This window comes from Chlorocebus sabaeus, chromosome 17 (assembly GCF_047675955.1).
Source record: "Chlorocebus sabaeus isolate Y175 chromosome 17, mChlSab1.0.hap1, whole genome shotgun sequence".
In the NCBI taxonomy this organism is placed as follows: domain Eukaryota; kingdom Metazoa; phylum Chordata; class Mammalia; order Primates; family Cercopithecidae; genus Chlorocebus; species Chlorocebus sabaeus.
In genome coordinates, this window is record NC_132920.1 from 49,684,888 (window position 1) to 49,823,224 (window position 138,337).

At 35.9% G+C, this 138,337-nt stretch overlaps 2 protein-coding genes and 1 pseudogene across 2 annotated transcripts; 1 reads left to right on the forward strand and 2 right to left on the reverse strand.

The window, feature by feature from the left end:
* Window positions 1-18,184: 18,184 nt before the first annotated feature.
* Window positions 18,185-68,042, forward strand: LOC119626851 (caspase-3-like; annotated as a pseudogene).
* CRISP2 (cysteine rich secretory protein 2) lies at window positions 45,542-67,991 on the reverse strand. Its single transcript, XM_073006057.1, has 7 exons — window positions 67,922-67,991; window positions 59,639-59,755; window positions 58,813-58,900; window positions 57,379-57,524; window positions 56,871-56,968; window positions 54,844-54,932; window positions 45,542-46,046 (listed from the first exon to the last, which is right to left on the reverse strand). Exons 1-7 carry the CDS (start codon window positions 67,985-67,987, stop codon window positions 45,919-45,921), a joined length of 732 nt encoding a protein of 243 aa, XP_072862158.1. The 5' UTR covers window positions 67,988-67,991; the 3' UTR covers window positions 45,542-45,918.
* Window positions 68,043-92,633: 24,591 nt separating the features above from the next.
* On the reverse strand, window positions 92,634-109,838 carry CRISP3 (cysteine rich secretory protein 3). The gene is made up of 8 exons (XM_073006203.1): window positions 109,800-109,838; window positions 102,577-102,650; window positions 101,641-101,757; window positions 100,743-100,830; window positions 98,923-99,068; window positions 98,420-98,517; window positions 96,383-96,471; window positions 92,634-94,094 (listed from the first exon to the last, which is right to left on the reverse strand). The coding sequence occupies exons 2-8, from the start codon at window positions 102,646-102,648 to the stop codon at window positions 93,967-93,969; spliced, it is 738 nt and encodes a 245-aa protein (XP_072862304.1). The 5' UTR covers window positions 102,649-102,650; window positions 109,800-109,838; the 3' UTR covers window positions 92,634-93,966.
* Window positions 109,839-138,337: the final 28,499 nt, after the last annotated feature.

Here is a 138,337-nt window from a genome sequence, read left to right on the forward strand (position 1 = left end):
AGACTCCCTTTCAAATTGGCATTGGATTATTCTTATGGCTAGAACAGTCTGTCAATTTACAGTGGCTTCTGCCGACACAATGCATCAGCTTAAGACTCTTTCCCTTTTATCTGACTCAAACCCAACTTCTCAACTACAGAAAGGAAACCTCAGATTTTATGTGAAAAACTGATATTAATTTGTCCATTATGCTTCCTCTACCTTTTGCTTGGAAAGATCACTTCCTTTAGAGTTTTTGTGGTCCATTTAATGCTTCCCTGTACTGTTATTATAAACCAGATTTTATCCATGTCCAAATATTTGGATGAAAGAAGTCAACGCACTGGTTGATTTGTTCTGGTTCCCACAATCTGTAGGACTGGGTCTAATCACAGGGTGAAAATCGTACCAGTGATCAATCTGATTATAATTTCTGGATGGTAGGATTACAGATAATCATAAATGTGATTCTTATATTTTTATATTTTCAAATTTTCTTAAACTTATATGCATTATTTTTATAGTAATGAAGACACTATAAACATTTAAAAACATTGATATGTTAGAGGAACCAGTAGGGATATAAAAAGAAGCTAAATTTTTTGCAAACTCTAACTCAAAAGGACGTTTTATTTCTCATTGGTGGTAAAAATGAAAGGCCTTGGAACTAAAATTCTGAAGTCACATAAAAATACTTAAAGATCTTTATGTGCCTTCTTTAGCCCAGGAATGTGCCTAACTTCGGAACAGCTCGATGGCTTGCAGTACACCTTGATTCATTATCTCATTTAACAGTGTACCTATTATCACCATAGGCAAACACAGGAAGTTACTCTTTCGTATTTAGACTTGTGGATACACAACATATTGTGTTTCTTGAACTTGGAGAAAACAGATTGTTTTAAGTTAATGAATACATTTGTGACAGACCCCTTCGGTTGCAAGTCACAATGTGACTGAATCATCATTAATACAACAATGAATTTGGCTGTTATTTAGGCAAATGGAACATCAGCAAAATACAAGGCATTTTTTTTTAAATTTTAAGCAAATAAATCTCTATATCTGGCTTTTAGCTACTATGAAAGAGAGGGCCAACTACTTGGAAAAGAAATACAAGGGCCACGTGGAAAAATGAAATGTTTCTGGACAATTTGTAAGCTAAATACAAATCAGTGAGCATAGATTTACTAAAGAAAGACTGCTCTTGCTTGTATGTACCATTGATTAATATTTTAAAAGTCCATTTGTCAGATCTATAACTAGCAAATGGTTATTTATGAGTTTACCTTTTTCCCATCAAGGTCTACAGTTATCCTCAATTCAAGTTGAAAATAAGAGGCTAAATATATTGTTTTGTTTCCTAACAACAACAATAGGAGAAAATCAGGATGGAAACATCAGGATTCTTCATCCTCTGATTGTGTCTGGTTCCTACCCATTTTAATTTATTCAAGCTATCAGAAAACTTAAAAGTTAAAGAACATCAAATTTATTGTTTTAGATAACTATTAAAAAAGTAAATACATTATTATTTTAAAATTATATTTGTTTATATCTACAACTATATTGACCTTTTTGCCTAAATTGGCTAATTAGACAAACCAGTAATTTACTCAAAATTTACTCCACCTAACTCAATTTACTGAACCAGTTGAAAGGATCAACCTAATTATAATCTGTGACTTACTGTTTTTACCCACAATCCCAGCTAACAGAGAGATAGCAGCATTGGGAGGCAGGGATTATGGGAGAAAAATTGGTTTCAGTAACAAGTAAGAAAGAAAGAAAAAAAAAAAAAAAGAGAGAGAAAAAGGCAGGGGAAAAAGAGAGAGAGAGAGGGAGGAAAAGAAGAAGGAAAACCGGCTGTTGTGGGTTACATTGTGCCTCTGTCTCCACCCCTTAAGACAGGTTGAAGTCCTAACCCCCAGTACCTGTGAGAATGACCTAATTTGGAAATAGGGTTTTTTTGCAGATGTAATCAAATTAAGATAAGGTGATACTGAACGGGGGTAGGCCTAAATCCAATAACTGGTGTCCTTCTAAAAAGAGAGAGATTCGAAGAAACAGAGGAAACACACACAGAGGGTAGACAGCAAGGTGAAGATTCAGGCAGAAACCAGAGTGAAGCAGCTACAAACCAAGGAATGCCAAGAAGAGCCGTCACCAGAAGTTAGGAGATAAGCATGAATGGTTTCCCTCCCCAGAGCCTCCAGAAGAAACTATCCTGCTATACTTCGGTTTTGGATTCTGGTCTCTAGATTTGTGAGAGAGTAAATTCTGTCGTTTTAAGCCACTCAGTTTGTGGTACTTTGTTTCAACAGCCCTAGGAAATTAGCATGGCAGCTACCCAGTTTCATAGTTTTCCTGTCCTCGTCTTCAAAATAAAGAGCATGGAATACTTCTCAGGGCTCCCTTGTTGAAATGGGTCTTTTCCAGACAGAAGAAGCATCTACAATTTGGGAAATCCTAGAACAAAACATTTTTCATTTTAGGATTTACTGTACAAATCAGACACAATTTTAAATTAAGACATATAGAGTCATACTAGGAAATAAATTCTTCTAGTGTATCAGCTTCCTTGAAAAGTTTCACTATCATGAACTATTTTATTAATGATTAATGTTTTGTTATTTTATAAAAACAGTAATTTTTTTATATTATAAATTCTCTTCCAAGAATTTTGAGGACTTTCTGGGTAGTGTCTCACCTACAGTGATGAAGAAAATTTTGCCAGCAGTAGTCACTATTCTGCTTCACATAATAGAATGTTAGTGGCTCTACTGGGTCCTGTAGTTTCTGAGTGTTGCTGCTACTTCACCTGTGTTCTCGCTCAGACACAATAATTTTCTTGCTTTGTAATCACCTTGTAGTTTCTGCTGTGGTTATAGTACCCCAGTGGGTATTGCAAACCCATGACTCTTGTTAGTTACAGCTATTAAGGGATACTCCCCTGAATACTGTCACCTTTCTTGCTGTTCTTCTAGGACAACAGTTTCTACCTGGTGGTTCCCAATCCTCTGCTGAGTACAGAAGTCCCTAAGAGTTTCTGTTGGTCTTCCATCATGTTACTACTTTGCTTTTCTCTACCAAGCCCTGTTGTCTTTCCTGATGCCAGCATCTTCCTCCAGGCATGGCAGCACCAGTGCTGCTTCACCAGGTATAGCAATTCCCACTAGGTGCTTTGCTCAGCCCATGCCACTGTTAGTGATGAAGGCAGAGGAGCAGATGTCAGGGTGGGCACAGAATGATTCCTCTATCCTCTGTATTGCTTTGTAATACAAGTGTTCCCAAGGTGCTATCTATAATGGAGCTTTATGGAAATCAGTGAATTAGATCTTTTGCTTTTAACTTAATGGACAGTTATTACCTTTATTCTGTTGGAAAGAAACCAGTAAAGTTGGAGATATCAAAGAGAGTAGAGAAAGGATACATAATGGATGAAGTAAACTCCAGGAGAGAGGAGGGTTGGGGCTCAGAACGCAGGTTAACTTTGAACAGAAGGTGAATCACCCTGTTAAAAGACAAGAATTGTAAGGAGAGATTTGCATATCAGTTAGGCACAGGAGCATTGGCGTTGGACCCCAGGTTCAAATCTAGACTACATCTCTTATTAGCTCAGTATCTATGGGCACAATATGTAATCTGTCCTCATCTCTGAAATGAAAATTATAATAGCTCTCAACTTATTGTGCCGTTAAAAGGCTATTACACGTGAGACAGTGCATGTGACTGATGCATCTAGCATTGTGCACACAAGAAAATGCATTTAAAGTGCTTATCACAGAGCCTAGCACATAGTAAGGCCTTTCAGAATGTGCTATTATTAAGGGTGCATATATATATATATAAAATATATATCTATATATACACACACACATACACATACAGAAAAGTTATGGTAATATCTTTCCTACTGCCCCCCCATCTTTTATTGTGAAATGGAAAGCAAGGTCTTAATTTAATTGAAAGCCTAGTAAGACTATTTAATGAATTAATAAGTGTGCCTTAATTGCTTAAAAAATGAATCATATTTTTCTGTACTTGGGTAATTCTATTTCCCAATTTAAACTTTTGTATGCATTAAGAGTCATGGCAAAATAATGATTGATCAAGAAATAAAGTGAGAGAATAATCTTTGAAAAGGTGTAAGACAGTGGTCTATTAGTCAAAGTAAGCAAGGTAGGAGAAACAGATGAATGAAGTTATTAAAACATTTGAAGTTGCAGAAAAAAAGAGATGGTTTAAAGCCTTAGTTTCATCGTTATTTTTAAACTTTCAAATACATGATAATTTAATCTTCTGAAAGCTGATTTCTGTCAAGGCGGGGGACTTAAGAGGGAAGGCAAGGTGACTTTTGGATAATGCTACATAATATTCATAGACAAAACAGTAGTGTTATTTTACTACTCTGAATGATATCAAATGTTGGGACAAGGCTTTTTTGGTATTGCTTGACTCCTGGATGTATATGAAATCAATGGAGAGTTACACATCCTCCTCCAAAAAGGCCTTTTTTCAAGGCATTGCTAGTGATCTGCAACATACAGTCCCTTGGAGACTGCTATGACTTACAATCAACTTGTCTTTCATCTGGTGAACTGTTTGCCATGCTATATGTATCTACTATATTCTGAGCTGATGTAGCAGTTTGAGATGTCCAACTCTTACAGAAACACAGAAATGTATTGCATTATACATTATATACTGGATAAATTATGAACACTCCTGAAAAATGCTACTCTCTTAACTTACTCCAGACTTCCCCTCTCTCAGGAATAATTGTTTATTCTTCACATTCCAACCATGTTCTATTCTTTTAAATACTGTTTTTTCCCTTTACAATCTTGTGTTCAGCATCTTCTGCTCCTTAACACTTTAAGCCAAAAATTATTAAGTATAACAATGAGCTCCTCAAAATCTAGATCTTCTCTACCTAGTCAAATCATTACACACACCTTCTTAAGTATGCTGTTCACAATAAAGCTAGGCCAGAGTCACTTCTTTTTTCCAGTGACTTTTGTTTTGAATTTAAATCTTTACTTTTACTAAGAGGGCCATCACTGCCCTCTTCAAAAACTATCTTTCATCCATTTATCATTGTCCCTACTCAATTTTTATCCTCTGCAATAGCTTTCCTAATTACAATCTGTTCTCTGTATCTGTGGGTTTGGCATTTGTGGATTTGAAAATATTAAGAAAAAAAATTCCATATTGAATCTATGCAAATGAAATGAGGTGTAAGCATTGCATTAGATATTACAAGCAATCTAGCAATCATTTAAAGTTTACGGGAGGATGTGTACAGGTTATATACAAATACTAGGTTGTTTTACATAAGAACTTGAGCATCTGCAAACTTTGGTGTCTGAGGGGGTCCTGGAACAAATCCCCATAGACACCAAGGGATGGCTGTGCTCCATTCCCCATTCCCTTCAGTGACCTACTACACCCTTACCCCTTTTATATTTTTCTTCAATTTTAACATTTAATCATAACCACTAGATATTGTTTGTTATTTTGCATATATATTTAGTGTTCCAAATCAGTTTAAAGCCTTTGAGAAGCAGAATATGTGCTATGCATTTATCTTGCTCACGTTGAACTAGGTAGTAAGTATAGCATTCCAAGGAATGCTAAAACATTTTTGCATTTCTCAGCACTATTGTTTACACCAATCCAGACACAGGTGGGAAAATTTGTAAAACTAGGCTAGGCCAGAGATTTTTTAACCTTTTTTTTGTGTCGTAGAGCCTTTTGAGAATCTAATGAAAAGTTTTATTGCTTTTCATGAGAAATTGTCAAACATTCATTTCTGCAATATTTTGCATACACTATCAAAGGATTCATGAATCTTTCAGAGTAACTTTCCCACGAACTTTGGCATAAAATCCTCTGAAACAGAGCATATAGGGTAAGTAGTTCTTGACTTAATAATCTTCATAATTTTATCTATATTTTGTCTATTCAAATATGACAATTTTCTCTATATTTTGTCTATTCAGATATGACTCATAGAACTTGCTTTGATGCAAGATTGCCTCAGATCTAGTTTTCAGAGACTTAAATACCACTGATGAATAATTATTTAATAACATTGATTATGAAAAGCACTCCCCCTTGTAGGAACACTACAGACTGTAGATGCCTTGGAACACTGCCCATTCATAAAAGGTTACCTGAGGAAACTGTTTTTCAAGGTGAAATGACAACCAGTGCCATGTGAGATTAAAGTTTAAGAATAATATGATAATTTATTGAGCACTTATAACTCTGTTAGCTGATAAGCACTTTTCCTGTTTTCTCTCACTGAATCCTCATAACCACTTTATAAAATAGACATTATTTTACTCTCTTTTCTTAAATAAAGAATCTCAAGGCCCAAGAAACTGAGGAACTTGACCTAAGTCACAGTGCTAGTAAATGTTGGAATTAGAATTTGAGCTCATTGAATTGTCTCTGGAGCCTCTTCCCATAATCATGATGCTATATTACCACTTTGATTTTGAATGACTCCGCACACAGAGAACACGTGTTTGGACAGAAAGTGCACACTCTTTTACGCACCCCTTTCCTTTTGACCATCTTTTATTCTGGAACCAAATATACAGGAAATGTTTGCATAACCATTGTATCCTGAGTACCATGAAATGCAATTCTATTTGTTTAGGCAGAAGACATTTTGTCCTTAATCTAGCTCTAGCTACAATCATTCACAGCCCTCAAATTAATCAGTATTTATAGAATAGCACTGTCATTCCTACACTGAAAGAGTTCTTTGTTACTGTGAAAGAAGGAAGAAGACCAGCACTTATCTCAGTACTCCTGAAAGTTTGTCAGTGCCCTTTAGTACCAAATATGCCTTTCATTTTAAAATCACTTTGTAGTTTTCCTTTTCTCTTGTGCAGTTCTGTGCAGGGAATTTTACTGACTCTTACTTCAAAAGGGAAAAATGTGATGGATAATTGAAAGAGCAAAGACTTCTGACTCTAAATTTAGCATTCTCTGTATTTTATTCAATATTACCATTCTTGTAGGCTTTGAAAGTTATAAGATAGTCCCAAGCTCTTGATAGAGTAAAGCAGTAGGTAAATGGCTGTATTTAAAAATATTATAAGATTTTGGGATACTCAGTTATATCTGTGCCCAGCTTTGGTTTTAAAATTAAGAGCCATTAAATCTTAACAAAATAATAAGTTTAGGTCATCATGATTCAATACATTTTTAGATAATCTATTCTCTAAAAATAATCTTCCTTCCTTCCTTCCTTCCTTCCTTCCTTCCTTCCTTCCTTCCTTCCTTCCTTCCTTCCTTCCTTCCAACTCTCTCCCTTCCTTTCCCTTCCCTTTTCTCTTTTCTTTTCTTTTTTCTTTTCTTTTCTTTTTTCTTTTCTATCTTTCTTCTTTCTCTCTGTCTCTCTTCACCACGTCCAATCTCTTTCTTCTTCTTCTTTTTCTTTTGTAGTGAGAATACTTAGTCCACTCTCTTAGCAAATTTCAAGCACACAACACAGAGTGGTCAATTGTAGTTACCATGCTATACATCAGATCTCCAGAACTTACTTATTTTGCTTAACTGAAACTTTGTACCTCAAAACAACATCTCCCAGATTTTTCCTCCTTCTTTCCCTTGCCAACCACCATTCTACTGTCTGCTTCTGTGACGCTGACCATTTTAGATTCCACATATAAGTGAAATTTTACACTAATTCTCTTTCTGTGTCTGACTTTTTTAACTTAACATAATGTCCTCCACATTGATTCATGTTGTCACAAATGGCAGGAGTACTTTAAACTGAATAATATTCCATTGGGTATATATTCCACATTTTATAAAATTGATAATTTTTAAGTTATCAAATAATTAGATAGGAATATTATTGCTAGAAAGGAGGCAGAAAGCCAGGGATGTAAAATTATTCCTTTCAGGCAGAATTTTTGAATTCTCGGTTTAAAATCTAGTATTAAAGTACAGTACTAGATTTAAATCTATACTACTAGATTGAACTAGATTTATAGTACTCTGTATATATATGTGTTGCATATATTTTATGTATATATATGCCATATGTATTTTGCTTGCTATTTTAAAATATAAATTTGTACATTTTCATCCTTTCTTTCTCAATATCTTTCTTCTTATTTCTCCTCACGGATTAATAAAGTGTGCTGTAAGAATTAGGAGATGACAAAACATTTATAGGGGCTTCCCACCCCTTCAGGGGACTTTGTGAAGAGACAATTTCAATGTGTTTTTCTGTGTTATATTCATGGATCCTACCTGTTGCATGGAGTAATGAAGAACAGAGACCACACATAGTAGCAGATGGAATAGAGACATCCTCAAAAGAGGGGAAGAAACCTGTTTTTAATAATTGCAATTATTTTGCACCTCTCCCAGAATGACCTATTTGTCATCTCCCAGGAACAAGTAGCGACAGTAGCCTTCCTCCACGCAGAGCCTCCATCACTCAGTTTAACCCCACATATGCCCTCACAAACAACTCATTTCATTATTCTTCTCTAATGAGAAATACACTGATGATGATGATGATGATGATCATTTTGATGTCAGTCTAGTACTTACCCCTTCTTAGATACAAACACTAAAAGTAATAATCCTTCATAACTTATAACTTTTTTTCCAGCATTTGAGTCTCATGAGCTTATTAAGCTATTATCTCAATTTTGCTGAGTATAGTACAGTGTTTCCCAAAGTATAATCTATAGAGAACCCACATGAGCAACATTCAGGATGCCTGTTGAAGTGCAGATTCCTAGATCTTACATAATCAACATTTCTGAACAGATTCTTAGATCCTACATAATCAACATTTCTGAAGATGACAAACATGAATTTTAAACAAATTCCTCACATAATCTTTAGTCGTACTCAAGGTTGATAGCTACTTGAACAGTACATTCAGATCTCAGTGTGCTTACATCCTCCCATGGCTTCTCCCTCAACCACAAGAGCTATTTTATTTATATGTAATTTGCAGTGATAAATCCACCTGGATGTGTTTTGGATTTTTAGAAGTTCTGAAGTACTCGTTCTTTCTCATCTAGGTTTTGTTTCTTAATTTAATTTGTTTTCCAAGTCAATATATTTTTCCTGAATATATTTCTTGAACATTAGCCATGTGCTAGAAAGTTTTTTGAAATAAATTGTATTCTCCATACTGGCAAACTATGGCACTGTATGTCTGTGTTTCTGGAAGAAGACAGAAAATTATTTGAGGGACTATTTTCTCTATTCTCCTATCTTAGATGCATAAAAATGAGGTTACTTTCTTATGCATGATGAATGCCTTAAGGCAGTGGTTTACAAACTTTTTGGTTTTAGAACCTTTTCATACTTTTTAAAGTTAGTGAGGATTCAAAGAGCTTTAGCTTACGTGGCTTACAGCCGCCAATATTTACCCTATTATAGCTTAAAATAATTCTATTACCTATTTCCATATTTTAAAACTCATTAAAATTTGTATTACTCTCAGAAGAGATCAGAAAGACTGATGTCATCGTATGTATGCACATATATATTATATGTATTTATATATATAATTGTTTCTTAGCTGCTGATAAATTTGTGGTCTAAAATTGTGTCATGTTCATCTTTGCAATTCTTATAAAATACGCACTCAATGAATATCTGCTAAGCTGAATTGAAACAGCTGAAATAACAGTAAACTAGGTTGAAAAAGAAATTACTTCCTCTAAAAATTGTAGTTGCCTACACTTCCTGCTTAAATTAAAAAAATACTTCAAATGGCATACTATTGGAGAGAATATTTTAAACATCATTCAGATCACAGGCTAATACGTTATCTTCTGTTGACAGCACTGAAGACTTTCTCTAAAGAGTCTTCAAACGCTCAGCAGCGAGGAGATAGATTATGCATAAAGCAGAATCTTCCTTTATGATCTTTGACATTTTTGAAAAATTAATGATAAGTATACTATCAATGTGTAACTTTCAATTATCAATTTGCTATCAACGTGCAATTTTCTCCTCCTTAAGCCTGTATACTAATGAAGATGAGTATCAGTTCTAAATGTGCAAAAGATAGATGGGGTATAATGAGAAAAGTTCTGAACTGGAACATTTAGATTTGAGTTTCAGCACTGATACTGTCTGGCTGTGTGATATTTTAGAGTCAGCAACCCAGAACTTTAAATTTTTATCTCTCCAATTAAGAGGTTGAATTATTATAATTCTGAAACAGGTTGTGGTAAAATGTCAAAAACTGGAGACTATCTCTAGCAGGTTATTTTAATTTTAAGAATTATCAAAAAGTCTCAAGAGGACACCCTAAACACTCTCTTCACATTCCTACAATACTATTTCCCTGAAAACAGCTAGAACTTTTATTGGGTTAAAATGATAAGCCCTTTACTTTTAGCTGTATAGCAAAATATTTTTACATGCACAATTTTCGGAGGCAACTGCAGAAAATTTATAAACATTTCTCTTTGTTCAACAATTTTTACCTTCTAGATTAGGAGAAAAGGCAAATATCATCCAGATTATATTTTAAACATGTTCACTCTTAACTAAATTTGATAGTGTGGGCGTTTGGGAAAGTTTTTTCCAGTATTTCAGTTCTCAAATGACAAAAATTCTGCTCATGTTCTTTAGAAATAAAACTTTACAAAGATAGTTTTCTTTTTACTTACCAATATGTTATTTTTCACATGGTATTAACCCACTGACAGGCAATTGACATAGTAAAATAATTTACAACAAAATATCATATTTTTATAATTTTAAATGCATAAAAAAATCACAGGTTCAGAAAAGGATTACTATAATTGTCACTTGCACACCCCAACCTTCATGTCTTCTTGTGTTAATGTATACCATAACTTGATTGTAAGATTTTTCACCAAAGAGGCCAAACCTATTTGTCACTAGATAATCCACACAACTCTTCAACATTATTGTGACATAGTATGTGTTCAATAAATATCTATATGGTAATGATAGTAGAAAAAATGAAATTAATGAGAGATTAGGAAACAAAAAGACGCTATCCAAAATACAACAGAGTTGAAAAGAAAGTCTATAAAATTTAATAAAGTTAATGATAGAAATTAACAACAAAACCTTTAATATTTCTCTTATCTTCATGAATTGCCAAAAAGTTTTTTTTAGGTGGAAATAACTTTCTGTGCATTTGAGATTTATACAGATTCTTTTTCTGTTTCTTCGTTTCTGTCACTCCGTGAATTATTTACAATATTTCCCAGAATATCTATTGTCCCACATTGTCTATTGTTTCTGTCTTTATGTTCACCTGTACCTAATGTTTAGCTCCCACTTATAAGTGAAAACATGCAATATTTGGTTTTGTTTCTGTATTAATTTGCCTTGGATAATGGCCTCTAGCTGCACCCATGTTGGTGCAAGGGACATTATTTCATTCTTTTTTATGTCTGCATAGAATTGTATAGCACATGTGTAACACCATTGACAGACACCTGGGTTGATTCCATGTCTTTGCTATTATGATGAGTGCTGCAATAAGCATATGCATGCCGGTGTCTTTTTGGTATAACAATTTATTTTACTTTAGGTATATACCCAGCAATCCCACATATACAGAATATATACTCAGTAATGGGATTGCTGGCTGGAATGGTAATTCTATTTTTAGTTCTTTGAGAAATCCTAAACTGCTTTCCATAGTGGCTGAACTAATTTGCATTCCCACCAACAATGTATACACTTTTCCTTTTCTCTGCAACCTCAACAATATCTATTATTTTTAGACTTTTAAAATAAAGGTCATTTTGACTGGTGTGAGATGGTATCTCATTGTAGTTTTGATTTGCATTTCTAGAATGACTAGAAATGTTGAGCATTTTTTCGTATACTTGTTGGCTGCTTGTATGTCTTTTTTTGAGAAGTGCCTGCTCATGTTCTTTGCCAACACAAAGACTGTAAAAAATATCTCTGGGAAGGATGATACAGCCAACAATTTCCCAACAAGTTCTTAGGGACCTAGCAGATGTGGGACTGGAACCTTGAGGCTCCCAGGTAACTGATTGAGACAAAGCAGATGAGAGAGCCACTGAAAAGGAGAAGGATTTTTTTGTTAAGAGATGAGAGAGAGAGAGAGAGAGAGAGAGAGAGAGAGAGAGAGAGAGTGAGAGAAGATATAAAGTAAACTTTATTAATTTAATGGTTTTACCTACAACTATATCTGATTAGGCATTTGGAAATTTGGCCGTTTCTAGAGAATTAAGTCAGCAGTAAGGGTCCCACATCTTTGGGCATTAAATCATATTGTCAGTTCCCTTACAATTTCCATGGTTAGTTTGTGTTAGCTATCTAAATATAATAAAATGAAATAAATTTAGAAAAATAATACCACTGCTAGGTGCAGTGGTTCATGCCTGTAATCCCTACACTTTGGAAGGCTGAGGTGGTCGTATCACTTGAGCTCAGGAGTTCAAGACCAGCCTGGGCACTATGGCAAGACCACATCTCTAGAAAAAACACAAAAATTAGCCAGGCGTGGTGGTGCATACCTGTAGTCCCAGCTACTTGGGAGGCTGAGGTGGGAGGATGACTTTAGCCTGGGAGGTGGAGATTGCAGTGAGCCGAGATAGTGCTACTGGACTCCAGCCTGGCTGAGAGAGTGAGACCCTGTCTGGAAAAAAAAAAAAAGAAGAAAACTACTTATATAATTACTTATATATATATATTATTATATACATTCATTTTATTACAAACATTATAAGAAAGAGCTGCTACTAAAATAATTATCTAAAAAGAATTACCCTGATTCTAAAGAAAAAAAGACACATCAGGAAAACAAAACTACAGAGCAACACATCTATAAATATTGATGCAAAAATCTGCACAAAATACTAGCAAACTAAATTCACATCAAAGGATTATACAACATGACCAAGTGGGATTCATTCCTGGACTGCAACAATAGTTCAACATACTAAAACTAATCAGTGTAATATGAACCATAAACAAAATGAAGACAACAAGTAAATATTGTTATTCATTTAAAAAAGCATTTGACAAAATTTAATTCCCTTGTATTTGAAAATTTAGAAATCTAAGAATAGAAGGAAACTACTTCAGCATAACAAAGGCTATATATGAAAAGCTTAGAGTTAACATCATACTCAGTGAGGAGAAACTGAAAGCTTTTTCCTGACATCAGGAAAAATGCAAAGTTGCCCACCCTTGCCACTTCTACTCAACATAGTATTGGAAGACCTAATCAGAGAAGTTAGACAAGAAAAATAAATAAAAGGCATCTAAATTGGAAGGAAGAATAAAAATTATATCATAAGGTGCCATAGTCTTACATGTGAAGCACCCTAGAAATACAACACACACATAATAAAACCTGATAGAACTAATAAATAAGTTCAGTAAACTTTCAAGACACAAAATTAACATGCAAAAATTTAATTAAATTCATATACACCAAAAAGGAACAATACCAAAAGGAAATTAAGAAAACAATTCCATTTCAATGGTATCGAAAAGAATACTCAGGAATAAACTTAGCCAAGAAGTCAAAAGACTATATACTGAAAATTACAAAACAATTCTGAAAAAAATTAAAGAAGGTGTAAATAAATGGAAAGATATCCACAGGAAACTTCTCCAGGCAGCCTTGAACCAACCCAGTTCTTCCACTATTCTCACTTGTAGTTCTCAGGAATAACTGTAGAATGTACTGGGATGCAACACACGATTAGAGGAGGAAGTGACTGGAATAGTACAGGCCCTGTTCCAGCCTCCTCTAGAAACAGGATGTCCTTCAATGTTTTAGCCTCGCAAATTCTATTACCCTTAGAGTGTAAAGCCAGAGATGAACTACTCTCCTGGGCCTCTCAGCTGCGGTACAAATGGATTATGTTCTGACAAGATTCCATCTTACCCTAGGCGGCTTTCCTGAGCCTTGGAGGCTGGGTTGTAATGAATCCTAGGCTTCTGTTGTCCCTTCCTGCCTATTTGTAAGTAATAATAAGCCTGCCTCATGTAACTTGTTATGTGTATAAGTGTTCTGTCTCACTGGACTCAGACAAGTTGGTTTCAAGTGCATAGTGAATTTGCTTCACAATATCAGTATTTATGGATTGGCCAACAATATTTTTGAGGTGTCAATAATACTCAAAGTGATCTATAGATTCAGCACAATCTCTATCAAAATCTCAATGATGTTTTTGGCAGAAATAGAAAAATTCATCCTAAAATTCATGTAAAATCTCAAGGTACTCTGAATAGTCAAAACAGTCTTCAAAAAGAACAAAGTTGAAGGCATCACATTTCCTGATTCAAAACTTACAAAGCTACAGTAATCAAAACAAGGTGGTACTGGCATCATGACAGACATATAGACCAAAGGAAAAGAAGAGAGAGTTGAGGAATAAGCTCTCACACAGATGGGCAAATGATTTCCAACAAGGTTGCCAAGACCATTCAATGGGATAAGGGCAATCTTTCAACAAATGATATTGGGAAAACTGGATACTCACATGTGAAATAATGAAGTTGAACCCTTACCCCTACATAAAATTAAAATGTAACACCATATAAAACAAACTAACTAAATATAAGAGCTACAATGGTAAAACTTCAAAGAAAACAGGGGAAAGTTTCATGACATTAGATTTGGCTATGATATATATATTTTTGGATTGCACCAAAAGCACAGGCAACGACGACAAAACATAGATAAATTGTATTTCATAAAAATTTTTGTCTATCAGAGAACACTATCAGCAGATTTTTTTTCCTGTGGAATGAGAAAAAAATATTTACAACTCATAGCTGATAAAGAGTTAATCTCTAGAATATATAAAGAACTCTTACAAATCTACAACAAAATCCCAAGCAACCCAGTTGAGAAATAGACAGGATTTTAGACATTTCTCCAAAGATGACATACAGATGGCCAATAAGCACATGAAAAGATGCTCAACAACACTAATGATTAAGTAAATGCAGATCAAAACAATGAGATACCACTTCATACCCTTTAAGGTAGCTCTTATCAAAACAAAATGAAACAAACAAACAAAAACCCAGAAAATAAAAAAAAACCCAGTGGATAAGGAAGTGGGAAAATTAGAACACTTGCACATTACTGGTGGGAATGTAAAATGGTGCAGCCACTTTGGAAAATAAACAATTAAAAATGGAATGTTGATATGCTTAATATGATAGTTCTTTAAAAATTAAACATGAAATTGTAACATGATGCAGCAATCCCATTGTGGGTATGTACTCAAAAGAAATAAAAGCAGGAATTAGAACACATATTCTCACACAGATGTTCCTAGCTGCACTATTTACAACAGCCAAAAAGTGGAAACAACCCAAATATCTATTGATGGATGAGTGGATAAGCAGATGTGGTATTATATACAATGGAATATTATGTAAATTTAAAAAGGCATGAAATCCTGACACATACTACATGTGGATGAACTGGGAGGACACTATGCTGAATGAAATAAGCCAGATGCAAAAGGACAATTTTGTATGTATAGGATTCCATTTAGATGTGGTATCTGCAGTAGTCAAACCATACAGACAGAAAATGGGTGGTGGCCAGGAGTTGGAGGGAAGGAGGAATGAGGAGTTATTGTTTAATGACTACAGTGTTTCAGTTTGGGGAGTCGAGAAAGTTCTGGAAATGGATGATGGTGGTGGCTGCACAACAATGCAAATGTACTCGATGCTACTGAACCATACATCTACAAATTATTAAAATGGCAAATTTCATGTTCTGTATAATTTACAACTTTAAACCTGCTCCCCCTGCCCCCGCCAGCAATTTGCTCCATAGACCTTCAAAATAGCTGGAGGTATCTTCTGATCACAAGTAGAGGTTAAAATACTCACATAACACAGCATTTTGTCAATAATTAATTTAGTACATTTTTCTCATAATAGTACTGTTTGAGGTTGCAAAATAAAGCACCCCCTGTCACCTTCTGGACATAGTTTTTGTTAATGACTGCTCTGTTTCTATCACCTGTCAGAGCGTCCATTAATGGCTCCTTTATTTCAAAAGTCCAGATAATACCGTGGAAGCAAGCTGCTGGTGTCACTCAGTTCCTTCAGTTTCGAATTTTTTTCTGAAGAAAATAAAAATTTTCAACAAACCACTGTCTCACATTAGGAAAAACTGTCACCAGCAGTGGAGCAAGGGATTGTGAAACTTAAAAACATAAAAAAAGAAGTCTTGCAATTTGAATTTTGCCTCAGATGGCTTTCATAATTAAAAAAAAAATTCCAGTGGCATTCTAAATTTGATAGTTTTAAGAATCCTATTGGAATAGTTTTTATCATTCATCACTCATGCGTGTCATATAATTCTGACAACTCTTTTAAGAACACGTTTCCATTCCAATACAAAGAAGTGCCTAGTATTGGCTATTTTCTCACTGTGTTTACGTTTTTTTCTTTATTTCCTCTCTTTCTTCTTTGCTCCCTCCATCCCTTTTTACTGCCTGCCCGCAATTTTCTTTCTTTAAAAAATAAGAGGCCGGGCGCGGTGGCTCAAGCCTGTAATCCCAGCACTTTGGGAGGCCGAAACGGGCGGATCACGAGGTCAGGAGCTCGAGACCATTCTGGCTAACACGGTGAAACCCCGTCTCTACTAAAAAATACAAAAAAACTAGCTGGGCGAGGTGGCGGGCGCCTGTAGTCCCAGCTACTCGGGAGGCTGAGGCAGGAGAATGGCGTAAACCCGGGAGGCGGAGCTTGCAGTGAGCTGAGATCCGGCCACTGCACTCCAGCCTGGGCGACAGAGCGAGACTCCGTCTCAAAAAAAAAAAAAAAAAAAAAAAAAAAAATAAGATAGGCATAGTTTGCACAGCAAAAGATTACATTTAACCAAATACAGTGTTTTGGGACATTATAATAATGGAATTTTAAAGTGGAGTAGATTATCATTTTTAAAAGATTATCATTTTTTCTATATAATTACTGTACTATGCATTTTACTCTACAAATACTGTATCAAAACATTCAATGAACTGTTGAGAGAAATTATGTTGCCAAGCTCTGAAAATATGAAATGTAACTTCTTTTGAAATGACATTTAATTTTGTTTTAAAGATTGTACATGACCCGTACAAGTGTATTTATTATTTAAAAAAGTAATAGAAATTATAATTAACTCTTTAAAATATATCAGCCTCTCTGTAATTTTTTAAAATTGTACTTTAAGTTCTGGGATACACGTGCAGAACGTGCAGGTTTGTTACATAGGTATACACATGCCATGGTGGTTTGCTGCACCCATCGACCTGTCATTTACATTAGGTATTTCTCCCAATGCTATCACTGCCCTAGCCCCCCAGCCTCCGACAGGCCCCTGTGTGTGATGTTTACCTCCCTGTGTCCATGTGTTCTGACTGTTCAACTCCCACTTATGAGTGAGAACATGCAGTGTTTGGTTTTCTGATCTGGAGAAATAGGAACACTTTTACACTGTTGGTGGGAGTGTAAATTAGTTCAACCATTGTGGAAGACAGTGTGGCGATTCTCAAGGATCTAGAACCAGAAATACCATTTGGCCCAGCAATCCCACTACTGGGTATATACCCAAAGGATTATTAATCGTTCTACTATAAAGACACATGCACAAGTAAGTTTATTGTGGCACTGTTCACAATAGCAAAGACTTGGAACTAACTCAAACGCCCATCAATGATAGACTGGATAAAGAAAATGTGGCACATATACACCATGGAATACTATGCAGCCATAAAAAAGAATGAGTTTATGACATTTGCAGGGACATGGATGAAATTGGAAACCATCATTTTCAGCAAAATATTTTTGGGTTTTTTGGCCTTAAAAACATTATTTTTTCTTTTTCTCCAAGGTTCTTTGTTTAGTTGAGAGAATTGTGTTTAGCCATAAGATTGGCTATAAAATTTTAATTTTAATGTATACTCCAAAGGAGTATTTTACTATTTGTAAATTTAAAGAGTCAGTTAAGGACTTTAATTTTACCCATTGGAAATAATATGCCTTTTAATTATCTTCCTAGGAGAGAAAATGAAATAGTGCTTAAAATTAAATGTACAATTTGAAGAAAATAGATTTTATATTAATCTCCAAACCTCCATGTGTTACCACCAGGAATATTTAAATAATAAATTTATGAAGTTTTCAATTAATGCCATCCTTGGTTTGATTCTGATGTTAGTGTCCATCATTTATATAAATGCTATTCATGTTATCTTTACTAATGAAGCAAAAATTCCTTGAGCTTCTCTGGAAAGTCAGCATGAGTTGGACGTTTTCTGTTTCTGCGATTGTGTATATGTAGCATATGGGATTCTTTATTTGAAACTGCGTTTAGAATAAAAAAAATTAATTAACATTGAATTCTTTCCAAACCTTACTAGGTTTTTTCAAAATCACAGTTGATTACATTGGCTCAATTGTAATTGCATCTTTTTTTACTCCAATGTACAAGAACTTTCTGTTCTCCTACTGTTTACAATAGTAATGCCACAGGAGCAAAGACTGCAGGTACATCATGCCTGTTTCTGCTGTCGCCGCCTATTTGGCTGGGGAGATAGGGAGAAACAGTTGATGGTTCTGAAACCTCTCCTGAGACCATGTGAGGTAAAAAGGTATGGCTTTGCACATCCTGGGACTAGGAAGAGTTTCATCTTTTTCTAATATCTTCTATCTCAGGCTGCTTTTGGAAAAATTTTTCTTAGAGTGTAAACATGGGGCAGACTAATGTGGTAACACATAACATTGTCTGGGAGACACTTTAGTTTAAGAACATTCAAGTAATAGACAATCATTCTGCCCCTTGCTAGACCATTCTAAAAAACAAACAAACAAAAAAGTCCAAGTAAAAAATCTCCTGCCCTACAAATGTTAACTTTCCTCTTTTATTTTCTGAAATCTCTGAGGATATTGTGAGAATGCTTTCTGATGGGGCTGGTTAGCTCTGAGTTTTAGAATGATACTCAGATGAAGCTAAATTCTATGAGTTCTTGTTACCTTTTACTCTTCCTGTGACACAGGAGGCATATTCAACACAGTCATCTTATAAATGTGGTGTTATAGCATTTACACAGGAAGATTATCAGAAAAATTATTCAAAGTTTATGTCCCATATGAGGAAGATGAGTGTGACATTTTTGAACACATATGCATACAGATTTGAAATCCACAGGAGAAAAGCAAATGTCGGTTCGTTTTATTACTGACCCTTCTTGTCATTTCATGTAAGTAATTTCTCTAATTTGTGCCTCAATTTTCTCTCCTGACAAATCATGATAATTATATAAAGAGGTAAGCCTTCTTAAGTTAACACTCTTAAGATATCAATTTGGGAATTTACCAGTTTTGAAAAACTTGGACAAGTTAGGTAACTTTTTTGAGTTTTATCATTTTTTAAGCTGAGAATTCTTACATTATAAAAATAAAAAAATGTGGGAGATGTTCTATTGTGATTGTCACAAAATAAGTTGTCAGTGGATGGTAATTTTCATTATTTTTCCCATTACACATTTTTAGTGGTCTCAAGAAAACACATGAGGCTATAATATATATTAATCTACTTGGAGAACCAGAATTAATATTGGACTGATGTATCAATAATGAAAACTGAGATGTATTTAAATTAATTTAGTTGTATATGGATGTCATGACTACTCTTATTGAAAACAAACAACTAAACCAAAAATTGATCCGCATAGCATTTTTAGCTGTATTAATGTTGAAACAATACAAACAAGAAAACCAAATCATGTGAAAAGGCGAGTTAGCTCAGCAACTGAGTGTATATTAGTATGACTTTATTGTATAGATTCTAAAAGTACTACTCATTAGCTGATCACCACCATTTTCAGTGTAAAGACATCTCCTTAATATTAAAAATATTCACCGACTTATATACAATATGGTAGTTTTAGGATTTATTAACTGAGAAAATACACAGTGACAAAAAACAAATGAGGGTTCCATTTCACTTTTCAGTGAGTTTGCATTTTAATTATTTTGTCATAGGAGTATATGCAAAAGTTGTATATCCAAGTCTGTCTTCACTTAGACTGGGGCTCATTGTTGAATATATCTAAATTCTACAAGTTAGAGGCAAAATGAGGCGAGAACTGTTTTTGTTAATTTTTGTACAAATGTAAACCTATTTTTTCCATAGTACATACAAAGTCATGGAGGGAGATTTGAGGTTTAAAATGCAATAAATTATCATTCATTTCTTCATTCGTTCTTTCAAAAACTTCTCCAGTGAGCCTGTGTTATGAGCCAAGGGGCTGGGGATACAACAGTCAATTAAGATAAAGATGCTATCCTCATGCTATTGCCACTTACAGTTTTGTGGACAAGAAATACAGCAAACAAACATTTTATAATAGAATTTCGCAATAATAGTGACATAAGGGTAAGGGGCAAGAGAGTGAGGGAGTGTGTGAGTGTGTGTATGTGTGTGTATGTTATGTACCTGTGAGAGAGAGAATGTATCAAGGAAAGTCTGAGGAGATTATTAACATCTGAGCAGGCTAACATGCATATATTTGGGGAAAGGTATTTCTGGTAGTGGAAATAACATGTCCTAAAACAGTAAAGAAATTGTCATGTTAGAGCAACACAAAGAGGACAAATTAGGCTACAGAGGGTAACCAAGGAAGGATGTTAGGAGCTGAGGTCAGAGATTTAGGTGGGGTTTCATCATCTAGGACCTTGCAGGGCATGAACACTATCAGACAAGTTTGCCTCAGAGGTAAAAGCAATTATGACAACTCTTGAAAAATAAGATTTTTGCTGCCTAATGTATCCCCACAAGTTTGGCAAAAATTAATACAGCTTTCTAAAGTCTGAATTCATATTTATATCTAGGAAGCCATGTGTTATTCTTTTTTTCATATGCAGTTAGAGAAATGATCTCTTTCTGTTTTTGATGCCCCTCAGAACTTATTATTAATAATTCTGTATTAGTGGTGGGCAGGGGAAATAGCTTCCTATTTTATAAAACTCAGACTTCTGGGGCACTTGAAATTGGAGTTTATCTTTACTTTTGGTTCCAGTTTCTAGAACCTCAAATTTCTTGTTAGTAAGGGGTCCTTTCTTCCACAATCCGAGAAAAAATTAATTAAACATGGGTACTGAGTCATCGTTGTTTATGAAAAATGGAATTATAACTGGGTGAGATGGAAAGGTAGATGAATAGATTATGACTTTTGTGTAGTGTGAATTTTTACAAATAACTGCATTCTTTTCTGTTTAGAAAAAGAGAAACTTGTAGTTCCTGATCATTTCAACATTTTTCCTTCTCCTCTCTACAGGTACACTTTATCTACTTCTGTGGTTTTAATGTAAAAACCTAAATTTCCTGTTCTGCCATTTCTTTTGAGGCCCAGAGTCTTTTGTCTAATTAACTACTGAATATTCTGCAGACAGTTAAAACCTAGGGTATCTAAAATCAAAGTCACCAATTTTCTGTCTCAGACCAGCTTCTTCTGCATATTCCCAGTCATAGCTGATGGCATCCCATTCTGCCTATTCTCCCAAGTTAGAATTCTGAATCATCTTTGCTCTGTCTTTTTTCTTTCTGCCTCATCCTCAGGTCACAGCACATTGTTCTACTGTAAGGATATTTCTTAAATAGCACCTTATCTCCTTTCCCATTTACTACTGCCTCTTACCTAAACTTGTGCAATAACTTCCTGTCAGTTTCTTCAAATCTGTTCATCTCCCCTTCTACTTCCTGGTATGCTTATAAAAATACAGTATGTAAATGACTTTTACTTGTTCCCTACGGTCTGTAAGACATACAAAAATTACTCAGCATGCCATGCAAGTCTATTTACAGTCTTTTAAGTTGGATATCTGGCCTCATAATCTAAGGTCTGACTGCAACAAAATACTTGTCGTTCTTCAAATATTTGCTCATGCTTTTCCCTCCTGTGGTAATGTTACCTTCACTCTCTAAGACACACATAGATCTTTCATTTTCTGGTAAATAAGCTGCCTCGCATTGTTCAATATTAAATGTTGATTTCTTTGTGAGTTCTTGCTGTTCTCATGGCTGCTCCTTTCTGTATTTCTAAGAATTCTCTTGGCAGATGCGGATCGTAGCGGGTGGCTGCTGCTGTAAGGCGGTTGTGGAAGTTAATAAAGGTATCCATGGAGAACACTGAAAACTCAGTGGATTCAAAATCCATTAAAAGTTTGGAACCAAAGATCATACATGGAAGCAAATCAGTGGACTCTGGAATATCCCTGGATGACAGTTATGAAATGGATTATCCTGAGAGGTCTATGTATAATAATTAATAATAAGAATTTTCATAAAAGCACTGAAATGACATCTCAGTCTGGTACAGATGTTGATGCAGCAAACCTCAGGGAAACATTCATAAACTTGAAATATGAAGTCAGGAATAAAAACGATCTTACACGTGAAGAAATTGTGGAATTGATGCATAATGTCTCTAAAGAAGATCACAGCAAAAGGAGTAGTTTTGTTTGTAGGCTTCTGAGCCATGGTGAAGAAGGAATAATTTTTGGAACAAATGGACCTGTTGACCTGAAAAAAAATAACAAGCTTTTTCAGAGGGGATTGTTGTAGAAGTCTAACTGGAAAACCCAAACTTTTCATTATTCGGGCCTGCTGTGGTACAGAACTGGACTGTGGCATTGAGACAGACAGTGGTGTTGAGGATGACGTGGCGTGTCGTAAAATACCAGTGGAGGCCGACTTCTTGTATGCATACTCCACAGCACCTGGTTATTATTCTTGGCGAAATTCAAAGGATGGCTCCTGGTTCATCCAGTCACTTTATGCCATGCTGAAACAGTACGCCGACAAGCTTGAATTTATGCACATTCTTACCCAGGTTAACGGAAAGGTGGCAACAGAATTTGAGTCCTTTTCCCTTGATGCTACTTTTCATGCAAAGAAACAGATTCCATGTATTGCTTTCATGCTCACAAAAGAACTGTATTTTTATCACTAAAGAAATGGTTGGTTGGTTGCTGGTTGTTTTTAGTTTGTATGTCAGGTGAGAAGATGGTATATTTGGTACTGTATTTCCCTCTCATTTTGACCTAGTCTCATGCCGCAGAGGGTACTTTAAGTCGTACTACTTCCATCAGGTGAAACCACTGTGAAGCTACCTCAAACTTACAGCCAGGTAGTTGCAATTGAATTAAATTAGGAATAAATAAAAATGGACATTGGTGCAGTCATTATGAGAGGCAATGATTGTTAATTTACAGCTTTCATGATTAGCAAGTTACAGTGATGCTGTGCTATGAATTTTCAAGTAATCATGAAAAAGTTAAACATTGAAGTAATGAATTTTTATGATATTCCCCCCACTTAAGACTGTGTATTCCAGTTTTGTCAAACTATAGGAATGATGATGTGGAAGAACTTAGGCATCTATGGGCATGGTCAAAGGCTCAAACCTTTTTTTAGTATTGATAAACAAAGATGACCTAACTGCATTTTTAGACCATTTATCTGGGATTATGGTTTTGTGATGTCTGTCCTGAACACTTTTGTTGTAAAAAAATAATAATAATGTTTAATATTGAGAAAGAAACTAAGTATTTTATGTGAAAGGAAGTGTGAGCAAACTTAACTCTTTTAAGACTAAAACATAACATTCATAGAGGGGTGGATTTTAACTGTAAGGTGCTGCAATGCAACTGATCTACCAGCATAAATACCTTCTGATTTGTCCCTATGCAGATCAGTTGAGCTTCACATGCCAGCAATATATCTGAAGAGCTGTTATATCAAAAGCCCAAACTGTTGATTATTATGAATAAATTCTATAGGAACATATGAAAATACAACTTAAATAATAAAAAGTGGAATATAAGAAAAGCATTAAATGGATGGGCTGAGTTGCCTCTAACTTGAGAGCAGATGGTTTGATCTTGAGCAGAGACATGACTCGGCCTGTTCCGTGAAGGCAGAGCCACGGACCATGGTTCCAGGAACGGCCTGCAGCCCACTTCTCCATACACACTGGTGTGTGTGGACGATGCTGCCAGGGCACCACTGCCAAGTAAGAAAGTGAAGCAAATCAGAAATTTGTGAAGTGGAAATGTTCTAAATGTGGTGAGTTACCATAAAAATCATAGTACTCTTTGTAGCACAATTCTTAAACATGTTATTTTCTGTTGAAGTTTACAATCAAAGGAAAATAGTATGTTTTATAGTGTTTACTAAAAGAAAAAGACCATGGCACATAGGACTCTAGATGGCATCCAGCCGCAGGTCAGAGCTGAGCACCCAGCCTGGGAGGCAAGCTCCAGGCCTCAGCAGGTGCTGAGCCGTCACTCACCGAGTCTCACTGGCTTTCAGTCTGACATTTCACGGGAGATTTCTTGTTGCTCAAATAATGAACTTGTGTTTGTCAATGACAGTTTGTTTTTTTTCTTACTAGATCTGTAACTTTTCTAAATACACATACCATGTAATGGTATCTTAAAGTGTGTTCCTGTGTGACAATTTTGTACAAATTTGTTATGTTCCATTTTTATTTCAAAATATACATTCAAACTTAAAATTTAAAAAAAAGAATTCTCTCTTCCCTGTCCCTTTCCCTAGCTCACATTTTGTTATTATTAGCTGACAATATGTTCATCTCTTTTATAATACAGGAACAGCCTAAAAGCAGGAGCTATTAATATGTCTATCTCATTTATCTTCATGTCTACAGTACACACCACAGTGTCTACCTTACAGCATGGATTCAATTAATGTTTAGTGACATTAAAAAAGGAGGAGGAAAAGAAGAAGAAAAATGCAAATAAACCTGGGAGAGAACACAGTGTCTAAAATGTTACTGTGAGTATTTTTGGATCCTTTATTGAGAATATTAGGTTATGTAGTAAAGAAATTTTGTATTTGATCTCTTACAACACAAAAGCCCTAGTAGTCAAATACCAGAGAGAAAGGGTTTTATACACAGTTGTAAAAAGGGCACAGAGAATACTGGTTTGAAAAGTTGTATATAAACAGCTTCTTCTTCATCATATTGCCCAGTAATGATTATTACTTCAAAGGTTAGTCTGGATAATATTGTTTGAAATCAGTTGTGTTCACCTTAGCACATGATCAGAACAGCCTGTGATTATTACGTTAATTCTGAAACCCAAACCCCTCTGTTTAAGTGTGAAGAAACTGAGACACAGAGGAGTTGTGAGGCATGTCTGTGTTTCTTATTATGAATATAATTTGATTCTGTGCAAAGCCTAGAGACTTCCAGCCCCAATCGTCTTTTATATCTCCTTTTAGGGAAGATTGCAAATTCCTAAACCCTTAACATGGGATATACAACAATAAATTTAACACAATTGATTTCATAAGTTAAATTTCCCTCAATTGGGATGCAAAGTTGTACATCTCACTTGGACTAAATCAAGATCTGCAATCTTTTATGAACGTCCATGTGTCCTATTCTTTAATTCTCCTCTAGTCTTCTCCATCATGAAATAGCAATTCCCCGATTCTAGTTTCTTGGTCCAAAAATCTTAAATGTAACCTTGATTTTTCTTTTTCCTCTTACATGCTACATCAGATCCATCTGCAAATCCTGATAAGCCTCCATTCAAGACATATTCAGAATCTTACACTTTCTAATTATTGCACAGCAACTACTTTGTCCTAGGTACTTTCATCTCTTGTCTATAATGTTTACCATATTTTCTTGTCTCCTTATTTCAGCTCTTGCCTGAACATAGCCCAATCTTATAATACTAGAATAATCCTATGAAAACATCAATTATATTATGTCATTCCTCTGTTTAATCCCTCCAATGGCGTCCATTTCACTGTGAAACCAAGCCAAAGTCCTTTCAAATGGCCCTCAAGGTTTTACATGATTTGCCTTCCTCCCTCGAGTTCTCTGATCTCCCACTATTTTCCACCTTGCTTACTCTATTCTGGCCACACCAGCCTCCTTGCTTTGAATTGTGGACACTCTCCTACCTGAGTATTTTGCCCTTGCTGTTCTTTCCCTGTAGCTTTCTTCCAAGGAATTCCACATGGCTCATTGCCTTATCCCCCTTCAGCTTTTTCTTCAAATGTTATCTTTGCAGTGAGGACTTCCCAGGATATACTGATACTGTAACTTCCTCTCAGACCACAGGTATCCCTTATCTCCCTTACCTGTTCAATTTTTCTCCTTGTGGCTTATTACCATGAATCATGTATTTTCCTGATTTTTTCCTCTTAATTGTCTATCTCCCTCCAACTCCAAAGATAAGAACCACAAGGACAAGGGTTTATGTATGTTTTGTTTACTTATAAATTCTTGACATTCACAGTCGAATTCTACGAGAGGTACAAAGAGGAGCTGGTACCATTCCTTCTGAAACTATTTCAATCAACAGAAAAAGAGAGAATCCTCCCTAACTCATTTTATTAGGCTAGCATCATCCTGATACCAAAACCTGGTAGAGACACAACAAAAAAATAAAAAGAGAATTTTAGGCCAATATCCCTGATGAATATCAATGCAAAAATCCTCAATAAAATACTGGCAAACTGAATCCAGCACCATATCAAAGCGCTTATCCACCACGATCAAGTTGGTTTCATCCCTGGGATGCAAGGCTGGTTTAACATACTCAAATTAATAAATGTAATCCATCACATAAACAGAACCAAAGACAAAAACCACATGATTATCTCAATAGTTGCAGAAAAGGCCTTCAACAAAATTCAACAGCTTTTCATGTTAAAAACTCTCAATAAACTAGGTATTGATGGAATGTATCTCAAAATAGTAAGATCTATTTATGGCAAACCCACAGCCGATATCATACTGAATGGGCAAAAACTGGAAGCATTCCCTTTGAGAACTGGCACAAGACAAGGATGCCCTCTCTCACCACTCCTATTCAACATAGTGTTGGAAGTTCTGGCTAGAGCAATCAGGCAAGAGAATGAAATAAAGGGTATTCAATTAGTAAAAGAAGAAGTCAAATTGTCCCTGTTTGCAGATGACATGATTTTATATTTAGAAAATCCCATCATCTCAGCCCAAAATCTCCTTAACCTGATAAGCAACTTCAGCAAAGTCTCAGGATGCAAAATTAATGTGCAAAAATCACAAGCATTCCTATACATCAATAATAGATAAACAGAGAACCAAATCATGAGTGAACTCCCATTCACAATTGCTTCAAAGAGAATAAAATACCTAGGAATCCAACTTACAAGGGATGTGATGTGAAGGACCTCTTCAAGGAGAACTACAAACCACTGCTCAACGAAATAAAAGAAGACACAAACAAATGGAAGAACATTCCATGCTGATGGATAGGAAGAATCAATATCATGAAAATGGCCATACTGCCCAAGGTAATTTATAGATTCAATGCCATCCCCATCAAGCTACCACTGACTTTCTTCACAGAATTGGAAAAACTACTTTGAAGTTCATATGGAACCAAAAAAGAGCCCACATTGCCAAGACAGTCCTAAGCAAAAAGAACAAAGCTGGAGGCATCATGCTATCTGACTTCAAACTATACCACAAGGCTATAGTAACCAAAACAGCATGGTACTGGTACCAAAACAAATATATAGACCAATGGAATAGAACAGAGCCCTCAGAAATAACACCACACATCTACAACCATCAGAGCTTTGACAAACCTGACAAAAACAAGAAATGGGGAAAGGATTCCCTATTTAATAAATGGTGTTGGGAAAACCAGCTAGCTATATATAGAATGCTGAAACTGGATCCCTGTCTTACACCATATAGAAAAATTAACTCAAATGGATTAAAGACTTAATTGTAAGACCTAACACCATAAAAACTCAAGAAGAAAACCTAGGCAATACCATTCAGGACATAGGCATGGGCAAAGACTTCATGACTAAAACACCAAAAGCAATGGCAACAAAAGCCAAAATTGACAGGTGGGATCTAATTAAACTAAAGAGCTTCTGCACAGCCAAAGAAACTATCATCAGTGTGAACAGGCAACCTACAGAATGGGAGAAACTTTTTGCAATCTACCCATCTGACAAATGGCTAATATCCAGAATCTACAAAGAACTTAAACAAGTTGACAAGAAAAAAAAAAAAAAAAAAAAAAAAACCAAACAACCCCATCAAAAAGTGGGCAAAGGATATGAACAGACACTTGTCAAAAGCAGACATTTACATGGCCAACAGACATATGCAAAAATGCTCATCATCACTGCTCATCAGAGAAATGCAAATCAAAACCACAATGAGATACCATCTCACACCATTTAGAATGGTGATCATTAAAAAGTCAGGAAACAACACGTACTGGAGAGGATGTGGAGAAATAGAAACACTTTTACACTGTTGGTGGGAGTGTCAATTAGTTCAACCATTGTGGAAGACAGTGTGGCGATTCTGCAAGGATCTAGAACTAGAAATGCCATTCGACCCAGCAATCCCATTACTGGGCATATACCCAAAGGATTATAAATCATTTTACGATAAAGACACAAGTACATGTATATTCATTGTGGCACTGTTCACAGTAGCAAAGACTTGGAACCAGTCCAAATGTCCATCAGTGATAGACTGGATTAAGAAAATGTGGCACATATACACCATGGAATACTATGCCACCATAAAAAAGGATGAGTTCATGTTCTTTGCAGGGACATGGATGAAGCTGGAAACCATCATTCTGAGCAAACTATCACAAAGATAGAAAACCAGACACTGCATGTTCTCACTCATAGGTGGGAGTTGAACAATGGGAACACATGGACACAAGGAGGGGAACATTCCATATTAGGGCCAGTCGGGAGGGTGGGGGTGGTGGAGGGATAGCATTAGGAGAAATACCTTATGTAAATGATGAGTTGATGGGTGCAGCACACCAACATGGCACATGTATACCTATGTAACAAAGCTGCATGTTGTGCACATGTACCCTAGAATTTAAAGTGCAATAAAATTAAAAGAAAGAAAAAACAAAAACGTTTTGTGTGTCTTGGCCTTGCTTGTATATACAACTTCTGTTGAAAACACCCTCTCTTGGATCACCAAAGTGTCCCCTTAACTACTTGAAATCATTAGGTTTTATATTAAATATAGACTGACCTACTTATTAGAACATAATAATAACGTAAGAGTGAATACTGTTTAAAATGTAATGCAATTACTAAAAATATAATTTAAAAAATGGAGGGATCACATGTTCATGGATGACCTGGTTTATTAATGCTAGGTCATTATTTGTAAGAGCTGTGACTATATGTAATAATTAGTCTCATAGAAGAAAGAAGTCCATTGCTTCTTGTCTCCCATGGCGCCATGGTTGTGTTTCCTAGGAAGTCTGAGGCAGCAGGATACTCAATCCCATGCCTGTCCTTTTAGATCAGTTAACATGGATTGGTGACCTTTCTTTCTGTCCTTTAACTAGACAGGGACACCTCAGTTTCTCAGAATCAGTAGAATGTTGAACATATTCACTAACCTATGTGGTTCTCTGCCATCAGTCTCGTGCCCTGTCTAAAGTGTTGAAAGGTTATATTGCTTCACCCTTGAGTTAAAGATCTTATTTTTTTGAAGTCTGACCTACGAAGGCTGGGAGATGATATTAAATCTGTTTTTTTCATGCCATGCTGTTGTGTAAAAATCCACTCACTGAAAAGTCAAATATCTTGCTCTTTTTTCATGTTTAAAATTACATGTTTTTAAATAAGATTATAACATAATGTTCAGGTAAATCTAATATATGGAGGAAGACAGAATCAATAGGACCACAGGGAAGGGAATCTGGTGACTTGATGATATTGAAAACTTTTGGCTCCAACAGTGTGCCCACTTTGGGACTTTTTAGTCATATGAAGTCAGAAAAAGCTCCTGCTTTGTTTAAGTCATTTGGAATTAAGTTTTCTGAGTTTTACAACAAAAGAGCATTAATATATCTATGTAGTTAATTAGGAGCTTACATTAAAGAAGATATTTTGAAATTGGACACTGTGATGAGTAAGATTAAAATTCACATTTATAGGCTATCTATTACAGATCTTGGATTCGGCAGTAATATATTAAAAGCAAGTTATGTTCTAGGTATTGGTGATATCAAAAGGAAAATAGAACATCATATCGTTCCTTTCAGAGATAAAGCAGAAAAACCTGGAGTACTACAGCAAGAAGAAACTACTTATTCTTACTACGCTATCTGATAGGGACTCTGATATGGTTTTGTTCTGTGCTCCCAGCCAAATCTCATCTAGAATTGTAATCCCATTGTGTTGAGAGGGGAACCTGTAATTCCCAGGTGTCGAGGAAGGGAAGTGATTGGATTATGGAGCAGCTTCCCCTTTGCTGTTTACATGATAGTGGGTGAATTACCATGAGAGCTGATGATTTAATAAATGGTAGTTTTCCCTGCATGCTCTCACTCTCCGCTGGCACTTTGTGAAGAAGGTACCTGTCTCCTATTCTGCAATGATTGTACGTTTTCTGAGCCCTTTCCAACCATGAGGAACTTTGAGTCAATTAAATCTCTTTTCTTTGTAAATTACCCAGTCTTGTTTACTTCTTTATAAAAGTGTGAGAAAGGACTAATATAGACTCCCAAATTGTTGCATTGGGAACTATTGGGAAGGGGAAAAGGTTGGGAATAGGGTTTATAGACGATTTATGAAAGATCATAATATTTCCAGTTAAATGTTTTATTCTATAGGAAAGATAATGTTTTGGAGGATTTTTAAGCAGAAGAGAAACACATAATAAGTATGAGCCAGGAAGAATAGTTTGGTAGCAGTGTACATGATGAACTGAATTTGTGGAGATAAGACATTCATAATTAGTAGACAGGGATTACAATTTAATGAGATTTGCAGATGGCTCTCAGATTCCTACAAACCCAATCTTTTCCCTTGTTGTTTCAAGAATTTGTAATAGGTCATGGTTTTCAAGTATTTTCCCTTAAGTCATATTTTATTAAAAACTCCCAATATAATACATTAGAAAATAGTGCCTTCATTAGAAAATAATATCTTCATGTAGTCTAAGCAGAATAATAATGATGTCTAATGTTTGCACAGTGTTTACCATCACAAAATTTTCAGAAATATAATGTTGTGACATTACAAGATTCTGAAGTAATGGGGCAGGAATTTTTATTTTCTCACTTAGAAAACTACGACTCAGAGAGTTAAGTGATTATATTATATGATGTGTGAATTCACATAATGGAAGCAGATGTAGATCGTTATTCTCTAGAGCTTTTTATTTATTCATGTGATATCACAGGAGGCAGAACTGGGCTAGTGCCTACTTTTTTCCAACAAACAAAACTGAAATTAATTTAGTTTTTTACCTACTTTATCACCTTGGCTCAGTGACCTGAAAGTATACCAAAATCAAAGTCTTTTTCTTTTTTTCTTTTTTTTAGAGACAGGGTCTTGCTTTCTTACCCAGGCTGGAGTGCAGTGGCATGATCTCGGCTCACTGCAGCCTTGACTTTCCAGGCTCAAGTGATCCTCCCATCTCAGCCTCCTGAGTAGCTGGGGCTATAGCTGTCCACCATCATGCCTGGCTATTTTATTATTATTATTGTTCTTAGTAGAGATGAGGTATCACTATGTTACCCAGACTTGTCTTGAAATCGTGGGCTCAAGTGATCCTCCCAGTTTGGCCTTCCAAACTGCTGACTCTGCCCTGTTAACCTTGACTTTAAGATTGTTATCCCTGACAGCTGCAGTTCAATAAAATATTTGGTAAGTCAGCACTCTAGCTCATCACTTCAAGTTGCCAATAAAGATCATAAACTGAATTTGCATCCCTGTTAGTAATATCACCTCCAGTAAATGGAGATCTCCATTTTAGAAGGTAATGTAAAATCTACCCACATTGTTTTAATATATTGAGACCAGTATCTTCTATGAAGTCTAATCAGCATTTACAAGACATATTAGAGTGTCAATACATATTCAATGTATTTTTAAATGAAAGACTATATTTTGTTTGCCAGAGCTAGGCATAATCTGCTGGTTCTCCAGTCTCTGTTCAATTATAAATACAAATTTTGTGTATCAATGTCCATAGTTGCCTTTTAATTTCTGTGTTTTTGTTACAGGACTGCCAGGTTTGTATACTCATTGTGCAGCAATGGACCAATACACTGTGGCAGCAGGGTTTACAGCCAAGAATGAGTTTAATAATCACAAGGTCTTTGAACTAGGAAATGAGAGGAAATCTCAAGTCACAAATTTGCTTCATGAAGTGGTCCTTTAAGGGAATTGTGGAGGATGAGAAGATGAAAAATTTGGATTATTGATTGGTCAGGTTAAGGGAGATGTAATCATCAGGATGTAGAAACTGCATTCCTCCATGAGTCAGCTTCTTGCCAGGTCCTTCAGAGCAGCTGGCATCACTAGTTTTGTTGGTATGTGGAACCTAAAAAATAAATTCAAAAGCGAAGCTTATCATCTCACAATGCCTTAGATTTTATCTGTGGAGCAGAAAAGGAACAAAGAGTCTTGTGACAAGGGTTACCTTATACTGGGGTAGTAAGCAGTGACCAGCTACAAGGAAGAGGACCAAAGGGCAAACTGGCTTAATGATTAGTGCTGATTGTGCTGCAAGCTTAGGTGAGCTTTATTTTTTTCCTTATTCAACTTTGGCAGCACCACTGGTGTAGTGGTATCATGAAAGAGTCTCTTAATTTTACAAAGTTATCTTGGGGATGGTTTCGTTCTTGTTGATCAAATGTATTATGGTATGTTCTTTCCATTAAGTTTTTAGATATTTCTACTTTGTCTTTCAAATTTACATGCACGAAGCATTTAGGATATCAACTTACTATATTGAAATAAAAAACACTGTATTGAGTGAGAACATGGCATTCAACTAAACTTTTGTGATTCCTTGTAATTATTATGTTTCAAAGGGAAGTTGGCTCTTATTCCTTCCTCCCGTAGAGTTGATGTTTCATGTTTACCAAAAGAGCACAGATGACAACTATTCTTTTCTTTGTTTTTGGTAGATTGAAGAGCAGGTAGTGTTCTTTCACAAGCACTTTTAGCAGGAAATACGTTAAGGATTTCTTTGGCAATATGAATAACTTCTTGTAATGTCAGTCCTACAAAATACAGTCCTGTGGGAATTATTGTTGTTTTCATTCTTTATTTCCTGATGTATCTATTCATTAAATTATTACTCAATAGCTAATGTCAAGCGAGTACTGGGTGAAGGATACTAAACAGAGGACTAGCTAAACACACACCAAGCTTAATAATGAATAAATATATACTTAAGGAAGTATAGGGAAAGCCCAAAAGACAATCTTTTAAAGGACTGGAACTTCATAAGGAAATAGGTAATGAAGGCAGATAAGATTATAGTGGATACGTAAGAAATAATGGTATTCAATAGTAAGTTCTTGGTATGATCACTGAAACTGGAGTTAGAGAAACTGGGTTTAGGATCAATGTTAGACTTGTAACTCCTGCTAAGGATCTCTGCAACCTCTTCTGTTGGAGTTCCAGTGTTTCTGTCTCTCAGAATGAAGGGCCATGGAACCTCAGAAGAACTTCTAAGCTCTGAGATAACATACTTGCAGGGTGAGTACACCCAAAGCACTGCATTCAGAATTTAAAAAACAAAAATAATACCTAAAACAGAATACTAGGGAGGCGTTCCGAAACAATTCATCACAAGTATTTCCTGAACATCAATATGGATCCACAGGAGAAAAATCATCCATTACTCCAAATAGCTTATATAACCTGATTGCATTGATAAGGCATGCCTAGCTCACATGAGCAGTGTTGTGTCCCCATTTCAGCATGGGTCCAGATTCCAAGAAATGCCGTTCCAACTCTAGAGGCTTAAATAAACTCCAATTGCTTTTCTACAGTGTATAGTTTTTCTAAAAAATGTGGGAGTAAAAATTTCCATCTTATTACCCTTTCCCAGAAAAGCGTTCTGATAGATTTGTTATTTTCGAATCTGAACAGTGGAGACAAAACAAAGTTATTTACAACCAGCGCAACTTGCTGTCTCATTCCTTAACTAGTTCCCCCCGACTCCCTGGCTTTCTATTTCTCCTGCGGGATTGGGATATTTGTAATTGCAGAGAATGTAAATGTGATAGCATCAGGATTTTTTTTTTTTTTGAAAACACTGTATTTTTATTTAAAACACATGAAATACAGAATTTTAAAAAAAATTGAGTTAATATTTGTCCAGGTTAGGTAAAATTAGATGAATAAGCAAAATAGTTATCCTTCCCTCCATCATTACATTTACATCCACAGGGCAGGTAGGTTGTTTCTCCCACTTGTCTGAGTCCGTGCCCTCACTGTTCTTATTTTCACACATGAACTTCCTCTTCTTCTTTTTTTTTATTATACTTTAAGTTCTAGGGTACATGTGCACAATGTGCAGGCTTGTTACATATATATACATGTGCCATGTTGGTGTGCTGTACCCATTAACTCATCATTTACATTAGGTATGTCTCCTAATGCTACCCCTCCCCCCCCACCCCATGACAGGCCCCAGTGTGTGATGTTCCCCACCCCGTGTCCAAGTGTTCTCATTGTTCAGTTCCCACCTATGAGTGAGAACATACGGCGTTTGGTTTTCTGTCCTTGCGATAGTTTGCTCAGAACGATGGTTTCCAGCTTTGTCCCTATAAAGGACATGAACTCATCCTTTTTTATGGCTGCATAGTATTCCGTAGTGTATATGTGCCACATTTTCTTAATCCAGTCTACCATTGATGGGCATTTGGGTTGGTTCCAAGTCTTTGCTATTGTGAATAGTGCCACAATAAACATACATATGCATATATCTTTATAGCAGCATGATTTATAATCCTTTGGGTATATACCCAGTAATGGGATGGCTTTTTCAAATGGTATTTCTAGTTCTAGATCCTTGAGGAATCACCACTCAGTCTTCCACAATGGTTGAACTAGTTTACGGTCCCACCAATGGTGTTAAAGTGTTCCTATTTCTCCACATCTTCTCCAGCACCTGTTGTTTCCTGGCTTTTTAATGATTGTCATTCTAACTGGTTTGAGATGGTATCTCATTGTGGTTTTGATTTGCATTTCTCTGATGGCCAGTGGTGATGAGCATTTTTTCATGTGTCTGTTGGCTGCATAAATGTCTTCTTTTGAGAAGTGTCTGTTCATATCCTTTGCCCACTTTTTGATGGGGTTGTTTGATTTTTTCTTGTAAATTTGTTTACGTTTTTGTAGATTCTGGATATTAGCTATTTGTCAGATGGGTAGATTGCAAAAATTTTTTCCCATTCTGTAGGTTGTCTGTTCACTCTGATGGTAGTTTCTTTTGCTGTGCAGAAGCTCTTTAGTTTAATTAGACCCCATTTGTCAATTTTGGCTTTTGTTGCCTTTGTTTTTGGTGTTTTAGACATGAAGTCCTTGCCAATGCCTATGTCCCGAATGGTATTGCCTAGGTTTTCTTCTAGGGTTTTTATGGTTTTAGGTCTAACATTTAAGTCTTTAATCCATCTTGAATTAATTTTTATATAAGGTGTAAGGAAGGGATCCAGTTTCCGCTTTCTATATATGGCTAGCCGGTTTTCCTAGCACCATTTATTAAATGGGGAATCCTTTCCCCATTTCTTGTTTATGGCAGGTTTGTCAAAGATCGATGATTGTAGATTGTGGTATTATTTCTGAGGGCTCTGATCTGTTCCATTTTTCTATATATTTGTTTTGGTACCAGTACCATGCTGCTTCGGTTACTGTAGCTTTGTAGTATAGTTTGAAGTCAGGTAGCATGATGCCTCCAGCTTTGTTTTTTTTGCTTAGGATTGTCTTGGCAATGCAGCCTCCTTTTTGGTTCCATATGAACTTTAGTTTTTTCCAATTCTGTGAAGAAAATCATTGGTAGCTTGATGGGGATGGCACTGAATCTATAAATTACCTTGGGCAGTATGGCCATTTTCACGATATTGATTCTTCCTATCCATGAGCATGGAATGTTCTTCCATTTGTTTGTGTCCTCTTTTATTTCGTTGAGCAGTGGTTTGTAGTTCTCCTTGAAGAGGTCCTTCACATCCCTTGTAAGTTGGATTCCTAGATATTTTATTCTCTTTGAAGCAATTGTGAATGGGAGTTCACTCAAGATTTGGCTCTCTGTCTGTTATAGATGTATAGAAATGCTTGTGATTTTTGCACATTGACTTTGTATCCTAAGACTTTGCTGAAGTTGCTTGTCAGCTTAAGGAGATTTTGGGCTGAGACAATGGGACTTTATTTTATTTTTTTTTTTGAGACGGAGTCTTGCTCTGTCACCCTGGAGTGCTGGAGTGCAGTGGCCAGATCTCAGCTCACTGCAAGCTCCCCCTCCCGGGTTCACACCATTCTCCTGCCTCAGCCTCCCGAGTAGCTGGGACTACAGGCGCCCACCACCTCGGCTGGTTAGTTTTTTATATTTTTTAGTAGAGACGGGGTTTCACCGTGTTAGCCAGGATGGTCTCGATCTCCTGACCTCGTGATCCGCCCGTCTCGGCCTCCCAAAGTGCTGGGATTACAGGCTTGAGCCACCGCGCCCAGCCGGCAATGGGATTTTCTAAATATACAATCGTGTCATCTGCAAACAGGGACAATTTGACTTCCTCTTTTCCTAATTGAATACTCTTTATATCTTTCTCCTGCCTGATTGCCCTGGCCAGAACTTCCAACACTATGTTGAATAGGAGTGGTGAGAGAGGGCATCCCCTCTCCTGTGCCAGTTTTCAAAGGGAAGATAGCATCAGGATTTAAATTGAAGGAGGTAAGAGCAGAATCTCTAGCCTGAAGCACTAATGTGTTTTACCATTAAAGCTAGACTTTGCATACATGCTTCTTATCACTGTACAACAAGCAGGAGCAGCATCAAGTTGATACTTTCTCATTTGAATTCCTCCTATCAAGGTTTTTCACCTGCAAAGGGGGTTAGGTGGCCTCTTAATATTCCACAGTGCTAAAAACAAAGCAAGCATAAGAATGTCCCTGACTCCTCAAAATGATCATAGCTACTCATGTCTGTTGTATGCTACAGAATTGGTGTCCCAGTTGGCTCTGTGGGGTGTCCTAATGGCTGGGACAATCGCTTGAATCTGGGAGGCAGAGGTTGTAGTGAGCTGAGATCATGCCATTACCCTCCAGTCTGGGCAACAAGAGCAAAACTCCATCTCAAAATAAATAAATTAAATAAATAAATAAATAAATTGAGCGTATACAATACAGCATACAAAATCTTAATTGCATAGCTCATTTAATTTCTACACATGTATATACCTATGTAAATAGCACTCTAAAGGGCTCCTTCATGTTCTCACCCAATCAGAACGCTTCAAGGTTTAATCTATTTTTTGTCACCATTTTTATAATTATGGGTTTTTAATATAATAGAAACAGTTGGGCACAGTGGCTCACGCCTGTAATTCCAGCACTTTGGGAGGCCAAGGCGGGTGGATCACGAGGTCAGAAGTTCAAGACCAGCATGGCCAAGACGGTGAAACCCCACCTCTATTAAAAATACAAAAATTAGCCGGGTGCGGTGGCAGGCACCTGTAATCCCAAATAGTCGGGAGGCTGAGGCAGGAGAATCACTTGAACTCGGCGGGTGGAGGTTGCAGTGAGCCGAGAACATGCCACTGCACTCCAGCCTGGGTGGCAGAGTGAGACTCCGTTTCCAAATATATATATATATTTTCTATATATACATTTTTTTCTATATGTATTTTTTCTATATACATATATATATACACACACACACAGAAGTTAATAGGACTAAGTCACTATGTAATTTATGAAGACATATTCTAAGCCTGACTACCATTGAACTAAAGGTTTTAAATGTCACATTGTCAAAAGTGAACACATTTGCATGAATATAGAACAAGTAATCTACCTACGAGCTTTATATAAAGGAACTATTTCTTTTCAAATTAAATGTTCAGTTTGAATATATTTTAATTCAAGCTATGAGTTAATTTTAGTTTTCATCAGGAAACAGAATTGTGGTAGTGCTTAAAAGTGTAAGACTTTGAGTCCTACTATATCTGTATTGAGTCCATGCTTTGATGTTCATCGGCTGATTGTATCTGGGCAAAGTACTTAATCTTCCTATCCTTGTTTCCTCGTCTGTAAAATGCAGAGAAAGGAATACCGGGAGGATGAAGTGCAAAAATGAATGTAATCATTCTTCAGTAGCAATGGGGAATTTGTTCTAGGACCCTTTGAAGATACCAAACTCCACTGAAGCTCAAGTCCTTTATATAAAATGGTGTAGCATTTGCTATGACCTACACACAGCCTCCTACATACTTTAAAACATCTCTAGATTACTTATAATACCAGATACAATTTAAATCCTATAAAAATAGTTGTCATATTGTATTTTTTAGGGAATAATGACAAGAAAAAAAGTCTGTGCATGTTCAATATATATGCAAACATCTGTGTAGTATTTTTTTTCCCTACTATTTTTGATCTGTGGTTGGTGAGCACACCGCCAGTAGTTCCAGGTCTCACAAATGAGTTTCTGTTTTGGGCTCCACAGATGCCTCCAATGGCTGCCATTGCCTCATCAGCCCCCACTGCCTTTGCCACCGGCCACCAATGCTGCAGTTATAAAGATGGACACTTCTTATGAGCAGCATGAAAGGGTGTTTTCTGAAATTTCCTCTAACTTAAAGTCACATCGTGTTCCATTTGAAAGTCCTGACAGCATTTCTGCCCTTTGGTGTTACATTGTATCATTTTATGAATCGTTTTTATGATCATAAGGAAAGGTTGCCTCTGTAGTGACTGGGAGTGTCTATGTCCTTATTTCCTACTTCTAAAATTATCAGCTGATGAAGGCAGGGATTCACTTTGTTCACTGGTATTTCCCTGACAGCTCTGTTTATCTCTCTATATTAAAAACCATAAATTCATACTGATACCACCAATTTCAATAGAACACCACAGGGTTTACTCCCACATTCTCTTTTCTCATGTGTTTAAATCCCTTCTCCAAAAGTGAGAAACCTGGTTCTCATTATCCATAATGTATTTATTCATTTGTTCAGTCATAAAATATATAGTCAGTTTCAGAACTACTAACTCGTGTGTCTATGGTAAAAATAAACACAACTTTATTAATTGGAGTCAAACATTTGTTTGCAGTTTTTATCTTTACCTAGAAGGAATATGGCATTATAATATTCGTTAGGTCGGCTCTTTTTTCCCCCACTTTCTATTGTGATTATTTATTTGAAATACAGTTTGTTTTTTGTTTCTATCCCATTTTTGGACTTTCCCCACCTCTTAATTATATTAATTATACTTTATTTGAATGAATATGTAAGACATTAATATAATTCACAAGCTGAACCTATACAAAGAGGAATACCCAGAGAATTATCACTTCTCCCAACCATTTTTTCTTACACCATTGTCATCCTTCATCCAGCCCACCCCATTCTCAGCCACCCACGGTATACTAGTCTCATTACTTTCTAGTATACTCTATGTTGTATGCACATTTTGCAAAAATGTGAAGCTATATATTTTTTGTGTTTATCATTTTTTAATACAAAAAGTAGAATACTATAAAAATGCTTTGCACTTTGCTGTCTTTCATTTAGTAATATATCCTTAAGATAAGTCCAGATGAGCTCATAAATATCCTTATTATTAATTTTAAAAGCTGCACAATAATCAATTGTGTGAATGCATTATAGTTTGTTTAACCAAATTTTGTGTATGTATAGATTATTTCCAATTCAAATAATATTTTAATAAATAATCTTGAACATATATATTTCCAAATTCTTGGAACAACAATATGCAATTGCTAGAAGCGAATTAATGATCATTTCTAAAGGACTGGTAGATTAAAGGACAAATGCACATGCAGTTTTGTTAGATATTGCCAAATTTCCCTCTCTGGTTTCAAATGAGAATACCAATAACAACCTTTAATTTTTAAATACAATTATCAGTACTGTCTAAATTAAAGCCTAAAATTTTAATTTTAATCTTATACTTAACAAAAAATGCAATGTATAAACTATTAAGTGAAATACGTTGAATTAATGTATTAGCATATTCAATAAATAAATGTGAACTAGCATATTTAGTATAAACATTGATAAAACATGAATCATTCTGAAGCTACTAATAATTTCTTTTTCTTACATCACTTTCTGCCAGAAGTAATATGATCTAACTCTTCCTAATCTGTGACATCACTGGAAGCATCACGTTGAGCTTCTAAATTTTCTATGCAGAAATTTTTCATTCTTAGAATCTTGAAATGTGGTGTTCTAGTACAAAACTCTTGTCATGCAAACAAGTGCAAATGACCACACAGTACGCATGCCAGAACGGCTGGAGTAATGATTACTGGGGAAAATTCACAGAGGCGGGGTCAGATGGTTAATCTGTTGTCCATTACCATTTAGGTCAGTGTGAAGAGATACAGTAGGTTCAGATATTAGACTGTTAGAGATTTCTATCCTTGAGCCCTGGAGCCTTTTGGTTTCACTATCACACAACATGGATTTCTCCTCTCATGTACTCAGGGGCTGGGATTCAGAAGTGAAATGAACCTTGCTTCAGTTCCATTGTGGTACCTCTGCTTTCTGGTTTGGGGCAGGCTTGGGGGACAGTTACCCCTCCCCTGATGTGGCAGAGGCCTGGGATCTAAGCCAGTTAAAGTCATATGGCATGACAAATAACAGTATTAGGCACACCTGTGTTCATGACTGGGGAAATACCAGTCCTTCCTTTGATATGCTCAGGGACTGATGTTCAAGTTTTGAGAAACTGTCTCAATCACTGGGCCATAGCTTGTTGCCATGGAGCTTTGAAGGGGATTAGTCCCATTTCTGGGAGGTCAACCTGCAATGGATGAGTCTTAAGCAAAGCCTTACTTTTCACTTTTCATTATACATCTTTAAAACAAATTAACAAAACTATGGTTCTGAAAAATTAAGTGATGTGCGTATTTACAGTTGGAGAAAAGCTTGAACAAGATTCAGTTTTCCTTGTATTTAGAAAAGCATGTTTGTTTTTGTGTTATGCAGTGCTTCTTCTGTTAATACTAAAAGGCTTTAAGATAAGGATGTTTCTTTTTTATTTTTATTTTTTTAAGGCTAATCAACTGGGAAATATACAGAATATAAATACAAATAAAATCAAAATAAAAATACTTTTTTTTAATTAGGAGAATGCATTAAACCATTATCTGCCACAAATGATTCACTGAGCATTTACTAGCAACCTAGCTGGTAACTAATTGGGCTTTGAGGAACAGGCCAAAAAGCCATTATATTGTGATGAGAAAATATTATGAGAACAGATCTTATTCTGTCAATGTTACCTATTGAGTGGCGATTGCCTGTAAATTTTGTAGAATATTTTGAATACCATTAATGTCTATGTTGAGAGCCCCTTTCCAAAACGACTGCTTTACATTACATTATTTTCATAAAAATTCATTTTCGAATCTCATTATTTTCATTTAAAAAGTCTCATATTGATTAAGGTATTATTAGTTGACATATTTGTAGCAGTTACATTATCTTCATAGTTTGTTTTGAGTAAACATTAGCTGTACACCCCCCTGGATTATGATTTTCTCTCTTTTTTTTTCTTTCTTTCTTTTTTTCTTTCTTTTTCTTTCTTTTGACACTGAGTTTTACTCTTGTTGCCAAGGCTGGAGTGCAATGGCGTCGTCTCAGCTCACTGCCACCTCCACCTCCCAGGTTTAAGCGATTCTCCTGCCTCAGCCTACTTCCAGGCACCCGTCATGACGCCCAGCTAATTTTTGTATTTATAGTAGAGATGAGGATTCACCATGTTGATCAGGCTGGTCTTGAACTCCTGACCTCAGGTGATCTGCCCTCCTTGGACTCCTAAAGTGCTGGGATTATAGTTGTGAGCCACTGCGCCCAACTTGGATTATGAATTTCTTATGAAAGAAAATGACTATTCCTAAAGCATAATTTAAAACCAACACATGTATTTAGACAGCCCCTTTTATACTAGAATATTTAAAATTATATTACAGACATCAAAACATCCCAGTGAAAATCAAATTAATATATACCTCTAGCATGGTATTTATCATATTGGGCTGTAATTACTTATGTTTTTATTATTTCCTTGCTTATATGCATTTAATGCTATAAAATGGCACTGAGTTATTAATCTATTTTACTGGAATATAGCACAGTCTTGGATGATTATAACTTTGTTTATTAGTCATTCATTACGTGCCAAGTGGTATTTTAAATAACAGATTATCTAAACAGCTCAAAATATTACTAAAACTAATTAGTTTAATGAGATGACTAGATATAAAATAGGTATAAAAATTTCTTTTTAAAAAATAATAGCAATAACCCTTTAATCATTAAAAATTTATTTCATAACTTTTACATATTTAGGAATTTTTTTTAAAAAAGGAACAAAATGTACATGGGAAAACATTAAAATATTATCAAATGTTTTCTAAGAACATGAAGTATACTCTGAGTAAATGGAGGAGCTTATCACATTCTTAGATAGTAGTTAATCTAAGTTCTAAGTTCTAATCAGAATCCCCCTTTCCTCATCATTTTTAAGAAAAAGGTGATAAATTCACCCTCTTCCACATCGCTCTTTCCAGAGAGAAACCAAGTTAGAGGACAGTGTGAGGGTTTTCAAAGCAGAAGACAAAAATGAGTATATTAAAAAAAATTCTCAGCTGTTTATAAGAGCATCTTCTATCTTTAAAATTTCTATATCTGCTTTATTGGAATTAATAAATTCTTCAAAATTTCTATATCTGCTTTATTGGAATTAATAAAAAGTTGGAATTAATAAATTGCTAGTCAGCAATTTAAAGAGAATTTGCATTTGGAAGCATAGTTATGAATTTTCCTAATGTAAAATTTATATTGTTTGTTTATCAAAAAAGTTATTCTTAATATTCTGTGCCCTTATGTATCTTGTCTCCTATGATTGAGAACAGAATTGATGATAAAGACATTTGTATTCATGTGATAAATACTGAATGATAGCCTACCACATGCACACCACAGTGTGCATGCACTACAAGCCATAGGAATAAATGGTCACAGGTATAGGATAACGTAATATTTAATAGAGAAAGCAGGTTTTCACAAAAGAAACCAAAACAAGAAACCAAAACAAATCCTGTGTGATCCAAGAGGAAAGAGTAATTTCATATGAAACATTGGACTGAAATTAAAATTAAATACAATTCTGACCAGATTGAGTAAGAAAAACTAAGATAAACAAAAGCAAGGAAGTATGAAAATAAATAGGCTGAGGCACGATCAAATGTCAGAAATCATTTAATTATGGGTGCATGAATGTAGAAGGAAGCACAGATGAATAGGAAGGAGGAACTTGAGTTAGCAATGATATCATAATGTTCCCTGAAAATGTTCATTTTGGAAAAGATTCAGCAAGATCTATAAAGTCAAATGTTTGTGGGTATTTGGGGTATTTCTGAAGACATTTTAGTTTAGATTTAGACATTTTCATGGGTTAAAAAACTATATTTTAAAATCATCATCATTAACATTTTGAAAAATTAACTATACAATATCTAAAAATTTGCTATTATTATTGTAGAATGAAGGTAAGCTCAGTGATACAAATTAGATTATGTAAGACAAAACACACATTACTAAAACAACTGTTCAGTTTAGTGGGAGAAAAAGTGTTTTGAGTGTAACTCTTAATTAGCAATTAAATTTTAAAGATTCTAGTATGGAGGGTTTTTTTGTTTTGTTTTGTTCTGTTTTTTTTTAACCAGTCACTAGAGTTAGACACATTTTAAGAATGCTATGAGACTAGCAAAGATTCTCCTACTACCCAAAATCATTTATAAACGTTATTTTTTAGTCACTTCTGTTAAGGACCAGATCAGATCTTCCACCCACAAAGCTAACTCTAATCTTAAAATTCTATCACAAGAACAGAAAACCAAACACCGCATGTTCTCACTCATAAGTGGGATCTGAACAATGAGATCATTTGGACTCAGGAAGGGGAACATCGCACACCGGGGCCTATCATGGGGAGGGGGGAGGGGGGAGGGGGGAGGGGGAGGGATTGCATTGGGAGTTATACCTGATGTAAATGATGAGTTCATGGGTGCTGAGGAGTTGATGGGTGCAGCACAGCAACATGGCACAAGTATACATATGTAACAAACCTGCTCGTTATGCACATGTACCCCAGAACTTAAAGTATAATAATAGTAATAAAAAAAAAATTCTAAAGAAAACTTTGTATTTAAAAGTTTTCAAATGCCACCTCAATAATGGAGTGCTTCATATGAGAACCACTCAAGTGGAATATTCTGTTTGCTTATCTCCCACATTGTCACTGTACCTCAGTGCTCTTGCAGTTACAAAAATAAATATTCCTTTTCTCCCCTAAAATAGGCTTAAATATTTTTAAACATAGTTTATGAGACACTTGGATTATTAAGATTGGGATGAAGAAATGCTAACCTTGTGGAAAAATCAATTTCCAAAGAAATTCAGGGGGAGCTATATATACACTGAATATACTCTGTAATAGGCAATTTATCTTCCAGACACAGTTTAATTTTTGATTTATTCTAGTAATTTGTTTCAAGTCTGGGTCAGGGTATATTTTCCTTTTACTATATTGCTGAAACATTTACTAAATGTTCGTTTAAAATTTCTCCATCTATGCGCATGATGGCAATAGATCTCTATGTATTTTTTCTGTTGAAATGTCGTTAGCTTTAGTACCAAAATAATACTGGTCTCAAAGACTGAATTAAGAAGTATTTTCTCCCATTTAATTTTCTGGAAGAAACTGTAAAATTGCTATTAATTATTATTTTAAGTATTTGGCAGAATCATGTGGTGAAACCATTTGGGGGCCTAGAAATTCCCTTTTTGGAAGCTTTAAGATTATTAATTCAATTTCCTTAATGGCTATAGGATGATTCCGATAATCTGTTTAATCCTGGAGGCATTAGTAGCCCGTGCTATTTCACCATCTGTCAAGTCAGATCTACTTTCTGATTTTCAATAACTTTTTCACTTTTAAAAAGAGTTTTAGTATATGTTTTCTCATCTATAAAATGGGCTTACTTTACCCTGTTGTTATCAATCTAATACTGATTATTCCACTTGTTTGTTTTCTTGGAAAGCTATATTTGTATATTTGGTTGAATTATGTCCTCTTTTTGTTGGCTTAAAAAAAATCAACTAAACCAGTAGGGAGATCAAAATATCAGAAAGGAGAAAGCAAATAAGAGTAGAACTGATTCATTTTTTGTTAAAATTTAACTTTATAGACAACTATTTTGAAAATGTTGCTCTGTTTTATCATTTATCTCAGATGAATCTAGCTGGAGTTAATTATAAATGGTATAAAATATTGCATAAGAATCATATCATATGGTTGCTAGAAAAGTTCTTTGTTTAAAAAGCTGATTACTTTTGTTTAAAAGAAAGGTCATAAGACAAATGCAGATGTAAAGCTTTGAATTTATTGTTTATGCAGGTGAAAACTCAGGTAGTAGGAATGGCAATGATGTTACAGTCTTCTTCTTCAGCATGTTTCAGGTTATATGTAACTCACCATTTGATCCAAAGGCCTGGTGACCTAAATCCTATGGTTATATAGTTTTCAAAATCCTCAATCTGATTCAGTTCATTATAAAGCACTACATTTATGTCAGAGTTCGCAGTTGTCGTCATATACTATGCTACTTTCGTAAATCATTGCCTGAAAGTGATTTCTGTGATGATCCGGGAGAAGATGCGTTGCTCTTTGAATCTAGGAGAAGATGCATTGCTCTTTGAAATCAAATTTGTAACTAACATACATACAATTTCCCCTGGTATGTGTCAATTAAATGATGCAGCCCTTATCCATGTAGTCCTGCACAACGCTCACTAGGCAAATCAGTAAATTTTGTTCTCACATAGGCAAGTAGCTTTGCACTTTTCCTTGAGCAACTCATGTTCACAGCCAGCTGTTTTCTTCAAGGAATCACAGTTACTTAGGAGATCTTGATACTGGCAACTATTGGCTGTAACAAAAACAGATTAGTTATGTCATTATCATTTTCCTCAGTAACAGCAAAACCATACATTGAAAGTGTGTGGGGAGGGGGTAGGAGGGAGCAAACAAGTTAGCATCCCTTACACTATAATGGGTCTTTCACGTCTTAAGGGACATATGAGGTGTCTTAGTTGAGCTCACTGATAAATCTATCACTGTTTAAATTCTACATTTAGTGATATGTTTCTAAAATAAATTGACCTACTTTTCCCCCTCAGCAAGAAGAATAATATGAATGTAACTAAATCTTTCTATGCCTGCATAGGCAAATATGGGAACCATTAGCTACACATAGGTATCTAAATTAAAATTAAAATTTTAGTTTCTTAATCTTATTAGCCACATTTCAAGTGTTCAAAGTGTGATTAGTAGCACATGTTGATAAGGACTGTTTCCATCATATCATAATATTGGGCAGCATGGCATTACACTCCAATGCTTTTTTTGGAAAAGTTAATAATCTTTATGGGTGGATAAAAGTATAAAACAAGGACAATATGCCCTTTTCCTTTTGATGTTTCTACTTGGATGTTCCCCGGGGACCTCAAACTCAATAAAACTCAAATTAAACTCCTTGTATTAGCTAAAAGGCTGACAATTCTCGGGAGTGATCTCCCTGCATCACTCCCACAATCTAAGGGGTATGACACTCCAACTACTCAGTAATTTAAGCCAGGAACTGGAATCAACTTGAACTCTTTCGTTTCTTCTTTTGGCCCGCACTCACCCAGCACAGGAAATAAACATTGACTGACTATTCTACTTTCTGTCTCTCAAACCTGTCCATTTTTTAAACTCATTTTGCTAGTCCTGTAGTAAAGGCATATGTTTGTCAAAAAGTTTAATTTTAAAATATATAATTGGTATATAACAATTGCATATATTTATTGGGTACAGTGTGATGTTTTGATATATGTATACATTACATCATAAGCAAATCAGGGTATTTAGCACATTTATCACTTTAAACACATTTCTTTCTAATAAGTTAGTTATCATTTCTTGGTGATCACGGTCAAAATCCTTCTAGCTCTCTTGAGACATAATTATTATTAGCTATTGTCACTCTATTATGTAATAGAATACCAAACTTATTCTTCCTGTCTGCAACTGTGCACTCGTTGACCCATCTCCACCCCTTTCCACCCCCGCCTACCCTTTCCAGCCACTGACAATCACTATTTTACTTTCTACTTCTATTAAATTAACCTTTTTAGATTCCACATATTAGTGAAATCGTGCAGTATTTGTAGGAGTGCAAACATCTCTTTGCCACATTGATCTTTCATTTGTAGGTATCTCAGTAGTGGGATTGCTGGGTCATATAGTAATTTCATTTTATTTTTTTGAGGAATTTCCATAATGTTCCTTATAATGACCGTACTAATTTGCACTTCCAGCAACAGTGATAAAAGTTCCTTTGCATCTTTGCCAGCATTTGATTTTCTGTCTTTCTGATAATAGCCATTCTAACCTAGGTGAGATGAAATCTCATTGTAGTTTTTTGCATTTTGCTGATGATTAGGGATGTTGACCATTTTATTCAAATACTTGTTGGCCATTTGTTGTATTCTTTTGAGAAATGTCTATTCATGTACGTTCCTCTCTTTATTCTTTCTTTTTTTTTTTTTTTTTTTTGAGATGGAGACTCGTTCTGTTGCCCATGCCAGGCTAAATTTTTTATTTTTTCTTTTTGTATTTTTAGTAGAGACGGGTTTAGTTAGCCAGGATGGTCTTGATCTCCCAACCTCGTGATCTGCCCACCTCAGCCTCCCAAAGTGCTGGGATTACAGGCATGAGCCCCCGCACCCAGCCCTTTGCTCACTTTTTAATGTGTTTTTTTCCTACTGAGTTGCTGAGGTCTTTGAATATTCTGGATATTAATCCCTTGTCAGACGAACAGTTTGTAAATATTTTCTTTCATTTTTCAGATTGTCTCTTCACATTATCAGCTGTTTCTTTTGTTGCACAGAAGCTTTTCAGCTTGATAATAATTTAATGTGTCTATTTTTGCTTTTGCAGCCTGTGCTTTGTAGGTCTTCTCCATAAAATCTTTGCCCAGATTAATGTCTCAAAGGATTTTCCCATTGCTTCCTTCAAGTAGTTCATGGTTACAGGTTGTACATTTAAATCTTGAATCCATTTTGAGTTTATTTTTGTATATGGTGAGAGATAGGGGTCTAGTTTCATTCTTCTGCATATGGATATCCAGTTTTCCCAACATCATTTACTGAAGAGACAGTCCTTACCCCAGTGTATGTTCTTGGTGCCTTTGTCAGAAATCAATAGGTTATAAATGTGTTAATTTATCTTTAGGTTCTCTGTTTCATTGGTATACATGATTGTTTTTATGCCAATACTACGCTGTTTTGGTTATCATAGCTTTGTAGTATATTTTGAAGCCAGAGCCTCCAGCTCTGTCTTTTTCCTCAAAATTACTTTGGCTATTCAGGGTCTTTTGTGATTCTGTATGAATTTTAGGATTGTTTTCTCTCTTTTTGTGAAAAATGGCATGAATGTTTTGATAGAGATTGAATTCAATCTGTAAATTGCTTTGGGTAGTTTGATCATTATTAACAATATTAATTCTTCCAGTCCATGAACATAGTATGTATTTCATTTTTTTCTGTGTAGTCTTCAATTTCTTTCATCAGTGTTTTATAGTTTTTCCTATGAAATATTTTATTTCTTTTGTTAAATTTATTCCTAGGTATTTACTTATTCATTTTGTAGCATTTGTAAATGTAGTTGTTTTCTTGCTTTCTTTTTGAGATAGTTCATTGTTGGTGTATAGAAACATAACTGGTTTTTCTATTTGGGTTTTGTATCCTGCAACTTTCCTGAGTTTATGAGTTCTAAGAGTTTTGTTTGTTTGTTTGTTTTTTGTGTGGTGGGAGTTCTTTGTTTTTCTAAATATAAGATTACGTCATTAGCAAATAGGGAAAATTTGACTTCCTTCTTTACAATTTGGATGCCTTTTATTTTTTTCTTTTGTCTAATTGCTCTGGCTGGAACTTTCAATACTATGTTGAATAAGATTGGTGAGAGTGGGCATCCTTGTCTTGTTCCTGATCTTAGAAGAAAAGTTTTTAACATTTTACCTTTTAGTAAGATATTAGCTGTGGGCTTGTCATATATGGCCTTTATTGTGGTGAGATATGTTCCTTCCATGCCTAGTTGGTTTCTAGTTTCTATCATGAAGAGATATTGAATTTTATCGAATTTCACCAAATGCTTTTTTTTTTCTTTTTTCTTTTTTTTTGTCTATTGAGAGGATCATATGGTTTTGTCTTTCATTCTGTTAAGGTGGTATATTTTGTCCAAACATCTTTGTATATATGAGATAAATCCCACTTGATCATGCCATATAATCTTTGTTGCGTGTTGTTGAATTTGTTTTACTAGTACAGTATTTATTGAGGATTTTTGCATCAATATTCATTCGTTTTTGTTGTGCCCTTGTCTGGTTTTTGTATCAGGATAATGCTGGCATTGTAAATGAGTTCAGAAGAATTTCCCCACCCCCATCAAATGTTTTGAATAGTTCAAGAAGAATTGGTGTTTGCTCTTTAAAAGTTTGGTAGAATTCAGCAACGGAGTCATCTTGTCCTGAACTTTTCATTGTTGTGAGACTTATTATGGAATCAATTTCATTATTTATTATTGGTCTAATCAAGTTTTCTGTTTCTTCTTGGTTCAATCTTGGGTAGGTTGTATGTATCCATAAATTTATCCATTTCCTCTAGGTTTTCCAATTTCTTGGTTGTTCATTATAGTCTCTAATGGTCTTTTACATTTCTTTTACATTTCTATAGCACCAATTGTGATGTCTGCTTTTCACTTCTGATTTTATATTTTAGTTTTTTTCCTCTCTTTTTCTTAGTCCAGCTAATGATCTGTCAATTTTCTTGATCTTTTCAAAAAACTAACCTTTTGTTTCTTTGATCTTTTATATTTTTATATTTTTTGCCTCAATTTTGTTTATTCTTCTCTGATCTTTATTATTTCTTTCCTTTTACTAAGTTTGGGTGTGGGTTGCTCTTGCTTTTCTAGTTTCTTGAGGTGCATCATTTATTAGGGTGCTTATTTGAAACCTTTCTACTTTTTGATGTAGTAGTTTCATGCTGTAAACTTTCCCTCAATACTGTTTTGGCTGTATCCCATACTTTTTGATATGATGTGTTTCTATTTTTATTCATTTGGAAAATTTTTTAATTTTTAAAAATTATTTAATTGACCCATTGGTCATTCAGGAGCATCTTGTTTAATTTCCATGTATTTGTATTGTTTTCAAAGTTCCTCTTGTTACTGATTTCTAGTTTTATTGCATTGTAGTTAGAAAAGATACTTAACATGATTTCCATTTTTTAAAAATTTAAGAGTTGTTTCCTGGTCTATGTGTTCTCTCTGGAGAATATCCTGTGTGCTGATGAAAACAATGTGAATTCTGTAGCTATCAAATGGAAAGTTCTGTAAATGTCTGTTAGGTTCATTTGGTCCGGAAAGCTGTTTAACTCAAATGTTTCTTTGTTGGTTTTCTGTCTGAATAATCTGTCCATTGCTAAAAGTGAGGTGTTGAATTCCCCTATTATTATTAAATGATTATCTGTCTTTTTCTTAAGTCTATTAATATTTGCTTTATATAGCTAGGTGTTCTGATGTTGGGTGTATATGTGTTTATAATTATCATATCTTCCTAACACATTGACCCCTTTATCATTAAATAATGGCCTTATAGCTACTTTTTCTTTTTTGGTTTCTATTTGCAGGGAATATCTTTTTTCATCTCTTTACTTTCACTCTATGCATGTCTTTACAGGGGAAATGAGTTTTTTATTGTATGAAGCACATCTGGGTCTTGTTTTTTTTAATCCATTCATCTGTTCTGTGTTTTTTTATTAGAAAATTAAGTCCATTTACATTCAAGGTTATTATTGATAGGTAAGAATTTTACTAATTCCATTTTGTTACGCACTCTCTGGTTGTTTAGTAATCTTTTCTTTCTCTCTTGCTGCCTTCGTTTGTTGTTAAGTGAGTTTTTCTGGTCATATGTTTTCATCAATTGCCTTTTATTTTTAGTGTATTTTTAGTGTGTATATTATAGGATTTTTCTTTGTGGCTACCATGAGGTTTACAAAAGTTCTTATAGTTATAACAAATTATTTTAAACTAATGATGACAACTTTGATCACAAAGAAAAGAAACAAAAATTTTACATTTTAACTTCATATACCCATGATATTTTTTGACTTTTGAATGTCTCAATTTATACCTTAAGTTATAGTTATTATTTTAACAGTTTTGCTGTTTTAGTCTTCATGGTAAAGATATGAGTGGTTTAAATACCACAATTACAATATTAGAATACTCTAAATTTTTCTGTATGCTTACTTCAGCTAGTGAGTTTTATATCTTTAGATATTTTCATGTTACACTTTAGCATTCTTTTCTTTTAGATAGAAGAACTCCCTTCAGCATTTTTTTTTTTTTTTTTTAGATGGAGTCTAGCTCTGTTGCCCAGGCTGGAGTGCAGTGGCACGATCTCGGCTCACTGCAAGCTCCGCCTCCCAGGTTCACGCCATTCTCCTGCCTCAGCCTCCCGAGTAATTGGGACTACACGTGCCTGCCACCACACCTGGCTAATTTTTTATATTTTTAGTAGACAGGGGGTTTCACCGTGTTAGCCAGGATGGTCTCCATCTCCTGACCTCGTGATCCGCCCATCTTAGCCTCCCAAAGTGCTGGGATTACAGACATGAGTCACCGCACCCAGCCTAGCACTTCTTTTAAGACAGATTTTGTAATAATGAATTCCTCCAGAATTTGTCTGGGAGTCCTTATTTCTCTTTTATGTCTGAAGAATAGTTTTGTTGGGTGCAATATTTTAGGTAGTTTTTTAAAAATCATTTTTTAGCACTTGTGTAAATTGTCCCTCTTCCTTCTGGTCTGTAAGGTTTCTACTGAGAAGTCTTCTGATAGGTGTATTGAAACTCTGTTACATGTTATTTGCTTATTTTCTCTTGTTGCTTTTAGAATTCTCTTTTTTCCTTGACCCTTGAGAATTTTATAATTATATGCCAAGGGGTAGTCTTATTTGGGTTGAATCTGATTAATAAACTTTGGCCTTTCTTTACTGGCTATTTCTATCTTTCTGCAGGTTTGGAATGTTTTCTGTTTGTTGTTTCTTTCAATAAGGTTGCTACCCCTTTCTCATTCTTTATTACCTCTAGAATCCCAATGATTCTTACATTTGCTCTTTTGATGCTGTCTTATTGATCTTGTAGATCAGTGAAGAAAGTTCATTCTTTTTCCTTCTCTTTTTCTCCTCTGTATTTTCATATAGCCTGTCTTCAAGCTCACTGATTCTTCTGCTTAATGAATTCTGCTGTTGAGACCATCTAATGTTTTTTTCAGTTTATTTATCGTATTTTTCAGCTTCAGGATTTCTGGGTTTTTTTGTTTGTTTGTTTGTTTGTTTTTTGAGAGGGAGTCTAGCTCTGCTGCCCAGGCTGGAGTGTAGTGGCCGGATCTCAGCTCACTGCAAGCTCCGCCTCCTGGGTTTACGCCATTCTCCTGCCTCAGGCTCCCAAGTAGCTGGGACTACAGGCGCCCGCCACAACGCCCGGCTATTTTTTTTTTTTTTTGTATTTTTAGTAGAGACGGGGTTTCACCATGTTAGCCAGGATAGTCTCGATCTCCTGACCTCACGTTTGTTTGTTTTTAATGTCAATCTCGTTTTCAAATTTCTCTGATAAATTTCTAAATTGTTTCTCTGTGTTTTATTGAAGTTTATTGGGCTTCCTACAAACAGCTATTTTGAATTCCTTACCCTAAAGACTACACATTTCCATCTTTCGAGGGTTGGTCACTGGTGCTTTACTTAGTTCTTTTGATGAAGTCATATTTTCCTGAATGTTCTTGAAACTTGCGGATTACTATCTCAGTATCTAGGCACTAAAGAATTAATTATTCTAGTCTTTTCAGTCTGGACTTGTTTGTACCTGTTCTTCTTCAGAAGGCCTTCCAAGAATTTAAAGGAGACTAATGAGTCTCCTAAGATGGCAGTTATTTCATTATTAGATGATGTTCTAAACCCAGATTTGCTGCAAACTTGGTTAGGAGAAGGGTAACATGGACAATTCCCTGGATGCCACAGCTGTCACTGTGCTTTGATGCATCTGAAGTCCATGGACTCTCGGACCAGGACAGAACCAGGGCTTGCCCAAGGCCAGCAGCTGTTATGACTTTCCAGCTACTACAATTCATTTTGGGTCTGAGGCCATTTTAGTTGACCAGTGGTACTGAGACTTGAGTCTGCCCCACTGGGGCAGCAGATTCCTTTTTGGTGCTGTGGTGGGTCTAGAGGCTCTATCTATGCATACCAATCTGGATTTAGGAGCTGTGGGTTTCTTACTGGTATGTATTTTGTTGTGGCAGGCCCAGTACTAAATCCAAGGCAGAGTACCCCACACACTTCCTTCTTCCCCCAAGCGGACAGTGTCTCTCTCCACTCTGTGTTACCTAGGATTTATGAGAGGGGTGATGCAGGTAATCCCATGGTCACAGCAGCTGATACCAGCTGATACCATGACAGATGAATTCCAGACTTGTTAGCAAACTGCATTCAGCAAATGTATAAGTATTAAACTATTTTTTTCTTTTATTTATTTATTTATTTATTGAGACAGAGTCTCGCTCTGTTGCCCAGGATGGAGTGCAGTGGCTGATCTCAGCTCACTGCAATCTCCACCTCCCAGGTTCAAGTGATTCTCCTGTGTCAGCCTCCCAAGTAGCTGGGACTACAGGCACCCACCACCACACCCGGCTAATTTTTGTCTTTTTAGTAGAGATGGGGTTTCACCATGTTGGCCAGGCTAGTCTCGAACTCCTGACCTTGTTATCTGCCCACCTCTGCCTGATTTATAGCTTTGGTATCATTAATATTCTGAAATATAGCTATATAACTGAGTCAGAAAAAATGCTTAGTAAAGGTGAGTACATTGAAGAGGTAAAAGTTTCAGTGATTGTGTCAACTTTATCATTCATAATAATTTTAATAAAAGTATCCCAACTACAGAAAACCAGCAGCTATTTTTACTTCTATTCATGGCAACTTATTAAATGAGATATATGATATGTATCTCATTTTCTCCTTTTGCAAAAATATGTGCACAGGTCCTATGAGCCAATATTGTATATAGATAGAGTTTTGTCATAAAAATATAACACAAAACAATTATGAAATTATAGCACAAGTAATCATTTATTAAGGCAAACACTATGATCCTAATTACACTATAAAAAAGAAGTGAGGAAATCAGCATGACAAACACATTAGCACAAATAAACAGTAATATTTGGCGTGCCTGTCTAGACTGAGCCATAATTTGGTCCCACACCTTAGATTTATACATTTTGATTCTTTTAAAATACCGCTTTTGGTACAGTTAAATGAACTTTGATAATTGAACTATTTACCAAACGGTGTATGGTTAATGTTAATGGGCTCTGCAGAGCCACAAAAACACATTGATGATAAATACTCCATTATGTTACATAGGGCAATATGCTTTTCATTACAAATAATATGTAGCTCCTCCAGTGTGTAAAATGTCTTTTTAAGCATACTTTGTTGAATATTTTTTGGGTTTTTTCATAAATACATTATTTCAATTCATTACTTTTGGAGTTTTGTTAAATTATATAAAGAAAAGAAAATATCAATTATATAATAAATAATAGCAAGCTAATCACTTCAAACTTACTGCATAGTCCTTGGTCACAGTTATCAGGGCAACTGGCACAAGGTGTTCCTTGTTGGTAAGGAGTATTCTTTCTACTCACATTATTACCACTGAAATTTGAAATACATGTCAAATATTTTTCACTTTACTGTTTATACTCTAAGGGCAGTATCAATCATCAAATATATATAAATAATTATTCAGTGTTTTTAGTATGTTAACAAAACTGAAAAATTACAATTCCCAATGAGTATTTCAGATAACAACCCAAATTAAGAAAATTTTAATTTTCACACATGGACATATCTTCTTGACCATAATTTCACAGGCTGGGTAACTAAATTTGATGAAAAGGGTCTGAAATTTTCAGAGTATATTCAGTGTGGCGACACTATCTTTATCTCCCACTATATTTAGTCAAATTACTAAGGCAGTGTATCCCAAGGTGCCAATAAGGGACAAAACATATCTTGTAGAGGGAAAGGACAAGATCCTAGGAGTACCAGGTTGTAGCAGGAAATTAATATGCAATGTTAAAATAGCATTTTCCATTTGAAAAATGGAAGACAAACCCATAGTGTCCTAACAGAAACTATGAAAAATATACCTCCAGAGTATTTTTTTCTTCCAGATGGAGGTTGAGATTTTTCAGTAGTTAGTGGTGTGTTTGTAGGAGTGTGCTTAGGAAGGTTTGTGAGTTTCTAGAGGTGGCATGTATGAGATTTTTACATTGACCAAAACAGAATATTAGTTTTTGTTATCCCAGAACTTAAAGTAAAAGAAAAAAAAGAAAAAAATTACAGAAAAGTTTTGATAAATACCGATATCCAGGATATAATAGTTTTGCAATGACTAACCATAAGTTAATGATGATCATTATTCTATTGGCCATTAAATTCATTTAAAAATATGTAGGAGTCAAAATCTCAATAGACCAAGTGGGCTAAGGACCCAAGGAAGTGCAGCTAAATCTCAGTCTCTTTGCCTAGAATATAGCTGTATGTGTATGAGCTCTTGGAAAATTGTGAAACAGATACAAAAGGATTTTAAAAGTTCTAGTTCCCTTGACTTCCCTCATGATCTATTCCAACTGTCACTTCTGACACCTGGCTGCAGATGCCTCCCTTCTGAGGGCCAGTCAGTGAGTGTGGATACATCCTCCTAGGGCCTTTCAATTCTCTCTACTTAAATCCTAATAGGTACTTGAAGGAAAATGACTTGGGAGGTTATACTTCTCAAACTGGAACCCTGTATCATCTTCGTTATCTACAGTCTTGAAACAAATTCTGTAGTTGTGTCTCCCACCGCAGCCTCCAGTGGTAAAGAATTTCAAACATTAAATTTTAAATTAACATATGGTGAATATCTCCTTAAAATATCCATAGGATTTATTGTGGATAACTCTAAACGTATTGTTTAATGAAGGAGCACTTTTACTGCTACAAATCAAACTTTACAAGATAGTTAAAGAGCTTTCTGTGAACAATTCTGAGAATCAGAGACTTAAGATGTTATCCTTTCTGTATTCTGAAACAAAGGTGTCCTGAAAAGCCATTGAAATCCAAATGAATGAACCATTTGTAATGGTAATTGTGAATGTTTGTGTGTGTGTGTGTGTTTTACATCAGCAGAAGTAGGAATATTGGAGCAGAAAGGGCCAAAATCACAATCCATCTTCCATTTGCAATCTCACCAGCACCCTGAAGCATCTATACTCCTAGAGTATGAAATTAGCAAGACATGATGATACTAATTCTAGAGAAATATATATTACACATGCTCATAGAGTAACCCTAAGCTGAGGGAAAGCCAACTGAAAGAAAAGACACTATTCTGTGAATGAGGAATGATTCAGTTTTTATAACTGAAACTGAGAAGTTGTTCTCCTCTGAGAAGTTGAAAGTGTCTCAACCTTAAAAAACATTTCCAAACGTTTATCCCCTCCCCTTTATTGAGGTATGTTTTCATTCTGGTTTAAGATATGAGAACTATTAAAAAATAAATTACAGATAGAATTATTGCCATTAAATGCTAAACAGTCTACTTACGCAGGACAATATTGGCAAACATAGAAGTATTTTAGAGCATCTTGATTGGGACAATAGGCAATTCCACAGCCTACCTGGTAAGTCGAGTACCAAACAAGCTGCAAATTAACAATGGAATAAATATACAAAAGTACATTAGAGAAGAGGAAAAATATATAAATAAATAGTAGCAAATATAAAACTGAAAAATGTTAGTTTTAGTTTATAGACATACACCATACAAATATTTAAATTATTGAACCAAAGTCATAAATTTTAAAAATATTTAATTTTCATGTACATTCATCACTTTAAAATTTATAATGTAGGAACAATACAGAGTATGCTTTCCTACTAAGAGTTTGGCTGACAATGGACAAAAATGACAGCTCTACAGCAGCCAAATTCCAAGACTGTATTCTTCCCACTCGGACTGTTCTCCTAAATTGAACATTGCAGTGGTCATAATTTGGAGAAGCTTTCCTATTAGAACATTTGTGACATAGGTATTTTCATGCATTCTTTTTACCTGAGTATAATGTCCAACAACTGCATTGGGACTCTTTGGTCCTACACCATAGACAAAATCTAGGCTCTCGTCATACCAACTTTGGATTGCAGCTGACCAGGAAGTAGGATCACTTGACATATAGAGATTCTCGCCACATTTTGTACCTAAGGGGCAGATCATTTATGAGCAAGGTAATAAACATAAAATGGTAAAAGAAATTGACTACATAAACACAAAGATGTTGCCTTTCAAACCCAGGGTCCAGCAGATGCTAACTGTTGATTAATACATAAAGGAGTGCTTCAGTTCCTTATCAGCTGTAAAGCCGATAAGAACACTGAACTGCCTAACACACTGAGGCTGGCCTGACCACATAAAACTTTGAGTAGGCTAACACTCTGCTCTTTAAAAATCCTTGCATGCCAAATTTTCCACGTGTATGCCTTGAGTGTTCCCAGCTTTATATGGTAAGCTTGCTAAAGGCAGTGACCAATTCTTACATTTTGTCTTTTGCTCTAGTAACCCTCAACAGAGATTTTTCAAATAGAGGACCCTAAATAAATGTATATGACTTTGTGTGAAATCTGAAAAAAATACATTATAGGCTGTTTTTAAGAGTCCCAAGAAAGAGAAAACTGACACCAGGAAGGATAACAGTTTTCAAAATTTATGGATGTTCTCTTAACCAGGAAATCAGATATCACAAGTTGAAATCCTTGTGAGTTTGTCAAGAAGTGCCTTACAGCCCAGAAACACTTCGTAAGTTATTTGGGCATTTACTAGATTTTATAATCCTTGATAAGTCTTTTAAAAACTCAAATGTAGCATTCTGTGCATTGTAGGTATCCAGTCCACACAAAATACTTGATTGCCTCATATTAAAAAATTTTTAAATAATATATTCAAAAATATTCATTTTTATAGAAATTTTGAATATGATAAATTTAAATCCACTTTATCCACTTTTATCCACTTTAGATCAAAAAAGGAATAATTCATCATAAGTTCAATATATTTTATGGATACAAAAGAATAGATTTCAAAACATCTGACAGCTACATAAATTAACAAAAAGGGGAGCAGGTTAGAAATCAGAAAGCTTGGTTAAAAATTTCTAGTATGACACTGTTTCAGATTATGTTCTTAGGTGAGTCACTTTTCTTTCAAATTCTGGCTTTTCTAATCCTTACACTTACAAAAATAAAGATGACATAAAATCTGCTGTATTCATGAACTGGTTGCAAGAAGCAAAATTATTTGCATAATGTACACAATAAAAAAGCACAACATTGTTCTTACTGTAAATATTCCTCTGTATACAGATACTTTGACTTCAAAAAGACAGCAGTATAAGTAACATTTATTTTCAAAGTCTTCTTATTATAGAGCATCCTACAATGCTCTATTATTGTTTTATTCATTTATTCAACAAATATTTACTAATTTACATACTGGTTTTGCGGTCCTCTGGATCACTGTGCTGTAAAGTGCACTTGTTTGCCCACCTTTGGGCATTCGCTGTTACCTCTTTGCTCCATTCCTAAACGTCACAAGAAAACAAAATACACTTAACGATTCAGCCACAATGAAACATACACTTTATAATCTGATTTGTAAATAGTTTAAAATTTCTGTAGATGTATTCTCTAATACTACTGTTATTAAAATATATTTAAGTGTTTTTATCTGTTCTGGTGCCAGTTTACACATGAAGGGTAGTCCATAGGTAATATATCTAAAAGGCAAAATAAGACAATAATATGTGATTATTTATGATAGCAAAGCAGCCATACCTAGGATATTTATTAATGATGCTAGTGTAAATACTGATAAGCAGGTGAAATATCCTCATTATATTTTAATAGTAATAAGCTGGCCAACGTTATTTCCAATTCCATTTGTTTTCACATGTAGGCCATTGCTTTCGTATCAGAGATACCTGTCTTTCAGGGACTGTGCCCTGGGAAGTGGGCTTTTACTCACAACAGCTGACACCCTGACGGAAAGGGGATTTCTTGATTTTAAACCAGAAAACAAAATGAACAAAAAGTGTAATTATTTAACACTGAATGCCTGAATATTTGACTTCCAATTCTGCCTTCCAAATTTAATAACCCTGTATAATTGATGGTTTTTTTAAACCATTGTAAAAAAAAAAAAAAAAAAAAAAAAAGACACAACTTTGTAAACCACAAAGTTCGTAAGAGATGCCAGTGGCCAGCCGTCTGCTCCTGCCACAGCTGGTTCACACCTATTTCGTTACATCACTGCCTCTTACCATCTTTAGCATGTTACTGGCAGGTGGAGAGACTCCTTTCCTTAGTTCATTGTGTTTATTTACAATCTCCCTTTGCACTTGCCCCTGGGTGGTTAACAAAGCAGTAAAAGCGGGATCCTAAAAGAAAATAAAATTAGAATTATTATTTAACAATGTTGTAAATTTCATATAATAGTGAATAAGTTAATGCAAGAGAACAAAGTCACTTTAAAAAGTGCAAAATATTTAGTTATCAAGTACATATATTAAATATTACAAATATTTAAATATTAAAAGTCAACATTAGTTGTTAAGCATTGTCACTAAATCTGAGTTGAAGATATAACTTTTAAATAGTAAAGTAGTAGATTGAAATGTTTAAATAGGAAAGTAGTAGATTGAAGCTTTGGGAATTGTAACTCATGGCATGACAAACTAAAAACCCCTCGGAGGCCACAAATGCCGATTTCTGTTTCAAGGGAACTTTTCAAAAAACAGTTTTGGGGGAACAGGTGGTCAACGGTTGCATGAATAAGTTCTTTACTGGTGATTCCTGAGATTTTGGTGCACCCATCACCCAAGCAGTGTCCACTGTATCCAACGTGTAGTCTTTTATTCTACGCCCCCCTCCCACCCTTTCTCCCAAGTCCCCAAAGTCCATTGTATCATTATTATTATTACTATTATTATTATTATTATTATTTTGACGGAGTCTTGCTCTGTCCCCCAGGCTGGAGTGCAGCGGCGCCATCTCAGCTCACTGCAAGCTCCGCCTCCCGGGTTCACGCCATTCTCCGGTCTCAGCCTCCCGAGTAGCTGGGACTACAGGCGCCCGCCACCACACCCGGCTAATTTTTTGTATTTTTAGTAGAGACAGGGTTTCACCATGTTAGCCAGGATGGTCTTGATCTCCTGACCTCATGATCCGCCCGTCTCGGCCTCCCAAAGTGCTGGGGTTACAGGCGTGAGCCACCGCGCCTGGCCTCATTGTATCATTCTTATGCCTGTGCATCCTCATAGCTTAGCTCTCACTTATTAGTGAGGACATATGATGTTTGGTTTTTCCATTCCTGAGTTACGTCACTTAGAATAATGGTCTCCAACTCCATCCAGGTTGCTGCAAATGCCATTATTTCATTTCTTTTTATGGTTGAGCAGTATTATATGGTGTGTGTATATATATACACACACACACACACGGTATGTATATATATGTATACATTATATATTATATATATACACATATATATCACATTTTCTTTATCCACTCATTGATTAATGGGCATTCGGACTGGTTCCATATTTTTGCAATTGTGAATTGTACTGCTATAAACATGAGTGTGCAGGTGTCTTTTTTTCATATAATGAATTATTTTCCTCTGAGTAGATAGTCAGTAGTGAAATTGCTGGATCAAATGGTAGATTTACATCTAGTTCTTTAAGGAATTTCTATACTGTTTTCCATAGTGCTTGTAATAGCTTACATTCCCACCAGCAGTATAAAAGTGTTCTCTTTTCCATATCCACACCAATATCTATTATTTTTTAAATTAAACTATGGCCATTCTTTTAGGGATAAGGTGTTAGCCTCATTGTGGTTTCGATTTGCATTTCCCTGGTAATTAATGATGTTAAGCAGCTTTCCATACGTTGATCAGCCATTTTTCTATTTTATTTTGAGAATTGTCCACTCATGCCCTTAGCCCACTTTTTGATGGGATTTTTTTTTTCTGATTTGTTTGAGTTCCTTGTAGATTCTGGATATTAGCCCTTAGTTGGATAAATAGTTTGCGAAGATTTTCTCCCATTCTGTGGGGTTTCTGTTTACTCTGCTGATTATTTGTTTTGCCGTGCAGAAGCTTTTAAGTTTAATTAAGTCCCATGTTTTTATCTTTGTTTTTATTGCATTTGCTTTTGGGTTCTTGGTCATAAGACATTTGCCTTGGTCTTAGACATTTGCCTAAGTCAATGTCTAAAAGAGTTTTTCTGATGTTATCTTCTAGAGTTTACATGGTTTGGTCTTAGATTGAAGTATTTGATCCATCTTGAGTTGATTTTTGTATAAGGTGAGAGATGAAGATTCAGTTTCATTCTTCTACATGGATCTTGCCAATTATCCCACCACCATTTGTTGAATAAGGTGTCCTTTTCCCACTTTATGTTGTTGTTTGCTTTGTTTAAGGTCAGTTGGCTGTAAGTATTTGACTTTATTTCTGAGTTCTCTACTCTGTTCCACTGGTTTATGTGCCTATTTTTATACAGTACCATGCTGTTTTGGTGACTATAGCCTTGTAGTATAGTTTGAAGTGGGGTTATGTGATGCTTCCAGACTTGTTATTTTTCTTTTGTTTTGCTTTGTCTATGCAGGCTCTTTTTTGGCTCCATATCAATTTTAGGATTGTATTTTCTAGTTTTGTGAAAAATGATGATGGTATTTTGATGGGAATTGCGTTGAATTTGTAGATTGCTTTTGGCAGTATGGTCATTTTTACAATGTTGATTTTATCCATCCACGAGCATGGGATGTGTTTCCATTTGTTTGTGTCATTTATAATTTCTTTCAGCAGTGTTCCACAGTTTTCTTGTAGAGGTCTTTCACCTCCTTGGTTAGGTATGCTCCTAAGTATTTTATTGTTTTTTCAGCTAATGTAAAAGGTATTGAGTTCTTGATTTGATTCTCATCTTGGTCGCTGTTGGTGTATAGCAGTACCACTGATTTGTGTACATTGATAGCTAAAGATAGGACCCCAATATGTTCTGGCTTATAGGGTTTCTGCAGAGAAATCTGCAGTTAATCTGGCAGGTTTTTCTTTGTAGGTTACCTGATGCTTTTGCCTCACAGCTCTTAATATTCTTTTCTTGATCTTGACTTCAGATAACCTGATGACTATGTGCCCAGGTTATGATCTTTTTATGAAGAATTTCTCAGGAGTTCTTTGAGCTTCTTGTATTTGAATGTGTAGGTCTCCAGCAAGGCCAGGAAAGTTTTCCTCAATTATTTCCCTCAAATAAGTTTTCCAAACTTTTAGATTTCTCCTCTTCCCCAGGAACATCAATTATTCTTAGCTTTGGTCACTTAACATAATCCCAAAACTTCTTGGAGGCTTTGTTCATTTTCTTTTTATCATTTTTTTTTTTGTTTTTGTTAGAATTCAAAAGCCATATCTTGAAGCTCTGAAATTCTTTCTTCCACTTGTTACATTCTATTGTTGAAACTTTCCAGTATTTTTTGCATTTCTCTAAGTGTGTTTCATTTCCAGGAGTTGTGATTGTTTTTTATTTGTGACATTTATTTTTCTGGAATTTTTTTCATTCATACTTGCATTACTTTTTAAATTTCTTTGAGTTGATTTTCACCTTTCTCTGGTTCCTCCTTGAGAAGCTTAATAATTAACCTTCTGAATTCTTTTTCCAGCAATTCAGAGATTTCTTCTTGGTTTCAATCCATTTCTGGTGAGCTAGTATGATCTTTTGGGGGATGTTATAGAACACTGTTTTGTCATATTACCATAATTGTTTTGCTGGTTCCTTCTCATCAGGTAGACTATGTCCAAGGAAGGATCTGTGGCTCAAGGGCTGCTGTTCAGGTACTTTTGCCTTGAACCCTTGATGTGGTACTCTCCCCCTTCCCCTAGAGATAGGGCTTCCTGAGAGCCAGACTGCAGTGATTGTTATTGCTCTTCTGGGTCTAGCCACTCATCAGAGCTACTGGACTCCAGGCTGGTACTGGAGAGTGCCCGCAGAGAGTCCTGTGATGTGATCCATCTTCAAGTCTCTCAGCCACAGACACTGACACCTGCTGCAGTGGAGGTAGCAGGGGAGTGAAGTGGACTCTGAGAGTCCTTGGTTGTAGTTTTGTTTAGTGCACTGGTTTTCTTGAATGTTGATTATGCTAATAGTGAAGTTGTCATGTGGACAGTCTCAGGACCTCTAGTTAGCCAGGATTGTTACAGGCAGTGGAATTAACTGTTGTTTTCTCCTTCATTGGGGTAGAGTTGTTCTGTTATGAGTTGCTGTAACAGCCTGAGTTGGTTTCAAGACAGCATAAGCTGTGGTAGTATGAGGGGATACAAGTTTGCTCTAAGGTCTCCTGGATAGGTATTCAGGTTTTTCAGGTGATGGACAGGGCCATAGAGCTCCCATGAGTTTATATCTTTTGTCTTTGGCTACCAGGTTGGGTAGAGAAAGACCATCATGTGTGGGCAGGATTAGGCTTACCTGAACTCCGACTCTCCTTGGTGGGGGCTTCCTGCAGCCACTGTGGAAGATGGGGGTGTGGTTCTCAGGCCAAAGGAGTTATGCTCCAAGGGGGCTATGGTTGCCTCTGCTGCTTCATACAGGTAACCAGGGAAGTGGTGGAAAGCCAGCAGTGACAGGCTTCACTAAGCTCCTACTCAGCCAGCAAGGCCAGTCTCACCCCTGCTATGCTCCCTCAATGGCCAATAGAGCTGAATTTATATCCAGATCTCTGTTGTGCAAGGCTGAGATATTGGTCCAGGCTACAAGCCTCCCCAAGGAGACAGTAAGCAGGGCTTTCAGGGCTTTCCCCACTTCCCACCTACTGCAGCTTCTGTACTCATATCTGTACTTCCCATTCACAATCCCAGATCTGCCCAGAAAAATTTGTACTTGGTCAAAATTATTACAAAGTTCAGCTGGAAGTCTCCTCCCTGTGGCCCTTCCCTAATTCCACTGGCTTCCCTCCTTGAGGATCTCTGTGAGATAAAGTCAGAAATGGCTTCCCTGGGCTCCTGTGGGGACTGAGATTGCCTACAGGGCTCTTCTCACTGCTGCTGCTTCTTTTTTATTTTGCATGGCTCTCTAAATTCGTTTCAGCTTTAAGTAAGGTTAAATCCTTCTCCCATGATCTGGATTTTCAGCTTCCTCAGTGAGGATGTGTGTTTAGAGGCAGACTTTCTTCCCTCACACTGTGGGCACTCACAGTGTTTCAGTGAACTCGCAGAGTCTGTAGTGGCAAGCCACTTCTTTCAAAGGGTCTCTGAGTTCTTTCAGTTTTCCTGCCGTGCCCCTGCAGTGGTTCTTGGAGCAAAAGCTCATGATGTGAATCTCCACATATTGTTCTGTTTATCCACATATTGTTCTGTTTATCCACATATTGTTCTGTTTATCCACATATTGTTCTGTTTATCCAAGTGGCAACTGCAAGTTAGTCATGCCTCCTATCTGCCATTTCCCCCAGCAGGGGAACTTTTAATAGGATTTGTATAGACATATGAATAATAATATTTTATAACTATAAGCATGCAAATTAAAAACCTTGAGATATATTCATTCACATTTGATCAGGCTGCAAGGTAGGGTAAAGCTGGAGCCCATGATTCATCCTAAATTTTATGGGGCATTTTTCCTTGACATGGTATCTGCCTTTAAGGAAAAATGTTTAGGCCCAGTTGAAGTGCATGTCTGCATTCAGTACTATAGTAAAACCATATACCTATTATGTAGCAAATTTTATGGGTTGCATAAAAGATAACTTTGTAATACTAAAAAAGAAAAAATTAAAGCAATTTGGAGGGATCAAATCTATTGCTGACTTTGTTCCTTTTAGTAACAGAAACATAACTGATAAAGCATTAAATTGGGCACTAATATGTTTGGTTTATCTTTGTGGTTGTATATTTGTCTGTGTGTGTGGTACGGGGCCTGCTAAGCCTGGAGGTGGAATAGGGTCTGAAAATTGCTGGATCAAGGTCCAAGCAATTTGATGACCTAAACTTACACACGAGTATGATGTTATATAGCTATGAGCAAGATTTTGAAGTATAAGTCTAAAAGGAACAGGGCCACTTACAGTTTTTTTCTGACACCTTGCAATAAGTTATCCTCCTCTCCTCCCATACTGAGTTCCCTTAAGGCTCTCACAATTCTTACACTATAGGTCTGAGCACATTATTGCCATTATCCACTATATATGAATTTCTCTTTCCTGCTTTTGTGTTCCTAACAACAGGGACTGATGGCGGATGCCATTGTACCAATAAATACGGCAAAGTTACTGATTCATAAGTTAGAAAAGATGTGCATATAAAATATCAGTAGAAGCAGATTTCTGCATCACATCAAAGCATAAAATAACATCCCTGGATATTTCCTCTTGACCTAAAAAAATCTGGTTATGGTGGTTTCATTTCAAAACACATAAAAAGTTAATTTCTAAATTATTTCCTGCTTCTCACACCTTCTTGCTTTGTAGATAAAATTGTACTGAAAAAGAGATGTATTTTTAAATGTGTTAATAAAGCTATTACCTGACTAGAAACATTAAACATATTGAGAATAAAATAAATATGGTATCTATCCTTAAAGAGTTTACATTGAATAGGTGACATGACATAAGTAAAAATTACAATACACATAACAAAACTGATCTTAGGGATCTACAAGATAGAGAGGAAGGAGGGATCAATTCTTCTTTGAAGTCAGGGAAAGCTTCATAAAATGTGATTCTGGGGTTTTGAAAGATGAATAGAGTTTTCTAGGTATCTTGAAAACATCAGAAAATCATACTGGGCAGAGTGTTTACAGAGCATCTGATTTCAAACATTTAGTGGTGCCAAAACAAAATGACATCTCACTTTTTAATAATTTTATAAATGAAGACCAGGAGATGAGCCAGAGAGGTTAAAGGGGATTGGAAAGGGGTATGAAAGAAAATCTTTCGGCGAAAGAAATGAAAAGAACAGCAAATTATTTGAATGAGGTCGTAGGTGATGAATAAATTACCTGCACATTGATAATTTAATTACAGTAATACAATGACTATATTTCTGAATGCCAAATGAAGTTTGAACTGAGTGCCAGAGTCCTCCAGTCTGAAAAGTCCTAGTGAGTCTAGTGTGCACGGAGTTAATGGAAGATGTGACAACAAACAGCAATGCCAGAGCTATTTCAGAGGCTTCCTGGCTAGGAGATACACACTGTATGTGAACACTGCACATTTTATCATTGAAGATTGCTGACCATATTATAGAGTCAATTCAACAAAGTAGCATATTAGAAATAACTCTAGGATCTGAATTCAAAATCCTCTTGGCCCTTCACATACTAACTCTATTACCACTACTAAACAAACCACTAAGACCTTTAGAGTTGGCATTTTTGTTTTCTTAATTAAAAATATAAATCTAATTATTCTTATACCCTAACTATAAAAATTAAATGTTTTTGTTTTCTTAATTAAAAATAAAAATCTAATTATTCTTATACCCTAACTATAAAAATTAAATGTGCTAACATAGTGGAGAAGTTGTGCTAATTTAATATTGTATAAGTATATTGTTAATTTTGTATGGTGATCTCATTAAAAAGAAATAAAATTAAGGAAATCAGAAAATAGATTGAGGTAACAGAACTATCATCAGCTTTCTAACCCCACAGACCAGTGATGTTTATTAGAAAAATAATTTCAACATGATATGCCATTTTAATTTTTAAGTGATATTAATTTAAATAATATATTTTATTTGTAATGAGTTAGGTGGTAGTCTCCAAAAAGATATGTCCATGTCCTTATGCTCAGAAACTGTGAATGTGATCTTATTTGGAAAAAGTCTTTGCAGATGTAATTAAGGATCTCAGGATGAGATATCCAGTTGTCCCTGAATGTAATGACAAGTGCCTCTATAAGAGACACACAGAGAGGATAAGATAATGTAAAGATGGAGGCAGAGATTGGAGTGATGCAGCCACAAGCCAAGGAATACCAAGCAGTGGGAGAAGCCACCAGAAGGTGGGGAAAGGCATGGAACAGATCCCTCCCTCTTAGATCCTCCAGAGGGAGCTAAGCCCAGTAAATAATTTTATTTTAGATTTCTGGCCTCCATAACTGTGAGAGAATAAGTTTTTGCTGTTATAAGCCACTTAGCTTGTGGTAATTTGTTGCAACCACTCTAAGAACCTAATATATTATTTAACTGAATATCTAAAATATTATCATTTCATCATGGAGGCAATATAAAAAAACGAGATTTTTCTTCTTTCTTTGTTCTAAATGTTTGAAATCTGGTGAATTTCTTACCATCAGAGTACATCTTGCCTGTTCAAACTTCATTTCATGTGTTCAGTAGTCACATGTGACTGGTGGCTAGCATACACATGCAGAACACATACAGCATAGCCTTGGCCTTTCATCTGAATAATTGTGTTAAGTGGTCTGAGAACTCTGAGAGAACCAGTGGAAACTCTGACATACCAAACTCTCTTACCCTCTTTTACTTTCAAAATAGCCTGCCATACCACAAAGTTGCTGGATAGCTCTGAAAAGATTTTCCATTTTAACCTTACCTTTCCTTCTGCAGGTAAAGATGGAAGCAGCACCATAACCAGAAACAACACCGGTAGTAAAGCCATTGCTGAAAACTAAGTCAAGAAAAACAAAGGTCTGCATTGAAACAAGTAGTTTAAAAACTTCTAAGAGGGAGAATACCAATATAATCTCGATTATTTCAAAGGAACTGTGATTCCCAGATTCGTTAAGAATGGAATAAAAGAAGAATTGCCGTATAGTACCAGTAGAATCATAATGAGGCCAACCTTGTCTCTGATAATGACAATAAAAAAATAAGCTGAAGAATTCTACTGATGCCCTTGAGGTACATCTATAAAAGATAGAGACATACTCCCTTCTTTCTGCCTACTTCTGCTACCCTTATGCCATCAAAAAGAAAATAGATTCCTGAATAGTTAATTATAGTACTGACATTCATTCTTCATCTCAATTTTTGGAGAAAAGTTTGTTTTTAATATGTACCATCTCTCAATTGGCTATTCTACATGAAAAGTATAATGGTTTGTCCTTTTATTTATACCAGACTCTAATTAAGATGACAAGGTTGTGATTACACAGATATGGCTGTACAAATACTTTATTACTTGTTATTTCCCTAACGGAGTAACTAGAAGTTACATCTATTTTCTTCCTTATACTTATACTTGTGAATATTTTCAAATTTCTCTGTATAGAAAAAATACAATTAATGCATTGAAATATATAGCTTGTTCAAGTTTACTCAATCCATTATTTGGTACGAAGATTGTTTCATATTTCCATTATCTCCTAAAAAGATACTCAGAATTTTGTTACCCATGTTGTCCTTTCTCAAAATGTCAAAAAATCCTACATCCTTCAGATGAAGCAACAAGACCACTTAGTTTCAGAAACACTCACCTTTCTGTCATTAGACATATAAATTGTTTACTTTGTAAATTAGAGTTATGCTCCCTAGATTTGTTTCATGTGTGTGGGATTGGCACTCCCAAATTCTTGGAAGGAAAGAAAATTCCAAACAATTTATCTGTGATACTTCTCAGGCTTCACTTACTGTAAATAGTGTATCATTGATACTTGTTCCATCCATTGCCTTTATCCTCAATGGTATGCAAAAAAGGGATGAGGGATGAACAATTTATTGAAGGTTTGTGGAAAATGATGTACAATTTCACTCCCATACCTTACTGGGTATTACTATTTATATTGTATGGATGATGTAATTGAGGCTTAAGACAGTTAATTAACCTATGCCAATGCATAGGTAATGTCAGAAATTAGTCTTCATTCAATTAGGACTTCAAAGTCAATGACTTTGAAAGAGACATTGACTCATTGAAAGAGACACAGTTTTAATTGGGAAAAGGCAGACATTGTTGCAGCACAATGGAGCCCCTCTGTTTTTACTTTAATAATTCCCTTCTTAATACATAACTGTGTATGTTAATAGTAAAATCATTAATATGCCAGCTTATATGATATGCTTAAACAGCTATATTTTTTGATTTTCCTATTAAAGGTAGTTCTAGTATAATTGTTTAAAGTCACAAACATGAGAATTAATTCCATTACTTATTTTTAGAAAAAAATGTAAAAAATTTTTATGTATCAAATTGTGGGGGATATGATACTGCTATAATTTACCTTCTCAACTGTAAAAGAATAAAATTAACTTGAGGTCATTCTCAATACAAATTTATCAAAGTTTTGAAAATCATGGATAGGCCAGGCACAGTGGCTCATTCCTGCAATCCTAACATTTTGGGAGACTGAGGTGACAGCACATAATTTGAGCCCAGGAGTTCAAGATTAGCCTGGAAAACATAGTGAGACCTCACATCTACTAAAACCAAACAAACAAAAACAAAACATAATGAGCTGGGCATGGTGGCAAGCGCCTGTATTCCTAGCTACTCAGGAGGCTGAGGTGGGATGATCACTTGAGCCCAGGAGTTCGATGCAGCAGTGAACTATGATCACAGCACTTCATTCCAGCCTGGGTGACAGAAAATGTCCCTGTCTTTAAAACAAACAAAAAACAAAAAATAAAATCATGAGCAAACTCACTAATCATTTTACCCTTGACAACATAAAAATGATTGGCATGATAAAATATTCACATTAAAATCAATGAATTATCACTTACTGTTGGTTTTCTGAGCAGGATGAAATATCTGCTTTATCTTTAGAAAGAAAGAAGGTGGAAGGTTTAGAGCAGCATATATATGACACATATTCCTGTTTTGGCAAACTCTGGTTTTGTTAAACAAATCTAAGTCAACAAAGTTCTGAAATAGTATTTTTCATACCAGTAGCCTCAAACTACCTTGCCAGTGGTCTGATAATGCTTTTGACATTATTTGCTTCCCACATAGTTTTTAACATGAGTAAGTAAATCATGCCCTCCCTTTCTAATCAGTCCTCCCTTCTCCTTAGGCACACTATAATCTGGATGTGGCCTTTTTGGACTGGTATTTCTATACTGACAACCCAAAACAGGTTAATTACTGTGAATGTTACCAGGATTCTGCCTTATAGTTGAACTCTTATAGTTCAGCTGTCTATGATTTTTACTTTCTAGTTATCAACTACCTGTGCCTTATTGGTTACAGGTGCAGTCTTTGGAAACCATCAGGTCTGGGAAATCTATGCCAAACTTCAGTTTTTTTCTTACGTAAAATGTAGATTTTTATATCACAGGTTTTTGCTTTGAAGACTGGAAGGGACAATGTATGTAACACCTCTAATACAATAAACACATTATGCATATAATACAAATAAATGGAAATTATCCATGTTTTTATTATCCTTTGCAATGCCTGCTAGATTGCTGAGCACATAAGATCTTTCTGTAAACATATGCTGTTCGATTGAATTGCTAATTTCTAATGGTTTAAGAGACATGTTTTTCCTTCCAGGTGCTATAGGAAAAAAAAAAATCAGTATAATCTAATTCGAGATTCATATGTTCAAGGCCTGGTTCTATTAGAGACCTTCTGGCTAAGCTTAGGAAAATACTCTAACATATGGGCTGCTGTATCCTCATCAGTTCATTGAAAGCAATACACAGAAGCCTGAAGATTTCTGTATAGCTCAATCACCCATTGTTTGCATCTGATAACCCAGAATTGTATAATAGGCCATGATGCCATGTTCTTCTCTTTGCTCTTCTCTCCCATACCCTCAACCATCTAACCTATAATCATCTTCATTGCATCAATGAAAGCAATGTCACTGTTAGTGATAGTATATTCAAGTAAAAATATTTTTTTTCTATTCCGTATAATTACATTTTATTTCTTTAAACCCACATTGATATATAGTTGAAAAGTTGGCTACCATTTTTTTTTTCCTTGCTACTTACTAATGGTGAAGTACTGTGCTCTTTCTTGCAGGTGTTTTAAGATTAGGATGACATGGTTTTCCTAGAGTGTCTTTAGGAGGGCTGTGATGTATAATTTTATAGCCCTAGAACAAGGAAACAAAATATTTACAAAATATTTTTTAAAAAAATGTGAAAAATACCCTTATAGATGGTGTCTATAATCTTTGTCACAAACTTAAATTTTGACTCAATTGTTTAGTGTTGTTTCTAATACTTTACTATATTTATTTGATCTCACCGTTAAGACCATATTGTCCTTCTGAGGTCAAATTGTATTTCAACGTCCTGATATTTCCTTCAAACACTAACAAAGAAGTGGACTTCTTGAAGTTCAATAACTACTAGTTGGCTAACTTGCTTGGAAAATTGCAACCTATTTTCAAGACTCCCATCCCCTTATCTAGGACTTCAATCCATTCTTTAAAAGATCATTTCCATAAGCAGTGTCCCACATGGTAAGTATTAACTATGTGGATTTGGGGGTAACAGCTTTATCTCTTCTTTTTTTAAAAAAAAATTCTGGAAGCCAATAGATGATATAAAGTCCAGCAGAGTCAATAACCCCAATTCTAATTGTTATTACAGTTTCTAATACCTGTACATTCAAAACCTCTATTAGAAACTAAGAGTCTTAATTTGACTTCGTAAAAAGCAGATTTAGAGATGGCTTCAGGCTTCTACTATGATTCAATGGGTCTTTTGTACTTAGAATGATTTATCTTTTAAGGTAGGTAAAGAGTTTCAATAGGCTAATCATAGAGAAGCATGTTGAAAGTTATGGCAGGTCGGTGCTAAGCAACAAAATTGAACTCTCAGTCTGCCGGACATCAGCTATGTGCCCTCCAGGTGACCGCAGAGGAGCGGAGGAGGATCAGAAGCCCCCTCACCTCAACGATGGTTCTTTCCCCTGTGCTTCACCACACCTCCCCGTCCCTAGCCATTTCTAGTCTCCAGTCTGGGTCTTATATTTACCCTGGCTGCAGAGCACAGACCTTCCGGCAGTTGGGCCGGAGCGTTGGCGGCTGCCGCGCGCCCCTCTCACCGCGATTGTGCACTTGCCAGGCGCCGCGTGTGGGCGACGTCACCGGGCTTTATGCTTTCATCGCCGCTACCCGCCTACGTGGGCTGCTCTCCTCCTATCGCCTCCCCGCCCCCACTACGGAGAAAACCCTGCCCGTTTTCCCTTGGGAAAAGCAGAGTTCTCTTTTTCTCATTACCACCAGTTGATGAGGAAAGAAAATGTCTGTTCGCATACCTGCGCCGTACTAGGAGGAGGAGGGAGGTCGTATAAGGATTCGGATTGCCTAGTGGGTGGCTTGAAAAAGGAGGTGTTCGCATTCAGACAAGAATGCCTAAATTAACGTAATTCAATTTAAAGAGAGAATTAGGAGTCCACAGGTGCTTAAGTTTGCAATGCGCTGCCAGTATCATGCCAACCGCGCACTCCGGTTATACAGGTTGTCAGTTTCAGGTTCTCTCATAAACACTTCATGTTCTTGCCTCTCTTCCCCCGTTGGCAACAGTTTTATGGTGAGAAAATTCACGAAGAGTAACAGGAACAACTCTTATGAAAATACTCAGAATTCCTGACCCAAGGCTACTGGCTCCAAGTTTAGCAGATGTATCAAGCATTGGTTAAAGACGTGTTGCGTCTCTCAGAAGGCGGATGAGTAATAGGTGCATTTTCTTTTATTCACCGTTGTTTTCAAACTGAAAAGGAGTGAATTAGCTTATGACCTAGAGGAAGAAGGTTGGATCAAAAGATGTCAAACCAAGGATTAGTATCCGTCATACCTTGGTTCTCTGTAAGCCGCGCAATAAGAAGCTTGAGATTTCACCAATTCTGGAGACTCACTTGGGCACAACTGAAACTATAACAAACTTGGTGCTCAGTGCCGTTTTCCGTTGGCAGTGTTACAGTGTAATTTCAAGGGATCAGCACATAGACATTGTTTTAGTTTTCTGTTGCTGCTTCTTTCAGTTCATGCAGCACTGACAAAAAAAATTGGAATTTAGACTGCTTAACTCCTATATCTACATCCAATCAAAGTTCATTCCTGACAGTTTGCCTTTCTAAATATTTATGAAATCTAGTCCTCAATCTGTCTCTCACTTGTATGTTCATGTTTTCGCCATATCTTGCCTAAGTTATTAATTGGACATTTCAAATACCTATATGCACAAAATCTCTGCCTACCTATTTGTTCTTTCTAGTGCCAAACAATTCATTCTCAGCTCTATAATAGTCTATCGTTTACTATGAATATCTTATTTTTCATTTTTGGAGAAGAGTCATTCCTGTAATTATTACTTGTTCCCCTCTTCACATTGATGATATCAGAATGAGAGCAACTTGAGTGCTGTGGTGCCAGATATTGTTGGTGAACAGGAATTTCAGAAATTGGCTATGTCTCTCTTGATTATTGTTGTATCTCCAAAACCTAGCACAATACCAAATATAGGTGGTAGTTTGTAAATATTTGTTAAATGACTAAATATTGACTTGACATAGATTCTTAGAAAATACAGAAAAAAGGACATAAAATCTCTTTCTTCTAAGACTCATAGTACTATGAGAGAAAGGAGTATGTATATGAATAAGTAAAGAATACTATTAGGCATTTGTAGTTTAATGCTAAGTAGGGCAACCAAAAATATATACAGTAATTGAGAGTTCGGTGAGTTGATAGGATCTGGGTAAAACCTAGGAAAGTTTTGACATCTGAACTGTTGTTAAATAATGCATATGGCTTGATTTGAAGGGAGAAAGAGTTGGAAGAGCAAAAGCAGATAAATCATTATATCATGAGACATATTCAAGACAGGAAGATAGACTGTTGAAAAGGTTGGGGAAACTTTGTATAGAAGTCTAAGGAGATTTGCTTCTCTGTATAACATAGGAAAGTAATTTCATTGACATTTTGGAGGGTTGGGAAATTATTTGATCAAAATACTATTTCATTAAAGCCACCTGATCTCACTGCATGGGGTGATTTGCAGAGCTGACAAATTAATGGCAGGAAAAATAAGTGTGGTGACAATTCCCCAGATTAATTTTGTAGTAGTAGAAATGGGACAAAAGGGTGGAATATGAAGAGATTTTTTAAAAATGTTGATAGATTTTGTATGAAGGGCAAATCCAGAATAGAGTACTTGTAAGTTTTGTGCCTACATGTCTTGGAGAGCACATGGAAAGCAGATCTCCATTACTGAAAGGAACAGTACAGGTACTTCTAAGAACATTGGCAGGAGTCCTTCACTTTTCTACAAGGGCATCATTTGTTAGTTCCTTTTTCCATGGTTTGGAGTAAAAGAAGCAATAATTAGAAATGTGTTCCTCATGGTAGGCTCTATAACTGATTCTACTGTACAAGCTACAGTTAAATACCAGACTTTAAATTCTCTTGTGAAAATTATGATAGAATTGGCTGAATAGAGAAGTATCTGTGCAGCTGCTGGCACTTGTGGCCTATGGAGAAATACATCCAATGAAGATTTTAGAGATTTAGCTGTAGAGGATAAATGAAGACATTGCTTAGTTAACTAAGCAGACTCTTTAGCTCATTTTTTGATCTATTTAATTTTAGGTGGTTTGGTTTATGGGTAACCTGGGTAAAGAGCTTACTCCAAACTCTTGGTATTATCCTCCCGATAGTCATAATACTAGTTTCCCTGGTACACCGTATTCTCTCAAAGGTTTTAAATGCTTGCATGCAGCCATTGCTAGAATGTCAAATCGTCTCTCTTCAACTTTTGAATGACAAGAGCTGAAAGAAATGTGTGATCATGGGGACTCCATAACCTATGAATGATGTGGTGAGACCAGAAACCTGAAATAATGGGAACCAAGAGTGGCACTAAGGCCCCAAGTTTTGGTCACATTTTCACCTAAGTGAGAACCTGATCAAAAGGGGGGGAATTTAATTTTTATGCAAAAGCATAGGAGGCCATTGTTTTGGACTGATTTCATGCACTAGGCCCCAAAAGACCAAACCAAACCAAAACAGAGTCGCTTGTGCTAAGACTTTAAGGAAACACATAGATCCTAGAAAAGACCAGGTTTTGTTTTTTTCTCCTGCAAGTTTCCATAACAAACATTGCTGACAGAATAGGTATCCACTCCATGAAGTTAACATTAAATCTTTAACCCAATTCATTTCCTCTTGCCTAGAGACCATTAAGCTTTAGATGATCATGTGACAAGGGTTCCAGCCAGTTCCAGGTGAAGATGCCTCCCCTGGCCATCAAGGAGCTACCCTTCCTCCACTAGACAGAGCAAGGCAAGAGGTCTGTGATCCCCACGCCAGTAATAAAGCATTTACGGAAGAAAGACCATTGATTGCTCCACCTCCCATAAAGATTTATGGAGATCACATCTTTCAGTGGGGAAATGAAGCAGGAGAATAGGGCCTAGAGGCAGAGAACCAAAGGACTTTCTAGGACTAAAACAAGTGGAAACACTTCTTCTAGGAACACTGTATTGATATGGAAAGCATTTCTCAAGTGAGCTTGCGTACAACTCCAGTAAACACACTGTGTATGAGGCCACTCCCAAGTGCTAGCAGGCTACTACACATGCAGATGGCCTAATCCAGGGGAAGAGTCAGGGAAGAATAATGCAAGACCCTGGAAGTATGCCAACATATAAAACCCCAAGTCAAAAGGTCAAATTTTTACAGGAAAGATTAGCTATTCCATAGACAGAGCAACCCCAAGGGCTGCTGATTGCCAATTTTTATGGTTATTTCTTGATTATATACTAAACAAAGAGTGGATTTTTCATGCCTCCCCTTTGTAGACCATATAGGGTAACTTCGTGACATTGTCATGGCATTTGTAAACTGTCACAGCCCTGGTGGAAGTGTAGCAGTGAGGACGACCAGAGGTCACTCTTGTTGCCATCTCGGTTTTGGTGAGTTTTAGATGACTCGTTTACTGCAAACTGTTTTACAAGCAATATCTTTATGACCTGTATTTTGTGCCAAACTCCTATCTTATCCTTTTACTTAGAATGCCTTAACTGTCTAGAAATGCAACCCAGGAGGTCTCAGCCTCATTTTACACAGCCCCTGTTTAAGATGGAGTTGCTCTGGTTCACATTCCTCTGACATTTCTCCTCTCCCTTTTATAAGAGAACCCTTAATCCTAACAGCTGCAGCAGGATGAAGACTCATCTTTAACTTCTCCAGGCTGAATGGGGCAAAGATATGTCTGTGTAACTATAAGGGTCTCTTGTGTTCAGGGTACAGAGGAGTTCAGTCAGAAAGCATTAACGTGATGAAGGCCATTCATAACTCTTGAGTTTCAACAAAAGGTGATATCTGGAAGATTTAAAAAAAGGTTGAGTAAGTTTATCCTCTATTCCTACACAAAGAGCACAACAGTGAGATATTTTAAAACAATAAAGCAAAATAAGCAAAATTGTCCTAAGTTAACTACATTAGAAGACTTTCCATGAACTGGGCAACTGTTGAAACCAAGCTGATATGGCGTCACTAGCTGATTCCAGTGTGTCCAGAACTGGAATATTGGTTCAGATTTTTACATTATCGATTCCTTCATTTTCTTCTAAGCAGCAGCCAGAGATTGCTGGTTGGTTCATAAGCAGGGTTACTCTAAATTGCAGAAAAAATCTTAAAACAACTGATGAGACTAGAATCTCACAGCAGGTACACCATAGTTCTTGAAATATAATTCTTTCTCCAGTTTCTCATTTTTACAAAGGACAAATCATGGTAAAACTGATTTGCTTTATTATGCTTGGCTGGATTCTTTGTATAAAGTGTAGCAAGAATAATTATTTTTCATATAAGCTTTTTAAATAAATTGGCTTTAATGGAACTGTGTTTCATAAACGGAATCTCAGATAAGGCTTTTTCAAAGCCAAGCACAGCCATGTGTTTTTTACCCTCAAATACCTAACAGTTCCTCTACTCTTTAGGTTTCAAGACAATCTGGGGCTCTTAGGCCTGTCAGGAAGTGACATTGTTTACTGACCAAAGGCAAGGAACCCTGTAGAGGGACTGTGTAGACAAAGTATGAGGTCAGTTTTCTGAAGGGGCTTTTATTGGCTTTACTAGTCAAGTTTGATTCCTTAAAGGAAAGCACACCATTCCAGTCAAAGCCTTGATAAAATAATTTCTCCAATTGTGTCCTGTTGCAAAAGAAAACCAATTCTTATTACACTTACGCAAATAACTACATTGCCATAAGTTAAGAATACCCACAAACCATTTTCAAATTCGGGGTAAATCAAAAGAGAGAAACAAATGTGTTCCTGATTTTGTTTATAGAAGCATACTTTACCTAGTTGTTAAAAGCTGTAAATAGCTTAAAATAAAATTTTCTAGACTCTGAAAAACAAAACAAAGGATTAACAACATTTTAAGCACAGTCAAAAAGATTACTTCAGACTTTTTTGGTTTAGTCCATGCAGTTAACTCCTGTTTTGAAAAATAGTCATAAATATTTCAGCTCTTCATGAGAGTCCTGAAAGTTTTTCCCTCTACTCTAATGTCACAATTTCCAAAGATATTAGAACACCTGCATTTAGCACCTGTGAAAGTCCTATAGTTGATTATAAAACCACCTTTTAAAGAGGGTTAAAACAAGGCAATAATTGTCTGTGGATGACAAAATGTTTTAGGGCAGCCACAGTCAAAAACATGATTGACAAAGAAATTTGGTTATCTTTGTGGTATACAATGATTTTATGTAACAATTACTAATAACATACACTAAGTCACATCAAAATTATAGGAGATTTTTATAATTTTGGAACACATACCAGTAACATATTTATACAAATACAGCTCAAAGAAAGCCAACACCATTTCATATTTGACAGTGCTTCCCGTATGACTTTTATATCAAATAAGCCAAATTTCACTTCTATGTTAGTGTGCTATTAATGTTAAACTCAATTTTTAATAAAAGCTTATAGACAAATCTATCCAATTTTAATGTCTGACCATAAGGTAATAGTCTCTTAAACCTTTTATAACTGTTTACAAATTTTTGTTAAATAGTAGATCGGTGCTCTAAGAAAAGCTTGTTGTGCTTTTATTCCAATGTTTAATTTTTAGAAAAACTGAAATGATACCCCTTTAACTTTGGTCAATATATTCACACATAAAATTTCTTTTACAATTAATTTTTCACAAACCTTTCACAACTTGCTTAAAGCTTCAGCTTCATCCGAACTCAAACAATCTTTTACCCTTTAGGCAAAAAAAGTCACATTCCCATGACTTCTTATAATTTTTTTAAACTGAAAACACATTTTACTTTCTTTATACACCTTGCATGTAAAATTGTTTATTCAGTAGTATCAATTACATGTTACAATGTTAACTCTTAGCAACGTTTACTTTTGGTGAAAATCTTGGTAAGTTCAGGATTTTAATTATGTACTAAGTGTAGAGCCTAGGACCCAGATAGAAGTGCAGATAAAGTCTGACTTTTTCCAGTGTCTAACTCCACATGTCTCAGGCTTTACCTAGCTGTAAAGTAGGCAAGTTGTACAGTTAAGTGTCCTAGTGTCATTTTATGAAGCATTTAAGAGGCCTAATCACCTTTAAATCGCACATTTCTTGCACAAATTCCATTTTATAAATTCTTTCATGACTTACCCAGACCATCTATGAAGTGCTTGGGCTTTCTGACTTGTCCTAAACATCTGTCTTTTTAAACAACTAGTTATTTTACTTTAGGACAATAATTTACCATACAAGATCTTTTCTTGTATGAAATCTCTTTTCTTTATAACCTTGTTTACATAGATAGGAGACATGGCTAATTTAACATGTGCCCAGGCCATTTTTTTTCTTTTTTTTTTTTTTGAGACAGAGTCTCACTCTGTTGCCCAGACTGGAATGCAGTGGTGTGATCTCGGCTCACTGCAACCTCCGCCTCACAGGTTCAAGCAATTATCCTGCCTCAGTCTCCCAAGTAGAGGGAGTACAGGCACCTGCCACCATGGCCAACTAATATTTTGTATTGTTATTAGAGATGGAGTTTCATCATGTTAGCTGGAATGGTCTTGATCTCCCAATGTCATGATCTGCCTGCCTCGGCCTCCCAAAGTGCTGGGATTACAGGCATGAGCCCCTGCGCCCAGCCAAATGTCCCCAGGCTTTATATAGAATCTAATGCTCCAAAATAAATTGAAAATTTTTTGAGAGTTGAAGAAGCAGTTCATGACCTTAAAGAAAACCTATATCTAACCTGTATAATTTAGACCAAATGTTTACATTTTGAAGATAATTTTATTTTACCAATAATGTTTAAAACTGTCTTTATTTCCCAAAGATTACTTAAGTCACATGAAATAAATAAAATATATTACACTTTGTACTTTTCCGACAAAATATTCTATTTGAACTCTTACTATTAAACCAATTAATTAAAGCTCTTTTATATCACACACACAACATACATAAATACATAGACAGAATAAGATGAAGAACTCATTCCCTAAGCCAGGAATTGAACCCTGAACCTAGGCTGCCATTGTGATGGCAGAGACCAAGAGAAAGTACTGCCACATGATTACAAGGTCACGCTTCCAAGAACATACAAGACAAGATAGAAACCTCATCCAGGTTTCTGTTTTTTTTCTTTTTAGGGACTTGCAGCAAAGTTTGTACCTGACCGGTTTGCTGGGTCATCTTGAACAGTGGGCTTATGGGAGTCCTAAGCCCATATTCTATCCTAAGGTACCACTCTTTTATGACAGAACAATGCAAAAAGACACACAAAGCATACCAGATTTATTATAGTTTAAGACTAGCCTCGCAAATCCTTTTTCCCATTAATCAAAACTTTACAGAGAAAATAAACGCTAATTTTTACCATTCATTCAACAGGTTTGCACAGAGAGAGAAAGGAAGGGGAAGGGAGAAAAGCATTGCTTGCAGCAGGGTGGGGAAAGTGAGGTGCTCAGGGAGGCCAGATAAAGACCTACCCATTGCAGCTGGCACTGAATCAAAAGTTCAAGTGGCTGCTTGTCAGTCAAGAAGGGATCTTTTTGAGTACTCCCGTTGGCAATCAAGTTTCCCCTTTTATGGAGGAAAAATGTTCCCCATGTCCCGTGATCCTTTACATGCCTAATTCTGCCACCCACGGCTGTCACCAAAGAGTGCAAGGCAGATTAATCCAAAGAGAATGGTGGTTAACATTCCGTAGTGCCAAATCTGTTTTTAGTAAAAGGGACTTTACTGAGAGTGGCCTCTAACCCCTTACATCTTAGGAATGACTCTGACCTTCCTAAGTTGGGCCTTGAACCAAATTCAGTCAAACACCCTTACTTTTATTAAGAGGAGCCTTTTAGCCTACTTTGTCTTAGGAGAGACTCTAACTCCCCTAAGTGGGCCTCTTACCCAATCCCATTCTTTACCTGAGTATATGCACCCCACTTACCTAAAGTCAGCCAATCAGTGCTGCAGTCTATTTCCTTTGGGTTGGGAGTCTCCTCAGTATTATCTCTTCATGGTCACTGGAAAGATGTTACAGGAAAGGGGTCCTGATCCAGACCACAAGAGAGGGTTCTTGGATCTCACAGAAGAAAGAATTCAGGGTGAGTCTATAGAGTAAGTGAAAGCAAGTTTATTAGGAAAGTAAAGGAATGGCTACTCCATAGGCAGAGCAGGCATGAGGGCTGCTGGTTGCCCATTTTTATGGTCATTTCTTGAATATGTGCTAAACAAATGGTTGATTATTCATGCCTCATCTTTTTAGACCATATAGGGTAACTTCCTGATGTTGCCATGGCATTTGTAAACTGTCATGCTGCTGGTGGGAGTGTAGCAGTGAGGACAACCAGAGGTCACTCTTGTCACCATCTTGGTTTTGATCGGTTTTAGCTGACTTCTTTACTGCAACCTGTTTTATGAGCAAGATCTTTATGACTGTCTTGTGCTGACCTACTATCTTATCCTGTGACTTAGAATGCCTTAACCATCTGGGAATGCAGCCCAGTAGGTCTGAACCTCATTTTACATAGTCCCTATTTAAGATGGAGTTGCTCTGGTTCACACACTTCTGACAAAACCATGCACTTGATCTCTCAAGTTGCCTGCTTGACCTTCTTCCAGGTGTACTTTACTTCCTTTCATTCCTGCTTTAAAGATTTTGAATAAACTTTCATTCCTGCTCTAAAACTTGCCTTGGTCTCTATTTCTGCCTTATGTCCTATTGGCCAAATTATTTCTTCTGAGGAGGCAAGAATTGAGGTTGCTGCAGATCTGTATGGATTCACTGCTGGAACAGTACCAGATATATTTTATGCATGTGGAAAGATATATACTCCTATTTTGATGAATATTGTTTTCTGTGCATTGAAAGCTATTTGGATCAGAAGGCTCTTACTGAGATAATGCCCACGTATGTAGCACAAGGCTTCTTTGAAATCATTATTTTCTCATATTTAGTTTCAGCTGTACAATACCATCATTATAGATCTTATCAACAGAAGTGATGAGTGAAGTTTGGCTCTTGATATAGAGTAAGAGAGTTAAAGATACAGAGTCCTGCCGTGTTCTGTGTCACAAATCTTTAAATCAGTTCCGATGTATATTTGTTGCCCCCTCCCCTGGCATACAGTAGTAAAAACTGTGATCCTCTTTATCATTATCTTGATTTTTTCTTTTGCTTGCATAGCTTGCATGGTTTCTAATGAGAATTCCACTGTAATTCTTATTGTTTCTCTATCAGTAAGATACACTGTCTCCTTTTAATCATGTAACCTCACTAAACTTACTAGTTCTAGTAGCTTTTCTGTTGGTTCCTTCAGATTTTCTACAATATCATTTTAATTTTCAAATTAAGGCAGTTTCTGCCTTTTTAATCTCTATACCTTTATTTTTTTTTCCTTTATTTATTGCATTGGTTATAACTTAAATAGTGAACTGTAAACCAGTAGTAAAATTCAAAGGTTCTCCATAATCATCTGAAGGGATTCTATCCTTGGCTAGGGCACTCTGAAGTTTTACCTGAATGACTGTGTCAGGCCATGGTGGGAAGCGGGGGTCGAACATGCCTCATTATACCTCTCAAGCGTTAACATTAATGCAGACCTTAAGTCTGATAAGAAACATTTGCAGTCTATTCTCTCTAAAGCTTGCTACTTGGAGGCTTCATCTGCATGATAAACCTAGCTCCCCACGACCCCCTAATGTAACCCAGACATTGCTTTCTACTGATAATAACTCTTTCAACTAATTGCCAATCAAAATATGTTTAAATCTACCTATGACTGGGAAGCCCCCCTACTTCGAGTTGTACTGCCCTTCCAGATTGAAACGATGTAAATCTTACACGTACTGATTGATGTATTATATCTCCCTACAATGTATAAAAGCAAGCTGTAGGCCTACTACCTTGGGCATACGTTGTCAGGACCTCCTGAGGCTGTGTCACAAGTGCATCCTTAACCTTGGTAAATTAAACTTTCTAAATTGATTGACACTTGTTTCAAATACTTTTTGGTTTACAGAACAAAAATAGTACAAACTGACATCTTTGCCTTATTCCTGATTATGGATTCCAGATAAAAAGGACGCAATCATCTTTTCAACGACAAGAAACAAAAAGAAAAAACATTCAATCATTCACTATTAAGTATAAGGTTAGCTCAGGGATTGATTTTGTAGATGCTCTGTGTTAGAATAAGAAAGTTACTTTCTATTCATAGATTTCTGAAAATTTTTTTCATTAAATGCTGTTGAATCTTGTCAAGTGCATTGATTTGCATTTTTTGAGATGATCATATTATATCTTTATTAGTATGGTATATCATATATATACACACACACACACACATATATTTATAATTTAGTATAATTTAACTTAATCTCTTTTCTAGGGAATAGCTTTTTTTTTTTTTTTTTTTTTTTTTTTTTTTTTTTTTTTTTCCGAGACGGAGTCTTGCTCTGTCACCCAGGCTGGAGAGCAGTGGTGCGACCTCTGCTCATTGCAAGCTCCGCCTCCCGGGTTCACGCCATTCTCCTGCCTCAGCCTCCCGAGTAGCTGGGACTACAGGCGCCCACCACCATGCCCGACTAATTTTTTGTGGTTTTAGTAGAGACGGGGTTTCACCATGTTAGCCAGGATGGTCCTGATCTCCGGACCTCGTGATCCACCTGTCTTGGCTTCTCAAAGTGCTGGGATTACAGGCGTGAGCCACCACGCTTGGCTGGGAATAGCTTCTTAACTGATTTCTTGCTCCCATTCTTGTCCTCTCACAATATTAGATCTAATAATATCACTCTTTAATATACTCTGATGATATGCTATCTTAATTATAATAATATCCCAATTCTTTACCTACTGTAGAGGGCACTATATAACCAGATTCCTGCCTAACTTTCTTACCTGTTTTTAATATTTTATTTACTGTGCTCCCTCTACTCCAGCTGTTATAGACTTCTTGCCTTTAATCAAATATGCCAAATTTATTCCTACCTCAATAACATTGTACTCACTATTCTTGCCTGAACGTCTTCTCCATCAAATTATCTATTGGTGGTTCTCTCACTTGTATTGTGTTTTTGTTTCATGAAACACAATTCAGATTTTGTCACTATTCTGTTTAAAATCTTACAATTAATAAACATAATCCAGCATATAAACAGAACCAAAGACAAGAACCACATGATTATCTCAATAGATGCAGAAAAGGCCTTTGACAACATTCAACAGCCCTTCATGCTAAAAACGCTCAATAAATTCGGTATTGATGAAACATACCTCAAAATAATAAGAGGTATTTATGACAAACCCACAGTCAATATCATACTGAATGGGCAAAAACTGGAAAAATTCCCTTTGAAAACTGGCACAAGACAGGGATGCCCTCTCTCACCACTCCTATTCAACATAGTGTTGGAAGTTCTGGATAGGGCAATCAGGCAAGAGAAAGAAATCAAGGAGATTCAGTTAAGAAAAGAAGAAGTCAAATTGTCCCTGTTTGCAGATGACATGATTGTATATTTAGAAAACCCCATTGTCTCAGCCCAAATTCTCCTTAAGCTGATAAGCAACTTCAGCAAAGTCTCAGGATGTAAAATTAATGTGCAAAAATCACAAGCATTCGTATACACCAGTAACAGACAAACAGAGAGCCAAATCATGAATGAACTTCCATTCACAATTGCTTCAAAGAGAATAAAATACCTAGGAATCCAACTTACAAGGGATGTAAAGGACCTCTTCAAGGAGAACTACAAATCACTGCTCAGTGAAATAAAAGAGGACACAAACAAATGGAAGAACATACCATGCTCATGGATAGGAAGACTCAATATCGTGAAAATGGCCATACTGCCCAAGGTTATTTATAGATTCAATGCCATCCCCATCCAGCTACCAACGAGTTTCTTCGCAGAATTGGAAAAATCTGCTTTAAAGTTCATATGGAATCAAAAAAGAGCCCGCATCTCCAAGACAATCCTAAGTCAAAAGAACAAAGCTGGAGGCATCACGCTACCTGACTTCAAACTATACTACAAGGCTACAGTAACCAAAACAGCATGGTACTGGTACCAAAACAGAGATATAGACCAATGGAACAGAACAGAGTCCTCAGAAATAATACCACACATCTACGGCCATCTGATCTTTGACAAACCTGAGAGAAACAAGAAATGGGGAAAGGATTCCCTATTTAATAAATGGTGCTGGGAAAATTGGCTAGCCATAAGTAGAAAGCTGAAACTGGATCCTTTCCTTACTCCTTATACGAAAATTAATTCAAGATGGATTAGAGACTTAAATGTTAGACCTAATACCATAAAAACCCTAGAGGAAAACCTAGGTAGTACCATTCAGGACATAGGCATGGGCAAAGACTTCATGTCTAAAACACCAAAAGCAATGGCAGTAAAAGCCAAAATTGACAAATGGGATCTCATTAAACTAAAGAGTTTCTGCACAGCAAAGGAAACTACCATCAGAGTGAACAGGCAACCTACAGAATGGGAGAAAATTTTTGCAATCTACTCATCTGACAAAGGGCTAATATCCAGAACCTACAAAGAACTCAAACAAATTTACAAGAAAAAAACAAACAACCCCATTAAAAAGTGGGCAAAGGATATGAACAAACATTTCTCAAAAGAAGACATTCATATAGCCAACAGACACATGAAAAAATGCTCATCATCACTGGCCATCAGAGAAATGCAAATCAAAACCACAATGAGATACCATCTCACACCAGTTAGAATGGCGACCATTAAAAAGTCAGGAAACAACAGGTGCTGGAGAGGATGTGGAGAAATAGGAACACTTTTACACTGTTGGTGGGACTGTAAACTAGTTCAACCATTATGGAAAACAGTATGGCGATTCCTCAAGGATCTAGAACTAGATGTACCATAGGAATGAATTATTACACACTGTGATGATTACCATGAGAAGAAACTTAGGAAGTTCCAACGGCTGAATAGGAACAGCTCCAGTCTACAGCTCCCAGCATGAGCAACACAGAAGACGGGTGATTTCTGCATTTCCAACTGAGGTACCGGGTTCATCTCACTGGGGCTTGTTGGATAGTGGGTGCAGGAGAGTGGGTGCAGCCCACCGAGCATGAGCCGAAGCAGGGCAAGGCATTGCATCACCCAGGAAATGCAAGGGGTCATGGAATTCCCTTTCCTAGCCAAGGGAAGCTGTGACAGATGGCCCCTGGAAAATCGGGTCACTCCCACCCTAATGCTGCACTTTTCAAATGGTCTTAGCAAATGGCACACCAGGAGATTATATCCCATGCCTGGTTCAGAGGGTCCCATGCCCACGGAGCCTCACTCATTGCTAGCACAGCAGTCTGAGATTGAACTCCAAGGCAGCAGCAAGGCTAGGGGAGGGGAACCTGCCATTCCTGAGGCTTGAGTAGGTAAACAAAGTGGCAGGGAAGCTCGAACTGGGTGGAACCCACCACAGCTCAAGGAGGCCTGCCTGCCTCTGTAGACTCCACCTCTGGGGGCAGGGCATAGCCAAACAAAAGGCAGCAGAAACCTCTGCAGACTTAAATATCCCCATCTGACAGCTTTGAAGAGAGCAGTGGTTCTCCCAGCATGGAGTTTGAGATCTAAGAACGGACAGACTGCCTCCTCAAGTGGGTCCCTGATCCCCAAGTAGCTTAACTGGAAGGCACCCTCCAGTAGGGCCAGACTGACACCTCACATGGCTGGGTATCCCTCTGAGACAAACCTCCAGAGGAACAATCAGGCAGCAACATTTGCTGTTCAGCAATATTCGCTGTTCTGCAGCCTCCACTGCTGATACCCAGGCAAACAGCATCTGGAGTGGACCTCCAACAAACTCCAACAGACCTGCAGCTGAGGGTCCTGACTGTTAGAAGGAAAACTAACAAACAGAAAAGACATCCACACCAAAACCCCATCTGTATATCACCATCATCAAAGACCAAAAGTAGGTAAAACCACAAAGATGGGGAAAAACAGACAGAAAAGCTGAAAATTCTAAAAATCAGAGCACCTCTCCCCCTCCAAAGGAACACAGCTCCTCACCAGCAACGGAACAAAGGTGGAAGGAGAATGACTTTGACGAGTTGAGAGAAGAAGGCTTTAGATGATCAAACTTTTCTGAGCTAAAGGAGGAATTTCGAACCCATCACAAAGAAGCTACAAACCATGAAAAAAGATTAGATGAATGGATAACTATAATAACCAGCGTAGAGAAGCCCTTAAATGATGTGATGGAGCTGAAAACCATGGCACGAGAACTACGTGACAAATGCAAAAGCTTCAGTAGCCGATTCAATCAACTGGAAGGAAGGGTATCAGTGATTGAAGATCAAATGAATGAAATGAAGCAAGAAGAGAAGTTTAGGGGAAAAAAAAAGAGTAAAAAGAAACAAACAAAGCCTCCAAGAAATATGAGGCTACGTGAAAAGACCAAATCTATGTCTGATTAGAGTACCTGAAAGTGATGGGGAGAATAGAACCAAATTGGAAACCACTCTGCAAGATATTATCCAGGAGAACTTCCCCAACGTAGCAAGGCAGGCCAACATTCAAATTCAGGAAATACAGAGAATGCCACAAGATACTCCTTGAGAAGAGCAAAGATACTCCTTGAGAAGAGTAACTCCAAGACACATAGTTGTCAGATTCACTAAAGTTGAAATGAAGGAAAAAAAGTTAAGGGCAGCCAGAGAGAAAGGTCTGGTTACCCACAAAGGGAAGCCCATCAGATTAACAGTGGACCTCTTGGCAGAAACTCTAGAAGCCAGAAGAGAGTGGGGTCTGATATTCGACATTCTTAAAGAAAAGAATTTTCAACCCAGAATTTCATATCCAGCCAAACTAAGCTTCACAAGTGAAGGAGAAATATAATCCTTTACAAACAAGCAAATACTGAGAGATTTTGTCACCACCAGGCCTACCCTACAAGAGATCCTGAAGGAAGCACTAAACATGGAAAGGAACAACCGGTACCAGCCACTGCAAAAACATGCCAAATTGTAAAGACCATCGATGCTAGGAAGAAACTGCATCAACTAACGAGCAAAATAACCAGCTAACATCATAATGACAGGATCAAATTCACACATAACAATATTAATCTTAAATGTAAAAGGCTAAATGGTCCAATTAAAAGACACAGACTGGAAAATTGGATAAAGAGTCAAGACCCATCAGTGTGCTGTGTTCAGGAGACCCATCTTACATGCAGAGACACACATAGGCTCAAAATAAAGGGATGGAGGAAGATCTACCAAGCAAAGGGAAAACAAAAAAAAGTAGGGGTTGCAATCCTAGTCTCTGATAAAACAGAATTTAAAACAACAAAGATAAAAAGAGATAAAGAAGGCCATTACATAATGGTTAAGGGATCAATTCAACAAGAAGAGCTAACTATCCTAACTATATATGCACCCAATACAGGAGCACCCAGATTCATAAAGCAAGTCCTTAGAGACCTACAAAGAGACTTAGACTCCCACACAATAATAATGGGACTTTAACACCCTGCTGTTAACATTAGACAGATCAACGAGACAGAAAGTTAAAAAGAATATCTAGGAATTGAACTCAACTCTGCACCAAGCGGACCTAATAGACATCTACAAAGTCTCCACCCCAAATCAACAGAATATACATTCTTCTCAGCACCACATCACACTTATTCCAAAATTGACCACATAGTTGGAAGTAAAGCACTCCTCAGCAAATATACAAGAACAGAAATTATAACAAACTCTCCCAGACCACAGTGCAATCAAACTAGAACTCAGGATTAAGAAACTCAGCCAAAACCGCTCAACTACATGGAAACTGAACAACCTGCTCCTGAATGACTACTGGGTACATAATAAAATGAAGGCAGAAATAAAGATGTTCTTTGAAACCAATGAGAACAAAGATATAACATACCAGAATCTCTGGGATACATTTAAAGCAATGCGTAAAGGGATATTTACAGCATAAATGCCCACAAGAGAAAACAGGAAAAATCTAAAATTGACACCCTAACACCACAATTAAAAGAACTAGAGAAGCAAGAGCAAACACATTCAAAAGCTAGCAGAAGGCAAGAAATAACTAAGATCAGAGCAGAACTGAAGGAGATAGAGACACAAAAAACCTTACAAAAAATCGATGGATCCAGGAGTTGGTTGTTTGAAAAGATCAACAAAATTGATAGACCACTAGCAAGACTAATAAAGAAGAAAAGAGAGAAGAATCAAATAGATGCAATAAAAAATGATAAAGGGGATATCACCACTGATCCCACAGAAACACAAACTACCATCAGAAAATACTATAAACACCTCTATGCAAATAAACTAGAAAATCTAGAAGAAATGGATAAATCCCTGGACACACACACCCTCCCAAGACTAAACCAGGAAGAAGTTGAATTCCTGAATAGATCAATAACAGACTCTGAAATTGAGGCAATAATTAATAGCCTATCAACCAAAAAAAATCCAGGACCAGATGGATTCATAGCTGAATTCTACCAGAGGTACAAAGAGGAGCTGGTACCATTCCTTCTGAAACTATTCCAATCAATAGAAAAAGAGAGAATCATCTCTAACTCATTTTATGAGGCCAGCATCATCCTGATAGCAAAGTCTGGCAGAGATACAACAAAAAAAGAGAATTGTAGACCGATATCCCTGATGAATATCAATGCAAAAATCCTCAATAAAACACTGGCAAACCAAATCCAGCAGCACATCAAAAAGCTTATCCACCATGATCAAGTGGGCTTCATCCCTGGGATGCAAGGCTGGTTCAACATACCCAAATCAATAAACGTAATCCAGCATATAAACAGAAGCAAAGACAAAAACCACATGATTATCTCAATAGATGCAGAAAAGGCCATTGACAAAATTCAACAGCGCTTCATGCTAAAAACTCTCAATAAATTAGGTACCGATGAAACATATCTCAAAATAATAAGAGCTATTTATGACAAACACGCAACCAATATCATACTGAATGGGCAAAAACTGGAAGCATTCCCTTTGAGAACTGGCAAAAGACAGGGATGCCCTCTCTCACCACTCCTATTCAACATAGTGTTGGAAGTTCTGGCCAGGGCAATCAGGCAGGAGAAAGAAATAAAGAGTATTCAATTTGGAGAAGAGGAAGTCAAATTGTCCCTGTTTGCAGATGACATGATTGTATATTTAGAAAATCCCATCGTCTCAGCCCAAAATCTCCTTAAGCTGATAAGCAACTTCAGTAAAGTCTCAGGATACAAAATTAATGTGCGAAAATCACAAGCATTCCTATACACCAATAACAGACAAGTAGAGACCCAAATAATGAGTGAACTCCCATTTACAATTGTTTCAAAGAGAATAAAATACCTAGGAATCCAACTTACAAAAGATGTGAATGACCTCTTCAAGGAGAACTACAAACCACTGCTCAATGAAATAAAAGAGGACACAAACAAATGGATGAACGTTCCATGCTCATGGATAGGAAGAATCAACATTGTGAAAATGGTCATACTGCCCAAGGTAATTTATAGATTCAATGTCGTCCTCATCAAGCTACCAATGACTTTCTTCACAGAATTGGAAAAAACTACTTTAAAGTTCATATGGAACCAAAAAGGAGCCTGCATTGCCAAGACAATCCTAAGCCAAAAGAACAAAGCTGGAAGCATCATGCTATCTGACTTCAAATTATACTACAAGGCTATAGTAATCAAAACAGAATGGTACTGGTACCAAAACAGAGATACAGACCAATGGAACAGATCAGAGCCCTCAGAAATAATACCACACATCTACAACCATCTGATCTTTGACAAACTGGACAAAAACAAGAAACAGGGAAACGATTCCCTATTTAATAAATGGTGCTGGGAAAATTGGCTAGCCATAAGTAGAAAGCTGAAACTGGATCCCTTCCTTACACTTTATACAAAAATTAATTCAAGATGGACTAAAGACTTAAATGGTAGACCTAATATCATAAAAACCCTAGAAGAAAACCTAGGGAATACCATTCAGGACATAGTCATTGACAATGACTTCATGTCTAAAACACCAAAAGCAATGGCAGCAAAAGCCAAAATTGACAAATGGGATCTAATTAAACTAAAGAGTTTCTGCACAGCAAAAGAAACTACTATCAGAATGAACAGGCAACATACAGAATGGGAGAAAATTTTTGCAATCTACTCTTCTGACAAAAGGCTAATATCCAGAATCTACAAAAAAACTCTAACAAATTTACAAGAAAAAATCAAACGAACCCATCAAAAAGTGGGCGAAGGATATGAATAGACATTCCTCAAAGGAAGACATTTATGCAGCCAACAGACACATGAAAAAGTGCTCATCATCACTGGCCATCAGAGAAATGCAAATCAAAACCACAGTGAGATACCCTCTTATGCCAGTTAGAATGGCGATCATTAAAAAGTCAGGAAACAACAGGTGCTGGAGAGGATGTGGAGAAATAGAAACACTTTTACACTCTTGGTGGGACTGTAAACTAGTTCAACCATTGTGGAAAACTGTGTGGCAATTCCTCAAGGATCTAGAACTGGAAATACCATTTGACCCAGCCATCCCATTACTGGGCATATACCCAAAAGATTATAAATAATGCTGCTATAAGGACACATGCACACATATGTTTATTGCAGCACTATTCACAATAGCAAAGACTTGGAACCAACCCAAATGTCCATCAATGATAGACTGGATTAAGAAAATGTGGCACATATACACCATGGAATACTGTGCAGCCATAAAAAAGGATGAGTTCATGTCCTTTGTAGGGACATGGATGAAGGTGGAAACCATCATCCTCAGCAAACTATCGCAAGGACAAAAAAACAAACACCGCATGTTCTCACTCACAGGTGGGAATTGAATAATGAGAACACTTGGACACAGGAAAAGGAACATCACACATTGGGACCTGTTGTGGGGTGGGAGGAGGGGGGAGGGATAGCATTAGGAGATATACTTAATGTAAATGATGAGTTAATGGGTGTAGCACACCAACATGGCACACGTATACATACGTAACAAGCCTGCACATTGTGCACATGTACCCTAGAACTTAAAGTATAATGAAAAAGAACAACAAGGAGAAGATAATATCACAAATATAGCTTTTGGCTTTGAAAAAAAAAGGGGGAGAAATATAGGGAGCTCTGAGAGAAAATGGTGGGAGTTTCTCTAGATTATATGCTCAAAATAATCTGTTGATGAAATGATGTTTAATGTGAAGTAGCAATTCTAGCAAATAATACAGTGATCATTCTTCCGAACAGAGCAATAGCAAACACAAACACCATAAGGTAAAAATGATCTTGAGGAATTTGAGGTAATGTAATGGGCTCATCCGACTGGAGCAGAGGAAATGAGGGAGGGTGGAATGAAGTGAGATCGGAGAGGCAAATATAAAAAAGATTATTCAGCTTCTTGCAGATCAGTTTAAGATCATGAATATTATACTAATTACTTCTGAAGCCTATTGAAAGGTTTTGAATGGAGATTAATTAGGAAATTTATTGCTTAAGAGATTAAGAGATGCAGCCAAAAATATCATCTAGGGGCTGCCTTGGTGGTCCTGCACCTTCCTGTTTTCCTTTGCGTCATGACTACTTAGATCCTTGAAATTTTTACTGAAGTTTGATACTGAGTAAACAAGTCCATCTGATATGACAACCTAATCATTGATATTACCTGAAAGGACAAAATCAAATATATAGCACTGGGATAAAGGAACTGAAGGTTAAGAGTAAAATTCTAGGAAAGAATAACTAGATAATCTGAAGAAAAGCTATGATGTGTCATAGAGTCAAGAAAAAAATTCTTGTATTTATTTTCAAAATACTTTTTATTTTTCATTGTTTTCTTAGATTTACTGAAAATTTGGTAAGATAGTACAGAGAATTCCCAGATAGCCCTCATCCAGTTTCAGTTTCTCTAACGTTATCATCTTACATTACCCTGCTATATTTATCAAGATTAAGAAATCAACACTACTGTTAAAAATACTCCAGATTCTATTCAGACTTCATCAGCTTTTCATTACTGATCTTTTTCTTTTCCAGGATCTGATCCAAGAAAGCACATTGCATTTGGCTCTCATGTCTCCTTAGTCTCATGTGGTCTGTGATTGTTTCTCAGGATTTTCTTATTTTCCATGATTTTTACAGTTTTGAGGAATACTCTAAAATACCCCAGGGATATTTTGCAGAATGTCCTTCAGCTTCAATTTGCTGTATGTTTTAGCTCATAATTAGATTGGGATTACGAATTTTTAGAAAGATTACATAGAACAAATCCACATGACTTATCACTGGTGACGTTAATGTTGATCACTTGGTGAAGAAGGCATTTGTCGTTTTTCTCCCCTGTAAAGTTACTATGTTTCCCTTTCCATATTCCACTCTTTGGAAATGAGTCACTAATTTTAGTGAAGACTCACAAGGTGGGGGACTGAGTGCTACCTCCTTGAGTGGAGGGTATTTACCTGTATTATCTTGGATTCTTTTTTAAGGAAAGTTTGTCAAAGAGAAGAGGGGTTTAAAAATGAAGGTGTGATCATATTCTACTGTAAAATTTATGCAGATAAACAAAGGATTATACTGATTTTGGCAAAATAAAAGTCAGGGTTGTTTTAGGAGGAACAGCTTCAACTCAGTTGTGAGGATGCCAGTCAGATGATTCTAAAGAAGGGTGAATGAGTGAAAGGAATTAAGACAGCATATGGGAGCACGTCTTTGAAGATGCTTAGCCTTAGAGTGGAGCTAGGAAAGGCAACTACAGCCAAGGACTCATGTGAAAATTATATTATTCTTTTTGTACATTTTGTTCTAGGAACATAATTCTCACTTTCAATCCAGGGTTTTACTGAACTTAGTCATGTGAGAATACCACTTTCAAAATTTTCACCCTAATTAAATTCAGTAAATTTAAATCACAAAGTTTATATATAAAAATCCAAAGTTGTTGTTATAGATTTTGTTACTTTTAAACCATTTGTATGAAAAAGATTTTTGTAAAATAAAAAGCAGATCCAGAAGAAAAAGATTTGGAATCAAATGTGTATCAAACATGCCTACAATTTCTCAGCTAGTATATGCTAAATCTAAGTAGATGTCGAATCTAAGTAGATAATCTGACTCCTCTCTATATAACACTACTCGGTGTGTAATGTGAATTTAATAAATGCTGTTTGAACAATTGCAGGAGGCCTTGCAACTGTCCCTGACAAACGGATATTGACAGGAATATGTGCGCTTCAAATTTTCACAGTTACTATAGAGATCTTCATACTTGCAACCATTGGCTGGAATAAAAACAAAGAAACCGGTCACTTCATTATCATTTTCTTCCATAACAACAACACATACAATACATTCTATATGAACGGAGAGTAGGGAAGTGAGCAAACAAACTGGCATTGTTACACTAAGGTGGCCATTCTATATCTTGAGGGACACACAAGGTCTCTTAGGTAAACACACAGATTCATTTTTAAATTCGAGCTTTTGGAAATGTTTCTAAGATGAACTGACATATTTTCCTCACTCAATGAGTGAGCAGAGTAAAATTAATTTAAATGGATTTCTCTAGAACTGCGATATCCAAAGTGGTAGATAACTTGTCATGTGGTTGTTTAAACTTAAATTAATCAAAATTAAATAAAATTAAAATTTCAGGTCTTTCCTCAACAACACCAGTTATATCAGGTGCTCAGTAGCCATGTGTCTAAGGGCGACTTTATAGGAAAGTGAGAATATTGAACATCTTCATCATTGTAGAAAGTCATTGAACACAGTTCTAGACTCTAGTGCCACCAGTCTTTCTCTCAGGTCTAAGTAATTATTATAGGAAGATGTCAATGTATAATGTAAAAGGTGGAGAGAATGTCATTATGATTATTGGACATTTCTACTTGAATGTCCTTCAGTGGCCACAAACTCAACAAATCTCAAACTAAATTCATCATCCTGTCTACAAGCTTGACATTTCTTTGTTATTTCCCAACAATTCTTCATTTGGTTCACCCAGTTTCAGAGAAATGGCACTCCCAACTATTAAACAATTCAAGCCAGGAGCCAGGAAATCAACTGAAACTTGTTTCTATTTTTTTTTGTAATCAATATTCAACAATACCAGGTAACAACAACTGACTATTCTACTTTCTTCCTATTTTTCATACCTGTCTATTTTTTTCATTCATTTTCCACTAATGCAGTAAAGATACTCATTTGTTTTTGAGTGTGTGTTTTTCCAACAGTGTCCTAGCTGATTTTTATCCAATTGCTTCTTCCTACTACTGTTGGGAGCTCCTTAGAAAACACAGTTCAGATCTTATCATTCTTCTGTTTAAAATTTTTCAGTTGGCTGATCATTACTAATAAGATAAATTTCAAGCTTCTTAGAAAACAGCATTTGGCAGTGCTGGAAATATTTGGATTTTCCTTCTTTAGTTGATTTATAGCTTTGGCATTATCAATATTCTGAATTATAGCTATACAATTCAGTCAGAAAAAAATGTTACAATTCAGTCAGGTGAATGCATTTGAAAGGTAAAATTCTCAACGAATGGGTCGACTGCATTGTCAGTAATAATTTTAGTAATACATCCTAGTTAAACAAACATATCAACTCTTTGTATTTTTATTTATAAAAGCATAAAATGAAATTGTATGAGATATATATTTATTTTACTTCTTTTTGCTAAAATATTTTTGAGGCTTCTGTGAGTTAATACTACATACAGATTTGATTTTGACTTTAAAAATGCATATAAAAATTATTAGCAAGCAGAAGTGCAGGTGATTATTATATTAAACTTGATGACTCTAACTACACTATGGCAAATATGAGAAAGTTAGTATGATAAATTCGTTAGCATATGAAAAATTGCAGTATTTGGAGTCCCTGTCTGGATTGAGCCATATTCTATGGTCTCATACTCTTAGATGTATATTTGTTTTTCTTTTTTAAAATATGCTGTATTTTGTATAATGATACAAAGTTTTATGAGGAGAAACTTCATATTTAATTATAATATGTCATTTTCACAGACACATTTTCATATATGCCAATATATAAAATGGATGGTAAATGTTTCATCAGGTTACATATGATAACAGGTTAAATTTTACATTGCAAATAATACATAGATACTGAGCAGTGTAAAATGTTCACTTAAAAACACTCCGTAAGGCTGGGTGTGATGGCTCACACCTGTAATCCCAGTACTTTGGGTGGCTGAGGTGGGCAGATCGCTTGATGGCCAGAAGTTCGAGACCAGTGTGGCCAACATGGCAAAATCCTGTCTCCACAAAAAGTACAAAATTAGCCAGGTGTGCTGGCACGTGCCTGTAGTCCCACCTACTCAGGAGGCTGAGGCATTAGAATCACTTGATCCCTGCAAGCGGAGGTTGCAGGGAGTTGAGATGGCGCAACTGCACTCCAGCCTGGGTGACAGAGCCAGACAGATTTTTTTTTTTTTGTCCTTTGCTTGAAAGCATTGCTTAAGTTGGTTGTCTTCAGAGTTCCCAATTCTTAGAAGAAATGTCAGATCATTTTATTTTATTATCAAGTTAATCACTTCAAACTTACTGCATAGTCCATCGTCACAGTTATTTGGGCAACTGGCGCAAGGTGCTCCTTGTTCATAAGGGACATATAGTCTGTTAACCCAATTACCACTGAAATTTGAAATAAAAAATGTCAAATATTTTTCATTTTTCTGTTTAGTTTATGTTCCAAGGTTAGTATCAGTCACCAAATATACTGGGTATTTATTAAATGTTTTTAATTATGTCAAATAATTAAAAATATAATATTCTCAGAGGATATTCAGACAATAATGCAAATTAAGAGAATAATTCACACATTCATTCACTTTCCTGACCATAGTCTCGCAACCTGAGAAACTGAAACAGGATAATTAAAGTCTAAAGGTTTTAGAGCGTATTTCGATATGGCAACACACTTCATCTCCCAATAGACTTGGTCAAATTGCTAAGATGATGTACCACAAGGTTCTGGCAAGGGTTAAAACATATCCCCTAGGGAGATAAGAAAAGTTCCTGAAGCACAGAAGGTTGCAATATGAAAAATAACATTTAATGTTAAATGTAGCTTATAATTAAAAATAAAAAATACCATAATTTCTATAATACGAAGAAGGGTAAGTACAGTTTCAGCATAAATTTTGGCTTTTAGGTGGGGTGGTGATTTTCACATGGTTTTTGCTGTATGTTTGTGAAAGGGTATTGTGCTCGGGAAGGTTTGGGAATGTCTAAAGGTGGTGTGTATGAGATGTTTATGTTTGCCAAGAATGGGAATGTTAGGGGAAAAAAAGATTTAATTAATATTAATCTCCTCTGTGTGTTCATCTTACAGTGACTAGCCTGTACCTCAATGATGATTATTTTCCTATCGGTAATTATCATCTGAAAATACAAGAAAGCCAAAGTCTTAATTGCACTAAGTAGGTTAACAGTCCAAGTCAATGTAGCTGAATCTCAGCCTTCCTTCATAGAATATAACTGTAGGTGTGTGAGCACTTAAAAAAATGTGAAATAGACATCAAAGTGTTCTGGAAGCTCTCTTTTTCCTGCTTTCTCTCATTACTACTTCCAACTCTCACTCAGATGCAGACTCAAGATGCTCTCCTCTCATGACCAGGCATTTGGGGGCAGTCTCTCAGGGTCTTTCAATTTTCTGCATTAACAGTGATAATTCTTTGCTGAAAAATGACTTTACAGGTCATATTTCTCAAACTGGAATCCTACATCAGCTGGCATATCTACAGCCTCAAAATAAGTCATGCAGAAAGCTGAGTTTGGGGAAAGCCCCTCCCACTAGTGGTGAACAATTTCAAATATTAAAAGCAAATTAAAGCTAATAGATATGTTGTGAATACATCTTCAATATATCCACAGATTTTTTCTGTGTGAGTAAGTGAAATATATTGCTTGAGAAAAAAAAGTGGACTTTCTTCAGGAAACCCAAGATAATTAAGAAATTATGATCTTAACGGATGGTTCCATGAAATGTTTTTGTGGTAAATTCCAAGAAGCAAAAATTTAAGATATTATCTTTTCTTGGCTATTTGAAACATATTGGGGATCTCTTGAAAAGTCTTTGAGGTCCAAGATTTAATCATTTCTTAATGTATAATGTGAAATTTTCTGATAAACCTGAGTAAGAGCATTTGAGCAGAAAGGACTGATATTACTAAAATGGGTCTTTACTCATTTGTTTGTCACCTTACTTTATCCCTGGACTAATTGTCAAGCTTTCAGTTTCTCGTACGTAAACTTAGCATGAACTGATAAAATTATATTTAGACAACTACACACTACCTGTACTCATGAAGTAACCATGAGTATAGGAAAAGGCAACTGAGAGAGGAGACAAATTATTTTAGGCATGAGGAAAGACAGCTCCCTGTTCAATAACACTTGGAACTAGAACTGAAAACTTTACCTTTCTGTGAAGTAGATTGAATGTGTCTCAACTTTAGAAAATATTTCTAAAGATTAATCTCCTTCACCTTTACTGAAATATGCTTTTTGGTTTGTTTTTATATTAAATATTAAATCGTATTTAGCATTATTGACAATAAACTCTAAAATATATACTTACGTAGGACAATATTGGCAAACATAGTAGTATTTGAGAACTGCTTGATTGGGACAGTAGGCAATTCCACATCCAACGAGGTAGGAAGAGTACCAAACAACCTATAAACCCATAAGTGAACATACGAGAGCACATTAGAGAAGAAGGAAATATCGAAAAACAAATAGTAGGAGATACAAAATGGAGAAGAATGTTACCGACATATTTTGCCTATACCTTATGGCTATTATTTAGTTAAATTATTGAATCAAACTCAAAGACTTTTAAAATATTACATTTCCATGTACATTCCTTTTTGAGACTGTTAGACAAAGATTGTTTCCCTACCATGATCCTGCAGACTATTGAAAAACGACAGCTCACAGCTGAAATACTCACCAAATGCCAGACTATTCTATATTCACTTGAAAATTTCCCCCAAATTCAACTTGGAATCAGTCAAAATTTGAAGAATCCTTTTTTTAGGGCACTTGTAAAGGAGGTGGTTTTTCATTTTTTCTCTTTACCTGTGTATAATGTCCAACCACTGCATTGGGAGTCTTTGGCCCTACACCAAAGTCAAAATCCTTGTATTCATCAAACCAGCTTTGGATTGCTTGTGACCATGAATTGGGGGCACTTGACATGTAGAGATTCTCACCACATTTTAGACCTAAGAAGGAACAGACCACTCATGAGGAAAGCAATAAAGCATGCAATGGCAAAAACACAAACACACACACACACCCACTCCCCTACACACAGCAGAATCCCTGTTTTTTAAATACTGTCCTCAATGCCCATCATTAATGAATGTCGACTAATACATAAGGAGGGTGCCTCAGATCCTTATCAGCTATAAGTTGAATAGAAGCCAGATTTGCCCAATACTTGAGGTTGGTCTCAACATGCAAAACTTTGAGTAGATGGAGAAGCCTTTTTTCTTTAATATCTGCTCTCCCTGGATTCATTTATTTACACATTGAATTCTTCACATGGGTGTGCCTTATGAGCTTTCAGCTTTGTAATGTGAACTTGCTGAAGGCAGACATCAATTTAGTAATTCCTCTCCTGCTCTAGTCCGTATTCACCAGAGATTTTCATATATAGGAATCTGAATAAGTGGTTAGAATTATTATTTTGTGTGAATTTTTTTTAAAAAGTCTTATGTTCAGTCTTTAAGAGCCCTAAACATGAAGAAAATGACACCATAAAAGACAATATTTTCACAGGTTACAGGCCTCCTCTTAGCAAATCAGAACATCACAGGCCACACTTTGCTCAAAAAATAAGGAAAAAAGTGCCTTGCAGCCCAGAAATACTTCAATGCTTTTTCAAGCCCTGAAATTAATATTTATATTTGGATGGCTTAACATGGGATGTCTACATGCTACTTAAAGAGAGTATAAACTACCTTTGTATAGTTCCTTTAAGAGGGAAAGAAAGAAGCTAAGATTTTAACAATAGATTGGGATTTTCAAGACCATTTCTTTCAATCTTCTGGTGACCATAGTTACCTCCTTTCATAAATTTATTATAGTTTTAATATCAAAAATATAGACAACAATGGCAGTCCTATTTTCAAAACAAGCCAGTTATTTACCACTTGTAAATTTGGCTTGCCTTTACCTATGTTATTTTTGATAATTCAATAAGTATTTTATCTGATAGCTCATCCATATGATATTTTATCTAGTTGTTTTTATATTTATTGATGCATAGGTTATGTCTTGCAGGTCATTTTTATTTAGTCTAGTATAGTATGCATTGGAAACATCCAGGAAATACGAAAGACATGGCTTACCATCATCAAAAATTCAAAAGAAAATAGTAAAAGCTAATGCTGATGTTAAATATTTTTTTTTGTAAAATTCAGGAACAGTTTGACAAAATTTAAAATATTTTATAAAAACAAAATTAAGTAGGTTTCAAAACACAAATAGGCTCTATATTGTCACTAAAAGGGGTACTGATTTAGAAGCCAGAAATTCTAATTCCAGATTTCCTATATATGACATTAATTACCAATCATCATTTTCTTCCAGACTGTTGGTTTTCTAATCTCTGTAATTGGGAAAGAGATGATCTGTAACCTGCTTTACTCATGAGCTGACAGAGGGGTACAAATGTGATACTGCCTGAGACAGTTTTTGTAAAATTTACGTAAAACCATAAGCACAGATGGTGCTTCTCAGAGTTATCTCTACATATAGAGATATTCTATCTTGAAAAAGGTAGCATTAGAAGCAATATTTATTTACAAACTTTTCTTAATGCAACATTATAACATGATTTCTTATTATTTTACTTGTTGCTTTATTCAACAAATATTTCCTAATTTACATACTAGTCTTTCGATCCTTTGGGTTACTGTGTCTGTAATTGCACTGCTTTGCCCACTTTTGGGCATTTGCTGCAGCCTCTTTGTTCCACTCCTGAAACAAGGACAGAAAAAAGATATCCACTTAATATCTCAAACCTCACAGGAGCATAAGCCTTATAATCAGGTTATAGGTTGATTTACATCATCATAAAATTTCTGTGCAAGCATCTTCTGATTTTTATAGTAATCAAATATATATTTTTTTGATGTGCCTTTTTCTGCTCCACAAAGAAATATAGGTAATATGCCTACTCTAAGTAATCAAAAAAAATCTAGGTTAATGGCCTAATTATTTATGGCAGGACAGCAGAAACCTAAAGATTTTTAGTAATGATCCTACTCTAAATATTGATAAACATGTGGAGGTGTTGAGATTGCTTTTGCTGACAATGAAGTAATTAGCTGGTTTACTTCACTTCTAGTTCTTTTCCCCCCCTCCCCCCCGCCGCCCCCTCACTGAATATGTTTGGGAGACATGTGGCCTTTGGTACAGGGCCCAGAAAAGTAGATTGTTATTTACCCTAAACGGCATTTATCTTAAAGGAAAAAGGTCTTTCTGATCTTAGATTAGGACAGATAAGATAAGGAGCAGAAAAGCATAATGGCTTTTCACTGTATGTCCAAAGATTTGGTTTTGATTCTGCTTCCATAATTTAAATAGCCCTATGAATTTGACGTTATGCAACCATTATAAAGAGAAGTTAAGAAATTCAGTTCTGCCCATTACACAGCTCAAATGAAATAACAAAATAGAGACAGAACTTTGTAAACCTTGAAGTTATTAAGAGATTTTCGTTGCCAGCAGCCTGCTCCTTCCACAGCTTGTTCACACCCCTCTCCTTTGCAATATACCACCTCTTACCATCTTTAGCATGTTGCTGGCAGGTGGAGAGACTGCTCTCCTCAGTTCATTGTGTTTATTTACAATCTCCCTTTGCACTTGTGTTTGGGTGGTTAACAAAGCAGTAAAAGCGGGATCCTAAGGGAAAATAAAATTACAATTATTTTTTAACATTGTTGGAAATTGCACATAGTAGTAACTATGTTAGCTTGAGGGAACAAGAACCATTCAAAAAAAGTGTTTGAGCCAATACTAGGTAAACATTGTCAATGACGGCCAAAGCTATGACTTTTTAATGGAAAAGTATTATATGAAAGTTTTCAGATTGGGGATATAATTCATGGCATGACAAACTAAAATCTCCTCTGAGGCCACAAACACCAATTTCTGGGTTAAGAGAGGTCTTAATGTGATTTTTCTAGATATATGAGTGACAACATCTTATAGTGACAAGGGTACATGATAGGAATTATTAAGACATTCACACTCAGGCTGCAGCAAAGAAATGGTAAGGATTGGGCTATATGATTTACCCTAAGACTTTAGGGGGAATTTCTGCCTGAAATGGTGTCTGGTATTTAGAAAAAATGCTTAGGCTCAGTCTAAGTGCATGTGTAACATGCAATACTCTAGTAAAAGAGTTTTATGTATTATGTAGCAAATTTTATGGGATCACTCAAAAGATAGTTTTACCACATTAAAAAAATCTCCAAGGCAATTTGTGGGGTGGAGCAAAGTCATTTAATTAATGAACTTCAATACCCTCATGTGGCTAGGGGCTACCATATTGATCACCACAGCTTTAAACATAATTACTTTAACTATCTTGAGCTACTAATGAGTACTTTATGATGTACCAGACACTCTAGTCCTTTTCACTTTTGAAGATTGATCTAGTAGCTTGCTATCCCTCATGGTTGCCTGAATATTTCTGAAGATTTTTGACTTTAACCATACCTTATCTTCATTTGCTGGGAAGGATGGAAGCAGCCCAGCAACCAGGAACAACAGCACTGGGAATAATGTCATTGCTGGGAAAACAAAACCGGTGGAACAGGGATCTGCATTAAAATGATTAGTACATGAACTACTGAGTAACATGAGGGTGGGAGAAATGTAATGACTTCCATTATCCCAAATTCATTACTAATGTAGCAGAAGACTTGTCACATGGAGTGAGCAGAATGACAGTGGATTCAGCTTTCGAAGTATGCCTCCAACTGGGACTATAAAGAACAAACCCAAATTCCCTACTGAAGCACTTGAAGCATGCCTGTAAATGCTAAGGACTTTCTACCTCCTTCTTCTGCAGCTCTGCAGTCTTCTCTGTGTAACTGCTCTCTTTAGGTTCTAGGAGTGGATTCTTCACAATGATAATTCAGTAGCTTCCAACTGTGATTATTACTGGGATACTACTGCATTAGCCCTTGCTGATTTCCTTAAGTGCTGTCTACACTTTTATAAATATACTCTTATTAACATCTCTTCAAATTACAAGTTAGCCTGTGCCAGTTCTTTTCCATCAGGGATCTGGCTCATATACTTGCCGTTCTTCGAACCCTAGAAAGTCCTCTAAGTGTATGCTTTTCATGCATACTTTTAAACTACTCTCTTCAACTTGACCTGTGCAGCCACCATCCTAACTCCTTTCCTCTCAAAACTTTATCTTTAGTACCATGCCTCAAATTTAAAAAGGCAACATTTTTTCCTCTGGAACTTAAACCAAAAAGGAAATAATTTGATTATCACTTTTAAGGGATTACTAACCCTATCTGTATTAATATCCTTAATATGTTCACATTCTTTGTCTCACTAATTCAACTTCTTGGAATCCTACTGAAATTATAAACAATATTGGAAAAGTTTTAAGCATAAAATTTTTATCATGTTATCATTTATAAGAGGTAAAACATTGTAAATTAATTACATGCTTAGTAATAAGGAGCTATAATGTCTAGGTAAATGAAAGTACATCCTCTTATGGCAGTATATTAGACATAAAAACCACTCTATATTTATGGTGGTTTTGTAACCTCAGAGAAAAAGCTTATGCTTCAATGTTAAGTTTAAAAATAAGAAAGCAGAACAAATAATACATGGTAGATCCTTAGCCTTCTGTTTTGGACCGAGTGTTAATAGAAGTAGTGACTCATCCTACAAAAGCTCTTCCTTCTTAGTTATTCACTGATTCCTCCTGAACCTCAGCTCTTGAGGGCTGGGAGTGGGTCACCCTTAGACTATGAACTCAGCTAACACCAAATCCCCACAGAACTCCCAAAGGAAGAACTTTCCACCCCAAATTGGTCCCCAGCACTAAATTCAGCTTTCCTTTCTGCTAACCAGCACTCTCGCACCCCACCCACTGTGAATCTAAGTATTGGGATGCAGCCTGATACACAATTGCAAAACCCATTTTCATGCTATTAAAGTCAATGTCACAAACCATCCCATCCCAGCACTGCTGCACAATCACCCCACAAATGTGGGACTTCACTGGTATCCATTTGTATCACTTTTTCAAAGATATTTCCAATGCAAGAACAAGAAAATGAGAGAAAGAGAGATATACTTTTTGATAACAATTGTGGTTTTACTTTGTCCAATGCATCAATAAATACACTTGAAGTCTGAAAAAAAAAAAAAAAAAAAAAAGGAATCCATGAAAAATGATAGTGCTAGAATGCAGATCTGGAACTCCAGAACATTTCAAGCTACTAGTGTTACAGACCTTGAAACTCACTCAAAAATAACTTAATCCGGCCCCGCTTCCACCTCTAAATTAGTATGTGGATGCTCTAACTCTTAGTGTGCTGTATTTAGGGGTGGGCCCTCTAGTGGGCCTCCTTCAGAATTTGAGAGCAAAAGAGGAAAAACAGATCCTTATTTTCATTTGTAAGTCAAAGGCAATTAGGTATTCTTCTTTCCTTTAGGAGACATTTATCAAATTCTGTACACTCTATTCAGGATAACATGTTGCAATATTGGTGCACATGATCAAGTGAACAAGACTTGGTTCTTGCCCTCAGAGTCCTGGTATATCATTATGGGAGCTTGTCACTCAAGTACCCAGAGTGGGAGCTGGTTGAATTTTCTCATGTGTGCAAAACAGGAGAATAAGATTTTATTTCCTTTTACAGTGATCCATTCTAATGCCTTACGGAGAGAGATGGGGAAGAATCTAGCACAATTCAGGGCTCAGGGAGTAAACAATTCGAATGAGGTAAATATGGTAAAGATATATCATCAGCGGTAAGACCAATAATGGTGACAGAGGGTCGCTGTAATATTTCACTCCATCCGCACCTCTCCTCCCCAGGGACTACTGTAAATAGCAGGTGCAAGTGGAAAATGATTTGTTTGCAATTCCATTTAGTAGCGTCACATAGAAGGTACTAGAAAGAATTTTTTAAAAATTGCCTCTCCTGTCATTCACTTGCATGAAGCAATTTTTAAACGTATTAGTTATACAGTTTTTTCTGCTATTTCTTGGAAATAAACATTAGATTTCTCTTCATTTCCCTTGAAAGAGTTATTTTGCACTTTGTGTAAGTCACTGAATCCCACCTTTTATATGGTTTTCTGTTCTGTTCTGGTTTTCCTTTTTCAAAGAAATTAATAATTTGTCTCAAGTGTGATTAGAGAAAAACCAAATCCCCAGATTTCAAAGATTTATGATTTCAAATAGTGATGGTTTGCTACTAATTCCAGATCTACAACAGAGCAAATCGTGTCTTTCTGAAGCATAAATATATATAATACAATTAAACTGTACCATACTGTGCCTTCTTCACACTGATGTTAGGACCACTGGTATGTTTGAAACACTCCCTTGGAAAAGGGAGTGTTATATATAGTCTCAAATGACCTGATATCACTGCATATTGACTGATAACGTATATCTACAAAAATTCTATAGGCATATCTCGTCTTAGCAGTCCATTTTGCAGAAATAAGGATTTGCAAATTGGGAAGTAGGATAAATTTGCTTAGCTGATAAGAGAAGAATTAAACAAAAGTTTCGTTTATAAAGCAAGCCTTTGGCTTCTATTTCAGACAGAATATCAAAGTAGGCAAGTTTCTTACTGTCACTCCAAAATTAACTCTGAAAGAATTATAGAAGCAAGAGGGAAACAGGGATTCCAAGAAAATACTGAAAAGATAGAAAATCTGAGGAGAATAAAGTCTCTCATGACTTTTAGAACGTGTATATGGGTGTGTGTGTGTGTGTGTGTGTGTGTGTGTTGTGTATAGTGAATGTGAAGGGGAGGGGAGTGCTGCATCCAACAGCAGTGGTTGGTCTAAAGTAATGCCTGTTAGTTTCCACTCTTGCCTCAAAACAATCATTGATTCCTCTTTATTTGCAAAATTCTGCAACAACAGAAAAACGCTTGCTCTACTGCGATGTGTCAGCAAAGTAGTATCACGGAGCTGTAAGAACCATTCTATGTGGGGCCCGGGCGCGGTGGCTCAGGCCTGTAATCCCAGGACTTTGGGAGGCCGAGTCGGGCGGATCACGAGGTCAGGAGATCGATACCATCCTGGCCAACACGGTGAAACCCCATCTCTACTAAAAATACAAAAAAATTATCCAGGAGTATTTCTACTAAAAATACAAAAAAAATATCCAGGAATGGTGGCGGGCGCCTGTAGTCGCAGCTACTCAGGGGGCTGAGGCAGAAGAATGGTGTGAACCCGGGACACAGAGCTTGCAGTGAGCCGGGATCGCGCCACCGCACTCCAGCCTGGGCGACTTAGCGAGACTCCGCCTCAAAAAAAGAAAAAGAAAAAAAAAAGAACCATCCTGTGTGAAGGACTGATGATAATAAGGTCATGCGTGATAGCACTCTCCAGTGCTCTTATAGTCACTTATAGTCACACCTTCTTACTCCCTACTGTTGTATGATTCAAATTAGCTTGGCTGCGTCCTCCCAATGCTGTTTCATTCCTGAAATGTAATCTGAGGAGTGGATATAATTCCTTGATTGACTCATAAAAGACATAAGAATAAGAGTAAATAATACATAAGGCCACTTCATAAATGAATTGCAAGAATCCTAACAAAATATTAACTCACCAATTTCAAAAATGTTAAAAATATCATGACCAAGTAAAGTTATATGAGGACTGCAAGAATAATTCAAAATTAGAAAATTCATTGGTAAAATTCATCACATTAACAGATTAAAGCAAAGTAATATGACAAAAATACGTCATTAAATTCAATCCCTATATGTAGTTTTTTTTTTTTATTTTAAAAGAAAAAATAGAAGAGATCATTAATTTGGTAGGAAGCATATACTACAAATCTATACCCAATATAATGGTTATTGGAGAAACTCTAGGTGCATTTCATTTAATATTGGGAACAAGAAAAGAATGACTAATACTTTTATTTAACAAAGTACTGGAGAGATCCTAATCAAAGCTGTAAGAAAAGAAAATACATACTTATACATGTATATGCATATAATATATACAAGTAACATAATGAATGCAATATATAATATATCTGTATTACACATAATATATAATGTATATTATATATTACTATATATAATGTATAAAGTATATAATATATAATATATATTTATATTTATATAAATATATTATGTTTATATTTATATTTATAAATAAATATTGTATTTATTTAAATAGTTATATAATATATATTTATTACACATAATATATATTATATATGATATATAATATATATTACACATAATATATATTATATAATATGTATATATTGCATAATATATTATATATTATGTGTAATAAATATATGTTATATATTAATTTATATATTTATTTATATGTAACATTTGTAACTTTTGTAAGGGAAGAGGTAAAATTGTTATTGTTTTCAAATGATATGATCATCTATCTGGAGAACACACCAAAATAAACAATTTTGCTAGATGCACTATCAACTTACGAAAATGCCATTTCTATTACTGGAAATACTCAACTAGAATATAAGATTTAAGAAACACTTATAACAGTTAAAAAAAACTATACAGTATCTGGAAAACAACAAAAAAATTAAAAATCCTTTTTGGAGAAAATTTTAAAACTTTAATAAAGAACATAGTAGAAGTTCTGAATAAATTGAGAGTTTTGTAATGCTTTTAAATGGTACATGTTAAGGTTAAGATATCAATCCTAAACTAACTTAATTGTTTATTTTAATTCCAATACAAATTTTAAGTGGCTTATGAATAACTAAGTAAACCTTTAAGAGAAGAATTGGCTGGGCGCAGTGGCTCACGCCTGTAATCCTAGCACTTTGGGAGGCCGAGGCGGGTGGGTTGCCTGAGCTCAGGAGTTCGAGACCACCCTGCGCAATATGGTGAAACCCCGTCTCTACTAAAAATACTTTTTAGCCGGGCATGGTGGTGGTGCATGCCTGTAATCCCAGTTACTGGGAAGGCTGAGGCATGAGAATCGCTTGAAACCGGGAGGTGGAGGTTGCAGCGAGCCGAGATTGTGCCACTGCATTCCAGCCTGGAAGACAGAGTGAGACTCCATCTCAAATAAATAAATAAACAAAATAAAGAAGAATTAATTGGATTATCTTTTCATATTAGTTATTAAGATAGACTTCAAACCTTTGTTGACAAAATTTAATATTATTGTAGGAACAGATAAATCAATCGATGGAGGCAAATACAAAATTTAAGAGACAGACCAAACATCACAGCATTAAAAAACAAAGGAGGGAGAACAGATTATAGAAATATTTTAAAGGATCATGTAAATTAGAAAAGATGTCAAAAGCATTAATGCAAGGGAGTATAATGCGTGCACTATAGGTATAGACACATTTATATACTAGTCACAGCACAGAAAAGTATTTGATGCAATATTTTCTTAAAATTTAATAGTTAATCTTTATTCTGATCACTTTCTTTCATCTTATTATGTATCTGTGATACAGAAAGCAGCCTATGCCAATATACAAAGTTTGCAAAACTGCTATATTTCATCAAGTAAGAAATTTGTAAAGATATCCAAATAAGAATAGCTGTCTTGCATTTCTTGAGAAGCACTTTTTTTTTCAAGGATGAATTCCCTCCCTTTTACTTGAATTCAATAAGTAACATAACTGAAATTCATAGCAATATCAGATTTACATTACTTGAGAATTCTGACACTCTTCCTTCCAATTCATCCCTGTCTCTTACAAATCAGAAAGCCCAATTTACCTTACAACTCATCAATGTAGGGTAACTCCCACGCTTGAAACTTGTCATCAATTTAATGACTTTTGATCCGCTCTCAGAAGTCTTAGTCATACAGGCAGACACATTCTAGATTTGGTTTTAACTAGCAAAAGAGGCAACACCGGATCTTCTTTGGCTATTGTAAATACTCCCAGAGTTTCCTGGATAGCATTTAGCCACAGGGAAGAAAAGCATTTTACTTTAAAATCTTCTGTCTAGTGGTAAGTAACCCCTTTCATATTGTCATTAGGTAGTTCTGTGGTCTCCTAATATCTGATTCTTCATAATCACTTCTAATGTGCTACAGAATATAAAACTGTATGTGGAAATTGCTTTCTTAGATGAAATATGCACGATAGATATTATATTTAAATTACCTACATAAACGTGACTGAGTAGATTGACTTTTGACTGGAAAACTTTTATAAGTCTTTTTTTTTTTGTACTCTGAGTACATTTCATGAGGTAAACTGCATTTTATGTTGATGGTCTTTAATAAAATACTTTTTGATCTCGAGATCAGTGCTATAATTTTGTTTTAACCAATTTAAAACTTTTGCTATGGCTTCTCATATAGCTGTATGTTTTAATATTAGTAAAAGTTACTGATGTAAAAGTATGCACACACATATATTCATAGTTTTTCATTTTTCTATTAAAAATAGTTCTAGTACAATTGTTTCCAAAAGTCATAGACATGGGAATTAATTATATTACTTTAGAATGAAAGGTAAAAATTTATTTAAAAATCAAACTGGATAAAAGTGCTTTTGGGATAATAAAGCTGTCTATATATTAGCTTCTCAGCTTAAAATGAATATGTTAAGATGATTACCTTCATTAAAAGTTATCAATAAACTTTGGAAAATCGTAGATAAAATATACTGAATATATCACTTTATCATTGAGAAGGCATAAATGTGTTGTTCACCTTGAAATAAAGGAGTTATCACTTACCAGTGGTTTCCAGAGCAGGATGAAGTATTTATTTCATCTGCTGATAGAAGGAAGGTGGAGAGAGAGAAGGTTAGAGCCATATATATGAAACACCTATTTCCTGTTTTGGCAAATTCTGGTTGTGCAAGTAACTCTAGATCAACAAGGCCTGAAACAGGATTTGTCATACCAATAGTCTCAGATTTCATTGCTGATTTTCTAATCATGATTTTGAAATTATTTGGTGATTCCTCAAATGCCTTTTAAAAGTAAATTGCTATATCAAGTTTTGTAATTGTGCATTTATTCTTTGAAGCTCATATATTATAATTTATCCATATTTTTGCTAGTCAATAGTTTGAAAATTCTTAGCCAAATTATTACCATCACAACATTAGAGTTTTTAGAATTACTTCTGTTGGATTGAAATTAAGCTCATAATTTTCATGAACTCTAGAGAACACAATGTTTTTTACAGCTATCTAAAATGCTTATTAATAAACTATTGGACATTACTCTTTTGGATAATAATTTTATCTTTAATGTTTGTAAATACAAGGCCACCGTGACTTTCAGAACTCGATGGCCAAACACACCATAACTCATTGGTATTTCCATGTTCAAAGATGTGCTGTATTTACTTTTACTTTCTGGTTGTATAAAATTAAACATAATATTGGTCTCCATGTTAAATTATCATTATTTGATTCTGTTCATTTATGGAAAATTTCAATCATTCCAGGCTTGTTTCCATAGTACAATAATGAAGTGGGGGGGGGGACTAACAATTTCAGATTTCCTCTACTTCTAAAATACAATAATCTTAAATACTGAGCTTATATAAATAAAGAAGTATAAATTAATAAATCACAAGTAGCATATACATAGCACACAGACATTTCTGCATGCTCATGTTGGCATATAGATTGCACCATGTGGTGCATAATTCAAAAGTTTCTGTTCATTTTCATTTTTATATTTAGATTTATTGATTTATGTAACAAAATGTATAATCACAAATTAATGTCTACTCAATAGGCACATTTTAAAATTATGGTTAATTTTGAGTTCAAGAATTAGATACTTCTAAATGTCTGTTATAAGAGAGTTAAGAACTCAGAAAATCAGGCTGGATTTTACCATTAAAAAAAGGTTAACCATTTGCTGCCATGTCTCCAATTAACTCCTAGAATCTATTCACTTTATGAACATGTGAAGTGGAAGCTCTCAATAAACCAAATCAGCTATGTGGAAAAAATCACCTTGGAACTACCTTCTACACAATCCTCTTTCTGTGGCAAAATGCATTTTGTGGGCAAGACCAGACTCAGAAGCATCCACAGCCCATTCTCTTCTCCACTTACTGGTGTAGAATGTTGTTAAAAGCTTCATATTTCTGTTCTAATGGAAATGGGCTAAATTTCTGTAACTATGTGTATTGGGAAATTTCTATATTTTATTTTATATCATATTTTATTTGATTTGAGGCAGGATCTCACTCTGTCATCCAGGCTAGAGTGCAGTGGTTAGATCAGAACTCACTGTAGCCTTGAATTTCTGGGCTCAAGGGATTTCCCATTTCAGCCTCCCAAGGAGCTGAGACCATGGTGTGCACTACTATACGCAGCTAAATTTTCAATATTTTTGTAGAGACAGAGTCTTGCTATGTTGCCCAGGCTAGTTTCGAACTTCTGGCCTCAAGCAATCCACCTGTCTTGGCCTCCCAAAGTTCTGGAATTATAGGCATGAGCCACTGTACCCACTTTATTAGGAAATTATTATTCTGATTGTAAATTTTCATATTTATCTGTAAATGGGAGTAATCTTATTTCTATTTAATTGTGATACATAATATATGTAAGCTGCCTGCCATGTAGTAAGAATTTCCAGTGTTAATTCTCTCCCACTTTGTGTACTTTTCTTCTGCATCTAGACAAATCTACCCCTAATATTTGTAAGTTGTAGGATTGCACTTGAGTTTTATGACATGGTTTGACTTACTAAGCTATAGGCAGTTCTGTGAGAAATTGCCATAAGTAGACACAAAACAGCATGAAAAGGAAAAATATGTTTGCCTCATTATTCAAACTTGATAGTTTTTCTCTAACTTTTTACTGAGTTACGACTAAATGACCACTAGATGCACCATGATGTAGAAGGCATGTTGCTTGTCAAATGTTGGTACATTTATTATAAAGCTAAATAAGTACATGTGGTCTATTTGGGTCACAAAATACCATACACACGTTGGACTGACAGACTGACTTCAATCTGACCTTAAGGGTCCAAAATGGCTGTTTCTAGTCACATTTGTTCTCTCATTTTCCATGATTAGTTTGTCTTCTCTGTATTTACGTGTCCCCAAGGTCATTGTTGGTCCTTCATGACCCATGTCTCCCAATTTTAGCAGTGAATGTCTTCCAGCTCTTATTTGGATATCCAAGTTCCATCGTAAAAGAGCAAATGGTTTGTCCTGTATATACATTTTAATCTATTCCCACTACTCTATGGAAACTTATCAATGAGTCTCTTAGTGACTGTTGCTATTAATCACTACATTTTGTTTTAGGAATGCTCCTTTTCTTACCCTTTAAAATTATTCTTCTATTTCTACCCTTTGACTAGTACAATGTAACCAGATTGGTTATAACATGAATAAATAAAGTACAGCTTCCATCTCTTCCTAGCCAGCCCTTCTCCCATCTTAGACGCAACGACATCTGGATGCTGCCTTCCTGGGATTTCTATGCTGACCACCCGAAACTGATTAGTTACTACAAGAGCAACTAGGATCGCTGCCTTACAGCTGAACTCCAGATCCAGCTTTTTATGACTTTCACTTCCCCATTATTACCAACTACCTATAGTTTACTGATTACAGTCTTTGGAAATTGCCAGGTCTGAGAAATCCTTTCTGAGCTTCAGTTTTCCCTTCTCTGAAATGTGAATTTTCATATCATAGGTTGGTTTTAGTGACTGAAAAGCATAATTTGTGTATAAAATGTACTGAATACATAATTAAACTATTAGTGCGACACTTGGCATGTGACACTCAATAAATTGAATGATTAAATTTTTATTATGATCCCTTCCAAAGCCTGGTATTTTCTGAGTACATAAAATGCCTCCACGAATGCATTTTGTTTGATTGAACTGCCAATTCAGGAGTCTTTATAAGAAGTCTTTCTTGTTTTATGCATTTTAGGAAACAATCATAGTTTAACCAGAAATTCAAGTGTTTAAGGTGCAGTTCTATCAAAGCCTGCCAGGATGACCTTAAAAAAATAATTGAGCATCTCTCATTTTCTGTATCCTCACCAATAAATTAAGGAGAACAGACTCAGGTGCATTTTAGAATTAGAATTAATTTTACTATCCTCTCATTAATAAATAGTAGGTTTATAAATCAGTTGCTGTTTTGTTGAATTATCCTTTAATGTAATGGCTTAATTTAGTGACTTATTAATTTCCAAGAAAGGTATAGTCTGTGTGTCAATTTATCTGCATTGTTCTCTTGCTTCCTCAGTCCCTTTGGTTCATATCCTGATTCCTTTTTGTCAGTCATATGCCTAATTATATGACTGAAATATGAGAATTGTAAATTATTTATGTGTTTACCATTCAGTGTATTATCTATTACACACACCCAAACACACATGCACACACCCATATAAGATCACACGATCTTAGGTCAGGTTTCCAAGAAACACGCTGAGACACAAATTACATTGCCTCTGATTTATTGAGGAAGTACATTGCAGCAGAAAGGAAGACAGTGAAGCAGAACAGGGAAGGACAAAGAGCTAAGGAAGAATGTGTTCTCAGGTAAAATCTAGTCTTCCCTGATTAACAGAGGCAGTGCTCCAGACAGCCTTTTAAAACTATGATCAGTCAGTCGTTAGTAACAGTGGGGAGATGACAAGGTGGTTCTCATCTGCCAAAGGCAATTCTCTTGAGACGGGGCAGATGTGGGCACAGTAACTAATTCTCACAGCATCTGGGGGACAGAGGCATTTCCTCTGGGATGGGATTTCTGTGCAATACCTAATACCATATGTATGCATCTATCATAATATGGGATAATATTTGCATTATTACAATAGTTGCATATTATAAAGATGATGTAAAAAATAGTGAAGGCACTTATCTTCTACATGATTCAACTATCTCATCTGAAAAATGAAGGGACAGACAGAATAACTTAAAAAGTCCTTCCATATTTAAAATTATGTATGTATCTGTTTAAGGAAAAGAGAAAACAAGGCTCTGTCTTGCTTCTCTCGCTAATTGGATGTATTTGTTTGCTAAGTCCTTGACTCTTGCTAGTCTTGGGTTTAATCCAATTCTGTTTTCTTGCCTGTAAAATAGAGACAAAAATAATACCTAGTGTTGTGAGGATCAAAATATTTGTGTGTAGAAAACATTTTTTAACTGTACTAACCTGAGTGCTAAGATAACTGAAAAATTCTGTCCCTGAGTTGCTGAAGCAATAAGACTAGCATGTGGAAAAAAAACTGTAGAACAACATATGGATCCACATGATTGGTGATAGTATCTGTACTGCCCATCGTAATGGCTGTAAGAATTCAAGTAGAGGAATACACTTTGTGGGTAAATAAAAGATGTATATATACCAAAAATTGGAGATGAGTTGGTATTAATTTGAACAAACTTTGGGCTCTAATGAAGTTAATAGATTCAACTTTGATTTTTTTCAAATGCACTTATTTATTTTTAAAATTGACATACAAAATCGTACGTATTTATCAGGAATAACATGTTTTGTAGTATGGTACTTCCTCATATAACATCATAAATAGGTCCTGGAAAATGATATATAAAAACAGCATTTTTTTCCTCCTTTCTATTATAATGAAATGATGTTGAACAAAACGAGGTTATTAAAAGATGTGCTGTATGTTGTTTCACTTAAAGTCTTGGTTTCCAAAAATGTATTGACTGTGTTAAATGAAGGCTTACTGTATAAATACATTGTGGAATGGTTAAATCTAGATAACTGACAAATGTATTACTTTTCTTGGTTTTTATTTTCGTGGTGAGAACACTTACCATCCACTCTTCAAGCATTTTTTCAAGAATATAATATATTGCCATTAACTATAATTGCTATACTGTAAAATAGATCTCTTGAACTTACTCCTCCAAACTGTAAATGTGTGTTCTTTAACCAACATCCCAACACACCTTCTTACGTACCACCCATAAGCTCTAGTGCTCACCATTCCTTTTTTTTTTTTTTTTTTTTTTTTTTTTTTTTTTTTTTTGAGACGGAGTCTCGCTCTGTCGCCCAGGCTGGAGTGCGGTGGCGCAATCTCGGCTCACTGCAAGCTCCGCCTCCCGGGTTCCCGCCATTCTCCTGCCTCAGCCTCCCGAGTAGCTGGGACTACAGGCGCCCGCCACTGCGCCCGGCTAATTTTTTCTATTTTTAGTAGAGACGGGGTTTCACCATGGTCTCGATCTCCTGACCTTGTGATCCGCCCGCCTCGGCCTCCCAAAGTGCTGGGATTACAGGCGTGAGCCACCGCGCCCGGCGCCTTTTTTTTTTTTTTTTTTTTTTTTTTTTTTGTTGAGGCGGAGTCTCGCTCTGTCACCCAGGCTGTAGTGCAGTGGCCAGATCTCAGCTCACTGCAAGCTCCGCCTCCCGGGTTTACGCCATTCTCCTGCCTCAGCCTCCCGAGTAGCTGGGACTACAGGCACCCGCCACCTCGCCCGGCTAGTTTTTTGTATTTCTTAGTAGAGATGGGGTTTCACAGTGTTAGCCAGGATGGTCTCGATCTCCTGACCTCGTGATCCGCCCGTCTCGGCCTCCCAAAGTGCTGGATAGTGCCCACCATTCTACTGTTTTCTCGACTTGAAGTTTTTTAGATTCCACAGATGGGTTAGATCATACAGCATTTGTCCTTTTGTGTCTAGTCTACTTCACTTAACATAATGTCCTCCAGATTCACTCATGTTGTCGCAAATGGCAGGATTTTCTTATTTTTATGACCAAATAGTATTCCATTGTGTGTGTGTGTGTGTGTATATATGTGTGTGTGATACATATATCACATATAAAATATGATATATATATCACATAAAAAATGTTATAGATATATATATATCCCATTTTCTTTATCCATATCCATAAGGTTGCTTCCTTATCATGGCTATTGTGAATAGTGCTTCAATAAACATGGGAGTGCAGATATCTCTTCAACATACTAATTTCACTTCCTTTGGATATAGATCCAATAGTGGCATTGCCAGATAATATGGTAGTTCTATTTTTAATTTTTATAGGAATCTCCATAATGTTTTTCATAATAGCTGTACTAATTTAAATTCCTACCAACCAACCCAACTTGGTTGGTAGTAATAGATTCCTAGAGAGGAGTCTATTGTTTACAGAAAGGTCCCTCTTTGTTTTCAGTTTCTTTACAGTTATACTTGGAAGACAGATGGTCTCTGGTACATGGAGGTTTATATTAGATATTTGCTAATGATAAGTCAGTTAAGATGAAAAAATGTGACATTGCATACATAATTAATTCCAATGTATCTTAAGCTAGTAAAAATATCATATCTCTTGGCTTATACTCTATTTTAAATAATTCTGTTTATATATTTATTTGATATAATCAACCCATCTGTGACAATTTTCCTCTTCAATAAAATGATTTTTAAAGTTTTATTTTAGGTTCAGAGGTACATGTGCTTTTGGTGTCTTCATCATGAAATCTCTACCAGTTCCTATGTCCAGACTGGTATTGCCTAGGTTGTCTTCCAGGGTTTTTGTAGATTTGCATTTTCCATTTAAGTCTTTAATCTGTCCTGAATTGATTTTTTATATATGTTTTAAGGAAGGGGTCTGGTTTCAATCATCTGTCTATGGCTAACCAGTTATCTCAGCAACATTTATTAAATGAGGAGTCCTTTCCCCATTGCTTGTTTGGTCAGCTTTGTTGATCATCAGATGGTGGTAGGTGTGGCCTTGCTTTTGGATTCTCTATTCTGTTCCATTGATCTAGGTATCTGTTTTTGTTCCAGTGTCATGGTGTTTTGGTTACTGTAGCCCTGTAGTATGGTTTAAAATCGGGTGGTGTGATGCTTCTAGCTTTGTTCTTTTTGACTAGGATTCCCTTGGCTATTTGGACTCTCTTCTGGTTCCGCATAAATTTTGTAATAGTTTTTTTCTAGTTCTGTGAATAATGTCATTGGTAGTTTGATAGGAATAGCACTGAATCTGTAAATTGTTTTTTTTTTTTATTTCTTTTTTTTTTTTTGCAGTAAGCTATTTTTGCTATATTGATTCTTTCCACCCATGAGCATGGAATGTTTATTCATTTGTTGTATATCTCTGATTTCTTTGAACAATGTTTTGTAATCATCCTTGTAGAGATCTTTCAACTTCCTGGTTAGCTGTAATCCTAAATATTTTGTTCTTTCTATGGTGATTTTGAATAGGGTTGCGTTTCTGATTTGGTTCTCAGCTTGACTATTGTTTGTGTATAGTAATGCTAGTGATTTTTGTACATTGATTTTTGTATCCTGAAACTTTCCTGAAGTTGCTTATCAGCAGAAAGAGCATTTGGGCCAAGCCTATGGGGTTCTCTAGATATAGAATCACATCATCTGCAAAGAGGGACAGTTTGACTTCCTCTCTTCCTATTTGGATACGCTTTATTTCTTTCTCTTGCCTGATTGCTCTGGCCAAGATTTCCAATATTACATCAAATAAGAGTGTTGAGAGAGGGTATCCTTGTCTTATTCTGGTTTCCAAGGGAATACTTCCAGATTTTGCCCATTCAGTATAATTCTGGCTGTGGATTTATTATAGATGAGCTCTTATTATTTTTAGGTATTTTCCTTCAATACCTAGTTTACTGAGAGTTTTTAACATGAAGAGATATTGAATTTTATATAAAAAAATCTTTTCTACGTCTATTGAGATAATCATGTTTTCTGTCTTTAGTTCTGTTGATGTGATGAATCACATTTATTTATTTGTACATGTTGAGCCCATCTTGCATCCCAGTGATAAAGTATACTTGATTGTAATGGATTAGCTTTTTGACATGCCACTGGATTCAGTTTGGAAGTATTTTATTTATTATTTTTTAATTTTTAAAAAGATTTTTTGAGTGTCTTACTCTGTCACCCAGACTGGAGGGCAGTGGTGTGATCTCAGCTCACTGCAACCTCCACCTTCCAGGTTCAAGCAATTCTCCTGCCTCAGCCTCCTGAGTAGCTGGGATTACAGGTGTGCACCACCACACCTGGCTAATTTTTGTACTTTTAGTAGACATGGGGTTTCACCATGTTGGTCAGACTGGTCTTGAACTCCTGACCTTGTGCCTGCCTGCCTTGGCCTCCCAAAGTGCTGGGATTACAGGCATGAGCCACTGCACCTGGCCGCAAGGATTTCATTGAGGATTTTTGCATCAATATTCATCATAGATTAAATATTTTTTTTCTGGGTCTCTGCCAGGTTTTGATATCACGATGATGCTGGCCTCATATAATGAGTTGAAGAGGTGTCCCTTCGCTTTACTTTTTTGGAATAGTTTCAGCAGAAATGCTACCAGTTCTTCTTTGTAGATCTGGTAAAGTCAGCTATGAATCTGTCTGGTCCTGGGTTTTTTTCTTATCATTGGTAGGCTATTTTTAACTGATTCAATTTCAGAGCTCATTACTGGTCTGTTCAGGGAATCAGTTTATTCCTGGATCAGTCTTGGGAGGGTGTATTTGTCTAGGAATTTATCCATCCCTTTAAGATTTCCTGGCATGTGCATAGAGATGTTCATATTAGTCTCTGATGGTTATTTGTATTTCTGTGGGGTCAGTGTTAACATCCATTTTGTCATCTCTAATGGTGCTTATTTGGATCTTCTTTCTTTTTTCTTTGTTAGTCTAAGTAGAAGCCTATCTACTTTATTAATTTTTTCAAAAACTCAACTTCTGGATTTGTTGATCTTTTGAATGGTTTTCTGTGTCTCAATCTCATTCAGTTCAACTCTGGTTTTGGTTATTTCTTGTCTTCTAGTAGCTGGGTGTTGGTTTGCTCTTGATTCTGTGGTTCTTTTGGTTGTCATGTTAGGTTGTTAAATTGATTTCTTTCTAACTTTTTGATGTGGACATTTAGTGTTATAAATATCCCTCCTAATACTTCCTTGGGGTGTGTCCCAGAGATTCTAGTATGTTGTATCTTTGTTCTCATTGTTTTCAAGGAACTTCTTTATTTGTGCCTTAATTTCATTATTCATTCAAGAGTATTTCAACAGCAGGTTGTTTAATTTCCATGTAGTTGCATCTTGTTCCGTGATTTTTCTTAGTCTTGATTTCTGTTTTTATTGTACTCTGGTCTAAGAGTCTTTGGTATAATTTTGATTGTTTTGTATTTGCTGAGGATTGTTTTATGTATTATTAGGTGGTGAATTTTAGAGTATGTGCATTATGGTGATGAGAAAAATGTATATTCTGTTGTTTTGGGGTGGAGTGTTCTGTAAAGGTTCAGCAGTTTCATTTGGTCCAATGTTGAGTTCAGGTCCTGAATATTGTCATTAATTTTCTGCCTCAATTATCTATCTAATACTGTCTGTGGGGGGTTAACATCTTCCACCATTATTGTGTGGAAGTCTAAGTCTCTTTTTAAGTCTTCAGAAACTTGCTTTATGAGTTTGGGTCCTCCTGCGTTGATGCATATACATTTTGGATAGTTAGCTCTTCTTGTTCAATTGAACACTTTACCATGATATAATGCCTTTTTTGTCTTTTTAAATCTTTTTTGGTTTAAAGTATGTATTGCCTAAAATTAGGATTGCAACTCTTGCTTTTTTTCTGATTTTCGTTTGCTTGGTAGATTTTCCTCCATCTCTTTATTTTGAGATGACCGTCATTGCAGGTGAGATGGGTCTCTTGAAAACAGCACATCATTAGGTCCTGCTTTTTTTTTTATCCAGCTTCCATTTTGTGCCTTTTAAATGGAAACACTTAGCCTGTTTACGTTCCATGTTAGTATTGATATGTGTACATTTGATTTTGTCATTGTGTTGTTAGTTCATTATTATGCCAGCTTGTTTGTGTGGCTGTTTTATAGTGTCACTGATCTAAGTACTTGAGTGTATTTTTGTTTTGACTAGTAACCATACTTCTTTTCCATATTTAGTGCTTTTTTCAAGATACCTTGTAAGGAAGGTCTGGTGGCAACAAACTCTCTCAGTGTTTGCTTATCTGAAAAGGATCATTTCTCCTTTGTTTAGGAGGCATAATTTAGCTAGATAGAAAATTCTTGGTTAAAAATTTTTTCTTTAAGATTGTTGAGGCTGGGAATGGCGGCTCATGCCTGTAATCCCAGCACTTTGGGAGGCCAAGGTGGGCAGATCACGAGGTCAGGAGATCAAGACCATTCTGGCCAACATGGTGAAACCCTGTCTCTACTAAAAATACAAAAAATAGGTGGGTGTGGTGGTGTGCATCTGTAGTCCCAGCTCCCTGGGATGGTGAGGCAGGAGAGTTGCTTGAACCCAGGAGATTGCACCACTGCACTCCAGCCTTGCGACAGATTGAGACGCCATCTAAAAAATCAAAAAATGAAGAATGTTGAATATATGCCCATAATCTCTTCTGTCTTATAGGGTTTTTACTGAGAGGTCTTCTGTTAACCTGGTTGGGCTCCCTTTGTTGGTGACCTGCCCTTTCTCTCTAGCTGCCTTTAACATCCCTTCTTTCATTTCGACCTTGGAGACTCTGATGATTATGCGCCTTGGGGATAATTTTCTTGTGTAGTATCTTGCAGGAGTCCTCTGCTATTTCCTGAATTTGACTGTTGCCTCTATTGAGGTTGGGGAAGTTATCAAGGACAAGGTCCTGAAATACATTTTGCAAGTTGTTTGCTTTCTCCCTGTTCCTTTCAGAGATGCCAGTGATTCATACATTTTGCCTCTTTACATAATATTATACTTCTCAGAGATTTTGTTTATTGCTTTTCATTTTTTTTCTTTATTTTTATCTGACTGTTGTATTTCAGAGAGCCTGTCTTCATGTTTCAAGATTCTTTCCTCAGCTTGGTCTATTCAGCTGTTACTATTGTGAGGGCATTGTGAAATTCTTCTAGTGTGTTTTTCACATGCCAGGCTGGTCTCAAACTCCTGACCTCAGGTGATCTGCCTGCTTCAACCTCCCAAAGTGCTGGGATTACAGGCATAAGCCACCACGCCTAGCCTTTAGTTTGCTTTTATTGGATTTTGCAGTTCTCCTGAGTCTTGGTGATCTTCTCTTCTATCCATATTCTAAATTTTATTTCTGTCCTTTCAGCCAACTCAGTCTGGTTAAGAACCCTTGATGGAGAACTAGTGTGATAGTTTGGAGGACATAAGATACTCTGGCCTGGCTAGGGGTGGTGGCTCATGCCTGCAATCCCAGCACTTTGGGAGGCAGAGGCGGGTGGATCACTTGAGGTCAGGAGTTCGAGACCAGCCTGACCAACATGGTGAAACCCCTTCTCTACCGAAAATACAAAAATTAGCCAGATGTGCTGGCACATGCCTGTAGTCCTAGCTACTAGGGAGGCTGAGACAGAATTGCTTTAACCCAGAAGGCAGAGGTTGCAGTGAGCCAAGATTGTGCCACTGCACTCCAGCCTGGAGGATGGAGGGAAACTCCATCTCAAAAATAAATAAATAAATAAATAAATAAAATAACTATTTTGGTATTAAATAACTAAGATTATCCCCAAGACACATAATCATCAGAGTATATAGAAACATATATATAGTATGTATGTGTGTGTGTATACACATATATATACATATACATATATATACATGTACATATACACATACATATGTGTGTATATATGTATATACATATATATATGTACACACACACACACACACCCCCACACACTCAGTCTGGTCTTTTGAGTTGCCAGAGTTCTTGCATTGGTTCTTTCTCATATCTGTGTATGGGTGTTCCTTTAGTTGTGGTGTAGATTGAGTGCAGTCTATAGACTCCTTTGCTGGATGTTTTCACGGGGCTAAGGGTTTGTACAGGGTCTTTTTTTGTTTGTAGTTGACTTCTTTCTTGTCTTTGGTTTCACAGGGGTTTATGTTAGCAGGTATTTTTGGTATTGAAGCTTTGGATGTGATCCGGTAGGTGGTTCTTAGGCATATTGGTCAGAAGGCAGGCTCTTGCTCAGTCATGTGACTGTCTTACATTTTCTCACAGTTGCAACTCACTCTCAGTACTCAATAGGCTGAAAATGTGGACTCTTCTTTCACTTCAGTGTTGGTTGTAGATCATGACTTGGCACTCCCAGACTGCCCACCACAGCTCTGGGGAGATCTCAGGGTTTATGTTTCCTACCTAACTGGAAGGCAGCAGAGCAAGTGACCTTAGCAGTGGTTGTAGACAAGGTCTCTTACTTGTCTTCTAGGAGACTCCCCTGGCTTCTGTCATGTTGCTCCTGGGTGGGAGATATCCTGCCATTCTTTTCTCCATTCTTTGTGGGTTGAATTGTTTTTCTGATGAACCCTAATGAGTGTACCTGCATGTTTCTGTCGAAGGTGTCGTATTTACTCACCCCTTTATTTCTCTCTATGGGAGTGGACCACACTAGCTGCTTCCAGTCTGCCATCTGTTAAAGACTAACTTGCTGTGGTTTGTTTTGTATAGGGTCATATGTGACACTATCATTTCATAAATTTTCATAATTAGAGTTATGTTTTTGCTCAACACTTTAGATAAAAGTTTTAAAATCTAAGCCTGAACCATTGCTGGAAATAATAAGGTCTTGGGAATGAAACATCTGAAGCACAATCCAAAACTGAAGTCCTGATTTCTGACAAATAAGAATCAATTTTCTCTGTTTTTCTGTAAACTTTGACCTATGTGACAGGACTGTGCCCATAATCTGAGTATGGATATAAGCATCATTAGAATTAATTGTTCAACAAATAGTTAGATACACAGAAATTAATACCATCCACTGTATTATTTTCAAATATCTAGGACAATTGTGTGTGTTCGTGTGTGTGTGTGTGCGCGTGCACGCACGCGTGCATGTGTGTGCATAATTGGCAGAGATGATATCTTTATTGTTGCTGAAAAATTAGAAAGAAGGAAGACATATTTTGCTATTTGAGGAGGAAGTTTGAGAATCCTGTGGGCAGTGGCATAATTTATCCTGTGAGTGACATAATTTCTATTGATGACATATTTTGCTCTTGGGAAATAAACAGAGCAGTGTCTACACATGAATATAACATAAAAAAATCAGAAATAAATGGTGAACAATTTGCAAGTAATATTTTTGGTGGCGTTTTCTTAACTTTGGCAATATTTTTCTTTGAAGAGGATTGTAACTGGACAGCCAACTTGTACAGGTATTATATTATTGCTATTCGCTTTAAGGTCAGGTTTAGAAGTATGAATGTAGTCTTTGATTAATGTTACCTAACAAGAAGTGCTCAGTATCCTTGATCACAAAAAAGCATTGTATCTTCCAAATGATAACAACTCTCACTTTAATGATGAGAATTAAATAACTTTCGCTTTCTGTTCTAATTCTTCTTTGCTTCCTTATTTAACATGTTAAGGAAAAGACATTTATCATAAAAATAAATTACCATTTTCCATTCTGTATTTGTAGCATACATTTAACTTCTGTCTAGTTGGTTTATATAAATTGAAATTGATGTAATTATCAGTAGTATCTTTTATGTATCCAATGAGAGTTATACCTGTAAATTAAAATATTTGACAAAAAGCACTTGGGTATATGCCGTCTGTCATTTCACACATCCTGATCGCTCATGATTAGTTCCTAAAAAATTCAAATGTCAAATTAAAAGAGTCATTATTATACTGAAAATGTTGAGAACTTTTTGAACAATAATATACTGTTGCATTTTTTTAAAACCAATCAGATTACAAGTCTTTAAATATTAGTGGTGGCATTACAAATGGGAATAATTTGTTGTAGGCAGTAAACTTTGGTGACATAAGCTTATATTTCTTTATTGAGAGCAATTGTAAAAAGCCAAATTGTTTCCTAAGATGAAAGATAAACACATCTCAGGCAAGACTATGTTTTCTTTATAGCTCAATTAATTGCTTTAAATTTTTTATCTCCACAATTTCTTTCTGATCCCTAAGCTACAATTATACTCTAGCTCTTGGTTGCTCAGGTATATTTCTTTTACTTTACTTCCTTAATGCTTTCATCTTAAAGTTTTATTGGGATCAATATGAAGATAATTGATGCTGAAAAAGAACTTTGGTTATATCTCCATGTATGAATGCACAAATATAAGTGCTATCAGAACATTTGTTTCTCCAAATAATATCATTTTCTTTTATTAATAGTTATGTTCAAAACATGTCATCAAAGTAGGCCTCAGTAGAAATGTGGTGATGTAATAATTATTGTTATTAATTTGCTCACTTGAAGGCACATAATTTCTCCAGCTCTAGCTAGGAAACTGCTCTTGATATCTAGCTCATAAATAAAGACTAGAAACCAGATAAGTTATTTCTTTGTTTTCCGTGTGTTTTAAATAAACACAAATTAGGTATTTTGCTACACATCTTCATTTGGGCTGAGGTCAGCAGCGATGGCTTCTCTTTGCTGTATATGAGTATCCCTTGGCAGCCTGACTAGGGCTGGAAGATCTACTCCCAATATGGTGCACCACATGGCAGACTGGCTAATGCCAGCCTATATCTTAAGACCTGAGCCTGGAAATCAGAACAACATCACTTCTATCATATTCTATTGGTCAAGCAGTCACAGACCCCAGATTCAAGGAAAGAAGACATAGACCTTGCCTCTCAATTGGTAGAGTGTCAAAGAATTCTGAGGTTGTGTTTTAAAAGCTTCATATTAACTGTAAAAGGTTGGCTTCTTTTTTTATTTTTTATCGTTTATTTATTTATTTGTTTTTATTTATTATGATTTTTTTACCAACTTGCTTCCTGCCTCTGGTGTCAATGGCCCATACAATTCACTCCTCTCTGGCTTCTTTCCAGAAACTCTAGAAACATTCTCACTTTATAATACAGAGCATTTCAGCTCCCTCCAGTATTGTATCCAAATGCTTTGTGCTAACTTAGCCACTCATGATCCCAATAACGGACCCATGCACAGGCCAGAGAGAAGCTTGGAAGCATCTGGCTTTCCCTTCCCCTTCCGCTACAATGCCTGAGAAGCGAAGAGTAAAACAAAGCATTTTACTTCTCTCCAATATGAACTATCTTATTTTATCTAGAAGCAACTTTGGTCATTTTTGGTCAAATAGACTTTTCACCTTATTTCCTTTGCACAAGTACATTGTTCTCTGTCTTTCGTGGACTCATTGTAGCTGGCCTCCTTCTCCTCCTCCCTGGGATTTGCCTTCTCCTGGGCCTCCATGACTTGACTCTGTAAATCCTTTTCCTCAATCTCCTGCTACCACATTCCCATGACAGTTGAGAGTCATGAGACTGTAAAATTAAGAATAAGTTATTTACTTTCAGAATATAATGGTTGTACAGGCACTGGGTAAACATTCTCACTCTAAAAGGGAGAAATCAGCCAAAATAAAGGATTTCTTGCAAGTTCAAAACCAAGCAGGGCAGACATTAAGTCTGAAAGCTCCAAAATAATCCCTTTTGACTTTATGTTCTTCATCCTGGGCACACAGGTGAGCTCCCAAAGTCTTGCTTAGTCCCATCTCATGGCTTTTCTGGTGTGCAGCCCATGTGGCTGCCCTCACAAGTTGAAGTTGAATTCATGTGGTTTTTTCAGGATGAAGTGCATGCTGTCAGTTGCTCCACTCTTTTGGGGTCCAGACAGTGGCTCCACTTCTGCAGCCTCACTAGGCATTGCCCAGAATGGAACACTTTGTGGTGGCTATGGTCCTATGTCATACGTCTGCTTGAGTACCCAGGCTTTCCTATACATCCTCTGAAAACTTTGCTGCTTAGAAATTTCTTCTGCCAGATAGCCTAAGTCATTACTCTTAAGTTTAGCAGTCTACAAAGCCATAGGGCATGGACACAATGCAGTCAAGTCCTTTGCTATGATGTAATAAGGGTGACTTTTGCTCCACTTCCCAGGAAATTCTCATTTACATCTGAGACCTCCTTAGAATGGTCTTTACTGTTTAGATTTCTGTCATTGTTTTGTTCATAATCACTTAAACAATTTTTAAGATGTTCCAAAGTTTCTCTGTTTTTTGTTTTTGTTTTTTTTTTCTCTTTTTCCTTTTCTTTTTTTAAACGGATCTAACTCTTCCAACGTCTGCTCATTGCCCGGTTCCAAAGCTGCTTCCACATTTTCAGCTATCTTTATAGCAACGGCTCACTTCTTGGTACCAATTCCCTTAGTTCATATTATGTGATTATTACAAAATATCAGAAGCTGGGCAATTTATGAAGAATAAAAGGATTATTTGGCTCACAGTGGTGATGACTGGAAAGTATAAGATTAGACATCTACACCAGGTGAGGGTTCCAGGCTGCTTTCACTTACGACAGAAGGTGAAGGGGAGCTGGCATGTGTAGAGATTACACAGCAAAGAACAAGGTGGTAGGAAGTGCTGGGCTCTTCTTAACAACAGACTGTCTAGGGAACTAGTAGAATGAAAACTCACTCGACTCCAAAGGAGTGATTTAATCTGTTGGTGAGGGATCCACTCTCATAACCCAAACATCTCCCATTAGGCCCCACTTATAATATTGAGGCTCAAATTTCAACATGAAGTTCAGTGGGAACAAACTTCCAAACCATTGCATATGCCCAGCCTATCTAACATGATAGTTTAACCTGGCCTACGTTAAACATGCTCAGAACACTTACATTAGCCTACAGTTGGGCAAAACCAACTAACACAAAGCCTATTTTATAATAAAATGTTGACTAACTCACATAGTTTATTGAATACGGTACTGAGAATGAAAAACAGATTGGTTGTTTACCCCTGTGATTGCCTGGCTGACCGCGAGCTGTGGTTCACCTCCACTGTCTAGCATCACAAGAGAGTATCCTACCACATATTGCTAGCCTGAGAAACCATCAAAACTCAAAATTTGAAGAATGGTTTCTACTGAATGTCTATCATTTTTTCACCATCCTAGAAAAACCTGAAAAACCCAGGTTGAATCATCATAAGTTGGGGATCATCTGCATAAGCCACTTGGCATTTGCTAAGCACTTGGTATGTGTAATTTATTCTGACTTTTGTGTAGAGAAGAGGGAGTATGCAGCTCATTTGGATATATTAATGCAGTGCTCCTAAAAGTAAATAAAAAAACAGCAAGGTGCTTACCCTTTTTTTTTTTAAGCATGTGGATTTTTGTCTTGCTTTATGTTGTTTTGTTTTGTTTTATACTAAACCTACTGACTCAGAATCTCTGGAAGTGGAGTTTAGACTTTGACATTTTCAGTAACCTTCCCAAATGATTATTATATTCGGGGAACTCTTTTGAAGGCCAAATATGCGTTGAACGACTTGAAACTTTTTCAAAGCTGGTTAGAATGACCATCTAATCTGTGGTACTTTAAAAGTGAAAGAAGACACTATTAAAAAATAGTCGCAGAACTCTCTCTCTAAATATATATATATATATATACACACACACACACACACACACCAGGGACCTCTCAGAAAACCAAGAAATACTTTCATTTTAGTGAGAATGGAATACTAGGATACATGTCTTAAATACAAAATCCAGGACAGACAAAACGTTTTGGATGTATACTAGACTGTTAGCTCCAAATTATCCCTATTCTTTTCAAGTTAGAACGCAAATTGTTGATCCAAGTTATTGCTAGTATCAGCTCATCTTTTACATTTGAAGCACCACAGGCCTAGATTGGGCCAGGCCCTCAGTTATTCTCCAGATTATACCCTTATTGTAGTTCTTACTCTTTCCAGTTTTTGTCTTTCTTCCATTCTTTCTTCCTCCTGATGCCAGAGCAATGATGCATAAATGATCATTCTATCATGTTTAAAATTGATTGTTTCCCCTTGATTTCAACTCTAACAAGCAACAGGAAACACCACAAAAATATACACTATATAGTATTAATATGAATAATAAAATACATAATGATGAAAATAACAGAGTTCTTATTTAACCAGTGTATACCAGACACCATTTGACAAATTATTGCTCTCCTTACCCCTTCAACTTCTCCTTGCCCTCCTCTGGAACCAGCCTGACTTCTGCTTTCAGAACCCAAATGAACTGTCCCACAATCTAGCAACCACTAAGTCTCAAATTGGCCCAGAAGTGTCCTGCTGGACCCTGCTCCAGCGCTATGACTTGAAAATGTTTTGCTAGATCAGTGTTTATGTTCTTCTCATTATGGTTCATTTTTTAATATCCATTCTGAAAATATATAATCTGCTTTTCAGAGTATTACAAAATACTTCATGATTTGGCTCCTTCATATCTCATCTGCTGTGTGATTCGACCCCTCCTACTCTATGCCTCATTGCTGCAGAAAATGATATCTTCCCTTCCTATGTCTCCATGCTTTTGCACCTGCTTTCCAGACCACTCCTTTTTCCTACTTTTCTTTCCCCTAAACTTTGACTTACTGCTTGTAACTCAACTTGATTAACTTTTTTTTTTTTCATAAAGGTCTTTCCTAGCTCCTCAAGGCATATTTGAATGCCTTTCCTATACTCACATTTTATTCTGTATATATCTCTAACTCGGTTTTTAAAATATGGCTATTTATTTGTATGTTCATCTTCCTTCTCAACAGTGATATTCTTGACTTCTGGGTTCATCTGTTTTCGTGTGTATTTATCTCCAGTCCTTTGTACTTTTCCTGCATATATATTGATCGAATGAATAGATAATGCTAACTTGAAAGAACACACAGTTTTAAAAATGTTGGTTAAGATTAGTCAGATAGGGATTCATGAACATGATACATTTTCAGCTGTACTTTGAAATAAATAATGAACATGTTGGAATGGAGAGGAGGTTGATTTACACTGTCAACAACAGCAATATCAAAAAGAAAAACGCAGAAAAATAAATTAATACAAAGGTATTTGGAGAATGTAATTTGGGTTAGTAATTGAATGAGAGAGAAGAAAGAGAATTGTTCTTGCAGCATTTATTCTTTCACGCCAGGTTGAGGAATTTAGAGCTACACTACTAGAACAAGTAAATCCAAAGCTTTACTTCCACACAATAACCTTGGGTTTGTAACAATTGGAAAGTTTGTTCTTTCCTGGGCTTGGGTCCAACTCTGTACAATATCACCATCTGTGTCCCCAGAATGATTCAAATCCATGGTGAGCACTACTATACTCCTGTGCATTTGCCTTCTTTGAGCTCATCTTGTTTTTCTCTCAAAGGTCAACTGATGGTTGCTTTGTCTTGCTCATTCATTGTCCCTTAAGCGTGTAATGTAGTTGTTTGCCAAATGTTAATTCCTTTTAAATTAAGGCTCAAGGAATAAAGAAATCCATTTAGCGATTTATCTGGGTGTTTCTCCAGTTGGCTCCGCGTTTTTGTTCTTTGATATGTGACCTTTTTATGTTTGCTTTAATACTTCACTGGTGTCCAAAGTTTATGATTCAATCCTTGGGGCTGTAAAACTATTTCTTGTCCGTCATTGAAGAAAGACCTCATCCGTCTTTAAAATGAAGTTTGTAGATTAGCTAACGTTGTTTATTACTACCTTTTAAAGGCTATTATTATTTCTAGGATACTCACGAAGTGAGAACAATTCAACCATCAGGTTAAATAACTTCTAGCATGAGATTTTACTATTTCTTCCAAGTTACACAAAAATAAAAGTGACCCATATCAATTTCAATGTAATCTTAAGCAAAAGGAAAAGATTTTACAACCTGCCTGGGTTTACAAAACAAATTATAATTATAGATTTTTTTTTACATGTGAATAATAAGTACTGATGCTTTCATATAGTGTCAGATCATGTTATTTACTCAAGTGATACTGGCCTTGGAAAGTCTCTTTCTTACATGGATTAATTACATTTTTCTTCCGCCTGCTGGAGAATATTTTGGATTTAATTACCATGTGCTGTTTTCCAGGTTTCAAAACATTTTTCTACCTTGGGTTGGGTCTCCAGACATTCTTGATAGTTTAAGTATCTATTTTTTTCTACTGCTTGAAAGGTACCTCTTGGCCTAGGGAAACTCATGAAAAGGGATTACTATATTTATATGCATAGTTCTCAAGATTTATTATGAGCCAACTTTCAACGGAACCATTGTTCCACTTTATTTTATTGTTTAATTTGTTTTTCAGACTTTCCCTCTAGGAACTCCATGCTCCAGAAGGGTTGCTTTCTACAAATTGTACTTTGTGTTTCTCAAACAAATCACACTCCTCCTCCCTATTGATGTTGCAACAACACTGGATTTCCTAACATTTCTCAGTAAAAGCTTATTCCCACTCCAGGGACTTTGTACTTTCTGGACTCTCCACCTAGGTTGCTCTGTCCCTCACTCTCTCTCCTTGTAGCTTCATGGCTAGCTTCCTCATATCTAGTTTGGCTACCTCTAATTCCTTCCGATTTAAGCTCAAATAATATTTTTATTTAGAAAAGTCTTTTCTGATTCCCTTAGATTGTGTTACATATATTGGCCATTAATACAAATGTACTGAATAAATGACTGGGTGGGTCCAATACTATACATGCCATATTTGAGGAAATGAAGAGACGCTGAAAGTACTGGAAGTGTATAGATGAAATGAGAAGGCCAGAAATAGATCCTATTAACATTTGCTTAACACTTTACAGTTTACAAAGCGCCTTTGCATATATTATATCAATTGAATTTTTAATATCTGTTAGAGAAAACTGTTACTATCTCCATTCTATAGGCTTAGAAAAGTAAAAAGACCTCAAGATCACATAGCTAATAAATAGAAGTTTGGAACTATATTCTTATCTCCAAATTTAGTATGTTGTCCTCTATGACATGCTGAAATCCCCTGACTTAAGTCTGAGGTTTACAAGAATAGATGTTCCAGGCAAAATGCCAGAAACATGAAGTGTACAAGAATCATCAAAAGTTAATTACTTTCGTGGACATTCAAATGCCTTCTTTGCTGTAGGAACAAAGGAAAAACCTTATCCACAGTCCCATGTGTTATCTCTGGCTGAGCCTCTTCCTAATTATATTACCAATGGCTAACTGTCTGCTTTAACTTTCTCTGTTATAAATGAGGATAATTATAGTTTTAGATTGGTGCAAAATTAATTGCGGTTTTTGGCCTTGAAAGTAATGGCAAAAAATGCAATTTCTTTTGCACCAATCGAATACAGATTTTATAAAGGGATTGTGAGAATTAAATTAGTTTATTTATAAAAAAGAGCCTGTAAGTATCTGAGAATTTCATTATGTTTTCTGGTGTAGCTGTGGAACAAAAATTTTGAATTAAAGTATATGTAACTTGTGAGTTACTTTCATTTACTTTCTCTGTTAAATTATATATTATATTATTAACATTAATCTTTTAAAAACGTTCAGTACTGTTCTTGGTATTATGTTATTTAATAACATAATACATAATGTTATATAGCATTATAATAACACAATATATACAATACATAATGTTATATATTGTGTTATTAACATCAATTTACCAATTGTTCTTGACTAGGTACATTAGCCTCTGCCAGTAGACTCTAAACTTCTGATAGCAGATCCCTATATCCAAAACATAATTGGCATATAAGTCCATGCCCGTTTTCAGTAATCATGGAGAGTTTAGAAATTTCCTGCTTTAAAATTATTTGATAGTGTATGTGTGTGCTTTAACTCTTCAAGACTTATTTTAGTGGAGATGTGTTTACTCTCTTCACATTGTTCCAAAGTAGATCTTGCTCATAGATTTTACTTATATGCCAATTATACTAAATTTCTAGGATTTGGTTCCCTTTGCAAGGGAGTTGCTAGGATTCTTGATATGAAGAGAAGAACAGTGATTATGTTCTCCCTAAAGACTTTATGCTTAGAAACTTCCTTTCTATTCTATGACATCTGATGCAATCTTTGATAAGATTGCAGTAAAAAGAAGTAATGTCTCCCTATAATTAGTCTGATATAGTGGTTCTCAACCCTATCAGATCCAGTGCTTTCTTCTTATACTAAATTTTAAATACGATCCCCTGACAGATACTATTCTGGAAATAAAATCAGGGATAATATACCCTTGATTTGTAGAGTGTGCAAAGCCCTGAGAATATAGTTTCTGTGGTGCCTCTTTTTACTTAAACTACTTGACTTACCTAAAATCAGCGAGTAAGCATAGTCCTAGAGGCCCAATATTATTTAATCCTGTTAAAACACACACACACACACACACACACACACACACACATGCAATTAGGAGTGATCCACTGACAGGCAGCCTACTTGGAACTGAGGCCTGGCCACAGAAGCTGAGATAACCTATAGATTCAATCATGATGCCTTTGGGGGCAACTAGACCCCACGTATGGAGCAGAGACTTAGACAGCAGCTCAAAGGCGGGGAAATGGAGACAAAGAGCCACTTGAGTCCTAGACGTGGCTTCTAGGACAGCACCACTGGCCCCAGTTTATCCCAGCCACAGAAGGGAGGCTTAGATATTTTCAAGAAAGTTACTTTAAATAAAAGCCGTCCCCTGAGATTCAGATATAGGGGCAAGGGCCCTGCTAGCTAAACGTTTTTTTAAGATTGATGTTAATAACATAATATATAACATTATATATTATATGTAGTGTTATTATAATGTTATAAAACATTATATATTATGTTATTAAATATATATAATGTTATAAAACATTATATATTATGTTATTAAATAACATAATACCAAGAACAGTACTGAACATTTTTTAAAAGATTGATGTTAATAATATAATATATAATTTAACAGAGAAATTAAATGAAAGTAATTCATAAGTTACATATACTTTAATTCAAAAATTTTGTTCCACAGCTACACCAGAAAACATAAGGAAATTCTCAGATATTTACAGCCTCTTTTTTATGAATAGATTTGTATTTAATAAAATAAGAACATCACAAGCCTTTCTTTACAGGAAGTATAGAAAATAAAAGAACAGAAGTATAGACAGACACCAGAAAAAATAGGATTAGAATAGTTAGAAACCAGACTATTTATATATGATAACAGAAAGAGGGAAATAACCTTAAATGAATTTGTGATTACATGACAAAGCAAATTAAAGATCGACAAATTGAAAAAATAAGGAAGTAAGAATTTCTTGTAAATGAGCTCAATGTTATCTATAAACACACTGATAAAATAATTTCTTGGACTGTAATTTGGGTCTCGGAGGATTATTGTACTTTGGAATGATTCCCTTGAAAATTTCTAAGTCCTCTTGTGGCTGAGACCAACTGGGTCTACAGTGACATGCAGGAAATGTTGCCCATGCCAACATAGGTACCTACATGGGCTCCAGTACCCATTTCTCCTCTTTAGATTTCTCTTCAATCCTGTATATATGTGGGGTGAAATTGGTGAAGATTCAAAATAATTATATCTGCTATATTGAATTTCTAGCACATATTCAGGCATACTTTTAGTTTCTCACATTTAAAATGAACTTGGAGACCATATTCTTCAAGAGGCAGTAAGGAATATAAGACAAATTTAAAAAATAGTGATTTGAGAGATTGTAGAGGAATTATGTAATATGCTGTTGAGGAGAGTATTGAAAATGATTGAAGACTGAAAGTGGTCCTTGACTCCAGAAAGACTACTTGTATTGTGTGGTAAGAAAGTTGGAAGGTATTGATGACTTCCAAAAGGAGGTAATGTAGTGTGAAGTTAAAAATATCTCCCTACTTCCTCACTTAATCTGTCCCTATGTGGATGGTAGAATCAGAGATTCAGTAGAACGGTGTCTGGCAGTCTACTAAACCATTTTCACATTTTGCTTTCAAACTCTGGGCTTTCCTGGGAATTAATTGTTTAATCAGTCGCATGCTGTAACTGTGTAGTACTCATTGCACATTTGAAAATAGTGTGGATTATATTTACCATCAGATAAAAACCGTTTTTGCTTACATAATTTGTTTTTACACAAATGAAAATATTTGAAGAACCAGAGGGAACAAAAAAGAGAAATCAAATTTGTCTTCAGAATATAATTAATTCCATACATTTATTACTCTACTTATTGAATAATTATAATTTCTAGTGATTAAAAATTCTGTGAGGAAATAAAAAATAGGTTAGTTTTTGCATGTCAATCATATATTTGCTGGCTTCTTTTTTTTTTCAGTTGAACATGGTTTTAATCTTGTTGTCCCACTTGTTGATAATATTCTTCAATCTGAAAGTCTGATAATTCTTTGGACCACAATCATAAATCATAATTATTTTTAAAGTTAGATTTGCCTTTTCTACTTTAATTTAAATTTTTAAATTTTTAATTATTGTGGATAACGAATGCACAATAATTGTGCATATTTATGAAGTACCTGTGATATGTCAATACAAAGCATACAATGTGTAATGATGAAATCAGGGTAATTGGCATATTCATTGTCTCAAGCATCTATCATTTCTTTTTGTTAGGAACGTTTCAATTGCAATCTTTTGGTTATTTTGAGTATCATACTAAATGGAGAAAAACTAAACCCCTTTCTTTTAAAATCTTGAATAAGACAAGGATCCCCATTTTCATTACTTTTATTCAACATAGTACTGGAAGTCCTAGCCAGAGCAATTAGATAAGAGAAAGAAATAAAGTTCAAATGGGAAAGAAAGAAGTCAAATTATATTTGTTTATAGAGGATATGATCTTTTATATTTAGAAAAAGCTGAAGTCTCCACCAAAAAATTCTTCATTGAATTGATAAACAACTTCAATGAAGTTGAAGAATACAAAATCAGCACACATAAATCAGTAGCGTGTCTATATGCCAACAGCAAACAATCTGAAAAAGAAACCAAGTAAGTAATCTTATTTACAATCGCTGCAAATAAAGTAGAATACATAGGAATAAACGTAAAGAAAGAAGTGAAAGCTCTGTACAACACAAAATTATAACACATTGATGAAAGAAATTGAAGAGGACACACCCAAAAGATGGAAAGATATTTCATGTTCATGAATTGGAAGAATTAATGTTGTTAAAATGCCCATACTACTCAAAACAAACTACAGATTCAATGTAGTCCCTATCATGAATTATTGACCATGCACAGCAGTTTGTCATATTCTTACACAAAATTCAATTTTATAAATCCTTCTGGCTCTTCCCATTTGTTAGTACATCTGGAGGAACGTTACAGACTGATCAAGTTTTACATGCCCACTCTACATAATTATAGGACTTCTGTAGATTATTTTGTTTCTTTTGAGATAGGAAGAAGGAACGTTCAAATATCTATAATTGCCAGTATGCTGCATTTCTGCAGACAGAAATATTGGTTGAAACTATGGAATTGACATTATGCCATCTTGTTCTTTCCAGCCTTGCATATATAATACAAATTATACTGAAAGCGGAAAGGAGGTGTAAATGCCATTTCCTTGGTTAGTATAATCATGTTTCTGGATTTGGGTAATATTGTGGTCCTGCAAAATCATTGGGCAAGTATTTATACAGTGTGGTTGATTCAGGAAGGAACACAATGTTTTCTTCAGTTAGTTCCACTTGGATTCTGCTTCTGAAATGTATCTTATTTCCACACGTCAGAAACAGGATGAAATAACACCAGTAATAATGACTTTGTAACTATGTAGTACTGTCATTATACACAATAGATATGTATGTCTTCAAGAGTTTGTAATACAAGTGTGATAGCAACTGCTTATATTATAGGCTCCCAGACACCACTGGTGCCTCCTAGACATTCACAACTCAAATATTTAATAGTTAGGAACAAATGCTCTGACTTCATTATTAGCCAAATCATTCAAATTTCCTATATATTTTGTGTGTTGTTTCCACGGACACCTTTGCTCTATCTACAGTACCCCAGTATATCCCGTGAAGTTTGGTTCAGCGGCTCAGCTTGGCCATCCTCCCTCAGCAGAGTAAGGGGTGAATATGGATTTTTGTTTGGAATATTTATGTAACACAATAATTCTAGGTCATATTTCTTCAAGTTATTTCTGTCTCATTATCAATAATTTCTCCCGAAGAGAGAGAAATCTGTCTGAAACCTAAGTCTGTCCTTTAGAATTGAATTCTTAGTCCTCTTAAAGCTCCAATCAAGCGTTCATCAGCACTAGTGTTCTCTTCTACCTAGGTAACCTAAATCACAATAAAATTCCAAGATGACAGGAGAGTACCTATAGGAGAAAACTAATTATTTACATTGGGCATTTCAGAACTCTCCAAAAATTTAAGTAGTAATAGTTTGTGTCAAAATTAATAAGACGTAGTTCTCCTCCAAAAGTATAGGGTGGAATATATGCATAGCCAGATAAAAATAGAGCAAGTGCATTGCTTGACACCACTGAAGCAGCTATCTAGTGAACAAAAGTAGTCTTTATTCCCACGGCTACAAAATAATGAAATATACAATATTCCCTCAAATTAACATGTAAAAGAGAAATAAAAGAATGTGTTTGTCAAAATTTCAGTACTAGTATGGTGACATTTATAATCACTGAGAAAAAGGATGCATTAAAACTTTAATTGTCAAAGTAGGCTTTAAATACCAAGAAAAATGACTGGAGATCAAGGAGAGTATGTTTCACTATATTTTAGAACATAGCTCACCCAAACTCTCCAAGGACACTGAAAGACTGCAGTTGAACAAAGAACTTAATAGGTATTTTGTAAGACTGACCTGACAGTTTATAAAAATGGTTTCCTATAAATATTTCTTCTTTCCGAGGGAACTCCGGTCTTATGAAAATGTTTTTAATCCATTTAACCCTGAATAGTTGCACAGAGTAAACCATTTTCTTATTTTTAATAATATAAATGCATACCTATTTTGGAACTTTCTTTCAAACACTGTGGTAAGCACTTTACAAATATTGTATCCCTTGGTTTTGTTAAAGAAACACTTTTGACAAATTAAATTTAACAGAGTTCATTTGAGCCAAGAACAATTCATAAATCAGGTAGCAGTCAGAATCAGAAGAGTCTCAGAGAGCTCCACCCAGCAGTGTGAGCAGTGAGATTTTATAGGATAGCCACAGAAGCAGAGTTGAGAAATCACCTGATTGGCTACAACTAGACATCTTCTTTATTTGGGCATGGAGTGATCAGTTGGCTACCTGTAATTGGCTGAAACATGGCTGCTTCTGATTGGCTGAAACTAGACTCTTCCTTGTACTCCTAATTTAGATTTGAGACTGTTTGCACATTAACTTAGGTTGTAATTTGCTTTGTAGGGACTCAGGGTATGGAGACAGCCTCAGGCTAATGGCCTCCTGCTTATTTATCAGTCTTCACACACACAGACACACACACAAACACATGCACCCAACTAATATATCTTAATATCATTTCCATTTTACAGATAAAAAACAAATAAGAATGCTTATGCCCCTCACTTTAAAAAAACTATGTTTGATCAACAGTATGTCTTTAAGATAAGGACATAACATCTTGAATTTAGTGAACTGTTTTTCTTCTTGGCTGATGATTGCAAAACAATATTCTCAGTCTTTCTACTGTTTCTTTAGAATTCTTCTATTCGAAGGATTAATATTATCATGAATTAACTCGATAAACAATTTCACCATTAAGTAGTATATCTGCTTGCTTCAGAGTCAAAATAATCCTACTGGTTCTAGTTTTTGATAGACTATGAGAAATTAAATACGATTGATTACTTGAATATTGATAATTTTAAATTGGCTCATTGGTAGAATGGTTAAACTAATAAATATAAGAGTGTTATGGAAAGGTAATAGTCAGGCATTTTCACCTTTGCATCATTTTTATACAATATGACAATATATAATGTTTTGAAATATTCAGATAATTTGCATATTGTATGATTGAATTAGAGATGTCTCCATATTTTGCAACTTGCTAAGTTACAGCTGAGTGTTTGGAGTGCAACATTCTTTTAAAGGTCACGAAATAACTGTAATTTGCTCAGGGAAGTGTTACAGGCTAGACATTGTTCGCCCTTCCAGATCGACACTCAGTCTGTCTTTATCAAGTTTCCGCTACTGGAGTCTGATTCCTCAGAAGTTCTCTTGTTTTCTGGCTTTCTGTTTGACAGAAAACAAGATTCTGCCAGTGAAAGACATCATCAGGAAATCTAAATGTGAAGAAAAGAGGTTAGGCATTTAGTTCCACCTTCCTCTCCAGCCCGCAGCACCTCAAGCTGAAATTTGGCTCTGTACCTCCTATGCAACAGCTTCTCTCTCCAGCTACAGCTTTCACTAGTCTCTGATAACAGCTCCTTCTCCTTAGAAATTTCTGGTCTAGGGCATCCCCAGTTGCGGGCCCTCAGGTACTTCATCTTAATTCTTAACCCTACCCATACTTAAATAGTTCCTTCAGTAAACTGCTTTGAATTAAGTATTTCAGTGTGCTTCCTAGGGTGACCAACCATTCTGGTTTGCATGACAC

Bases quoted from the DNA above. Each gene is read 5' to 3' on its own strand.
- CRISP2 (XM_073006057.1), bottom strand. From the start codon at position 67,987: ATGGCTTTACTACCGGTGTTGTTTCTGGTTATGGTGCTGCTTCCATCT. The intron at 56,969-57,378 runs GTAAAAAGAATG...GTTAATTTGCAG, and splicing joins TTGTTGGACATTATACTCAG to CTTGTTTGGTACTCGACTTA. The intron at 46,047-54,843 runs GTAAGTTTGAAG...TTTTTGTTACAG, and splicing joins CTGTGACCAAGGACTATGCA to CCAATAGTTGCCAGTATCAA.
- CRISP3 (XM_073006203.1), bottom strand. From the start codon at position 102,648: ATGACATTATTCCCAGTGCTGTTGTTCCTGGTTGCTGGGCTGCTTCCA. The intron at 101,758-102,576 runs GTATGGTTAAAG...ATTTTCCCTTAG, and splicing joins TCCCAGCAAATGAAGATAAG to GATCCCGCTTTTACTGCTTT. The intron at 98,518-98,922 runs GTAAAGAGAAAA...ATGGGTTTATAG, and splicing joins TGGTTGGACATTATACACAG to GTTGTTTGGTACTCTTCCTA.